This window comes from Ranitomeya imitator, chromosome 2, assembly GCF_032444005.1.
Source record: "Ranitomeya imitator isolate aRanImi1 chromosome 2, aRanImi1.pri, whole genome shotgun sequence".
Taxonomy (NCBI): domain Eukaryota; kingdom Metazoa; phylum Chordata; class Amphibia; order Anura; family Dendrobatidae; genus Ranitomeya; species Ranitomeya imitator.
This window is the reverse complement of record NC_091283.1, coordinates 22,469,753-22,613,931: the sequence shown is the minus strand read 5'-3', so window position 1 is coordinate 22,613,931 and position 144,179 is coordinate 22,469,753. Positions and strand designations below refer to the sequence as shown.

At 52.3% G+C, this 144,179-nt stretch overlaps 3 protein-coding genes across 4 annotated transcripts; 1 reads left to right on the top strand and 2 right to left on the bottom strand.

Moving 5' to 3' along the window:
- Window positions 1-14,724: 14,724 nt before the first annotated feature.
- Window positions 14,725-16,272, bottom strand: LOC138667111 (syntaxin-3-like). The gene has a single exon (XM_069755419.1). It carries the CDS (start codon window positions 16,134-16,136, stop codon window positions 15,246-15,248), a length of 891 nt encoding a protein of 296 aa, XP_069611520.1. The 5' UTR covers window positions 16,137-16,272; the 3' UTR covers window positions 14,725-15,245.
- Window positions 16,273-26,309: 10,037 nt separating this feature from the next.
- Window positions 26,310-81,822, bottom strand: BRWD3 (bromodomain and WD repeat domain containing 3). Of its 2 annotated transcripts, XM_069746130.1 has the most exons (40): window positions 81,683-81,818; window positions 81,549-81,607; window positions 81,275-81,304; window positions 81,121-81,180; window positions 72,850-73,000; window positions 71,981-72,079; window positions 71,474-71,634; window positions 66,302-66,523; window positions 66,030-66,130; window positions 65,569-65,639; window positions 64,892-64,992; window positions 63,985-64,025; window positions 60,732-60,836; window positions 60,496-60,649; window positions 59,924-60,058; window positions 59,290-59,418; window positions 58,973-59,198; window positions 57,003-57,173; window positions 56,609-56,792; window positions 52,786-52,879; window positions 52,555-52,701; window positions 52,247-52,323; window positions 43,686-43,860; window positions 43,343-43,459; window positions 42,614-42,721; window positions 42,005-42,129; window positions 41,449-41,531; window positions 41,246-41,357; window positions 40,351-40,412; window positions 39,881-40,036; window positions 39,680-39,800; window positions 36,931-37,056; window positions 36,045-36,129; window positions 35,913-35,969; window positions 35,700-35,840; window positions 34,573-34,725; window positions 34,038-34,204; window positions 33,839-33,963; window positions 31,180-31,341; window positions 30,146-31,056 (listed from the first exon to the last, which is right to left on the bottom strand). In XM_069746130.1, the coding sequence occupies exons 1-40, from the start codon at window positions 81,690-81,692 to the stop codon at window positions 30,293-30,295; spliced, it is 5,367 nt and encodes a 1,788-aa protein (XP_069602231.1). In that variant the 5' UTR covers window positions 81,693-81,818; the 3' UTR covers window positions 30,146-30,292. The 2 variants fall into 2 exon arrangements, with proteins under 2 accessions (XP_069602230.1, XP_069602231.1); XM_069746129.1 differs by having other exon boundaries at window positions 26,310-31,056; window positions 81,549-81,822.
- Window positions 81,823-103,682: 21,860 nt separating this feature from the next.
- Window positions 103,683-134,786, top strand: SH3BGRL (SH3 domain binding glutamate rich protein like). Its single transcript, XM_069746128.1, has 4 exons — window positions 103,683-104,181; window positions 129,499-129,684; window positions 131,016-131,096; window positions 132,179-134,786. Exons 1-4 carry the CDS (start codon window positions 104,137-104,139, stop codon window positions 132,209-132,211), a joined length of 345 nt encoding a protein of 114 aa, XP_069602229.1. The 5' UTR covers window positions 103,683-104,136; the 3' UTR covers window positions 132,212-134,786.
- The last annotated feature ends 9,393 nt before the right edge of the window (window positions 134,787-144,179 follow it).

Here is a 144,179-nt window from a genome sequence, read left to right as displayed (position 1 = left end):
CAGTTTTCTCCCCTCTCTTCAGGAATGTTACGCTCCCCTCCCCAGTACTGTGTATTAGCCTCCCCTCAGTAGCTTCTCCCATCATCACCCCTCTCCTCAGCACTGTCTCATTCCCCTACATACCTGGCCTTGCCCACCTGTTCCCTTTCTTGCTGGTTGCCATGGACTCTGTGCACCGCTCTGCACACACAGGGAAATCTCTCGTCACTGGAGGCGGTGAGGAGGTGCAGAAGGCGGTGAGGAGGTGCTCACAGCCAATCACAAATAAAGATGACTGCCTGACGCTGCCCCTTGGGCCCGGTGAGGAGAAGCAAAAGAGGACGGCCCCGACCAGGTCACAAACTCTGCCGGCGTGTCTCAGGCAGTCTGGGCCCCTCCTCCTTTGCTTCTGCTCACCAGGCCCCTTATACCAGTAAGGGTAGTAATGCCCTGATGGCAGCCCTGCCCTTTAGCGCCTTTCATGTGGCACTAAAGGATATATAGCCTTATTAAACCGATTAAACAAATACATAAAGAATAAATTCCATGGGTTCCACCACAATTTTTGATAACCTGCTCAGGGTCTGATGCTATCAGACTGAGAAGGGCCAGATAACCATGGAGCTTCCCAGCCTATTAATATCAGTGCACAGCTGGTTATTAAAAAGAGGGACTTCCCCCCAAAAAATGATGTGGGGTCCCCCCTTTTGTAATAATCAGCAAAGGCTAAGCATACAGCTGCTGGCTGATATTAATAGTCTAGGAAGGGACCATGGATATTGGCCCCTTCCCAGACAAATAACACCAGCCCTCAGCCTCCCCAGAAATTGTGTATCCATTAGATGCGCCAATTCTGGCACTTAGCCTTGGATCTTCCGGCGTACCCTGATGTGTTGGCAATCGGGGTAATGGTCGTGGGGTTCTTGTCAGATGTGTAATGTCTGATGCCTTCAAGCCCAGGGGTGAGTAATGGCGAGGCATCTGTTAGACACCCCCATTACTAGCTCCGTAAATTAAAATAAATACACACACAGAAAAGTCCTTTATTTGGAAGCTCTCCCTGGCAATTACCCTCTTTTACCCATTTAATACCATAAAAATAAGTATTCCAAAGCGTCCGGGGTAATCCATAATATGGACGTCCAACGACGATCACCAACTCTGCTACATCCGGATGCAGTGCTGAGCAGTGACATCAGTAACGTTACCGCTCACCACGGATGCCGGAATACACAGAGTAACGTGAGAATCCTGCTGCTGTGACGAACGGTGATGTCGGTAAGGTTATCGCAGGTCACAGCTGATGAACTGCGGTCACAGTGCTGACATCACAGCTCACCACAGCACCCGGATTCTCGCACTACTGTGTGTGTTCTGGCAGTCACGCTGATCGGTCTCGTTACTGATGTCACCATTCATTACAGCCTCCAGATGTAGCAGTCAGGGATCGTCGTGGGGTGCCCATATTATGGATTACCATGGACGTTTGTATGGTATTAAATAGGTAAGAGAAGGTAATTGTTGGGGGGTGCTTTTTACCAATAAAGGACTTTTCTGTGTGTTTTTTCTTTAATTTACGGGGTTAATAATAGGGATGTCTGACAGACTCCTCTTCATTACTAACCCGTGAGCTTGATGTCAGCTGACATAACAAAGCTGTTATCAACCCCAAAGCTATTACCCCGATAGCCTCGGCTCTTCCCGCTTGCTCTGGTGTGTTGGCAAAGCGCCAGAATCGTGAATCATTATCAGCCCACAGCTGTTTGCTTAGCCTTTGCTGGTTATTAAAAATAGGGGGGACCGCATGTGGTTTTTGTTTTGGCCCCCCCATTTTAATAACCAGTAAGGCCATGTTCACACAGTGCGTTTTTAACTGCGGAACCGCCGCGATCTTGCCGCTGCGGGTCCGCAGCTGTTTTCCATGCAGGGTACAGTACAATGTACCCTATGGAAAACAGGACCCACTGTGCACATGATGCGGAAATGCAGTAAAAAAGCCGCACTGAATAGCTGCGGTAAAAAAGAAGTACCATGTCACTTCTTTTTGCGGAACTGCAGCGGTTCTGCACTCATTGACCTCCATTGTGAGGTCAAACCCGCAGTAAAACCCGCAGACGAAAAAAATATCTGCGGGTTTTCTGCGGTTTGTGGTGCAGAACCGCTGCAGCAGGAAGTGCGTGGGCGGAGTGTGGCTGCCCCCCCGTGCCCCAATCCCACCCCCCCATGCTCCGATGCCACCCCCCGTGCTCTGACGCCCCCCCCTACCGTGCCCTCATCTCCCCCCCTTATACTTACCGGGCCTCCCGGTGTCCGTCCGGCCGTCTTCTCCCTGGGCGCCGCCATCTTCCAAAATGGCGGGCGCATGCGCAGTGCGCCCGCCGAATCTGCCGGCCGGCAGATTCGTTCCAGGCACATTTTGATCACTGTGATAACCTCACAGTGATCAAAATAAAAAAAATGTAAATGACCCCCCCTTTATCACCCCCATAGGTAGTAACAATAATAAAATAAAGAATTTATTATTTCCCCCCCCCCCCCACTACAGTTAGAACTAGGGTTAGGGTTAGGGGTAGGGTTAGGGTTAGGGTAAGGGTATTTTCAGCCATTTTAACCCTAAAAAAACTTCCTAGAAAACACACAGACTCTGCAGAGAAAACTGCATAAAAAACCGCATCAAAAAACGCACCAAAAAACGCACCTGCGTTTTCTGCCAAGAGCTGCGGTTTTTAGTGCAGAAAAAACAGCAGGGAAATCAGGAACGTGTGAACATGGCCTAAAGGTTACGAGGACAGCTGTGAGCTGATATTAATAGGCTGGGAAGATCCATAGATATTGGTCCCTTCCCAGAATAATAACACCAGCTCACAGCTGTCCGCTTTCCCTCAGCTGGTTATTAAAAATAAGGGGGAACCTCACAACATTTTTTTTAATGTATTTTTATATTTCTTCGCTAAATACGTTTACAGTACATACACTCGCACTGCACTCACTGACCTGTTTCTATCTATTCTATTCTGATGGTTCGGGCTGTGAATTTACAGTACGCAGCTGATGAAATGTCAGGTTTCCCTTGAGATGGTTGCGTAAAAATCGGATGGCACACGCATGGTCCGTGTGCCATGCAGTTTTTTTCTGGCACCCATTGACTTGCATTGGCGAGTGCGATCCGATTCTCGCAGACAATCACAGGATGCTGGGATTTTTTTTTCTCAATCCAATCTGAGCTGAGAAAAATCTCACAAACGATCTCTGACTCATTTACTAGCATTGGTCATAGTGCAATGTGATGTTTTTCTTCCGATTTACACGCTTGTGCGAGTGAGCTCTTATTTTGGCATTATTAGGAATCATTCCAGACAAGTAGATATAAAGTCCATCTGTTTCCTCATCGCCTCAAGGCTGAAATCCTGGGGCGAAACGGCGCTCGCTCTGGATACACGTTCTCCTCTGACCTTGCTCGGCCGTTCCGTGTGTCAGCGCTTTGTCCTGCATTCTGCAGCTTTCTTGCTGTTACATTGAAAAATAACTTTCATCTTCTCCAGTTCTCCATTTGAGTCTTTCTGTTAGTTCTTTTAACCCTGCTGCTGTCTTCGGTCTGGGGAGACCGATTTTGAACTTTGGTATTTTTGGGGGTGTTTAAGATGCGGTTCTGAAACTTGTTGTTGACTTAAATGAGGATGGGTCGGTCGGCCACGGGTTTCAGAGCCGCATCTTGAATATTTTAAAGAATATTGAAGTTCAAGGTCGGTCGTTTTTGACCGAAGACAACAGCAGGGTTAATTAATATAAAGTAAGTTGCCAGTATAAAGTATAACAACTATAGAATGTAACAACTATAAAGAGTAACATCTGCAGAGCACTTAGATGGAACTGCTGCGGAGTAATTACTTTTTCTAGTTCACCGGGTGAGATGGAATCATAAAGCCACAGGTCGGGGTGGGCGCAAGGACCCGGGGCATTGGCATGGAAGGCTGGAAGGACCCAGATAACAAGCTGTGCTGAACAGCAGACCAACCAGTGAGGTAGGACACCCCAGGAAACCAGGAGGGCAGATGAAGAAAAAAAAATGGCAGGTCTGAAGCAGAATCTAGATGTAGGTCAAAACCAAAAAAACTGAGCTGGTTTATGTGCACGTTCACACTGTGGCCATTTCACAAACAAAACCCAAGAAAACAAAAACAAAGAAATCAGCATAGACCCTACAAGTAAGTGGCTGAATAGTAATGGTTCATGTAAATAACTTTGGGGACTTGCGCTATATTGAGTAAGAAAAAGCATAAAAGCCGTCCCACCACGACAAGGTGAACCCAACGGGATGGCCCTAACCTGTCTAGAATTAAAACCTTAATAACGTTGCTCTATACGACGGGTGATACAAGATTCTAATTGCCGGTAACATGGAGTCAGTTGCTCAAAGCGAATGTCGGGACAATGATAAATATTGTAAGTTCTGCTCAGTTCTTGGACACATTTACATAGTAACATAGTAACATAGTTAGTAAGGCCGAAAAAAGACATTTGTCCATCCAGTTCAGCCTATATTCCATCATAATAAATACCCAGATCTACGTCCTTCTACAGAACCTAATAATTGTATGATATAATATTGTTCTGCTCCAGGAAGACATCCAGGCCTCTCTTGAACCCCTCGACTGAGTTCGCCATCACCACCTCCTCAGGCAAGCAATTCCAGATTCTCACTGCCCTAACAGTAAAGAATCCTCTTCTATGTTGGTGGAAAAACCTTCTCTCCTCCAGACGCAAAGAATGCCCCCTTGTGCCCGTCACCTTCCTTGGTATAAACAGATCCTCAGCGAGATATTTGTATTGTCCCCTTATATACTTATACATGGTTATTAGATCGCCCCTCAGTCGTCTTTTTTCTAGACTAAATAATCCTAATTTCGCTAATCTATCTGGGTATTGTAGTTCTCCCATCCCCTTTATTAATTTTGTTGCCCTCCTTTGTACTCTCTCTAGTTCCATTATATCCTTCCTGAGCACCGGTGCCCAAAACTGGACACAGTACTCCATGTGCGGTCTAACTAGGGATTTGTACAGAGGCAGTATAATGCTCTCATCATGTGTATCCAGACCTCTTTTAATGCACCCCATGATCCTGTTTGCCTTGGCAGCTGCTGCCTGGCACTGGCTGCTCCAGGTAAGTTTATCATTAACTAGGATCCCCAAGTCCTTCTCCCTGTCAGATTTACCCAGTGGTTTCCCGTTCAGTGTGTAATGGTGATATTGATTCCCTCTTCCCATGTGTATAACCTTACATTTATCATTGTTAAACCTCATCTGCCACCTTTCAGCCCAAGTTTCCAACTTATCCAGATCCATCTGTAGCAGAATACTATCTTCTCTTGTGGCCGACATTCCGGCCAGGTAACAATGTATCGCGTCCTCTTGTGTATCTCGTCCATTGTCTCCAGTCATTTGTATGTCTTTTATCAATAATTTAGTTTATTCTTTATAAAAATGGCACAAAAGATCCTTTTAGCGTCGTCTCTTTACCTCCAACGCTGCTAATGATAATTGAAGATAATTGGCGATGCGGGATGATAACACACGTCCTCCTGTACAATGGCCGCGGTTCTGACATACATTACTGTATTATATCTGTCATTAAGGATTCGTCAACAATAAAGGCAAACGAGTTCACGTGCTAAAACCCACAATCCTGTGCGACCTGATTATGGTGTGCGGCTTCTGCTGGACTACAACTCCCAAGGTGGAAACAACTGGAGCAGAAATTATTTCAAGGATTGACAGGATAAGTAGTGGCCTCATTGCCTTAAAAGGTGCCATACTGTACTGCACAATGTGCCCTAGTAAAGCCATACAGTGCCCATACTACCCTGCATACAGTGCCATTCTGTGTCCACATAAACAGCACTTCCCTCCACATCCTGCAGGGGCAGCATTGCCTCTCCTGTACTGTGCAGTCCGGGGGATCTCGCCCCCTGCTGGCAGAATGCAGTACAACTAGTTATATGAGATTACTTTCTAGTTTTGGGATGTTTAGGATTTGGGAAGATTGTGATGTCAAAATCTGAGGCTGCTACACTGTATCCATGTTGTTTGGAGGGTACAACTTTTTGGAGGTAAAGTTACGCTACAAGGCAGAGGACCTAAACTCTCCAAGAGCGTGCCCCTCTATCGCAGTCCTGCATGACGCCGACCATTTACCAGATCATTTTCCATTAGTTTTGGCTACTTCACCAATGAGCTGAAAGCCCCCAGGGCAGTGACCGCTCCATGCTCAATTATAGGCTCCTGCTCCATCATTTCTGGGCAGAACATTTAACTCTTGATAGATAATGGCCCCAAACGTGCTGCCGAGCCCGGAGCCCCAGTGTTAGGCGTATGTCCCAACCATCAAAGATGACAAATGGATTGTGGGGATAAAATGTTAGACCGCATCTCTCATCACACCCATGCACATAGTGTTCAAAATAATAGCAGTGGGATGAAAAACATGAGTGGATGACACAATCTTTCTCCTAGTTTTATCTCCAGCATTGGGAACATGAAGAGAAACGTAGATAACGATTAACTACTTTACAGAAAATAACAGATAATGGACATTGGGCCGTTCTAATAAACAGCAGCGTCTGCTTTTGTCTTTACACACTTTTGTGGATTTATCCTTCCTGTGAATCTCTGACCTAATATTTAGTTGTTCCCCACAGTTTTTTTTTAGAACGGCTTCACATCTATGTTGCACAGAGTCACCATCTTCTGCCCCGCTCACCTGTTATTCCAGCCCAGGATGCTCGGATGACATCCCATAATCTTCTGGCATTTGTTGGCTTTGCCTCAGAAACTGCATTTTTGATGTCCCCCCCCCCATAAGTGTCTATTGGATTAAGGTCCGGAGATTGGGCCGGCAGCTACATAACAGCAATTTTGCTGGACTGGAACCAAAATTTTGCTCGTTTACTGCTGTATTTAGGGTCGTTGTCTTGGTGAAATCCCCATCACAAGGGCATATCCTCTCCAGTGTAAGACAACATGACCTCTTCAGGTATTATAATATCTGCAGACTGGTCCATGATCCCTGGTATGTGGTAAATAGGTCCGGCACCATAGTAAGAGAAACCTGCCCACATCATGATGCTTCACCACCATGCTTCACTGTGTGCAGGGTGTATTGTGGCTGAATGCAGAGTTTCGGGGTCGTCTGATGAACGAACTGTCTGCAACCATTGGACCCAAAAAGAACAATTTTACTTTCATCAGTCACAAAATGTTTCTCCATTTCTCTTTAGGCCATTTGATGTGTTCTGTGGCAGATTGTATCAGTACATGTCTCTTCATTAACAGTGGAACCCTGCTGGGACTTCTTACTAAGATCAGCGTCACACAGACGTCTTCTACCTGTCACAGTCCTCACAGGTAACATGAGGCTGTCTGTGGTCATCCTGGAGCCGAGCACTGGCGGAGCTGCTGCCATTCTGGCCACTCCTCTCTGCCCTTGGGCCATATCAACTGCTGTCCTGTCGGCCCTTGAGCCGCTTCCTCTGCTCTCAGGTCACCCCTTCTGCACTATGGCTCTTACTTACTCTCTGGCCTCAGGCTGTCTTGGCTGTCCCACCCCACTGCATTCTCACCTGCCCTTGGGCCATCTCCTTGGCTTCCTCTCTGCCCCAGGTCGTCTCCTCAGCGCTCCTCCCTACCCTCAGTGCATTGCATGGCACAGCTTTGAATATCACAATGAGCTGTGGAAAAGTTTAGAGAGAAGACTCTTAAAAGGAGCTGTCTGCGTAGTTAACTCTTAAAGGGAATCGGTCACCCCCAAAATGGAAGGTGATCTAAGCCCACCAGCACCAGGGGCTTATCTACAGCATTCTGTAATGTATTCTGTAATGCTGTAGATAAGCCCCCGATGTAACCTGAAAGACGAGGAAAAGAGGTTAGATTATACTCACCCAGGGGCGGTCCGGTGCGGGGCCGCCCATCTTCTTATGATGACGTCCTCTTCTTGTCTTCACGCTCCGGCACAGGCGTACTTTATCTCCCTGTTGAGGGCAGAGCAAAGTACTGCAGTGCGCAGGCGCTGAGCCTCTCTGACATTTCCCAGCGCCTGCGCACTGCAGTACTTTGCTCTGCCCTCAACAGGGAGATAAAGTATGCCTGTGTTGGAGCCGCAGCGTGAAGACAAGAAGAGGACGTCATCGTAAGAAGATGGGAAGCTCCGGACCGGACCGCAACACCCATCGGACCGCAGCGGGACCGCCCCTGGGTGAGTATAATCTAACCTCTTTTTCTCATCTTTCAGGATACATCGGAGGCTTATCTATAGCATTACAGAATTCTGGAGATAAGCCCCTGATGGCGGTGGGCTTAGCTCACCTTCCATTTTGGGGGTGACAGGTTTCCTTTAAAAGCGAGTTCTCCTTTCAACCTTCTGCATGCCACCTACGTACCTACCGTCCTCCGCTCCAGTGCCGGCTCCCTGCTGCTGCTCCAGTCTTTGTCTACAGGCTGCAGTGGTGACATCAAGTCTGTAGTACATGTTACCGCTGCAGCCAATCCCTGAGCTCAACAGCTGTGCTAAAACTCAATGATTGTCTGCAGTGGCCACATGTGCTGTAGACATTATGTCACTAGGGCCACATTTACCTATAACAAGGCACACGAGGAACAGACAATATAAAAACTTTTGTTCACTCCTAACTTACTCTGTTAAAAATAAAGAAAAATAAAATAAAGACATATTTGGTATCGCTGGGTCTGTAAAAGCCCAGTCTATCAGAATATAAACTGAATTAACCCATATGGTAACCGCTGTAAAGATAAAATAAAAATGGCAGAATTGTGGTTTTTCAGTTGTCACAGCGACCTAAAAAGCCCACATAGTATCTAAAAACAGCTCTATCGATGGAAAAATAAAAACGTTACGGGGCTCAGAAAATGGTGACACAAAGCAAAAAAAAAAAAAAAGTTTTTTTTTTTTTTTTTTTTTTAGACACCTGAGGAGTGGACACAGTTGAATTTGGGACATTACCCTGACTGCTGTATATATTAAAAAAATGTTTTTTTTTAAAGCATTTTTACTTTGCAGCATTGTTTCCACACCTGCCTAAAACTTTTGTACAGTTTTGTACTGGTCAAATGCAGCCGTGGCCGCCCAACGCTGTGGTCGTACATCATACGGACCCGTGGGAGAATAAGGGGTGAAAACTGATGGATATGCAGACGTGGATTTCCCATAACGCTGGGGAGACCCCAGAGACCACTGACGAGATCTACAGGGATCTCACGGTTCCGCCATCTTGGTGGCCAGATTGTTACAATATTGCAACATATTATCGGTTCTGCTTTAATCTGTATTAAATGCCAAATCTTGATGCTTTCTGTATCGGTAGAGTTTTCTAGTGTTTTGTTCTTTCTTTTAATTTCCTAATTTTTTCCCTTATTTTCCTTGTTTATTTGTATTTCCCCCATTGAAAATGTTAACATTTTAATAAAAACATTTGAAACATATTGCAACATATATATCAGCTCGTTACACCGGGTATTTCTGCCGGAGACGAGAATAAGTCACATTCTTCCAATATCACATACAGTTATATGAAAAAGTTTGGGCACCCCTATTAATCTTAAGCTTAATGTTTTATAAACATTGTTTTTTTTTGCAACAGCTATTTCAGTTTCATATATCTAATAACTGTTGGACACAGTAATGTTTCTGCCTTGAAATGAGGTTTATTGTACTAACAGAAAATGTGCAATCTGGATTCAAACAAAATTTGACAGGTGCATAAGTATGGGCACCCTTATCATTTTCTTGTTTTAAATACTCCTACCTACTTTTACTGACTTACTAAAGCACTTTTTTCGGTTTTCTAACCTCATTGAGCTTTGAACTTCATAGCCAGGTGTATGCAATCATGAGAAAAGCTACTTAAAGTGGCCACTTGCAAGTTGTTCTCCTGTTTGAATCTCCTCTGAAGAGTGGCATCATGGGCTCCTCAAAACAACTGTCTAATGATCTGAAAACAAAGATTATTCAACATAGTTGTTCAGGGGAAGGATACAAAAAGCTGTCTCAGAGATTTAACCTGTCAATTTCCACTGTGAGGAACATAGTAGGGAAATGGAAGAACACAGGTACAGTTCTTGTTAAGGCCAGAAGTGGCAGGCCAAGAAAAACATCAGAAAGGCAGAGAAGAAGAAAGGTGAGATCAGTCAAGGACAATCCTCAGACCACCTCCGGAGAGCGGCAGCATCAACTTGCTGCAGATGGTGTCCCTGTGCATCGGTCAACTATACAACGCACTTTGCACAAGGAGAAGCTGTATGGGAGAGTGATGCGAAAGAAGCCGTTTCTGCAAGCACGCCACAAACAGTCGGCTGAGGTATGCAAAAGCACATTTGGAGAAGCCAATCTCTTTTTGGAAGAAGGTCCTGTGGACTGATGAAACCAAGATTGAGTTGTTTGGTCATACAAAAAGGCGTTATGCATGGCGGCCAAAAAACACAGCATTCCAAGAAAAACACTTGCTACCCACAGTAAAATTTGGTGGAGGTTCCATCATCCTTTGGGGCTGTGTGGCCAATGCTGGCACTGGGAATCTTGTTAAAGTTGAGGGACGCATGGATTCCTCTCAGTATCAGCAGATTCTTGACAATAATGTTCATGAATCAGTGACAAAGTTGAAGTTACGCAGGGGATGGATCTTTCAGCAAGACAATGATCCAAAACACCGCTCCAAATCCACTCAGGCATTCATGCAGAGGAACAATTACACTGTTCTGGAATGGCCATCCCAGTCCCCAGACCTGAATATCATTGAACATCTGTGGGATCATTTGAAGAGGGCTGTCCATGCTCGGCGACCATCAAACTTAACTGAACTGGAATTGTTTTGTAAAGAGGAATGGTCAAAAATACCTTCATCCAGGATCCATGAACTCATTAAAAGCTACAGGAAGCGACTAGAGGCTGTTATTTTTGCAAAAGGAGGATCTACTAAATATTAATGTCACTTTTCTGGTGGGGTGCCCATACTTATGCACCTGTCAAATTTTGTTTGAATGCAGATTGCACATTTTCTGTTAGTACAATAAACCTCATTTCAAGGCAGAAACATTACTGTGTCCAACAGTTATTAGATATATGAAACTGAAATAGCTGTTAAAAAAAAAACAATTTTTATAAAACATTAAGATTAATAGGGGTGCCCAAACTTTTTCATATAACTGTATGATGTATGGAGCCAGAGCTGCGGATACTCTGGCCCCGGGGCCGGTCTCAGGGCCCCTGTGTGATGCTCAGCAGTGGAGGCTTATCACCTATGTCACATATAATTCTCCTTCATCGCCATTATCCCATAAAGCAACTCCTCAGATAAATATTTGCACTGTTGCTTGGAGACGGCCGGTTCTCCCGGTCGTTATTTGATCACCTGAAATCATTTTATTTGCTAGCGATGAAACAATAGATTTCTACAGAGTAACAATGGCCATCCAATAATCCAGACTACCTGATAATCCGACACCTGACAGGAGCCACAAATCTGATAATCCGGCACCTGACCGGACCCACAATCCTAATAATCCGGCACCTGCCAGGAGCCACAAACCTCATTATCTGGCACCTGCCAGGATAAATAAATTTGATAATCCAACACCTGCCAGGACCCTCAATCCCGATAAGCCAGCACCTTCCAGCACCTATAAATCTGATAATCCGGGACCTGCCAGGATCCATAAACCTGATAATCCGGCATGTGCCAGGACACGCAATCCTGATATTCCAGCACCTGCCAAGAGCCACAAACCTGATAATCTGGCACCTGCCAGGAGAAATAAACTTGATAATCCAGCACGTGCCAGGACCCATAAATCTAATCCAGCACCTACCCTGCCAGACCCATAAATATGATAATCTGGCATCTACCCTGATCCATAAACCTGATAATCCGGCACCTGCCAGGACCCATCTGTTATGTTGATTTATTACCTCTCTAAATATCTACAGCAAAGTCCATAGTGAGATCATCGCAACCAGACCCCTCCGGTGTATAATACCCATCATACGTTGTATATACAGCACCTCATACAGCGTATACCGCACATACGTTCCATAGGGTGTGTAATGTATACAATATAGCACAGTGTGTACAGCAGTGACGGCACGGCTGGTATATCCAGCACCTACACCTGCACAGTATATACAGCACATGTACCGTATACACCTCGTCCGGAATATACCACGCTCTGCTCCTGGCTTCTCTGTCCATGTAAAAACGGTGCAGATATTATCACAACCCAAAATTGGAGACAATCAATAAAATGTAAAGATGCTACTACCACCACTGCCACACCCCGCCACTACTATTACCGTCACTGCTATTGCCACCACTGCCACTACCGCTACCCCACTACCACCCTGTCACTGCCTCTACCACCACTCCTGCTACTACCCACCACTACCACCCCCCGCCACTGCTACCACCATCATCCCCACCACTGCTACTATCAGCACCCCCACCACTGCTACCACCATTGCCACAACTCTCACCACTGCTACCATCACTCCTATCACCAAACCCACCAGTGCTACTACCACCGCTACTATCACGAATGCCACCACCACTGCTACTACCACCACCCCCGCCACTGCAACTACCACCACCATTACTACCATCACACCCACTACTCCTAGTACCACCACTACTACTACCACCATCAATCCCACCACTGCTACGATCAGCACCCCCACCATTGCTATTACCACCACACCTACCACTGCTACCCCTACCAGTGCTCCTACCACCACTGCTACTGCCGCCATTGCCACAACCCTCACCACTGTTACTAGCACCACTACCACTGCTACTATCACCACACCCAACAGTGCTACTACCACCATTGCCACAACCCTCAGCAATGCTACCACCACCACCCTCAACACTGCTACTACTACCACAAAGGGTACTACCACCACCAACACCCTCACCACTGCTACTACCACTAACCGCCACTGCTACTATCACTACTGCCACTACCCGCCACTGCTACTACCACCACTAACACCATTGCTACTACCACCCTGCAACTGCTACTACTACCACTACCACCACCCTCGCCACTGGTACTACTACCACTACCTCGCCACTACTATTACAACCACACCCACCTCTGCTACTACCAACACCCCCACTAATGCTACTACCACCACTGCCATCCCCCGCAACTGCTACTACCACCACTGCCACACCTCGCCACTGCTACTACCACCACTGCCACTACTATTACCGCCACTGCTATTGCCACCACCACGCGACTGCTACTACTACCACTACCACACCCCCACCACTGCTACTATCACCAATGCTGCCACCACCCCACCCCTGCCACTGCTACTACTACCACTACAACCGCCCCCTACCACTGCTACCACCACCCCCGCTACTACCCACCACTATCATTACTACCACCACCCCACCACTGCTATTACCACACCTACCACTGCTACCCCACCAGTGCTACCACCACTGCTTCTGCCACCAATTGCCACAACCCTCACCACTTACTAGCACCACTACTACCATCACCACACTCACCAGTGCTACTACCACCATTGCCACAACCCTCACCACTGCTACTACCACCACTGCTACACCACCCTCAACACTGCTGCTACTACTACCACCACCAACACCCTCACCACTGCTACTACCACCCAGCCACTGCTACTACCTCCCTACACTGCTACTACCACCACTGCTACACCACCACCCCGGCTACTATCTACCACTACTACCAACACCCCCACTACTGCTACTACCACTACACCCACCACTGCTACCACCACCTCCACCACTGCTTCTACCACCACCACCATCCTCACTACTGCTATCAGCACCCCACCACTGTGATCCCCAACTGCTATCACTGCCACACCCCGCCACTGCTATTACCACCACTGCTACCACTGTCACAGCCACAACTACCCCCACTACTGCCACCACCTCTGCAACTACCTCCACTGCCACAGTCCCCCACTGCTGATACTTCCACAATCACTTACACTATCACCCCCACCACTGCTGCTACCACCATCGCCACTACCACCCTCACCACTGCTACCACCACTGCCACAGCCATCCCCTCAATCGTCACTGTCACCAACAGTGACACAGCCACCCCCCAACTACCACCCCCTCTGCCTGAGCTACTACCACCCTCACAGCCACTACTGTCCCAGCACCAAAGCCAATAACACCACCGAGCCATTTCAACTGTTAGTCACTACTACCCCTCCATTGCCACAGATATTACCAACCCACCACTACCTCCATGGCTACTACTACTCCATCACCACCACCAGAGCCACTACCAACACAACAGTGCTGTTATGGCAACAATCCACCACCATCATCAGCCACGATAATCAATGGGAGACACAGGCAGACAGCGATTCTCCTCACTATGACGCGGGCATTCATCATTGCAAAGGGAGAACATAAGGCACGGAGACCCCCAATCTGTGTGTGGATTGTGGGTCACAATCTGTGCAGGGGGGAAAGCAGGGAGCGATTACGGCACAGAGCACTGATGGAAGGTAGGAGCCAGGGGCCACAGCGCAGACCCAGGGGCCACAGCCCAGACCCAGGGGCCACAGCCCAGACCCAGGGGCCACAGCCCAGACCCAGGGGCCACATGCCCTCTGCTTTCCTCCCCAGCAGATCAGCAGTAAGAGGTTTGAGGATGGTTCCATTGCCCACCACGTAACCTGTGTACACTAGTGCTCTGTATGCAGCCCCCACAATGTGCGCCCCTCACCCGCTGCACACATGATGGAGAAATAACGCCACGGATTATCAGAATATATCACAATTTAATATCATAGAATAAAGTCAGGACATAAACATCATCCTAGCAGCAAGAACACAGGACTACTAATCATCCATCCACTCCTGACACCTGGCAGTCTGGGCAGTACAAGTCAATGCAATCTATTGCTCCCTGTCATCAGCCATTACTTTGGGAGGCGACTGTAGGACAGGTAACTACAATCTATTACTCCCTGTTATCAGCCATTACTGTGGAGAGGCGATTGTAATGTTCATGAATAGGATAAGTGACATGAAGTGTGGAGACCTCTCTGCCCCCCGTGATCACAAGTCTCCGGTGCCGAGAGGCTATTCCGTGTGACCGGTATCAGCCGCACTATTATATACTCCATACTGTCCCTTTAAGTAAAACGTATTATCCTCCCAAACGAGAATGGCGCCATCCCCAGGACATTACCGCACGGCTCCGGACATACAGGAGAGGCAGGTGCAGCACGCGCAGAGTCCGAGCACCGCAGATATGACCGCCGAGATCCGGGACTGCCTCTGGTACTTTAGCGCCTTCTTCACTTGCTCGTTGGACTGTGAGATGTAATCCATGGTGTTCAGGACGTTATACTCAATGTTATTAATGACGCCCTCCTGCTCCGACACCAGCAGGTCCAGCTGGATGAAGAGGGAGTGCAGCTCCGTTATCTGGACCTCCAGGTCCAGCAGCTGCTTGTGCCTCTCCTGGGCCATGGCCAAGTGCTGCTTCACCTTAAGAATCTCCAGGTCATTGCCGACGATCTGCGGAGCCATCGGACTCCCAATCAGCTCGTTGATCTCCTCCTCCTGGAGGTCCAGGCCGGCCAGGTCCGCCTGCCGCATGATCTGCTCCTTCAGTTTCACCACGTAGCGGGTCTCGTTGATGTAATGCTGGGACATGACCTCCCGGAATCGGTTGGATAGAACGGTGAATTGACTTTGCCGGATCCGGTGCTCCGCCATCCAGCTCTTATCATGTTGGGCCAGGCTGGTCTTCATGAGGCTGAGCTGGGACTGCAGGGTCTTGGCATCGGAGGTAAGCAGGTTCTTCATGGTGCTTAATTCCTTCTTACCCTCGCAGATCTTGGCTTCGGTCGTGCTGCACAGAACCTCTTCTTGCTTGCTCTCGATGGTCTCCGCCAAGGCTTTGAGCTTCTTCAGGGCTTCACACAAGCTGGAGATCTCCTGGAAGAAGACGTCCATCCCGCTGGTCTCAGCATCTTGGAAGACAGGGTTATCGAAGGCCAGTTGGTCATCGTAGTCCAGCAGGTCGTCCGGGTTGGTTCTGTTCTTGAGCTCCTCCAGCCGGTCCTTCATGGTGCGGACATGTGTCGCAGCAGGAGCCGCTCGCTCAGCTTTTCCATGAGCTCATTCTTCTCTGGGCTTTCACCTCAGTTGCGTCAAACGAAGCTGCGGAGAAGTTTCTGACAAATATTGACTGAGGTGTCTTGGCTCCGGGATGATTTGCACTGCCGGTCACGTGTCTTGCTGGGTGGCGGTGGATGCCAGAAGTGGGTGGTACTCTCATCACTGTGGGCGAGATGTTGTGTTTTTGGAGCAGGCGATTAGGGATAAAAGCAGAAGAAATTAACCTGTGAACGTGGAGCCGAGACGACGTAATCCTGCACATAATGACAGCCATCCTCCCCGTCCAGGATCAAATGTCACCAGCAGCCCGGGGCGCAGAACCGGCAGCAGGTCGCCGTCCTGACCCTCCTCGTGGTGGTCACGAAAAGTGGCCTATAATGGAGAGCTGCTCTGCAGAAATGGCTCCTCGAATGACCGCCATGTAAGGCTGCACTGCCCCTCGGGTACATGAGGTCTACGTACCACGCGTACAGGCCACGGCCCAACATACGCCGGGAATATTCTGGGGGAGCCAAGCCTTGAGGATACAGCCGGATGACCGTGGTGGTCCCCGTGGCGCATTGCACCGACCGAAGCAATGAGCAGAAGAACAGAATATTCACAAGAGAAACTCAAGGCGGCGCCAAGGAAGCAGGCACATCGGGGTCCTGGTGACTGGGGGCCCGAGAGTATCTCAGCCACCACATAAGTGGCACAAGGCTGCAGATTTTACATTGGTGGTCAGGAGGTTTCACCTTTTCCTGATAGAGGACATTACAATAGTAGCTCCCATGCCCTGAGCGTTCGTACGGAGCTGTGCCCGCCCCATACCTGGCAAATGCCACTGACAGCAAGGACAGGCGCGACATCCGAATGCTGCTGTCAGTCACTAGCAGCAGCATCTACAAGGACCATTTGGAGAAGAGCGTGCGCGCCAACGTCCATCCACCGTCCGCACGGCTCCATCCACGGGGAACAAATCATACGGGTTCCCGAAAAAGAATGACAAAACATTATTTAACTATCGCGCCAGAGAAAATGAGACGTGTCAATGAAAACGACAACTCGTCCACAAGAAACAGAACGGCGGCGGGACGGAAAGTGCAAAAAAGATGAGCGGAAGAGGAGGGAAAAAGGCCTGAAAAAGAGGAAAGAGATGAGGAAAAAAGGCCTGAAAACACAAAAATGGAGAATCGCCCATCAGGAAGGGACGCGGCAGGCAGTATCACAAGATTAGATACAGCAGGTCAGGATACAGTATCACACAACATTAGATACAGCAGGTCAGGATACAGTATTACACAAGATTAGATACAGTAGGTCAGGATACAGTATCACACAAGATTAGATACAGCAGGTCAGGATACAGTATCACACAAGATTAGATACAGCAGGTCAGGATACAGTATCACACAAGATTAGATACAGTAGGTCAGACAGTATAGCACGATTAGATACAGCAGGTCAGGATACAGTATCACACAACATTAGATACAGCAGGTCAGGATACAGTATTACACAAGATTAGATACAGCAGGTCAGGATACAGTATTACACAAGATTAGATACAGTAGGTCAGGATACAGTATCACACAAGATTAGATACAGCAGGTCAGGATACAGTATCACACAAGATTAGATACAGTTTGTCAGCAGACCGTATCACACAAGATTAGATACAGTAGGTCAGACAGTATAGCACGATTAGATACAGCAGGTCAGGATACAGTATCACACAAGATTAGATACAGCAGGTCAGGATACAGTATCACACAAGATTAGATACAGCAGGTCAGGATACAGTATCACACAAGATTGGATACAGTAGGTCAGCAGACCGTATCACACAAGATTAGATACAGTAGGTCAGACAGTATAGCACGATTAGATACAGTAGGTCAGGATACAGTATCACACAAGATTAGATACAGTAAGTCAGCAGACTATCACACAAGATTAGATACAGTAGGTCAGCAGACAGTATTACACAAGATTAGATACAGCAGGTCAGGATACAGTATTACACAAGATGAGATACAGCAGGTCAGGATACAGTATCACACAAGATTAGATACAGTAGGTCTGACAGTATAGCACGATTAGATACAGTAGGTCAGCATACAGTATCACACACAAGATTAGATACAGATTTAGATTTAGATACAGTAGGTCAGCAGACAGCATAACATTGATTGGATACAGTAGGTCAGAGTATTGCTCGATTAGATACAGTAGGTCAGCAGACAGTATCACACGAGATTAGATACAGGATAACAGGATTAGATACAGTAGGTCAGCAGACCGTATTACACAAGATTAGATACAGTAGGTCAGCATACAGTATCACACAAGATTAGACACAGTAGGTCAGCAGACAGTATCACACAAGATTAGATACAGGATTAGATTTAGATACAGTAGGTCAGCAGACAGTATCACACGAGATTAGATACAGGATAACAGGATTAGATACAGTAGGTCAGCAGACAGCATAACATTGATTGGATACAGTGGGTCAGCAGACAGTATCACACAAGATTGGATACAGTAGGTCAGAGTATCGCACGATTAGATACAGTAGGTCAGCATACAGTATCACACGAGATTAGATACAGTAGGTCAGCAGACAGTATCACACAAGATTGGATACAGTAGGTCAGAGTATTGCACGATTAGATACAGTAGGTCATCAGACAGTATAACACGAGATTAGATACAGGATAACAGGATTAGATACAGTAGGTCAGCAGACAGCATAACATTGATTGGATACAGTGGGTCAGCAGTCAGTGTCTCTGGTGATATTCCTAATCTCTCCATTATTTGGGATTTTTACGCTCGGCCATCACTAATCATTTTTTCTTCCCTGGAGGAGAAGCTGTGGGATCTGGCGCCTGGGCTGAGCCGGGGTAATTCCGGATGACCCTTCGCCTGTGGTTCTCCAGTCGCCATCACATATGACAGGGACCCGTGGCGGCGACCGGAGGGGCAGAGGTGAAGGCGCGACACCAATCACATGTAGATGATCACTGGGTTATTATAGATGATGGAATCTTATAGGATTACTGCGCCGTTCCACAATTTCTTGCTCTGCGCCATTTGGGAAGAACATGAAGATCTGCTCATCCTGATCCACCTGCTTCATTCACAGAATGCTGGAGCGGCAGTGGACACTGACACATATGGAGAACAGTAAGCTGGATGAAGTGGGGGAGAGATTCTGCAGATTCTGCCGTCTCTTCGCTGCCGCGGTCACATGCAGCAGACAGTGGCTGCAAGACTTGGAAAAGCATATAGTGCAGCCAGGAGGTCCGGGATAAGGAAAGCCTAGAGTAATGGCGCCACATCGGTGGGCACCAGCTCTACCAGGATCACAGCCGGACTGATTGTGAGACTCAGGGGCACTACAGCCATAGGGCTGGGGGCACTACAGAAATAAAGCTGGGGGTAGAGGGGCGCTATAGACATAGGGCTGGGGTAGAGGGGCGCTACAGACATAGGGCTGTGGGGCGCTACAGACATAGGGCTGGGGGCGGAGGGGCACTACAGACATAGGGCTGGGGGCACTAAAGAAATAAAGCTGGGGGTAGAGGGGTGCTACAGACATAGGGCTGGGGCGGAGAGGCGCTACAGACATAGGGCTGGGGCAGAGGGGCGCTACAGACATAGGGCTGGGGCGGAGGGGCGCTACAGACATAGGGCTGGGGCGGAGGGGCGCTACAGACATAGGGCTGGGGCAGAGGGGTGCTACAGACATAGGGCTGGGGCAGAGGGGTGCTACAGACATAGGGCTGGGGCGGAGGGGTGCTACAGACATAGGGCTGGGGCGGAGGGGCGCTACAGACATAGGGCTGGGGCAGAGGGGTGCTACAGACATAGGGCTGGGGCGCTACAGACATAGGGCTGGGGCAGAGGGGTGCTACAGACATAGGGCTGGGGCGCTACAGACATAGGGCTGGGGCGGAGGGGCGCTACAGACATAGGGCTGGGGGCGGAGGGGCGCTACAGACATAGGGCTGGGGGTGGAGGGGCGCTACAGACATAGGGCTGGGGGCACTACAGAAATAAAGCTGGGGGCGGAGGGACGCTACAGCCATAGGGCTGGGGGCGGAGGGACGCTACAGACATAGGGCTGGGGGCACTACAGAAATAAAGCTGGGGGTAGAGGGGGCGCTACAGACAGGGCTGGTGGCAGAAGGGTGCTACAGACATACAGTCATGGCCAAAAGTATTGACACCCCTGCAATTCTGTCAGATAGTACTCAGTTTCTTCCTGAAAATGATTGCAATCACAAATTCTTTGGTATTATTATCTTCATTTAATTTGTCTTAAATGAAAAAACACAAAAGAGAATGAAGCAAAAAGCAAAACATTGATCATTTCACACAAAACTCCAAAAATGGGCCAGACAAAAGTATTGGCACCCTTAGCCTAATTCTTGGTTGCAAAACCTTTAGCCAAAATAACTGCGACCAACCGCTTCCGGTAACCATCAATGAGTTTCTTACAATGCTCTGCTGGAATTTTAGGCCATTCTTCTTTGGCAAACTGCTCCAGGTCCCTGATATTTGAAGGCTGCCTTCTCCAAACTGCCATTTTAGATCTCTACACAGGTGATCTATGGGATTCAGGTCTGGACTCAATGCTGGCCACCTTAGAAGTCTCCAGTGCTTTCTCTCAAATAATTTTCTAGTGCTTTTTGAAGTGTGTTTTGGGTCATTGTCCTGCTGGAAGACCCATGACCTTTGAGGGAGACCCAGCTTTCTCACACTGGGCCCTACATTATGCTGCAAAATTTGTTGGTAGTCTTCAGACTTCATAATGCCATGCACACGGTCAAGCAGTCCAGTGCCAGAGGCAGCAAAGCAACCCCAAAACATCAGGGAACCTCCGCCATGTTTGACTGTAGGGACAGTGTTCTTTTCTTTGAATGCCTCTTTTTTCTCCTGTAAACTCTATGTTGTTGCCTTTGCCCCAAAAGCTCTACTTTTGTCTCATCTGACCAGAGAACATTCTTCCAAAACGTTTTAGGCTTTTTCAGGTAAGTTTTGGCCAACTCCAGCCAGGCTTTTTTATGTCTCGGGGTAAGAAGCGGGGTCTTCCTGGGTCTCCTACCATACAGTCCCTTTTCATTCAGACGCCGACGGATAGTACCGGTTGACACTGTTGTACCCTCGGACTGCAGGGCAGCTTGAACTTGTTTGGATGTTAGTCGAGGTTCTTTATCCAACATCCGCACAATCTTGCGTTGAAATCTCTTGTCAATTTTTCTTTTCCGTCCACATCTAGGGAGGTTAGCCACAGTGCCATGGGCTTTACACTTCTTGATGACACTGCGCACGGTAGACACAGGAACATTCAGGTCTTTGGAGATGGACTTGCAGCCTTGAGATTGCTCATGCTTCCTCACAATTTGGTTTCTCAAGTCCTCAGACAGTTCTTTGGTCTTCTTTCTTTTCTCCATGCTCAATGTGGTCACACAAGGACACAGGACAGAGGTTGAGTCAACTTTAATCCATGTCAACCGGCTGCAAGTGTGATTTAGTTATTGCCAACACCTGTTAGGTGCCACAGGTAAGTTACAGGTGCTGTTAATTACACTAATTAGAGAAGCATCACATGATTTTTCAAACAGTGCCAATACTTTTGTCCACCCCCTTTTTATGTTTGGTGTGGAATGATATCCAATTTGGCTTCAGGACAATTCTTTTTGTGTTTTTTTTCATTTAAGACAAATTAAATGAAGATAATAATAACAAAGAATTTGTGATTGCAATCATTTTCAGGAAGAAACTGAGTATTATCTGACAGAATTGCAGGGGTGTCAATACTTTTGGCCATGACTGTAGGGCTGGGGCACTACAGTAATAAGGCTGGGGGTAGAGGGGCGCTACAGACAGGGCTGGGGGCGGAGGGGCGCTTCAGACATAGGGCTGTGGGCGGGGTGCTACAGACATAGGGCTGGGGTAGAGGGGTGCTAGACAGGGCTGGGGCGGAGGGGTGCTACAGACATAGGGCTGGGGTAGAGGGGCGCTACAGACATAGGGCTGGGGTAGAGGGGCGCTACAGACATAGGGCTGGGGGCACTACAGAAATATAGCTGGGGGCGGAGGGACGCTACAGCCTTAGGGCTGGGGGCGGAGGGGCGCTACAGCCATAGGGCTGGGGGCGGAGGGACGCTACAGCCATAGGGCTGGGGGCGGAGGGACGCTACAGCCATAGGGCTGGGGGCGCTACAGACATAGGGCTGGGGGCACTACAGAAATAAAGCTTGGGGTAGAGGGGCGCTACAGACATAGGGCTGGGGGCACTACAGAAATAAAGCTTGGGGTAGAGGGGCGCTACAGACATAGGGCTGGGGGCACTACAGAAATAAAGCTGGGGGTAGAGGGGCACTACAGACATAGGGCTGGGGGCGGAGGGGCGCTACAGCCATAGGGCTGGGGCACTACAGTAATAAGGCTGGGGGTAGAGGGGCGCTACAGACATAGGGCTGGGGCGGAGGGGCGCTACAGACATAGGGCTGGGGCAATACAGACATAGGGCTGGGGGCGGAGGGGCGCTTCAGACATAGGGCTGGGGGCGGAGGGGCGCTACAGACATAGGGCTGGGGCAATACAGACAGGGCTGGGGGCGGAGGGGCGCTTCAGACATAGGGCTGGGGGCGGAGGGGCGCTACAGACAGGGCTGGGGGCAGAGGGGCGCTACAGACATAGGGCTGGGGGCGGAGGGGCGCTTCAGACATAGGGCTGTGGGCGGGGTAGGGGGGGTGCTACAGACATAGGGCTGGGGGCGGAGGGGCGCTACAGACATAGGGCTGGGGTAGAGGGGTGCTAGACAGGGCTGGGGCGGAGGGGTGCTACAGACATAGGGCTGGGGTAGAGGGGCGCTACAGACATAGGGCTGGGGTAGAGGGGCGCTACAGACATAGGGCTGGGGGCACTACAGAAATAAAGCTGGGGCGGAGGGACGCTACAGCCTTAGGGCTGGGGGCGGAGGGACGCTACAGCCATAGGGCTGGGGGCGGAGGGACGCTACAGCCATAGGGCTGGGGGCGCTACAGACATAGGGCTGGGGGCACTACAGAAATAAAGCTTGGGGTAGAGGGGCGCTACAGACATAGGGCTGGGGGCACTACAGAAATAAAGCTTGGGGTAGAGGGGCGCTACAGACATAGGGCTGGGGGCACTACAGAAATAAAGCTGGGGGTAGAGGGGCACTACAGACATAGGGCTGGGGGCGGAGGGGCGCTACAGCCATAGGGCTGGGGCACTACAGTAATAAGGCTGGGGGTAGAGGGGCGCTACAGACATAGGGCTGGGGCGGAGGGGCGCTACAGACATAGGGCTGGGGCAATACAGACATAGGGCTGGGGGCAGAGGGGCGCTACAGACATAGGGCTGGGGGCGGAGGGGCGCTACATAGGGCTAGGGGCACTACAGAAATAAGGCTGAGGTAGAGGGGGGCTACAGACGTAGGGCTGGGGGCGGAGGGGAGCTACAAACAGGGCTGGGGGCAGAGGGGCGCTACAGACATAGGGCTAGGGGCACTACAGAAATAAGGCTCGGGGTAGAGGGGCGCTACAGACATAGGGCTGGGGGCGGAGGGGCGCTACAGACATAGGGCTGGGGGCGGAGGGGAGCTACAAACAGGGCTGGGGCAGAGGGGCACTACATAGGGCTGGGGGCACTACAGACAGGGCTAGGGGCACTACAGAAATAAGGCTGGGGGGCGGAGGGGCGCTACATAGGGCTAGGGGCACTACAGAAATAAGGCTGGGGGGCGGAGGGGCGCTACAGACATAGGGCTGGGGGGCGCTACAGACATAAGGCTGGGGTGGAGGGGCGCTACAGACATAGGGCTGGGGTGGAGGGGCGCTACAGACAAAGTGCCTACAAGTAGTATTCAACCCCCTGCAGATTTAGCAGGTTTACACATTTGGAATTAACTTAGCATTGTGACATTTGGACTGTAGATCAGCCTGGAAGTGTGAAATGCACTGCAGCAAAAAAGAATGTTATTTCTTTGTTTATTTTTTTTTAAATTGTGAAAAGTCTTTTCAGAGGGTCATTTATTATTCAACCCCTCAACCCACCAGAATTCTGTTTGGTTCCCCTAAAGTATTAAGAAGTAGTTCAGGCACAAAACAATGAGCTTCACATGTTTGGATTAATTATCTCTTTTTCCAGCCTTTTCTGACTATTTAAGACCCTCCCCAAACTTGTGAACAGCACTCCTACATGGTCAACATGGGAAAGACAAAGGAGCATTCCAAGGCCATCAGAGACAAGATCGTGGAGGGTCACAAGGCTGGCAAGGGGTGCAAAACCCTTTCCAATGAGTTGGGCCTACCTGTCTCCACTGTTGGGAGCATCATCCGGAAGTGGAAGGCTTATGGAACTACTGTTAGCCTTCCACGGCCTGGACAGCCTTTGAAAGTTCCTCCCGTGCCGAGGCCAGGCTTGTCCGAAGAGTCAAGGCTAACCCAAGGACAACAAGGAAGGAGCTCCGGGAAGATCTCATGGCAGTGGGGACATTGGTTTCAGTCAATACCATAAGTAACGTACTCCACCGCAATGGTCTCCGTTCCAGATGAGCCCGTAAGGTACCTTTACTTTCAAAGCGTCATGTCAAGGCTCGTCTACAGTTTGCTCATGATCACTTGGAGGACTCTGAGACTGACTGGTTCAAGGTTCTCTGGTCTGATGAGACCAAGATCGAGATCTTTGGTGTCAACCACACACGTGACGTTTGGAGACTGGATGGCACTGCATACGACCCCAAGAATACCATCCCTACAGTCAAGCATGGTGGTGGCAGCATCATGCTGTGGGGCTGTTTCTCAGCCAAGGGGCCTGGCCATCTGGTCCGCATCCATGGGAAGATGGATAGCACGGCCTACCTGGAGATTTTGGCCAAGAACCTCCGCTCCTCCATCAAGGATCTTAAGATGGGTCGTCATTTCATCTTCCAACAAGACAACGACCCAAAGCACACAGCCAAGAAAACCAAGGCCTGGTTCAAGAGGCAAAAAAAATCAAGGTGTTGCAGTGGCCTAGTCAGTCTCCTGACCTTAACCCAATTGAAAACTTGTGGAAGGAGCTCAAGATTAAAGTCCACATGAGACACCCAAAGAACCTAGATAACTTGGAGAAGATCTGCATGGAGGAGTGGGACAAGATCACTCCAGAGACCTGTGCCGGCCTGATCAGGTCTTATAAAAGACGATTATTAGCTGTAATTGCAAACAAAGGTTATTCCACAAAATATTAAACCTAGGGGTTGAATAATAATTGACCCACACTTTTATGTTTAAAATTTATAAAAATTTAACTGAGCAACAAAACTTTTTGGTTTGTAAGATTTATGCATCTGTTAATAAATCCTGATCTTGTTTGAAGCTTGAAGGCTCTAACTTATTTGCATCTTATTAAACCTGCTAAATCTGCAGGGGGTTGAATACTACTTGTAGGCACTGTAGGGCTGGGGGGCGCTACAGACATAGGGCTGGGGCGGAGGGGCACTACAGACATAGGGCTGGAGGCGGAGGGGCGCTACAGACATAGGGCTAGGGGCACTACAGAAATAAGGCTGGGGGTAGAGGGGCGCTACAGACATAGGGCTGGGCGGAGGGGCCCTACATAAGGCTGGGGGCGCTACAGACATAGGGCTGGGGGCACAGAAATCTCAGTTCTGAAATCTGTGCACCTGTCAGGAGCGGATCATACAAGGTCCCTGGCAGGGTGAAGCGTGAGTCATCACCGGTTGTGCGTCACTGCTGAGCCTCAGCCCGGAGGAGGAGGAGGAATATTGTCCACATCAGCCGCTGCAGGAAAGATCCTGATATTTAAAGGGGACATGTGATCGAGCCAGAGGAGCAGATCGATACATAGAATCGTAGGAATAGATCCTTTATAATGTGCCATTCAGGGAACTAAAACACTGCAGATGAGGAGTCATTATCCATACCTAATATAATTAATGGATTCCAAAAATATCATAGAGGAAGAGAAGGAAGGGGACAGGAGGGAGATGAAGCTGCAACACTTGATATAAGGGGTAAAAAAATATGCCCCCCGCCTGCCATCCTCTCCGCGGCCCCCCGTCCGTCAGGCAAATGCCCCTTTATTTATCACACACACTTTTCTTTTTCTGAAAAACTTTAATTTAAAAAAAGATAAATAAATAAATCACGAACAGAAACATAAAAAAAAGTGGAGGAAATCCAGGAAATAAGACGAGTGTTCACCAATTCAGCCGGAAACTGGCAGAATCTTTCCCGGAGCGACTCCCATCTACTGAACCCCGAGGAGTGTACGTAACACGGGAGACCGACCGCCGCGGAGGTGACCGAGACCAAAAACTGAATGTAAAGTTGTATTTGTCTCTGCATTTTCCGGGTTCCTCTCCCCCACAGTCCGGAACCCGCAGCATTGGATCCACGGATCGGACGACCGATGAGCCGGAATATTACAGGTCACAGTTGTGATGTTTTTGTACTTTTGGATGAGTTTTTCCTCCTTTCTAGTAAATTTCTACATTTCTCAAAAAAAAAAAAAACACCCCCAAAAACTAGAAAACGAGACTTTACAAATGTACAATGTTCTTTACAATACAAAACAACTACCGCTTGTTGCATATAAATAGAACATTTGGTGCGGCCGACGCGGCCATAAAAAAAATCCCTGAATTATTGGTAAGAACCTGAGACAGCGAGACGTACAGAGACCCCCAAAAACTGCTCCCCAAGAGAAGAAGCAAAGGTCCGAGGGATGGCGCCGCCTGGACTAGACAGAGGTGAACGCGGAGCGCGGGGGGCAGAGCGAGAGCACAATACTGTGGTCACAACAAGGCGGCCGAGCAGCCGCCCCAAAATCTGACACCCCCATTATAAGGACCCAAAACAAGACCCATGACCTCGCTCTACAGTAAAGTCACCACGAGCCGCCGACCTTGTCAAATCCGACCGGGAACCTCTGTACATCACAGCCACAAAATCATCTAACACTACATCATGCGCTCTCTGGGGCGCAGACACCGCTGGAGGGGGTGCAGCAGAGAATAGGGCGAGCAACGCCCCCACCACCACACTCAGTACAGACCACCATCCTCATCATTCCTGTGACTTATTACATTTGCTTTTTTTCCCATGTCTGTGGTCTGAGACAGTCTCCTGTAGAGAAGAAAACACACATCTGTGTAGCATGGAGAGGCAGTATACTGTACAGCAGAAAATACAGATCATAGCAGCACAGAAAGGCAGTCTCCTGTACAGCAGAGGAAACATCAGTGCAGCACAGAAAGGCAGTCTCCTGTACAGCAGAGGAAACACATCAGTGCAGCACAGAGAGGCAGTTGCCTGTACAGCAGAGGAAACATCAGTGCAGCACAGAGAGGCAGTTGCCTGTACAGCAGAGGCTTTTTAGTGCAAGGTGACAAAACAGTCTACTATACAGCGGACAGAACTTCCTGTGCTGGTTTCTGTACATATAGTCACAGTCTTACGTGGCGCCCCCATTATGTGTTTGTGGGATTTATAGTTTTGATCTTTATTAATTTGTTCGAGGAGCAAAAAAAACAAATCTCCCATCAGAGCTCGGAGGTCCACAGGTCGGGGGCTCTGACCATTATTGCTTTATGAGGAACAGGTAAATGATGGGGGTGGAAAACTGATAACTAGCACCCCGATATCACATTGGGCCGGGGGTCCCCACCAATGTAAGAAGCTAGCACCCTGATATCAGACACTGGGCCGGGGGTCCCCACCAATGTAAGAAGATAGCACCCCGACATCAGCCACTGGCCCAGGGGGTCCCCACCAATGTAAGAAGATAGCACCCCGACAGACACTGGGCTGGGGGTCCCCACCAATGTAAGAAGATAGCACCCCGATATCAGCCACTGGCCCAGGGGGGCCCCACCAATGTAAGAAGATAGCACGCCGATATCAGCCACTGGCCCAGGAGTCCCCACCAATGTAAGAAGCTAGCACCCCGACATCAGCCACTGGCCCAGGGGGTCCCCACCAATGTAAGAAGATAGCACCCCGACATCAGCCACTGGCCCAGGGGGTCCCCACCAATGTAAGAAGATAGCACCCCGACAGACACTGGGCTGGGGGTCCCCACCAATGTAAGAAGATAGCACCCCGATATCAGCCACTGGCCCAGGGGGGCCCCACCAATGTAAGAAGATAGCACGCCGATATCAGCCACTGGCCCAGGGGGTCCCCACCAATGTACCTAGATATGGGGCTTTGGGCATTGAACCCATTGGCACAAATAAAAGTAACATTACACGATGCAGGGAACGACGGGCGCAACCTGTGGCCCCAACAGAAGAGCCGCTCAAAAACCGCCGTCCCCGCCCTGCACCACAGCTCTACGGACCGCCCGACACCCAGGATGAATACGGACCGCCCGACACCCAGGATGAATACGGACCCCCCCCGACACCCAGGATGAATACGGACCGCCCGACACCCAGGATGAATACGGACCGCCCGACACCCAGGATGAATACGGACCGCCCGACACCCAGGATGAATACGGACCGCCCGACACCCAGGATGAATACGGACCGCCCGACATCCTGGATGAATACGGACCGCCCGACATCCTGGATGAATACGGACCCCCCCCCCCCGACACCCAGGATGAATACTCACTAACGAGAAGTCATGCAGTTTCCTTCACCAAAATCATTGGGCGTCATCAACATAAAACCGGAAACCTCGCATTCGTGTCGACCCCAAGGGCCCGAGACCCCGGTACGAGCACCGTGCTGGCACTTGTGGGTCATCAGTGGCTTTAACTAGTTCTCTGCCAGGAAGATTCCATTGTCGCTTTAACAGCGTAAACCTCAATCTACTCCAGTCACATCCAAAGCTGCTGCAATCAGATGAGATTCTGATGGATGACGCCAGACGCACAGACAGACGGGGCAGCAGGTCGCTCTCCAGGGGGAGGAACGATCGGGACCCCGAACACGTCCAGCAAAGAACAAAAACTCTTTATTAAGCACCAGGTCAATGAGAAAATGTTCAAGATGGCGGTGGCCTCGAAGACGTGGACCCAACACAGAAGGGGAACAGAGTAATGTGGGAGCAGAGGACAGGTGCACCCGGTAACTATTGGACCCTAAATGCCCACCAGAGGGGATTGTTGCTATGGTGACATATGGCGAAATGATAATGGCACACCTCCGTCCCCGCAATGTGTTACTGGTGCTGATCCAACCAGAATGGACTCACTGGGAGGAGCGAATCCTGAGGACCCCGGGCAGCACCGAAAGAGGCGACTAGGAGCCACAGAAAGGAGCACCAGGCTCAGCCGCCCCGAAAGCCCCCAAAAAACAATAAATATTCACTTAATGCAACAGTCACCAATCTCCTGGACGAGCCGCTCCGGAGTGCAAAACCCACGGAGACCTCCCTCTATAGCCGCGCGTGGCCCCCTGCGAGACCCCCCACACTGCTGCGCGGCGTCATTCTCCGCCCGCGTCCTCGTGTCTTCACGGCGGCACCCGACGCGTCGGAGGTAGTTTCAAGCTTCCAACGCAAAAGTTACAGAAGCAAAAAAAAATAAACGGCGACGGAGTTTCCTGTATCCACCGGGCGCAACACTGCGATGGCAAAAATCATATGTACAAAGGCACAGAACTGCGAGAGGCGGACAGCACACGGGCGCTAATACATTTGGCATTGGAAGGTTTGTGAATGGGACGCCCCCACCCCCACCGAGGAGGAAAAGAAGGAGGACCTGTAAACATTTAGGAGCTGCCGTCAGGGTTGGAGTCTTGTGCAAAAAATAGAGGAGTTTCTGTACTTTAAGCGAAAAGTCACAAAACCCTATAAAATCTCTATAAAAAGGTGCCGAGCTCTATAATACACAGAAGTGGCCGCTGCGATCGGTGGAAAATGAAGGTGGAGTCGGCGCGGCGCAGGCGCCGCACCCCAACGTCTGTAGTGTTGGATTTCAGTGTCTGTAAATAGTCTTAAGACCTCATGAATAAGGCTGGCCCTTTAAATGAGACGGGGCGTGGATACTTTGACAACAGCGTCAAAAAGAGCACCAAGTAAAAGTTTGCCGATGTGGGATCGGGGTCCGTGACGAGGCGGCCGTCGTCAGCCGTTCCAGCCCATCAGGTGGCTGACCCGGGCCTTCTCCGTCATCTTCCTCACCCTTCCGGACCGGGAGGTGCCGAGGTTAAGCGGGTCATCGATCTGCACCAGGTCGTCGGCCTCGTTGTCAGAGTCGTCGTCGTTGTACAGGACGGTTCTCCGGCCCTGGTTCCGGGTGTTGATCCGCGGCTTTTTCCTCTCTTGCTCCATGTAGTCGCTCTCATCATCATCGTCATCCTCGTCGTCGTCTTCCTCGTCTGACGAGTGGGAGTTTTTTAAAGTCGGGCTGTGGGGAGGGTCCTTTCTTGGCGTTCCCCTTCCTCTGCCCCGACCTTTCCCCTTTTTGTTGTCTACACCTCTCAGGTGATAGCTCTTGGGTCGGCCCCGGCCCCTGCCTCTTCCCCGGCCCCGTCCCTTCCCTTTGGGCTTGTGGTCGCTGACCGTGCTGCCTCGCTTCCTCTTCAGCCTTGTCCGGGATACTTTGGTGTAATCGTGGTCTCCTTCCACATAGTCCTGGTCGGATTGGGCGGAGGAGTCGACGTCTGAGCTGCCCTCCGACTCGGACCCGCTGTTAGTACTTCGGCTCAGTTTGGAGTGGCAGCTGGCGGAGGGCGATGGCGGGGCATTTCCCGCCGCCTCCTCTTTCTTCTCCTCCGCTTTCACGTCTTCTCCTTGGCTTTCATCTTCGGAGGAGCTCAGCAGCTTCTGCTGCGGTTTTGGCGTGTCGTTCCCATCGCCGTTCGTCAGAGGTCCATTGGTCTGGTCGACTGGAAGGGAACACGAACACAGTGAATGCCCAAAACATCAGACAGGCCCTGACTGCTGGGACTCTGTAACAAGACGAGGTTCTCAAGTGACCCCCACATAGTGGCGGCTCCTCCCGGACTCACCTGGTAGCGGAGCGGATTTGGCCTGGGAGCTGCTGGCAGTTTCCTCTTCGGCGTCGCTCTTGTTCGGGGCGTCTGGTCGCAAGGACGATGGTTGTTCTTCCATCTCCTCCTCCTGCTCCTCTGCAGCAGAGACGTGTCCGGGATCCAGCGGAGAATCGGACACTAGAACAGAACAGAGTGAATGAGGCCGTATACGGTCTGTGGGTGACATGCGTGGATGTGCGAGATGTATCGTACGTGCCGCTATTAAGTGCCATGTTCATTTCTTAATACATGCAGTTTACCCCTTAAGGACTAGGCGGTTTTTTTTTTGTTTCAGCACTTTTATTTTTTCCTCTCGTCTTCCAAAAATGATTACTTTTTTATTTTTGAGTCACGACAGACACATAAGGGCTTGTTTTTTTGCGGGATTAGTTGTACTTCTGAATGACGCCTTTGATTTTTATTCTATAATGTATTGGGGAAAAAAATCCAAATGAGGTGAAATTGCAAAAAATAAAGCCCTGTAATTCTGCAGTCGTTTATTGGGGTTTTGATTAATTGATCTCCTGGAATCCGAATTCTCCAAGGTGGTGCAGGCTCCATGCACCCGGCTACCGAGCCCGCTCACCCCGCACCCGGCTACCGAGCCCGCCCGCCCCGCACCCGGCTACCGAGCCCGCTCGCCCCGCACCCGGCTACCGAGCCCGCCCGCCCCGCACCCGGCTACCGAGCCCGCCCGCCCCGCACCCGGCTACCGAGCCCGCTCGCCCCGCACCCGGCTACCGAGCACACACCTGGGGCTTAAAAAAAGTAAACCTAATTCTCATTCGGACAATCAATAACATTTTTCATCTCTTTTTTTTGTAATATGTGGGGTCTAATTTTTATGTTATTTTTTTTCCTCTTCTTTTATGAAATGCGGTGGGGATAGTAACAGCAATTTTGCATATATATATTATTATATATTATTTATTATATATTATTTATGTATATATTATTTATTATTATTAATTTATATATTTATTATTATTATATATAATTTTGCGTATATATATATATATATATATATATATATATATATATATATATATATATATATATAAAAAAAACCAAAAACAAATCAGCACTCCCAATGTGAACACGTGCAAGCTGCAAACTGCAACACACAGATAAAAAAGACCACAGCAGCACATGTACATGAATCAGCCATGTGAAAACACAGACAAATATACATTTCACAAAAATATTTTTTCATAAAAATGTTCTCAAAAATTTTTTTTTCATAAAACTTACAGTTAAAATGGAGATTCTTAGCGCATAAATTGGCCAATTCATGTGTGCCCATCAACCATGGCAAGGTGATCTCCCCCTGATGGGTCCTACTCTACTGTACATGCCACTCTTGGGCCACCAGCCATGTGCTGCTGTGGTCTTTTTTATCTGTGTGTTGCAGTTTGCACGTGTTCACATTGGGAGTGCTGATTTGTTTTTTTCCTCTATTTGTATGGATGTGGCAACATCCAGACTTATCTTGCACTCCCCCCATTGACCTTGCAGGTGGCGGTAATCAACTCTACCTGCCCATAAATTGTAGGTTTAGCCCAGAGTGACATGTTTGTCCGAAGTTGTAGGCTGGTGGCCCAAGAGTGGCATGCACAGTAGAGTAGGACCCATCAACAGGAGATCACCTTGCCATGGTTGATGGGCACATATGAATTGGCCAATTTATGCGCTAAAAATCTCCATTTTAACTGTAAGTTTTATGAAAAAAATTTTTTTGAGAAAATTTTTATGAAAAAATATTTTTGTGAAATGTATATTTGTCTGTGTTTTCACATATATATATATTTTACATTCCCCCTCCCCCCCCCCCCCCCCGATTTTTATTTATTTTTCATTTATTTCACAGATTATGCCCCCTTGTTCATACAAGACATTTGGGGACATTTCAGTATTTAAAATACTTTTTTTTTTATCTGATTTTCCCTGTAACTAGGTTTGCTTTTTTTTTAAGCCCCAGTAAAGGACGTATATATCTCCCGGAATCGGCCAGAATATGCTGCAAAAGTGAATATAATGCACCACAATGTTTGCTTTGTTGCTGCTTTTAACCACTTCAGGGTTTGGAAACTATAAGGAGGTTACAAGAAGCAGCGAGTTCTTTCTCCAGGCGGCTTCGTGTGGAAACCATCTGCTCTTTCTGGTGAAAGCATAATGACAGCAGCCTCTCAGAGTCCAGAGGAGGTAGCGCCATTACTGCTTTCCATACGGTATACACAGTGCTCGTTTACGCGGTGTATATAGCGATGGTAATAAACAGTCTCTGCCTTCTTTATGGGGAGTCTGGCTGTGTCTGACATCCCGCTCCGCACGATGTTGTGCAGCTGCTTTTCTTAACAGTAGAACGCAGACAGTCCGGACGACTATGGATGGTCCAAATGTAGGTAAAGTAGGAGTATGTGTATAGTCCTGTGTATTTTTTAATCTGAACGCCAGCTGTATTATTACAGATGTATTTATATGCAGTGTATGTCTGTGTGCCTACAGCGGCCGATCCGTGACGGGCACACAGACCAGACAGCACCCCAGGGGCTATGGCAGCCACGTGTCCATGTACAACGTACAGAATTCAGTAATATGTGCACATGAAGCATCGTTCTCAGTGACTGAGCCTTACTTTCCGAGGAGGATGAAGAAGAGGAAGAAGATGAGGAAGAAGATGATGACGAGCTGCTCTGCAGAAATCTGAGTGGCGCGCTCTGCAGGACCCTCTGCGGCATCCTCCGGGGCTTCACTTTTGGACTAGGAAAGGAAAGCTCATTGTAGACAATTCAGCGTCTGACTTTTCTGATACCGTGTGATGGCAGGGCTGGTACCTGGCCACGCTGCTGGAGGCGGACGAGCTGCTGCTGCTGCTGCGGATCCTCTTTCTGTAGCGCTGCCTCTTCCGCTGCTGTAGCTGCATGGCGAGCTTGTAGTCGGAGATTATGTCCTTGATGTTGGATTCACACAGAGCAGATAACCGAAGTGTCATGCTGTAAATCTACAGGGAAGAGAATCACCCGTAGTGAGGAAAAGTCACCCCCAAGGAAAGTCACAAGGGTGCAAAGTCAGAGGACACCAAAAGTGAAATCCACGTCACCCTGTGCCACGGACACGGCAGGTAATAATCACCTTCCTCCAGGGAAAGGGTTAATCCCAAGATAGTAAGTTACTCAGGATCCATAGCGGATAACTTGCTGATCGCTGAGTATTTTACTGCTGGGACCCCAGAGATGTCGAGAAAGTGGCCCCGGAGGCCAGGACCAGGCTCTGTGCGCACGCTCAAGCTCCACGCCAAACATCCCCCCATCCACCACTGCCCGTGCCCACCCCACACGCCGCGTCACATCGCCATATTATGCATCTCACCCGGGATTTCTTGTTTGGGGTGTAAGCTTTGGAGTTACTAAACACGAGTCGGACGTCCTGTCCAAATTCCATGGGATCGCTGTAATCTGCCGCCTCCAGTTTAGCTTTGATGGTGCTGAAATCCATAGGATTATCAATGATGTCCTGGTAATCCTGAAATTAGGAGGAATCGTAAGATACAGAACCACGAAGAAAAGAAACGACCAGAACAAGAGCGTCCGCTGGCTCCGGCACAGGCCGGTCTATGGCCGTCCGCTGGCTCCGGCACAGGCCGGTCTATGGCCGTCCGCTGTCTCCGGCACAGGCCGGTCTAGGGCCGTCCGCTGGCTCCGGCACAGGCCGGTCTAGGGCCATCCGCTGGCTCCGGCACAGGCCGGTCTAGGGCCATCCGCTGGCTCCGGCACAGGCCGGTCTAGGGTCGTCCGCTGGCTCCGGCACAGGCCGGTCTAGGGTCGTCCGCTGGCTCCGGCACAGGCCGGTCTATGGCTGTCCGCTGGCTCCGGCACAGGCCGGTCTAGGGTCGTCCGCTGGCTCCGGCACAGGCCGGTCTAGGGTCGTCCGCTGGCTCCGGCACAGGCCGGTCTATGGCTGTCCGCTGGCTCCGGCACAGGCCGGTCTATGGCTGTCCGCTGGCTCCGGCACAGGCCGGTCTAGGGCCGTCCGCTGGCTCCGGCACAGGCCGGTCTATGGTTGTCCGCTGGCTCTGATACCGCTCGATCTATGGTCCTACAATGGGTCCGGTACCGCCCGACCTAGGCCTTATCCTGGTGCCGGTACCCCACCGATCTATGGCCGTATACTGGGTCTGGTATCCCTCGATCAATGACCGTATACTGGGCGTGGTACCCACCTATCTTAGGTTTATATTGCGTCAGGTATCCCCTAGTCCATGACCATATACTGGTCCGGGTAGCCCCCGATCTAAGGCCATATACTGAGTCCGGTACCAACCGATCTATGGCTGTATACTGGGTCTGGTACCCACCTGTCTTAGGTTTACATTGAGTCAGGTATCCCTTAGTTTATGGCCCTATATCGGGTCCAGTACATGATTTATGGCTCTTTTGTTGGTCCAGGAAACCGAGACCCCCTAACACATCCCCCACCATCATGCCATCAGCACGTACAGGATAGGAAACACTATTGACCGGCTGCCTGAAGGGCTCAGAGTCCTCCCGCTCGTAGATCAGGTGCAGCAGCTCCTTGCACTTATCCTTCCATGAATCTGGATTAGATGTCAGCAGATCCCTCTTAGTTCGGCGGGTGATCTAGTGGAGTACACCGGGGTTAGTATAATGGCGGATCTGATATGATGTGAGATCTGAGTGTGGTTTACTCACTGCTCGCCCTGTGGAGGTCCCGGGGCCGTCTGACTCCATATCGGCGGCTGCACTTTGCTGGACAAGAAATAAAGTGTGAGCTCATGTGTACGAGTAGCAGACACACAGGAAGATGAGCAAACCTTGCCTCACCTCGGCCTCCTCCTCCTCCACGTCACTGACAACCTCACACTTCACCTCCTTGTAAATCTCCAAGATGTCTGTACAGTCGTCATCTCTATGAACAGAAAGGAAGCGATGAAGGGGCAACGCAGCACCAAGCGGAGGATCAACGCACCCACCTGACGTACCGCAGCCCGCGCACCTGACGTACCGCAGCCCACGCACCTGATGGATCGAAGACCACGCACCTGACGTACCGCAGCCTGCGCACCTGACGTACCGCAGCCCACGCACCTGACGAATCACAATACACCTGATGTACCACAGCCCACGCACCTGATGGATCGAAGACCACGCACCTGACATACCGCAGCCCGCGCACCTGACGTACCGCAGCCCGCGCACCTGACGTACCGCAGCCCGCGCACCTGGATCAAAGACCACGCACCTGACGTACCGCAGCCCGCGCACCTGACGTACCGCAGCCCGCGCACCTGGATCAAAGACCACGCACCTGACGTACTGCAGCCCACGCGCCTGACGAATCACAATACACCTGATGTACCACAGCCCACGCACCTGATGGATCGAAGACCACGCACCTGACATACCGCAGCCCGTGCACCTGACGTACCGCAGCCCACGCACCTGACATACCGCAGCCCGCGTACCTGACGTACCGCAGCCCGCGCACCTGACGTACCGCAGCCCGCGCACCTGACGTACCGCAGCCCGCGCACCTGACGTACCGCAGCCCGCGCACCTGACGTACCGCAGCCCGCGCACCTGACGTACCGCAATACACCTGATGTACCGCCATCCATGCACCTGATGTGTCGCAGCCCACACACCTGACGTGTCACAGCTCACGCACCTGACGTATCGCAATACACCTGACGTACCGCAGCGCACGCACCTGATGTATCGCAGCAGGACGTCTGTCACTATCTTGGCGGCTTTGACGATGGGGGAGTTCGGCTCGTTGAAGGTCCGGGCGTTGTGCTCAATGTATCGCACTTCCCACATCAGCGCAGAGATTCTCCTGTGGATGCAAAGAAACAGAACGTGAGAAAATCCATGACATTCCCTGAGGGGCAGAACAGGACCGTCAGTGATCCCAAAATCTGTGCATAGAAGAGACAGTGCCGCCATCCTCCTCCCAACATGTCAGGAATTCCCCAGAGATTACCATTCATCATTTTGGAGACCTCTGCTAGCAGTCAGTGACGAGTTATATCCATGTGCATAAGCAAAAAACTACTCACAGCTGAAGGTTTGCCACAAAACATCAGTGCAGGTAAGAGAACAAAGCCCAAAGACAAAGATACAGAGGACTGTCACAAATGACTCACTGTGACAAATCATCAGCAGTGAGAAGAATTAAGAGATTTACAAGATTAAATATAAAAATTACATAGAAAGAAACAGGACATGACATCAAGTTTATCACCAACAGCGATTGGAGACGGTAAGAAAATATCACTGATTGCGAGCAGAGACTGAGAGATAATATCACTGATGGTGAGCGGAGACTGTGAGATAATATCACTGACGGTGAGCGGAGACGGTGAGATAATATTGTCAAGGTGAAAATATATTTATCTTTATACTTTTTGTACTTTAATATATACTTATGCTGTGAAACAATAAGTTTTTCTTTTTCATGCTTGCTGATGCAAATTTAACTGTATTTAAGATGGCTCCCAGTATTCACCTTTGCCCCACTTTCACTCGGCTGAAGGAACAAGCTACACATTCCAGAAGGACAAGTATCATTTCTCTGGAAATGATACTTAAAGCGATGTGGACAAGATGTGGACAAAGGAAGATTCATCAGATGACGTCAGGACCAACCAGAAGGACTGAATACTAGATACATTGCTTAACCCCCGCCTAACCCCGCCCTCTGCACACCTTCCCCCAATAGATCATGTAATATTGTGTTTTAGGAAATAAAGTCAGTTGTTGCTGTGACGTTCCCACTACGTGTGGACACACGAGCATGCTATGAGTTTGAACCAGCATTGTGTCTGACTCATTCTTATCCGGTACCAACATGCTCCTAATCTGATTTGGAATGACTGGTGGATGAAGGGTATTGTCGTGACGACCCCGACAATTTGGCGCCCCACGTTGGGCGCCAAATTGTCGGGGTCGTCACGACAATACCCTTCATCCACCAGTCATTCCAAATCAGATTTAAAGCAGTGGTACCGAAGTGAAGAATGAGTCAGACATAATGCTGGTTCAAACTCAGAGTCTGCTTATGCTTCCACACGTAGTGGTAACCTCACAGCAACTACTGAACTTTATTTCCTAAAACACAATATTACATGATCTATTGGGGTAAGGTGTGCAGAGGGCGGGGATAGGCGGGGGTTAAGCAATGTATCTAGTATTCAGTCCTTCTGGTTGGCCTGACGTCATCTGATGAATCTTCCTTTGTCCACATCTTGTCCAGTTTCGAATTCCAGAGAAATGTTACTTGTCCTTCTGGAATGTGCAACTGGTTCCTTCAGCCTGAAAGTGGGGCAAAGGTGAATACTGGCAGCCATCTTAAATACAGTTAAATTTGCATGTGGCAAGCAAAGGGAAAAACTTATTGTTTCACAGCATAAGAATATATATAAAAGTACAAAGAGTATAAAGACGTATATTTTTACCTTGACAATATCACTGACGGTGAGCGGAGACGGTGAGATAATATCACTGACGGTGAGCGGAGACGGTGAGATAATATCACTGACGGTGAGCGGAGACGGTGAGATAATATCACTGATGGAGAGCGGAGACGGTGAGATAATATCACTGACGGTGAGCGGAGACGGTGAGATAATATCACTGACGGTGAGCGGAGACGGTGAGATAATATCACTGACGGTGAGCGGAGACGGTGAGATAATATCACTGACGGTGAGCGGAGACGGTGAGATAATATCACTGATGGAGAGCGGAGACGGAGAGATAATATCACTGACGGTGAGCGGAGACGGTGAGATAATATCACTGACGGTGAGCGGAGACGGTGAGATAATATCACTGATGGCGAGCGGAGACGGTGAGATAATATCACTGACGGTGAGCGGAGACGGAGAGATAATATCACTGATGGCGAGCGGAGACGGGGAGATAATATCACTGACGGTGAGCGGAGACGGAGGCACGTGGCCCCCCCCCCTCCCAGAGAGTGCAGGCACGCGGCCCCCCCTCCCAGAGAGTGCAGTCACGCGGCCCCCCTCCCAGAGAGTGCAGGCACGCGGCCCCCCTCCCAGAGAGTGCAGGCACGCGGCCCCCTCCCAGAGAGTGCAGGCACGCGGCCCCCTCCCAGAGAGTGCAGGCACGCGGCCCCCCTCCCAGAGAGTGCAGGCACGCGGCCCCCCTCCCAGAGAGTGCAGGCACGCGGCCCCCCTCCCAGAGAGTGCAGGCACGCGGCCCCCCTCCCAGAGAGTGCAGGCACGCGGCCCCCTCCCAGAGAGTGCAGGCACGCGGCCCCCTCCCAGAGAGTGCAGGCACGCGGCCCCCCTCCCAGAGAGTGCAGGCACGCGGCCCCCCTCCCAGAGAGTGCAGGCACGCGGCCCCCCTCCCAGAGAGTGCAGGCACGCGGCCCCCTCCCAGAGAGTGCAGGCACGTGGCCCCTAGCCCCAGAGTGCGCTGTATGCTGTCACCTGTAGAAGCGACTCTCCAGCCTCTTCCTCACGGAGCTCAGGTCGGTCGGACAGGCGACCACCGTGCAGTACAGTGGATAGGCGTGGAGGTCCACGGGCGCGCTGAACGGGCTGCTGAATTCTGCGGTAGAGTAAATGATCGTTAGTGTCCTTGCGGTGCGCTCCGCCGTCTACATACAGGACAGTTTAGGGGGCACGCACCGAGAGCGAGCAGCTGGTCAATGCCCCGGATCACCCGCTCACACACTTCGTCTCGGGACTTCGCTCCCCACTCTCCTTCCTGCGGTTTATACTGCAGATCGTTCAGCTCCTCCGCGGTGACCGGGACGCCGGCGCCAACCTCATTCGGAAGAGATACTGTGGAGCGGAGATCACCAAATGGCTACATAGCAAGTGTCCTATAGACCCCCGGCCTCCACCGTGCACACACACTCACCAAGTCACCGGCACTCGCACACACTCGGGAGCGCACACACACTGAGGGGCACGCACACACACACACACACACACACTGGGGGGCTCTCACACACACACTCGGGGGCACGCACACACTTAGGGCGATCACACACACACTCGGGGGCACGCACACACTTGGGGGCGATCACACACACACTGGGGGGCATGTACACACTCATGTACAGCCATTCACTTATCGTATACAGCAAGCGTACTGTCTTCAGGGATCGGCTCCATGTCCCAAGGGCTCATGTTTTCCTTTTCGTTGTTGTCCCAACTGAAAAAAGAAAAAATGTAACATTGAAATTCATGAAAATAAGCGATACTTCCCCGGCAGTGCCTCCCTCCTTGGCGACACCTCCATCCTCGGCGGCACATCCCCGACAGTGCCTCCCTCCTCTGCGACACTCCCCTGGCAGTGCCTCCCTCCTCGCCAACGCCTCCCTCCTCGCCAGCACCTCCCTCCTTGGCGACGCCTCCATCCTCGGCCACACATCCCCGACAGCTCCTCCCTCCTCGGCAGCACCTCCCTCCTTGGCAACACCTCCATCCTCGGCAGCACACCCCCAGCAGCGCGCCTCCCTCCTCGGCGACGCCTCCATCTTTGCCGTCACACCCCTGGCAGTGCCTCCATCCTCGCCGTCAGACCCCTGGCAGCGCCTCCATCCTCGGCGGCACTCTCCCGGCAGCACCTCCCTCATCGGCGGCACCTCCGCCCTCGGCGGCACTCTCTTGGGGCACCTCCCTCCTCGGCGGCACTCTCCCAGGGGCACCTCCCTCCTCGGCGGTACCTCCACCCTCTGCGGCACTCTCGGGGGCACCTCCCTCCTCGGCAGCACTCTCCCAGGGGCACCTCCCTCCTCGGCGGCACTCTCCCGGGGGCACCTCCCTACTCGGCAGCACTCTCCCGGGGGCACCTCCCTCCTCGACGGCACTCTCCCGGGGGCACCTCCCTCCTCGGCGGCACTCTCCCGGGGGCACCTCCCTCCTCGGCGGCACTCTCCCAGGGGCACCTCCCTCCTCGGCGGCACCTCCGCGGCACTCTCTCGGGGGCACCTCCCTCCTCGGCAGCACCTCCCTCCTCGGCGGCAATCTCACGGATGGACTTACTGCACGCTGTAGCACTGGAACAGACTGTCGGGGTATTCCAACTGGAAGGGCTGCTGACTCTCCACCGTTCCGAACCACCAGGCGTCGTCGATGATGCTGCGGAAGCGATCGCCTGCAGACCAAGGGACGTTAGCGGATGAATCCCAACAGCAGTGGGAACTACAGACACCAGAAAACCCCACAATACAGAAAGCATCACCCACCGATCTGCCAGTTCCTCTCCTTCGCTTCCTTGTAGAACTGATGGAGGATGAGAAAGTCAATGACATCGGGCATATCGTGATATCTAGGAGGAGACAGATCGATCACAGTCATACATCCTCATCATACTCCTCCCCCCATTATACCCCCATGCAATGCAATTTTCGGGTGTGCATTTAGTTTTTTTTTTACTTTTACACATGACGGACGCTACAGTGAAAAAGCAAAAAGTAAACCCCCAAGACTGACGCTGCTCCCACCCTCCCTCCTATCTCAGGCCCGTGGGTCAGTGTGCTGCACGGAGAATGGACGAAGGAGCCGCAGTGTAAAGCATGGCGGAAAGGCGGCAGCACCGTGAGCCTCCAATGAGACATGAGGCCGATTCCAGACGACCTCTCCCTACAGTATATAATGTAGATTAACTGCAGTCACCCATCAGCATTGTCCTAAGGGAGCAGAGCTGCAGTGCAAAGCATCAGCTTCACCAGTCTATCACCACCACAATGACCCCGACAGTCCTACGCCGGGGTCTCAGTGTTGGGGGCTCATGTCACTTACTTGAGTGAGAACGCCTCTCCACTCATCTGGCCGGATGTGGGGTCCAGGAAGGCGAGCTTTAGGCAGCACAGTGTGGGGGGTCCGACCTCATACTTGATCCCCACAACTTTCAAGACTTCTTGTTCCTGTGGAAGGAAGTGAATATATCAGGGAGATGGCGACTGACTGGGGGACGTTTAGCTGATATGTCATCCACAAGGAGGAAATCCACCAGGGAAGTCGTGTGGGGATCCACCCAGGGAGCGTGCATCCTCCCCACCCTGGAGAGGGGGGGGGGGGATCGTGGAATTCACCAGGGGAATGCAGGGGCGCCACAAGGGAAAGCCGGGTGGGGGGAGAGATTCGGGGGGGATTGGAATCCACCAAGTGATAACAGGAGGATCCACCAGGGAAGCCATGTGGGGATCCACCCAGGGAGCGTGGATCCTCCCCCCTTGGAGGGGGGGGTGGGGTGGGGGGATCGTGGAATTCAACAGGGGAATGCATGGGCGCCACAAGGGAAATTGGGGGGGATCCACCAAGTGATAACAGGAGGAACCACCAGGGGAACGCAGGGAATCTTGTCCAGATCTGAGGCAGCAGCGCCTACAGTTCCCCGCGGACCATTACCCTGAGCTCGGTCTTGTTCCACGGCTGCTTCTGCATGTTGACGCTGTAGATTTTCGCCTTCTTCACGGCGCGCACGTACGCTTCATGTCCTTGCCTGAAATAGATGACCTGCACGGGAGAAGCATAAGAGAAATGACAACGATGAGAGAAGAAAACTTGCAACAAAGTGGAGAAACCCCCAAATCACACAAGTGAATAAGACCCCCATAGAGCCTGTTTTTTCAACTCCAGCCCTCAAGAGCCACCAACAGGTCCAGTTTTCAGGATTTCCTTAGTAGTGCACGGGTCATAATTTCATCACCTGCTCAAACATTAATTCCATCACCTGTGCAATACTAAGGAAATCCTGAAAATATGACCTGTTGTGGGGTCTTGAGGACCGGAGTTGAGAAACACTGCCATAGAGGCAGGAAGATGCCCCCAATGTAACATCCAGAGAAGCTGCCACTAGACGGGCGGCCATGATACTCCCAGAAATCACAGCAAATAATCGGCAGCATCCACTCAGCCGGGGTTTAAAGGAATATTTCCTTATGAACAAGACAGACCTGCAGGGTAAAGCATGGGGGGAAGACAGTGGCAGTGTGAAGCTCTGTGAACGAATCTCTGCTGACGTCGGTGGACAATCGCTGCACACTGTAGGGGAATGCTGGGACTTCTAGTTCCACCATTCCACCACAGCTAAAACTCTGCAGAATCATAATCAGAAGTGACAGAAGTCCCAAATACCTCGTCTCCCATCTGAGGGACAAAAGGAGAGCGACGGGGGATGGTATCCAGGATCCACTGGGGCGGGATCCACTCCTCACTGGGCTCCCCATCCATAGCCATCAACTCGCTCTGCTTCTGAGGAGATTCAGAGAAGAGAAGTCATTGGAGGAAAAGCCCCCAAAGTCACTGGGGAGACCCCTAACATTAGTCATTCAGCATTAAGACCCCCATATAATCACTGATCTACCACTCAGGAGCCTGGGAAAGATGGGCGACCGTTACAGGCGTCTCAGTGATGCCCGTGCGGTCAGCCAGCTTTCCCAGGATCAGCAGAACAAACTTCAGCTAATGAAAACCCAACTGTGAGCACTTTTCTCCGGGTTTGCTTGCGCTTCCTCTGCCGCTCTTCCTCTTTGGTGTTCTCGTCCTCAGAACTGCTGCACATCTTCCGCGTTGTCTGTCGCGTTTGTCTTTTTGGAGGCTGAAGATTAATACCGGCATCTGCCGTCCAGTCCGAGTAATCGCTGGAGGTGTCGCTACAAGATAGGAATGGGAGGAACAGAACTAAGTAACAGCACGTGTGAAAAAGACTTGGGTATACTAACAGATCACAGACTGCACAGGAGTCAACAGTGTGATGCAGCAGCAAAAAGGCAAACACAGTTCTAGGCTGTATTAAAAGAAGCATAGAGTCTAGATGACGTGCAGTAATTATCCCCCTCTACTCCTCCTTGGTCAGGCCTCATCTGGAATATTGTGTCCAGTTCTGGGCCCCACATTTTAAAAAAGACGAAGAGCGACCAGGATGGTGAGCGGACTGCAAACTATGTCCTACAAGGAACTGTTAAGGCTATGTGCGCATGTTGAGTATTTGCTTGCAAGATTTCTGCATCTCTAGGCAGGAAAAACGCTGCGGAAAAAAAACACGCATTTTTTTTGTATGCGTTTTTGAACAGCAATGAAAGCTTTTTTGAGCTAAAAAGATTTAAAAAAAAAAAAAAAAAAGCTTTGTGATGTAATTTTTTTGTTCAACACCGCCTTTTTCATGCTGATGCAGTAGCATCAGGGTAATGGGATTAGGCCTTGGTGTCAGCAGCTGTCATTGACACCAAGCCCTAGGCTTAGCAATGAAAAGGTGTCAGCCCAACAACTTAATCGCTAAGGCCGGTTTCACATTAGTGTTTCTGTGCACAGCGTAGGTCTGCGCATAGATCCACATGCGTCTTGCGTACCTATATTTAATATTGTGTACGCAGGGACATGTTGCGTTCGGCGGGCACATCAAAGCAACGCACGGGGATGCACAATGTTAAATATAGGTACACAAGACGAATGCGGATCTATGCAGATCTTAAGGAAAGAAGAACACAGGCCTACGCTGCGCATAGAAACGCTAATGTGAAACCGGCCTATGGCAGTAAGTCAGTCACACACACACCAGCCTATGTAGGAGCTTTAACAGAACAAATGTACATAGGCTGTAACCAGACAGCAACTGCTAATTTTAAAGAAAAAAAAAAACAACAAAATTTGCGTGGGCTCTCGCATAATTTTAAATAACCAGCAGAGGGAAAGCCAATGGCTGGGTGCTGATGTTAATATTCTGGGAAGGAGCCAATAGTCATAAAGGTTCCCAGGCTATTAATAGCAGCTCACAGCTGTTTGCTTAGCCTTTACTGGTTTTACAGGGGGACCCAGAAAAAAATTGACATAGGGTCCCCATATAAAAACAGGATTTTTGGTTGCTTACCGTAAAATCTGTTTCTCGGAGCCTTCATTGGGGGACACAGGAACCATGGGTGTATGCTGCTGCCACTATGCAAATAAAAGAGTTAGCTCCTCCTCTGCAGTGTACACCCCACCGACAGGAAGTAGGATATTCAGTTAGTGAGAAAGCAGTAGGAGAAGCAACGTGTAAAAGAGAAAGAATAATAATAATATAATAATAATACTCTATATTCATCTAGCGCCAGCAAATTCTGCAGCGCTGTACAGATTAACAGTTTCAAACACTCAAAGAGTGTTCAAAGAACTCAAACGTTAACAGTATAACACAATAAACAGAGCTGTTCAACTTGGGAGGGTGCTGTGTCCCCCAATGAAGGCTCCGAGAAACAGATTTTACGGTAAGCAACCAAAAATCCTGTTTTCTCTATCGCCTCATTGGGGGACACAGGAAACCATGGGACGTCCCAAAGCAGTCCCTGGGGCGGGAACAGCAGTCAACTCCAATCTAGGTCAGAGGAACTCACCACCGTCGCCTGCAAGGTCTTCCTACCTAAGCCGGCATACGCCTAAGCTAGGCATGGAAGATTCGCGAACATGTGGAGGACCGATCATCGGTCTGTAGATGTGCAAGGCAGAGGCCCTATATGTGCACGGCCGGGAGGCGCCCGCTGCCCGGGTAGAGTGCGCCTTAAAAACTGGAAAGAGGAGCACTGCTCTGACCTGGTAAATCTAAACATTGCTGACCGGATTTTGCGGGCATACGTCGATTTGGAGGCCGGAGGGCCTCTCTACGCCGAGCCCTATACTGAAAACGGGGCCTTAGCTGAGTAGACGTACCTCGCCCTGACCGGTAGTGTGATGAGAGAACGCTACAAAGGATGAGTCCGAGCAGGACGAAGGGAAGGGAATCAAGAATGATGAACAGAACCATGGAGAACCTCGGCAAGGTAAGGGCAGAGTACTGAACCTGTGATCCACAGAATGTACAAAACTGCTGCCACAGACTCTGGAAGTGGTTGAGAGCCTAAAAAGAAGGTATAAAACGAAAAAGGACTCGCCCCTCGCAAAAATGCAGGAGTGTCCGATGTCTTGAAGAAAAAAGGAAGACCTGGATAAAGGCTTCCATAAAATAAAGGAAAGCACACGCGGTCCAAGGAGGACCCTGTCCCTCCGATGACCCCCTTAATTATTGGTTCAAGTTGGAGACAAACTGACGGAAACCCTCGGAAGGCAAGCTGTGAGGGACTTCCTAGAGGATAAGTCCTGTCACGCCTTAAGCAAAAAGATCCTTCGGAAGGGCACCCTATAGCTAGAGGTCCAAGCAGCACCTGCATCCGCGGGGACGGATACCATGTACTTCCTGCAGGAATAAATTAGTCCACAAGGACAGCGATTTTCTCCGATCGGACTCCATGAAGGATGCCCTGATGGAGCAGCTTAGCCCATGCATCTATAAACCTTGCTGTCTAGGTGGAGACAAAGGTAGGGTACAATGTAGCGGCGGACACTTCAATGGTCGACCTTGCCATGGACTATTAGTCCGTCGTTGGTATCCTTGAGGGATGTTCTCTGTTGGAGAGGAGGACTGTATCGGTGGAAAAGCTGGAAACTGAAAGGTCCAGAGACGGAGAAGAGGTCCAGTTCGCAGTAAGCTCAGGAGAGAGGGAATATAGGAAAACCGAGACGCTTCCCTCTTTGGAACTGTTGAACTAAGGATTCCAAGAGAAAACCCAGAAAAGACCATTACATTGAAATGACAAGAAAAGACTTGAGAGTAGGGTGCTGGGAACCTGCTAGAAAGCATGACAAGATGGGCATTGATAGGCACAATCGGACATGAGCAGTCAAGGGAGGAGAGTCCATGGAAAACCTGGAGTATGTCAATTCCATGGCAGGTTGGCCCTAGAAGGAGTACATAGGCCCCAGAAAAAAAACAAAACAAAACTTGACTGCCAAAAGGAAGATCCTTACCTATGACGACATGAGTGACCCTATCCGTCCCGGACCCTCTGGAACGGGGAGAGGATGGAAGTGTGTGGATCTACTTACGTAAGTATAAGATACACACAAACGAGGATAACAGTGAAAGGGATACGAATCCTGCTGAAGGAAGGCACGTATTATCACAAAAACCCATCATTGGATCCAGGCGTATAGCAGACTTGTACACTGGACGATGCTTGCATGGAGTAAGATCCAATTCCTATCCGAGGTGGAAGAACCTGTTCCTGCCACAGTCGGAAATAAAATCCTGGAGCTGCTCGGGGTTGAATCCAGTGTCTGTAAGAAAAAAGAGTTAAGTACAGACACATAAATAGGAAGCTCTGTATTGAGGTAGTTCAAAGGCCCCTAGGATAGTGCTGTTAACAATCCTGGGTCAAGGTATTATATGGGCTCTGACTCCATAAAAGACATCCAGAACGTATAATACTGTAAATCCTATATGATAGGAGTAACGCACTGGATAGTGCAGATAGATCTAGGACAGCACTGTAAACTGACCTACTGGATAGTTGGTGGTAGGCCCGAATAACCGAATGGAGAGAAAAGGTCCCTGGGGAGCAACACGCAATTAAGGCCCAGTGCGTGGCTGAAGAAAAACTGCAACCAGTCGGTACCTGACACCGGCGAGTCCGACCTACCTGAAAGTGGACTGGCCACTTATGCTGCCACTGAGGTCCATCCTGTGGCACCGAGATCCGCCTTGAAGTACGTGGTAGATGTTCTGTTTAGCTGCTAATAGACCACAGACGTTATTGAACGTGAAGCACACGATAAAAGTTGCGCCTCTGACTCACCTGAATGCGGATTGTAACTGCGGCGGCACCCAACCAGAAGTGATAAATACCGGGCACCTCTCTCTGAGTGGTGACTAAAGGGGAGCCTAGGCAGATGCTGCAAAAGACCCTTAAGAGAGTGATAGAGGGCGTTTCTGACATACCTGACTCTAGATCAAAAGAGCAGGACCAATGCAGCAATCGATCTCGGGCACGTCTAATCCACTGGGCCGACGGCAGGTATTGACAATGTGTCTGGAAGATGACATCTAAAACCTGGATAGCGGATAGCACTGCTGCAATCGACGGGAGGAGTAGGGGAGTGCACCTGACTTACCTGAATACAGTACAGAACGCCGGAACCACTGCGGTGGTTAATCCAAGACACGACTGATCCGTTTCAAATAACATACTCTACCTGGAAGGTGGTGCGTGTGAAACCTGGATGGCGGATAAAGTACTGCTGCGATCGGCTCCCGGTATCCTGCGACTATGGCAGATAGCGTACGGCTGCGATCGGCTCTCGGTATTCTGCGACTATGGCAGATAGAGTACTGCTGCGATTGGCTCAGTATCCTGCGACTATGGCAGAGGAAGTACTGCTGCGATCGGCTCCTGGTATCCTGCGACTATGGCAGATAGAGTACTGCTGCGATCGGCTCTCGGTATTCTGCGACTATGGCAGATAGAGTACTGCTGCGATCGGCTCCTGGTATCCTGCGACTATGGCAGATAGAGTACTGCTGCGATCGGCTCTCGGTATTCTGCGACTATGGCAGATAGCGTACGGCTGCGATCGGCTCTCGGTATTCTGCGACTATGGCAGATAGCGTACGGCTGCGATCGGCTCTCGGTATTCTGCGACTATGGCAGATAGAGTACTGCTGCGATTGGCTCAGTATCCTGCGACTATGGCAGAGGAAGTACTGCTGCGATCGGCTCCTGGTATCCTGCGACTATGGCAGATAGAGTACTGCTGCGATCGGCTCTCGGTATTCTGCGACTATGGCAGATAGCGTACTGCTGCGATCGGCTCCTGGTATCCTGCGACTATGGCAGATAGAGTACTGCTGCGATCGGCTCTCGGTATTCTGCGACTATGGCAGATAGAGTACTGTTGCGATCGGCTCCTGGTATCCTGCGACTATGGCAGAGGAAGTACTGCTGCGATCGGCTCTCGGTATTCTGCGACTATGGCAGAGGAAGTACTGCTGCGATCGGCTCTCGGTATTCTGCGACTATGGCAGAGGAAGTACTGCTGCGATCGGCTCTCGGTATTCTGCGACTATGGCAGAGGAAGTACTGCTGCGATCGGCTCTCGGTATTCTGCGACTATGGCAGATAGAGTACTGCTGCGATCGGCTCTCGGTATTCTGCGACTATGGCAGATAGAGTACTGTTGCGATCGGCTCCTGGTATCCTGCGACTATGGCAGATAGAGTACGGGAGAACCCTGGAGAAGGGTATAGGCGAGAGTTGATTCTGTGTTGCGGTCTAGGTCATGATACCTGACGGCCTTATGCAGAATAACAGCTTCCGTGTAGTAAGCCGCAGCACGGAGTCTGTCTTGAAGTATGTCCTGCCATGCTCATTCTCCTGAAGGTAGAATAGTAGGCTTGTCAACAGAGAGCCAAAACACTACTCTCTGTTGTGCACCTGAGTTCAAACCTTTGCGCCTGCGATCTGTGGTCAGATTCTTTATCCACTGAGCCACAGCAGACGTTGCTGGGAAATACGGACTCTTAACCAGCTGGAAGTCAGGTCTGAACACTGCAGTCGTGCAGTGGGTAGGAGCAGCTCCTCTCTCTGCTTAGAGCAGTGTAATGGTTGCATCCGGAGGGGGCTGCAGGAAGATGGAGGGCGGGTGCCTGTGAGCAGGAGAAATGGAAGCGTTTGAAATGCCAGGGCTCTAGCATCGCTGTGTGTAGAGAAATAGCTGAGGCTCCCACCGTTGAAAATCAAGGCACAGGTCTGCAATAGCAGAAATCACAACAGCAGAGACTCCAAGGAGAAATGTGCAACTGAAACCTCTATGAAGAGAACGCCATATGGCAGGCTTTATAATGGTCCATCTCCCTGTGGAGGGTGAGGGGCGGACCGTGGCACAGATGACGGCAGCGTGGGGCATACTACCAAACCCCGCTGGTAACTGCACGGCTCTAGGGCACTTATTACACCAGAGACTGCACGGCTTTAGTACTACTATGCCAGTGACGGCTCTAGAGAGCTACTACGCCAATGATTGCGCGGCTCCAGAGGACTATTACACATTACGCCGGTGACTGCATGGGTCTAGAGTACTGATATACCATTGACTGCTTTAGAGTACTATTACGTATTACACCAGTGACTGCATTACGCCAGTGGCTGCACGGGTCTGCACGGTTATAGAATATAATTACACCAGTGACCGGCTTGCATGAAAGGAGGACGAGAACACCCTCCTATAGGATTAGGCATGGTAAGCATACCTACTAAGGAATGCCAGAAGGTTAGGGGAACAGGAGAGATGCAGAGAGGAGGGCCAAACAGCTAAGCAGCGCTACTCACAGCAGGTGTAGTGTCCTGTAGTCTGCTCCAAGGTTGTTAACTGTGACAAGTATTAGGACACAGGTCCAGGGCACCAGCATGAAGATGGAGGCGGGGAACCCGGCCGGTGCAGAACACACTGGTTGGAAAGGACCAGCACGTAGATCAAAAGGGGGAGGGGGGGAGGGGAGGGCCCCCGAACAGCCACCGGGTCCGGAGGAGAACGCTCCCCAGCACAATAGCTGTGATCCCTGGCCGAATGTGGCGGCTGGGAGTAGTGGGCGGAGCTAGCCGCTCTGTATAGAAATGGGGACAGAGCAAACCGCCTGTAGTGGGAGCACCAAGATGGCGCCGGTGGGCGGAGAATGCGGGGAGAAGGTTGTCGGGCGGGAGAAAAGCCCGCCCGAACAAACCGGAAGTGGCAGAGTCGCGGCACCGGATGTAGGCCCCGGCCGAAGCCGGGACCTAAATTAGGGGCCAGCGCCGCCGGAAAAGAGAACCGCAGCGCCGGAGCAGTGAGCCGCAGGGACTAAGCAGCGCGGAAGCCTGCCAAGGCCGCCGCGCAGACACAGGACGCACTGCAGCCGCCGAGTGGTGTGGGCGCAGGGGAAGTGGCGCGGCAGCCTGTCAGGCTGTCGCGCCGTATGAGAAGACCTCGCGGCTGCAGGGAGAGCACTGCGGCCGCCGAAGGAGGAGACAGATCCACCATCCCTAGCCTTCTGCAGCTAGGAGGGAGCGTGGCCTGAAAGGCCGCCGTGCGAAGAGATTCTGCCCGTGTGGCTGGCACTGGGACCCCTCATAAAAATAAAGGTAAAAATCGTGCATTTCCAAAGGGACATCTTCTCCCCCACACTGCGAGTGATCTGGGAATGGGAGGGGAAAATACTCACCTAAACATCCCACGCAGTTACTAACCTGAGGGGAATGAGACGTCCATGGAGCCAATGGTGGACGTCCTCGTCACCTCCAACCGACAGGCTCTGGTGGGCGAGTGGGTGGGGGACGGAGCCAGGACCGGACTTCTGAGCACGCTTGTGTGCTAGGCTCTTGGTCCTGGAGAGGTATCTATGAGGATACGGGGTGGCAGTACACGCCGTACTCATAGTCCGCTTTGTGGGACTACAGGTGTGACTGTTCACCCTGTATCCCTTCCGGAAAACCTGAAAGAAAACGACGCACATTGAGGTAGATAAGGGTCTAATGAACGACCCGTGTCCACCTCCTACTGACACTAAGCTAAACTGAATATCCTACTTCCTGTCGGTAGGGTGTACACTGCAGAGGAGGAGCTGACTTTTTTATTTGCATAGTGTCAGCCTCCTAGTGGCAGCAGCATACACTCATGGTTTCCTGTGTCCCCCAATGAGGCGATAGAGAAATCTAACCAGCAAAGACTAGGCAGACAGCTGCGAGCTGATATTAATAGCCTAGGAAGGGGCCATGGATATTGGCCCCTACCAGACTGAAAACATCAGCTCTCTGCCGCCCCAGAAAAGGTGTGTCTATAAGAGGTGCCAAATCTGGCGCTTAGCCTCGCTCTTCCCACTCGCCCTGTAGCGGTGGCAAGTGGGGGTTCATACTTGTGGGGTTGATGACACCTTTGTATTGTGAGGTGACATCAAGCCCACAGCTTAGTAATGGGGAGACCTATCCATTAGGTGATGAGACGACTATCACAGCGGGTGACAGCCTTCCCCCAATGTGCGAGGTACATCACAGCGGGCGATGGAGGAGACGCATCACGTACAGGTGACGTCCTCCTCTTATCCACAAATGACGGCAGGCGACGTCCTCCCCCTCCCAATTACATTTCTGATGCCCACTGGTTGAGACGGTGACCCACTACCACCACCATCATCCCACTATAGGCAGTGACTGATGGGAGTACCTGGAGGAGCTCTCAGTTTGCCATGGTGCGGCCACTTCCCCATCTGATCCATCACTGGACGGACGCGATTCTTCATCCTGCAAGTGGAAAGAAAGCAAAAATGTCTGCGAGTCCATAAGGAAGGGAGCAGCTGCTGACACACTGTAACTAACCTCAGCAGTGCAAGCAGAAAACAACAAGGAATTTCATCAAAGTCTAATGATCTGCAGAGCTTTTCATTCCACAATGATGAAGCCTTGCTAACTGCTGCGCGGACACCACCCTGCCCCGGTCCCACTCTCCCCTCCATGTCCTTGTAGAGCAGATACCTCCGCAGAGCTCTGGGAATCCTCCCCGTTGGTTGTAGCAGTGCTGGCCTGGGAATCGTGCTCCATGTTCGATCGGGTCTGGTAGGCATGTGGCCGCTTCTTCTGGACCCTCCGCAGGGAGCGGCCGCTGCACACCTGATACTCACTCTGGAAGAAAGTGCACAGGAGACACGATGAGCAGCTCTGCAGGTACCAGGCCGACCCCACACCCCGGCCAAACCGCCCGCGTACCCTCTGCACCGGGTGAGGCGGCTTCCTCCTCTTCTCTGTAGTGTACAGATGAACCTCTGTGTCACCCTTAGCAGATCGACAGTCCTCCTGCACCCTGCAATACAGGACACAACATGTGCACAGTGACCCAGCAGAATAGTGAGCGCAGCGCTGGGGTATAATACAGGATGTAACTCAGGATCAGTAATGTAATGTATGTACACAGTGACTGCACCAGCAGAATAGTGAGTGCAGCTCTGGAGTATAATACAGTATGTACCTCAGGATCAGTAATGTATGTACACAGTGACTGCACCAGCAGAATAGTGAGTGCAGCTCTGGAGTATAATACAGTATGTACCTCAGGATCAGTAATGTAATGTATGTACACAGTGACTGCACCAGCAGAATAGTGAGTGCAGCTCTGGAGTATAATACAGGATGTACCTCAGGATCAGTAATGTAATGTATGTACACAGTGACTGCACCAGCAGAATAGTGAGTGCAGCTCTGGAGTATAATACAGGATGTACCTCAGGATCAGTAATGTAATGTATGTACACAGTGACTGCACCAGCAGAATAGTGAGTGCAGCTCCGGGGTATAATACAGGATGTAACTCAGGATCAGTAATGTAATGTATGTACACAGTGACTGCACCAGCAGAATAGTGAGTGCAGCTCTGAAGTATAATACAGGATGTAACTCAGGATCAGTAATGTAATGTATGTACACAGTGACTGCACCAGCAGAATAGTGAGTGCAGCTCTGGAGTATAATACAGGATGTAACTCAGGATCAGTAATGTAATGTATGTACACAGTGACTGCACCAGCATAATAGTGAGTGCAGCTCTGGAGTATAATACAGGATGTACCTCAGGATCAGTAATGTAATGTTTGTACACAGTGACTGCACCAGCAGAATAGTGAGCGCAGCTCTGGAGTATAATACAGGAGGTAACTCAGGATCAGTAATGTAATGTGTGTACACAGTGACTACCAGCAGAATAGTGAGTGCAGCTCTGGAGTATAATACAGGAGGTAACTCAGGATCAGTAATGTAATGTGTGTACACAGTGACTGCACCAGCAGAATAGTGAGTGCAGCTCTGGAGTATAATACAGGATGTAACTCAGGATCAGTAATGTAATGTATGTACACAGTGACTGCACCAGCAGAATAGTGAGTGCAGCTTTGGGGTATAATACAGGCTGTAACTCAGGATCAGTAATGTAATGTATGTACACAGTGACTGCACCAGCAGAATAGTGAGTGCAGCTCTGGAGTATAATACAGGATGTAACTCAGGATCAGTAATGTAATGTTTGTACACAGTGACTGCACCAGCAGAATAGTGAGTGCAGCTCTGGAGTATAATACAGGATGTAACTCAGGATCAGTAATGTAATGTATGTACACAGTGACTGCAGCAGCAGAATAGTGAGTGCAGCTCTGGGGTATAATACAGTATGTACCTCAGGATCAGTAATGTATGTACACAGTGACTGCACCAGCAGAATAGTGAGTGCAGCTCTGGAGTATAATACAGTATGTACCTCAGGATCAGTAATGTAATGTATGTACACAGTGACTGCACCAGCAGAATAGTGAGTGCAGCTTTGGGGTATAATACAGGCTGTAACTCAGGATCAGTAATGTAATGTATGTACACAGTGACTGCACCAGCAGAATAGTGAGTGCAGCTCTGGAGTATAATACAGTATGTACCTCAGGATCAGTAATGTATGTACACAGTGACTGCACCAGCAGAATAGTGAGTGCAGCTCTGGAGTATAATACAGTATGTACCTCAGGATCAGTAATGTAATGTATGTACACAGTGACTGCACCAGCAGAATAGTGAGTGCAGCTCTGGAGTATAATACAGGATGTACCTCAGGATCAGTAATGTAATGTATGTACACAGTGACTGCACCAGCAGAATAGTGAGTGCAGCTCTGGAGTATAATACAGGATGTAACTCAGGATCAGTAATGTAATGTATGTACACAGTGACTGCACCAGCAGAATAGTGAGTGCAGCTCTGGAGTATAATACAGTATGTACCTCAGGATCAGTAATGTAATGTATGTACACAGTGACTGCACCAGCAGAATAGTGAGTGCAGCTCTGGAGTATAATACAGGATGTAACTCAGGATCAGTAATGTAATGTATGTACACAGTGACTGCACCAGCATAATAGTGAGTGCAGCTCTGGAGTATAATACAGGATGTACCTCAGGATCAGTAATGTAATGTTTGTACACAGTGACTGCACCAGCAGAATAGTGAGCGCAGCTCTGGAGTATAATACAGGATGTAACTCAGGATCAGTAATGTGTGTACACAGTGACTCTACCAGCAGAATAGTGAGTGCAGCTCTGGAGTATAATACAGGAGGTAACTCAGGATCAGTAATGTAATGTGTGTACACAGTGACTGCACCAGCAGAATAGTGAGTGCAGCTCTGGAGTATAATACAGGATGTAACTCAGGATCAGTAATGTAATGTATGTACACAGTGACTGCACCAGCAGAATAGTGAGTGCAGCTTTGGGGTATAATACAGGCTGTAACTCAGGATCAGTAATGTAATGTATGTACACAGTGACTGCACCAGCAGAATAGTGAGTGCAGCTCTGGAGTATAATACAGGATGTAACTCAGGATCAGTAATGTAATGTTTGTACACAGTGACTGCACCAGCAGAATAGTGAGTGCAGCTCTGGAGTATAATACAGGATGTAACTCAGGATCAGTAATGTAATGTATGTACACAGTGACTGCAGCAGCAGAATAGTGAGTGCAGCTCTGGGGTATAATACAGGCGGTAACTCAGGATCAGTAATGTAATGTATGTACACAGTGACTGCACCAGCAGAATAGTGAGTGCAGCTCTGGGGTATAATACAGGATGTAACTCAGGATCAGTAATGTATGTACACAGTGACTGCACCAGCAGAATAGTGAGTGCAGCTCTGGGGTATAATACAGGAGGTAACTCAGGATCAGTAATGTAATGCATGTACACAGTGACTGCACCAGCAGAATAGTGAGTGCAGCTCTGGGGTATAATACAGGATGTAACTCAGGATCAGTAATGTATGTACACAGTGACTGCACCAGCAGAATAGTGAGTGCAGCTCTGGGGTATAATACAGGAGGTAACTCAGGATCAGTAATGTAATGCATGTACACAGTGACTGCACCAGCAGAATAGTGAGTGCAGCTCTGGGGTATAATACAGGATGTAACTCAGGATCAGTAATGTATGTACACAGTGACTGCACCAGCAGAATAGTGAGTGCAGCTCTGGGGTATAATACAGGATGTAACTCAGGATCAGTAATGTAATGTATGTACACAGTGACTGCACCAGCAGAATAGTGAGTGCAGCTCTGGGGTATAATACAGGAGGTAACTCAGGATCAGTAATGTAATGCATGTACACAGTGACTGCACCAGCAGAATAGTGAGTGCAGCTCTGGGGTATAATACAGGATGTAACTCAGGATCAGTAATGTATGTACACAGTGACTGCACCAGCAGAATAGTGAGTGCAGCTCTGGGGTATAATACAGGATGTAACTCAGGATCAGTAATGTAATGTATGTACACAGTGACTGCACCAGCAGAATAGTGAGTGCAGCTCTGGAGTATAATACAGGATGTAACTCTGGATCAGTAATGTAATGCATGTACACAGTGACTGCACCAGCAGAATAGTGAGTGCAGCTCTGGGGTATAATACAGGATGTAACTCAGGATCAGTAATGTACACAGTGTATAATGAAGGTCTCTTACTGGTGAGCCCACATTTGTACCACCCCTTTCTATCACCTGCTGACGCCCGGATGCAGCTCATTCACCACCACCCTCCTCCTCCATGCGATCAGATCTCGCTCGGTCGCCATCTGGCTTCTCGGGGCGTTGTCGTGCATTTGTCGGACGCCTTCGATCTGTCCACTGCGACGTAGGCCGACATTAGGTGGTGATGACAGATCCAGACTTTGACTCCTCACAACTGGAATAAAAGAAGAAGTAACGATGGCGACACGAGTGACCAGTACATTAATGGTAGTGGACTTCACTGAAGGATGAGAGCAGGGGTGTAAAGTCTGTCCACGGGCTGACAACTGGTTATCCTGGACATGGGTGGTGAATATCACATTGGAGGGGGACAGACATTATATGTGACCGCGACACAGAAGTAGCAGGAATGATCAGAACTCACATCCGCTGCTGGAGTCGGCTCTGACAAATGGGGGCTCGTCCCCGGGCGGCTCGTCCTCCGTCAGCCTCCGGTCTTGGTTTCTCTGCAGCTCTCGGATGAGACCGTCCAGGATGCTTTCCTCGTGGCTGGCCGTCTGCTGCCCGATGACCTGCTCCACCACGTCTCCATTACCTGATTGGGGGACAGATTAGGAAATTACAGGATTTTCTGAAGATTCTTCTTCAGGAGCGCGCGGCTCCAACGTGTCCTGATTATTGGGGGAACCGGGCGGATGCTCCTCTTTGCTGGAGGAGACACCCCCTGTACCTCTGCAGCATTGGGGGGCTCGGATTGTGACAACCTGCCATGTTTTCTGTGGTGTCACGAAATCCCCTCTAACAAGTGCGCTTGGGCTGTGAGAGCCCCGATATGGCCCCCAGGGATGGTGGGGACTCTGTAGAAACTGACTAGGGCTCATCTGAGGAGACACTGGGGGTGAGAAGCCCAGAGGGGGGCGAGCAGCACGGCAGGAGGGGGCGAGGAGCCCGGGGGGTGGGAGGAGCACGGCAGGAGGGGGCGAGGAGCCCGGGGGGTGGGAGGAGCCCGGCAGGAGGGGGCGAGGAGCCCGGCAGGAGGGGGCGAGGAGCCCGGCAGGAGGGGGCGAGGAGCCCGGCAGGAGGGGGCGAGCAGAACGGCAGGAGGGGGCGAGGAGCCCGGGGGGTGGTGAGGAGCCCGGCAGGAGGGGGCGAGGAGCCCGGCAGGAGGGGGCGAGGAGCCCGGCAGGAGGGGGCGAGGAGCCCGGCAGGAGGGGGCGAGGAGCCCGGCAGGAGGGGGCGAGGAGCCCGGCAGGAGGGGGCGAGGAGCCCGGCAGGAGGGGGCGAGGAGCCCGGCAGGAGGGGGCGAGGAGCCCGGCAGGAGGGGGCGAGGAGCCCGGCAGGAGGGGGCGAGGAGCCCGGCAGGAGGGGGCGAGGAGCCCGGCAGGAGGGGGCGAGGAGCCCGGCAGGAGGGGGCGAGGAGCCCGGCAGGAGGGGGCGAGGAGCCCGGCAGGAGGGGGCGAGGAGCCCGGCAGGAGGGGGCGAGGAGCCCGGCAGGAGGGGGCGAGGAGCCCGGCAGGAGGGGGCGAGGAGCCCGGCAGGAGGGGGCGAGGAGCCCGGCAGGAGGGGGGCGAGGAGCCCGGCAGGAGGGGGGCGAGGAGCCCGGCAGGAGGGGGGCGAGGAGCCCGGCAGGAGGGGGGCGAGGAGCCCGGCAGGAGGGGGTGAGGAGCCCGGCAGGAGGGGGTGAGGAGCCCGGCAGGAGGGGGCGAGGAGCCCGGCGGGGCAAAAAGGTGAAAACAAGAAATCACTGAGCAGGTGGGAGAAGACTTCAGAAGGTTTGTTTGTTTCTACTGAGCTGAAGTTTTGGGGATTTTCATTGGAGTTCAAAAATATTTATAGACTAAACCTTTATTGATGCCATGAAACCAAAAATATGTGTTTCAGTATTTTTAATTTAACATTTGGAGAAAGGGAGAAATGTAAGAACTTTTTAATATTCTTTTAAAACTTTTTTCATCCTTGTTTTTTAGCCCCCTTAGGATTTGATTCCTTGCACCATGTAATGGCGTACCGGAGCATTGCAGATTTTGGTATAAACCGTGGTCTCAGCCTATAGCGAAGTTTCACAGGATCAATACGATGGGGGCTTCCAGCACGGTGTTGGGGGGCACCAGTGAGCTCCAGCACAGGCGGCAGTGCTATTAAAATGCAGCTGTCAGAGACAGACAACGGCATTTAAGTAGTTCGATAGCAGCGATGGCGGCCGGCAATGCATTCCACCCGGCATCTGCAGCCCCAGAGTCCGCTCCGTACATGCGCACGCTGACCGCGACGTACATGTACAGCAGGGTGCTAAGACAGGAGCAGATGAAGCGTAGAGACTGCTGCACCTGTGACATTAATAAGTATGTGAACCCCAGTAAACGCCTCCCCGGGGCCGAGCACAAGGGGCCTTACCATTTGATACGTATCCGAGCTGCGGGATCAGCTGCTCATCTTTGCAGTTCTCCCGTCCTGGTACAAGGCGCTGGTAGCGGGTAGGATGCGGATTTCCATCTACGTCCACCAGAAACGGCGGGGGCATGAGGTGCGGCGCCTGCTGGGTCTGCTCATCCAGGACGTAGTTATTGGTGTCTCGAATCAGCGGGCGGAAGTCGGTGTGGAAGAACATCTGTTCAGGGATCTGCAGGGAAAGCCGGGCGTCAGCAGACACGGGAGAGGGGGTGATACAGCAGACAATGGCGGGTTTCTGCTCTCTCCCATGGATGACTCACCTTCTCATACGTTTTACTGCACCCAAACCCGAACAACAAGAGGTGACCGTGGGAGTCGGTGCAGGCAAAGTGCTGCCCGTCAGGAGAGAACTTGCAGTCAAACACGGCGCCGTGTCCCTGACCCTCGATCTGAAACACAGGAGAGCATTACAACACCCAGCAGCGACCCCAGAGCCGGGCGAGGACCGCACGGTGTATTCACTGACAGCAAGCAGTGCTCTGACACCGGGCGACTAATACAGACAGTCTGTGGGATAGCGGAAGAACATTTCATTTAATTTTCCTAGATTGTTAAAATTGTAAAATCTTCATAAATAAGCAAAAACTTTGCAATTTACTTTTATTATAAAACTTTAGAGATATTTGTCTGATTGCCGGCCACTTCTGGAGCCTATCAGAGGTGGCTGGGATCCTAGGTAAGCCTTGAGAGCGCTGCTCTGAAGCTGTCCAGAGCCACGTACCTCCAGTCCCTCTGTGCTCCTCTGATGCTGCCGAGGCAAAGCAGTCTCTGCCCCCCGCATCGTCCCAAACTATCAATTATTAGTGCAAGTGAGCGGTGTACCCCTGAAAACGTGTGAGTGGTGCGCCCCTTTATCCACGATCTCGCTCCCCCACAGCCGCCAGCGCTTCTCACCATGTTAAAATAATTCCGGATCTTCGTTCCTTTCTCCAGATCCCAGACAAAAATATTCCCATCGTGACCGGCGGAGATGAGGATCCTGGGGTCGAAGGGGTGAGCTTCCAGGACGAAGACCTCATCGTCGTGACCCTGCAGAGACACGGCAGTGATCAGGACACAGCACGCCAATTCTGAAACATTTTCAAGACCTCTGCTTGCCGTCAGCAAAAGAGAAAAACCGACCTGATCCTCCTCACAGAGCTGAGCGGGTGTTACAGTGTGCCAGCGAAAATCAGAGCCTGGGAGTCCCGGACAACTCACAGGATAGTCTACGGGGTGCACTGTAATCAGCTGTGCGGGACACGGAACGGGAGACGGAAAGGTCCAATTCACCGACAGCAAGCAGAGGTCTTAAATTTGGTGAAAAACTGAGAAATAGAAAATTCCAGACATTTTCATCATAGGATTAAGATCTATTGCCAAGTCATGGCTGGGGTAAGGAAGCACTCTGACCTATGGTGGTCTGACCTCTGGGACCCTCCATGATCCGTGCCCCTAACTTAAGTAATACTGTAGCATCTACTCACAGATAAGACGTGGAGGAGCTGTCCGCTGTGCGAATTCCACACTTTTAATAGTAAGTTGTTGACGGCGGTGATGACCGTGGTGTCGGAGCGGTCCCAGGCCACCATGGTGACTTTCAGCTTGGCCCCTTTATCCTCCGGGTTGGACACGTTGCTCCTGTGAAGGCAATGAGCAGACTGATGAGCTGCGGCCCCGGCATCGTCTGCGGTAACTGCTGGTGAGCAGCGGCGCCTCTTACCCGGCCATCCTGGTGTTCATGTCCAGCACAATCATCCTCCATTCCTGCTGCTGATATTGCCAGATCCGTGCGGTGCCATCTCTGCTGCCGCTGACGAAGCTCAAACTACGAGAGAAGGGAAAAGGCTAAAAACCTGGAAACTGGGAGGGACGTTCTCCCCCTCATCACAGAGGAGCGCCGCAGAGACAAGGCGCTGCAGAGACAAGGCGCTGCAGAGACAAGGCACTGCAAAGGGCGCTGCAGAGAGGAGAGGCTGCACAGGGCGCCACAGAGATGATGCGCTGCACAGGGCGCTGCAGAGAGGAGGTGCTGCACAGGGCGCCGCAGAGACGAGGTGCTGCACAGGGCGCTGCAGAGACAAGGCACTGCAAAGGGCGCTGCAGAGAGGTGGTGCTCCACAGGACACCGCAGAGAGGAGGCGCTGCACTGGGCGCCGCAGAGACGAGGTGCTGCACAGGGCGCTGCAGAGACAAGGCACTGCAAAGGGCGCCGCAGAGAGGAGGTGCTGCACAGGACGCTGCAGAGAGGAGGCGCTGCAGAAAGGAGGTGCTGCACAGGGCACCGCAGAGAGGAGGCGCTGCACAGGGCACCGCAGAGAGGAGGTGCTGCACAGGGCGCTGCAGAGAGAAGGCGCTGCATAGGGCGCCGCAGAGACGATGCGCTGCACAGGGCGCTGCAGAGAGGAGGCGCTGCACAGGACGCTGCAGAGAGGAAGTGCTGCACAGGGCACCGCAGAGACAAGGCGCTGCACAGGGCGCTGCAGAGAGGAGGCGCTGCACAGGGCGCTGCAGAGAGGAGGCGCTGCACAGGGCGCCGCAGAGAGGAGGTGCTGCACAGGGCGCTGCAGAGAGGAGGTGCTGCACAGGGCGCTGCAGAGAGGAGGCGCTGCAGAAAGGAGGTGCTGCACAGGGCACCGCAGAGAGGAGGCGCTGCACAGCGCACCGCAGAGAGGAGGTGCTGCACAGGGCGCTGCAGAGAGAAGGCGCTGCATAGGGCGCCGCAGAGACGATGCGCTGCACAGGGTGCTGCAGAGAGGAGGCGCTGCACAGGACGCTGCAGAGAGGAGGCCCTGCACAGGGAACCGCAGAGAGAAGGCGCTGCATAGGGCGCCGCAGAGAGGAGGCGCTGCACAGAATTTTTTATCTAACCATATTATATTCAGTATATAAAATAGGCAGGTCTGTGAGGGGTCAGTGACCTGTCAAACGATACAGATAACTAAGATAACTATGTAAGCAGAGCACCACATAAAGCCCCATCCACAGCCCTGCCCCGGGGCACGAGCATATCATTAACTGAAAATACAGATTACACAACAACCACAAGACAGATTTCATCACCAGGTATCAGTGTAATCAGTATAACGGCGCCGACCTGACGCTGTCTGTAGTTACGGAGCACAATCCTGATCACGCGGCACTTTAAAGAGACGGGCAGAGACTTTATATTATTTGTTATATATTTGGGATCTCAGATCTCGCAGACACTTTATATACAGTGAGGAAAATAAGTATTTGATACACGGCCAATTTTGCAAGTTTTCCCTCCTACAAAGAATGGAGAGGTCAGTAATTTTTATCGTAGCTACACTTCACCTGTGAGAGACAGAATCTAACAATAAAATCCAGAAAATCCCATTGTATGATTGTTACATAATTAAATTGCATGAAATAAGTATCTGATCACCAACCAGCAAGAATTCTGCTCTCTCAGACCTGTTAGTCTTTCTTTGGCCGGAGTCACGCTAGTGTACGGCATCTGATGCTAGAGAAAATTTCGGGAGAGGAGATCTCCATCTGTGCATGCCCCCCAGGCAGCCATTTTCCTGGAGTCCACCTCAATGTAAGCCATGGAAGTGTGGGGGCCCGCACCACCGAACACCCGCAGCGTTGCATCTCCGAACACCTCTTCCTCCCAGCCTGGGGTCCGCAGCATCGCCCCACTCCTGCCTCTACCAGCAACGACCCCGAGACCCCACTCTACCGCAGTCACCACCCCCAGTGGGCAATAAGACGCACAGATTATAAGAATTGCCACCATTTTATTAAACCTTTTTTTTCCCTATTTTTGTCCTCAAAATTTCGGGTGTGTCTTATAAACTGCAAAATACGGTAATTACGGTATGTAACAATCCTACAATGTGATTTTCTGGATTTTACCCTTAGATTCTGTCTCTCACAGGTGAAGTGCACCTACGATAGAAATGACAGAACTCTCCACTCTTTGTAGGTGGGAAATCTTGTAAAATCAGCAGTGAATCAAATACATATTTCCCCCACTGTATTTGGGACCTCCGATGTCGCAGACACTTTAGGCTATGTTCACACGTTCCTGATTTCCCTCTTATTTTTTCAGGACTAAAAACCGCAGCTCTTGGCAGAAAACGCAGGTCCTTTTTTTGGTGCTTTTTTGGTGCGTTTTTTGATGCAGTTTTCTATGCAGAGTCTGTGTGTTTTCTAGGAAGTTTTTTAGGGTTAAAATGGCTGAAAATACCCTAACCCTACCCCTAACCCTAACCCTATTCTAACCTTAGTGGAAAAAAAAAAAAAAAATTCTTAATTTTTTTTTATTGTCCCTACCTATGGGGGTGACAAAGGGGGGGGGGGGGGTCATTTACTATTTTTTTTTATTTTGATCACTGAGATATAACCTATCTCAGTGATCAAAATGCACTTTGGAACGAATCTGCCGGCCAGATTCAGCGGGCGCACTGCGCATGCGCCCGCCATATTGCAAGATGGCGGCACCCAGGGAGAAGACGGCCGGACGGACAACGGGAGGCCGGGTACGTATAAGGGGGGGGGGGAGATGAGGGCACGGGGGGGGAGGGGCGTCGGAGCACGGGGGGGGGGGGGGGGGGGGGTGGATCGGAGCATGGGGGGGGTGGGATTGGGGCACGGGGGGCAGCCACACTGCAGCGGTTCTGCACCACAAACCGCAGTAAAACCCGCAGATATATTTTTCATCTGCGGGTTTGACCTCACAATGGAGGTCAATGGGTGCAGAACCGCTGCAGTTCCGCAAAAAGAAGTGACATGGTACTTCTTTTTTACCGCGGCTATTCAGCGCGGCTTTTTTCGCGATTTTCCGCAATGTGGGCACAGCAGTTCCTGTTTTCCATAGGGTACATTGTAATGTACCCTGCATGGAAAACAGCTGCGGACCCGCAGCGGGAAAATCGCAGCGATTCCGCATGAAAAAAAGGATGGTGTGAACATGGCCTTACATATTCGGGATCTTCGTTGTCACTTACCGGTCTCCATTATTGCAGAACTGAACAGCGACCACCTTATCCTGAAACGCAAAGCAGAGCAGAGTCACGGCGAGGACACCGGGGTCAGGTAAACACCAAACTGGAAAATTATGTTATAAAGTAAGAGAGACATAAACTAAGAAATGCGACCATACTTATTGTAGCGCTGCGTCCCTCCATGCCTCCTTCCTCCCCGGCAGGGACACCGACTCACTCACCGCCGCGACCCCAGTCACACACTTCCTCCTTCTGCCTGTGCTCAGCTCACACATCTCCAGCACTGTGCTCAAGGCACGCATACTCCCTTCTTCTTAAAGGACACTTATTATTTAAGGCACCTCCACCTGATGGGAAGTGCCTGAGCAACATGTTCACTTTGTTAGTAACATACTTGCTAGTTCATCTTCCAGTACCTGCCTACACCTGCCATTCTATGTATCAGCCGTACACGCCTGCAGCTGCTGCTCCTGGGTTTCTGCTGTGCCTGCCTGTAACAGTTGAACATTCCCTTCTAGGCCGTTCCAGCTACCTGTCCCATTGGGGGGTCAGCTGCCATGCGTCCGAGGTCTGCCCTGGGGTAGCACCTGGTGTCCATCTGAAGCCAAGTTTAACCCCACCATCAGCAGCTCTAGCGAAGAGTCAAGTTAAGCCGCTCCAGGCTCTCGTTGGACCATGGCACAGCGGTTCCACCACCACACACGCTACAGTTATTACTCTTAAAAAATGGATAAGACAGCTCCGCCATGCTTTACACTGCACCTCTGCCTCATCACAAAGTACATGAAGAGATGATTACAGGAAGGACTTAAGATAAACTACAAGTATCCAAACCTCAAGGAACAGTAAGCAACAGGAACTTCCCAAACACGAAGGAGGGGAAGGAGCCGAGCAAACGCTCTGATCTTACCAGATGGGCCTCCAGCTCCGCAATCTTTTCCGGCTCATCAGACCCCAAGTAATAGACTCTGATAACGTGATCCGAGCTGCCAGTGACAATGAACATCCCACCTAGAGGGGGAGAAGATACGCTGAGCGAGCGACACACACAGGAGAGGACTACGAGAGAGCGACACAGACGAGAGAGGAAGACGAGAGATCGACACAGCAGAGGGTGATGAACGACACACACAGGAGAGGACAACGAGAGAGCGACACAGACGGGAGAGGAAGACGAGAGAGCGACACAGCAGAGGATGATGAACGACACACACAAGAGAGGACAACGAGAGAGAGACAGATGGGAGAGGATGATGAACGAGCGGCACAAATCAGAGGACGATGAGAGACACACAGGAGAGGACAACGAGAGAGCAACACAGACAGGAGAGGACGACCAGAGATCGACACAGCAGAGGATGATGAACGACACACACAAGAGAGGACAACGAGAGAGAGACAGATGGGAGAGGATGATGAACGACACACACAGGAGAGGACGATGAGAGAGCAATATACACAGCAGAGGACGATGAATGACACACACAGGAGAGGAAGACGAGAGCGATATACACAGCAGAGGACGACAAGCAAGCGGCACACGCGCACAGCAGAGGATGACGAGCAAGCGTATTACACGGCGAGTACCTGAGCTGAAGGAGGAGCAGGAGATCTGGACTCCCGGTCTGGAGCGCTCTGCAAATTTCAGGGGCCGATCGCTGTGGAGACAGAACAATACATTATATTCCGATCACGTTTACTCACAATGGATGGACGAGAGCGCAGATGGACTTAGTGTTTTCATTCCTTGAATGTCATCAATGAACAAGAATATTTTTGCTTCGCCTGAAGATTTAAAAAAACAAAACAAAAAAAAAAACCCTTCCTGACCCAATGCTTTCACAGCTGAGGGTAGGGGAGCAGGGCGCTCCTGAAGAAAATACACGAGACAACCCACCTAGTGTGCCCCCAACATGTTGCACAATGGTGAAGCTTTAGTCTCAGAAGCAGGACACCGGCCCTTTAAATCTGTGCATTGCACCGTGCAGGCGGCTGCTGCAGAGCATCGCTCATGTACAGCAGACGGTACGAATGAGGCTCCTTCTTACCTGAACGTCATGGAGTCCACGTTCCACTGCCAGAAGCAGATGGCGCCGTCCGCACCAGTGGATGTCAGGTATCGGGTTTTACCTTTTGTTGATGGACAAAACTGAATAATAATAAAAAAAAAAGTTAGATAATTTGTGTCGACGATATGAAGCTGTGTCAGAGGGGGCGCTGCAGCCGCCAGTAATCAGTGCGCCCCTACATGTGCTCAGTCCGGGGGTGCGGAGGCTGGATGGTTGTCGGGTTGGGGTCGATTCTGTGATCCATCTATTACCTGTATGGAGGTGATGAACGCCGTGTGACCCTGCAGCACAGCCACCGGGGCGCAGGTGCGCAGACACCAGACTCGCACCACCTTGTCACAGCTGCCGGCCGCGATCAGAGTGTTCTCATAGTTAACGGCCATGTCGGATATCTCGGCAGAGTGCCCGCGCAGCGTGGCCAGGAGCCTCCCGTCATCTGTGGCCCAGATCTTCACTAAACAGTCGTCGGAGCCCTGAAAAAAAGAAAACAGAGAAACCATCCAGGGGCCGCGGCAGAAACCATGCAGAGGCCGCGGCGCAGAGAAACCATCCAGAGGCCGTGGCGCAGAGAAACCATACAGAGGCCGCGGCGCAGAGAAACCATACAGAGGCCGCGGCGCAGAGAAACCATGCAGAGGCCGCGGCGCAGAGAAACCATGCAGAGGCCGCGGCGCAGAGAAACCATGCAGAGGCCGCGGCGCAGAGAAACCATGCAGAGGCCGCGGCGCAGAGAAACCATACAGAGGCCGCGGCGCAGAGAAACCATACAGAGGCCGCGGCGCAGAGAAACCATACAGAGGCCGCGGCGCAGAGAAACCATGCAGAGGCCGCGGCGTAGAGAAACCATGCAGAGGCCGCGGCGTAGAGAAACCATGCAGAGGCCGCGGCGCAGAGAAACCATACAGAGGCCGCGGCGCAGAGAATCCATGCAGAGGCCGCGGCGCAGAGAAACCATGCAGAGGCCGCGGCGCAGAGAAACCATACACTGTGTTCCAAATTATTATGCAAATTGGATTCAAGTGTCATAAAGATTTAATGGTTTTGTTTTTCAAATAAACTTGTGGATGTTATTGTGTCTCAGGGCTCAATGGATCACTGAAATCAATCTTAAACACATGTGATAATTAGTTTTCCAGGTGATTCTAATTAAAGGAAAACTACTTAAATATGATGTTCCACATTATTAAGCAGGCCACAGGTTTCAAGCAATATGAGAAATAAAAAGGATCTCTCTGCTGCTGAAAAGCGTTAAATAGTGCAATGCCTTGGACAAGGTCTGAAAACATTAGATATTTCAGTAAAACTTAAAGAGTGATTATCGTACTGTGAAGAGTTTTGTGACTGAAACAGAGCACAGACAGAGTTCATGCAGATAAAGGCATAATGAGGAAGGTTTCTGCCAGACAAATTCATGGGATTAAGAGAGCAGCTGCCTAAATACCATTACAAAGCAGCAAACAGTTATTTGAAGCTGCTGGTGCCTCTGGAGTCCCTCGAACCTCAAGGTGTAGGATCCTTCAAAGGCTTGCTGTGGTGCATAAACCTACTATTCGGCCACCACTAAACAGTGTTCACAAGCAGAAACGGTTGCATTGGGCCCAGACATACATGAAGACTAATTATCAAACAGTCTTGGTTACTGATGAGTGTCGAGCAACCCTGGATGGTCCAGATGGATGGAGTAGTGGATGGTTGGTGGATGGCCACCATGTCCCAACAAGGCTGCGACGTCAGCAAGGAGGTGGAGGAGTCATGATTTGGGCCAGAATCATGGGGAAACAGCTGGTAGGGCCCTTTAAGGTTCCTGAAGGTGTGAAAATGACCTCTGCAAAGTATATAGAGTTTCTGACCGACAACTTTCTTCCACATTATATAAAACAGAAACGTGCCTTCAGGAGCAAAATCATCTTCATGCTGACAATGCCCCATCTCATGCTGCAAAGAAGCCTCTGAGTCATTGGCTGCTATGGGCATAAAAGGAGATAAACTCATGGTGCGGCCGCCATCTTCCCCTGACCTTAACCCTATAGAGAACCTTTGGAGTATCATCCAGCACAAGATCTATGAGTGTGGGAGGCCGTTTACATCAAAACAGCGGCTCTGGGAGGCAAAGAAATACAAGCAGAAACTCTCCAAAAACTCACAAGTTCAATGGAGGCAAGAATTGTGAAGGTGACATCAAAGAAGGCTCCTATGTTACATGTAACTTGGCCTGTTAGGAGGTTTTGGAGTTAAATAGCTTTTTTGTTCAGTGAATGTGACCTCCTAATGCCGCAAATTCCACAAATGACCATTTTCAGTTCTTTAAAACAGATCAAGTGTATAGAAATTCTACTGTGCCTAATAATTTGGAGCAGTGCATTGTGGGGTTTTATTCATTTTGGAGATTATACCTCATTGGGAGGTTTCTTCAATAAAATGCGATGTATAATCTAACGGGTGATGACGTTTATTGGACTGACTCATTTGCACCGACCATTTAGGAAACTCCAAGAAAAATATCATTTGCATAATAATTTGGAACATTGTGTACAGAGGCCACGGCACAGAGAGGCGGCACAGAGAAACCATCCAGAGGCCGCGGCACATAGAAACCATCCAGAGGCCGCGGCGCAGAGAGGCGGCACATAGAAACCATCCAGAGGCCGCGGCGCAGAGAGGCGGCACATAGAAACCATCCAGAGGCCGCGGCGCAGAGAGGCAGCACATAGAAACCATCCAGAGGCCGCGGCACATAGAAACCATCCAGAGGCCGCGGCGCAGAGAGGCGGCACATAGAAACCATCCAGAGGCCGCGACACAGAGAGGCGGCACAGAGAAACCGTCCAGAGGCCGCGGCGCAGAGAGGCAGCACATAGAAACCATCCAGAGGCCACAACACAGAGAGGCGGCACAGAGAAACCGTCCAGAGGCCGCGGCGCAGAGAGGCGGCACATAGAAACCATCCAGAGGCCACAACACAGAGAGGCGGCACATAGAAACCGTCCAGAGGCCACAACACAGAGAGGCGGCACATAGAAACCGTCCAGAGGCCGCGGCGCAGAGAGGCGGCACATAGAAACCATCCAGAGGCCACGGCACAGAGAGGCGGGACAGAAAAACCATCCAGAGGCCACAACACAGAGAGGCAGCACATAGAAACCATCCAGAGGCCACAACACAGAGAGGCGGCACATAGAAACCGTCCAGAGGCCACGGCACAGAGAGGCGGGACAGAGAAACCATCCAGAGGCAGCGGCGCAGAGAGGCGGCACATAGAAACCATCCAGAGGCCACAACACAGAGAAGCGGCACATAGAAACCATCCAGAGGCCACAACACAGAGAGGCGGCACATAGAAACCGTCCAGAAGCCACAACACAGAGAGGCGGCACATAGAAACCGTCCAGAAGCCACAACACAGAGAGGCGGCACATAGAAACCGTCCAGAAGCCACAACACAGAGAGGCGGCACATAGAAACCGTCCAGAAGCCACAACACAGAGAGGCGGCACATAGAAACCGTCCAGAGGCCACAACACAGAGAGGCGGCACATAGAAACCGTCCAGAGGCCGCGGCGCAGAGAGGCGGCACATAGAAACCATCCAGAGGCCACAACACAGAGAGGCGGCACATAGAAACCGTCCAGAGGCCACAACACAGAGAGGCGGCACATAGAAACCGTCCAGAGGCCGCGGCGCAGAGAGGCGGCACATAGAAACCATCCAGAGGCCACGGCACAGAGAGGCGGGACAGAAAAACCATCCAGAGGCCACAACACAGAGAGGCAGCACATAGAAACCATCCAGAGGCCACAACACAGAGAGGCGGCACATAGAAACCGTCCAGAGGCCACGGCACAGAGAGGCGGGACAGAGAAACCATCCAGAGGCAGCGGCGCAGAGAGGCGGCACATAGAAACCATCCAGAGGCCACAACACAGAGAAGCGGCACATAGAAACCATCCAGAGGCCACAACACAGAGAGGCGGCACATAGAAACCGTCCAGAGGCCACAACACAGAGAGGCGGCACATAGAAACCGTCCAGAGGCCACAACACAGAGAGGCGGCACATAGAAACCGTCCAGAGGCCGCGGCGCAGAGAGGCGGCACATAGAAACCATCCAGAGGCCACGGCACAGAGAGGCGGGACAGAAAAACCATCCAGAGGCCACAACACAGAGAGGCAGCACATAGAAACCATCCAGAGGCCACAACACAGAGAGGCGGCACATAGAAACCGTCCAGAGGCCACGGCACAGAGAGGCGGGACAGAGAAACCATCCAGAGGCAGCGGCGCAGAGAGGCGGCACATAGAAACCATCCAGAGGCCACAACACAGAGAAGCGGCACATAGAAACCGTCCAGAGGCCACAACACAGAGAGGCGGCACATAGAAACCGTCCAGAGGCCACAACACAGAGAGGCGGCACATAGAAACCGTCCAGAGGCCACGGCACAGAGAGGCAGCACATAGAAACCATCCAGAGGCCACAACACAGAGAGGCGGCACATAGAAACCGTCCAGAGGCCACGGCACAGAGAAACCATCCAGAGGCCGCGGCGCCGAGGCGGCACAGAGAAACAATGCAGAGGCCACAGCGCAGAGAAACCATCCAGAGGCTGCGGCGCAGAGAAACCATCCAGAGACCGCAGCGCAGAGAGGCGGCACTGAGAGACCATCCAAAGGCCACGGCGCAGAGAGGCGGCACTGAGAGACCATCCAGAGGCCGCGGTGCAGAGAGGCGGCACATAGAAACCATCCAGAGGCCACGGCACAGAGAAACCATCCAGAGGCCGCGGCGCAGAGAGGCGGCACAAAGAAACCATCCATAGGCCACGACACAGAGAAACCATCCAGAGGCCACGGCACAGAGAAACCATCCACAGGCCGTGGCGCAGACAGGCGGCACAGAGAAACCATCCATAGGCCGTAGCGCAGAGAGGCGGCACAGAGAAACCATCCAGAGGCCGTGACACAGAGAGGCGGCACAGAGAAACCATCCAAAGGCCGTGACACAGAGAGGCGGCACAGAGAAACCATCCAGAGGCCACGGCGCAGAGAAGCGGCACATAGAAACCATCCAGAGGCCGCGGCACAGAGAGGCGGCACATAGAAACCATCCAGAGGCCACGGCGCAGAGAAGCGGCACATAGAAACCATCCAGAGGCTGCGGCACAGAGAGGCGGCACATAGAAACCATCCAGAGGCCACAACACAGAGAGGCGGCACATAGAAACCGTCCAGAGGCCACAACACAGAGAGGCGGCACATAGAAACCATCCAGAGGCCGCGGCACAGAGGCCGCACAGAGAAACAATGCAGAGGCCACAGCGCAGAGAAACCATCCAGAGGCCGCGGCGCAAAGAGGCGGCACAGAGAAACCATGCAGAGGCCGCGGGGCAGAGAAAAGGCACAGATAGGCGGCGCAGAAAACTCACAGTAAATATTCGCCTCCCGCTGCGATCGAACGCCACGCAGTACACGGACGACAGGTGCCCCAGGATCCTCTTGTGCATCTTCATGTGCTGATAAGAGGCGCACGGGAAGATGTACTGGAAGCGGCTGCAGCCAGTCAGCGCCCGCGAAGAGGCCACTCTTACTGTACATTAAAGAGGAAAAAAAACAGGAAAAATTTCACACATCCATCAACCAATCAGATCACTGGATGCCATGTGACGTTTGCTGTCAGTGAATAGCAAGCACAGGACAGATTTACTATTAAAAATGAGCCAGGAATCTGCAGAACAGCGTAAAGTCAGTGTGTCCATAGTAAACAGGACAGGATCATCAGGCCCACTGCTGCATATGATTCTCCTGCTCTTATACTTGTCACAGATGAGCATTCGTTACTATTGAATCTCCTTGTGCCTCCATTCACGGACAGCAAGCAGAAGACCTGCATTCCTCATCACACGTTCACATCCATTACTGGACCCGGGACTTACCGACACTGAGCGGCCGACCGTAGATTACGGGGAGTTCTGGCGGCCGCCCCCGATGCAGAGCCGCGTATCCTGATGGTTTCCATGAGGAATTTCTAAATTCTGCAGGAAAGTAACAGATTGACCTCAGTAATCATCTGACCTTGAAATCTGTCACTGCCCCGTCCCAGGTCTCCATCACTGCAACCCCATCCCAGGCCCCAGCCTCCATCACTGCCACCCCCCGTCCCAGGCCCCCCATCACTGCCACCCCACGTCCCCCGTCACTGCCACCCCATCCCAGGCTCCGGCCTCCATCACTGCCACCCCCCGTCCCAACCTTTGTCACTGCCTATTTCCCACATCCGTGAGTCCGGCTAGTACTTATGCGCTACCTGGGGTTGGTTTCTGACCCGATATAGGCTTGGTAACAGACTGGGATTATATCTAATGAGGAACTGGTGGCAGCAAAATGTTCTATATATATTCCCAGCCTGGAACTGGTAATGTGTGTACCGTCCTCACTGCTAAGTGCCCCGATAACCAGTATGTGACAGGGCAGCCTCTCCAGCGAATACTTATCCTAGGTGCAGTTTCCTGACTGACCCGAGGGTAAGGGGGGGTGCCAGAGAGCTATGAGTGTGTAAGCTCCGTCACAGAATAGTGTATCCCCCGGCTCCCCTCTCGTGTTTTCCTTACACTGATGCCAGCCTCCATTAATGCCACCTGTCCCCGACCTCCGTTATTGCCCCCTGTCCTTTACCCTGGCCTCTGTCACTGCCCCCCCTCCGTCCCTGACCCCAGCTTCCGTCACTGCCTCCTCTCCCTGACCCCAGCTTCTGTCATTACCTCCTCTCCCTGACCCCAGCTTCCATCCCGGCCTCCCACTTTACCTTTGGCCCTTCGTAGGAGCGACTGCTTCCCCACCCCCAGGAGGCTGCACACCCCGGGGACGCTCTGGGGGATCTCCTGGTCGAGGATCGGTCCTATGCGCTCACAGATCTGCAGCAGGTAGTTCGGAGTAATATGAGAGTTGGAGGCCACCTGGAAGGAAAGAGAGCGAAGTCAGAGACACGGAGCCGATGCGAATCTACGCCGAGCCGAAGACCATTGCAGCAGTGACGTAAAGCGAGACCCCAAGGTGCACATGAGAACAGATCATGGAGGAAACTAATCACTATAGCTCGCCTGTGAGGCTACGGTCAGAAATAATGCAAACGGAGGACGGGTCATGTGACTGCAGAACATCAAAGGGAAAGACTGTGGCCCTAACCTGCCAGGGCCACACGACATCACAAGATGGAGGCTGCAGAGCTCCGCTGTCCTCGGCCCCCGTTATCACAGGATGGAGGCTGCAAAGCTCCAATGTACTCGGCCCCCGTTATCACAAGATGGAGGCAGCAGAGCTCCACTGTCCTCGGCCCGTTATCACAGGATGGAGGCTGCAGAGCTCCACTGACCTCGGCCCCCGTTATCACAGGATGGAGGCAGCAGAGCTCCACCGACCTCGGCCTCCATTATCACAGGATGGAGGCAGCAGAGCTCCACTGTCCTCGGCCCCCTGTTATCACAAGATGAAGGCTGCAGAGCTCCAATGTACTCGGCCCCCGTTATCACAGGATGGAGGCTGCAGAGCTCCAATGTACTCGGCCCCCGTTATCACAGGATGGAGGCTGCAGAGCTCCACTGTCCTCGGCCCCCTGTTATCACAAGATGGAGGCTGCAGATCTCCACTGTCCTCAACTCCGTTATCACAGGATGGAGGCTGCAGAGCTCCAATGTACTCGGCCCCCTGTTATCACAGGATGGAGGCTGCAGAGCTCCAATGTCCTCGGCCCCCTGTTATCACAGGATGGAGGCTGCAGAGCTCCGCTGTCCTCGGCCTCCATTATCACAGGATGAAGGCTGCAGAGCTCCGCTGTCCTCGGCCCCCTGTTATCACAGGATAGAGGCGGCAGAGCTCCACTGTCCTCGGCCCCCGTTATCACAGGATGGAGGCTGCAGAGCTCCACTGTCCTCGGCCCCTGTAATCTCAGGATAGAGGCGGCAGATCTCCACTGTCCTCGGCCCCGTTATCACAGGATGGAGGCTACAGAGCTCCGCTGTCCTCGGCCCCCGTTATCACAGGATGGAGCCTGCATAGCTCCGCTGTCCTCGGTCCCTGTTATCACAGGATGAAGGCTGCAGAGCTCCACTGTCCTCGGCCCCCGTTATCACAGGATGAAGGCTGCAGAGCTCCGCTGTCTTCGGCCCCCGTTATCACAGGATGGAGGCTGCAGAGCTCCACTGTCCTCGGCCCCCGTTATCACAGGATAGAGGCTGCAGAGCTCCACTGCCCTCGGCCCCATTATCACAGGATGAAGGCTGCAGAGCTCCGCTGTCCTCGGCCCCGTTATCACAGGATGAAGGCTGCAGAGCTCCACTGTCCTCGGCCCCCGTTATCACAGGATGGAGGCTACATAGCTCCACTGTCCTCGGCCCCATTATCACAGGATGAAGGCTGCAGAGCTCCGCTGTCCTCGGCCCCCGTTATCACAGGATGGAGGCTACATAGCTCCACTGTCCTCGGCCCGTTATCACAGGATGGAGGCTGCAGAGCTCTGCTGACCTCGGCCCCCGTTATCACAGGATGGAGGCTGCAGAGCTCCGCTGACCTCGGCCCCTGTTATCACAGGATGGAGGCTACATAGCTCCACTGTCCTCGGCCCGTTATCACAGGATGGAGGCTGCAGAGCTCTGCTGTCCTCGGCCCCCGTTATCACAGGATGGAGGCTGCAGAGCTCCGCTGACCTCGGCCCCTGTTATCACAGGATGGAGGCTACATAGCTCCACTGTCCTCGGCCCGTTATCACAGGATGGAGGCTGCAGAGCTCTGCTGACCTCGGCCCCCGTTATCACAGGATGGAGGCTTCAGAGCTCCGCTGACCTCGGCCCCTGTTATCACAGGATGGAGGCTGCAGAGCTCCGCTGTCCTCGGCCCCTGCTGTTATAAGGATCAGACGTCACCATCAATAGTAATCCATGAATGGTGAGGCCCCTGCACATCCTTTCTGCAGCACGGTGGCTCAGGGGTTAGTACTGCATTGTATAAAGGGCAGCATGGAGGCTCAGTGATCAGCACTGTGATATTTATAGAGCTGCTTGGTGGCTCAGTGGTCAGCATTGTACTATTTATAGAGCCGCTTGGTGGCTCAGTGATCAGCATTGTGCTATTTATAGAGCCGCTTGGTGGCTCAGTGATCAGCATTGTACTATTTATAGAGCTGCTTGGTGGCTCAGTGGTCAGCATTGTACTATTTATAGAGCCGCTTGGTGGCTCAGTGATCAGCATTGTACTATTTATAGAGCTGCTTGGTGGCTCAGTGATCAGCATTGTACTATGTATAGAGCCGCTTGGTGGCTCAGTGATCAGCATTGTGCTATTTATAGAGCTGCTTGGTTGCTCAGTGATCAGCATTGTACTATTTATAGAGCCGCTTGGTGGCTCAGTGGTCAGCACTGTACTATTTATAGAGCCGCTTGGTGGCTCAGTGATCAGCATTGTACTATTTATAGAGCCGCTTGGTGGCTCAGTGATCAGCATTGTACTATTTATAGAGCCTCTTGGTGACTCAGTGATCAGCATTGTACTATTTATAGAGCCGCTTGGTGGCTCAGTGGTCAGCATTGTACTATTTATAGAGCCGCTTGGTGACTCAGTGATCAGCATTGTACTATTTACAGGGCCGCTTGGTGGCTCAGTGGTCAGCATTGTACTATTTATAGAGCCGCTTGGTGGCTCAGTGATCAGCATTGTACTATTTATAGAGCCGCTTGGTGACTCAGTGATCAGCATTGTACTATTTACAGGGCCGCTTGGTGGCTCAGTGGTCAGCATTGTACTATTTATAGAGCCTCTTGGTGACTCAGTGATCAGCATTGTACTATTTACAGGGCCGCTTGGTGGCTCAGTGGTCAGCATTGTACTATTTATAGAGCCGCTTGGTGACTCAGTGATCAGCATTGTACTATGTATAGAGCCGCTTGGTGGCTCAGTCATCAGCATTGTACTATTTATAGAGCCTCTTGGTGACTCAGTGATCAGCATTGTACTATTTATAGAGCCGCTTGGTGGCTCAGTGGTCAGCATTGTACTATTTATAGAGCCGCTTGGTGACTCAGTGATCAGAATTGTACTATTTACAGGGCCGCTTGGTGGCTCAGTGGTCAGCATTGTACTATTTATAGAGCCTCTTGGTGACTCAGTGATCAGCATTGTACTATTTACAGGGCCGCTTGGTGGCTCAGTGATCAGCATTGTACTATTTATAGAGCCGCTTGGTGACTCAGTGATCAGCATTGTACTATTTACAGGGCCGCTTGGTGGCTCAGTGGTCAGCATTGTACTATTTATAGAGCCGCTTGGTGACTCAGTGATCAGCATTGTACTATGTATAGAGCCGCTTGGTGGCTCAGTCATCAGCATTGTACTATTTATAGAGCCGCTTGGTGGCTCAGTGATCAGCATTGTACTATTTATAGAGCCTCTTGGTGGCTCAGTGATCAGCATTGTACTGTTTATAGAGCCGCTTGGTGGCTCAGTGGTCAGCATTGTACTATTTATAGAGCCGCTTGGTGGCTCAGTGATCAGCATTGTACTATTTATAGAGCCTCTTGGTGACTCAGTGATCAGCATTGTACTATTTATAGAGCCGCTTGGTGGCTCAGTGGTCAGCATTGTACTATTTATAGAGCCGCTTGGTGGCTCAGTGATCAGCATTGTACTATTTATAGAGCCGCTTGGTGGCTCAGTGATCAGCATTGTACTATTTATAGAGCCTCTTGGTGACTCAGTGATCAGCATTGTACTATTTATAGAGCCGCTTGGTGGCTCAGTGGTCAGCATTGTACTATTTACAGGGCCGCTTGGTGGCTCAGTGGTCAGCATTGTACTATTTATAGAGCCGCTTGGTGGCTCAGTGGTCAGCATTGTACTATTTACAGGGCCGCTTGGTGGCTCAGTGGTCAGCATTGTACTATTTACAGGGCCGCTTGGTGGCTCAGTGGTCAGCATTGTACTATTTACAGGGCCGCTTGGTGGCTCAGTGGTCAGCATTGTACTATTTATAGAGCTGCTTGGTGGCTCAGTGGTCAGCATTGTACTATGTATAGAGCCTCTTGGTGGCTCAGTGATCAGCATTGTACTGTTTATAGAGCCGCTTGGTGGCTCAGTGGTCAGCATTGTACTATTTATAGAGCCGCTTGGTGGCTCAGTGATCAGCATTGTACTATTTATAGAGCCTCTTGGTGACTCAGTGATCAGCATTGTACTATTTATAGAGCCGCTTGGTGGCTCAGTGGTCAGCATTGTACTATTTATAGAGCCGCTTGCTGGCTCAGTGATCAGCATTGTACTATTTATAGAGCCGCTTGGTGGCTCAGTGATCAGCATTGTACTATTTATAGAGCCTCTTGGTGACTCAGTGATCAGCATTGTACTATTTATAGAGCCGCTTGGTGGCTCAGTGGTCAGCATTGTACTATGTATAGAGCCGCTTGGTGGCTCAGTGATCAGCATTGTACTATTTACAGGGCCGCTTGGTGGCTCAGTGGTCAGCATTGTACTATTTATAGAGCCGCTTGGTGGCTCAGTGGTCAGCATTGTACTATTTACAGGGCCGCTTGGTGGCTCAGTGGTCAGCATTGTACTATTTACAGGGCCGCTTGGTGGTTCAGTAATCAGCACTGTACTATGTATAGAGCCGCTTGGTGGCTCAGTGATCAGCACTGTACTATGTATAGAGCCACTTGGTGGCTCAGTGGTCAGCATTGTACTATTTATAGAGCCGCTTGGTGGCTCAGTGATCAGCACTGTACTATGTATAGAGCCGCTTGGTGGCTCAGTGGTCAGCATTGTACTATTTATAGAGCCGCTTGGTGGCTCAGTGGTCAGCATTGTACTATGTATAGAGCCGCTTGGTGGCTCAGTGGTCAGCATTGTACTATTTATAGAGCCGCTTGGTGGCTCAGTGGTCAGCATTGTACTATTTACAGGGCCGCTTGGTGGCTCAGTGGTCAGCATTGTACTATTTACAGGGCCGCTTGGTGGCTCAGTGGTCAGCATTGTACTATTTACAGGGCCGCTTGGTGGCTCAGTGGTCAGCATTGTACTATTTACAGGGCCGCTTGGTGGCTCAGTGATCAGCACTGTACTATGTATAGAGCCGCTTGGTGGCTCAGTGATCAGCACTGTACTATGTATAGAGCCACTTGGTGGCTCAGTGGTCAGCACTGTACTATTTACAGGGCCGCTTGGTGGCTCAGTGATCAGCACTGTACTATGTATAGAGCCGCTTGGTGGCTCAGTGGTCAGCATTGTACTATTTACAGGGCCACTTGGTGGCTCAGTGGTCAGCATTGTACTATTTATAGAGCCGCTTGGTGGCTCAGTGGTCAGCATTGTACTATGTATAGAGCCGCTTGGTGGCTCAGTGGTCAGCATTGTACTATTTATAGAGCCGCTTGGTGGCTCAGTGGTCAGCATTGTACTATTTATAGAGCCGCTTGGTGGCTCAGTGATCAGCACTGTACTATGTATAGAGCCACTTGGTGGCTCAGTGGTCAGCATTGTACTATTTATAGAGCCTCTTGGTGGCTCAGTGATCAGCATTGTACTATTTATAGAGCCGCTTGGTGGCTCAGTGATCAGCATTGTACTATTTATAGAGCCGCTTGGTGGCTCAGTGATCAGCACTACTATGTATAGAGCCACTTGGTGGCTCAGTGGTCAGCACTGTACTATGTATAGAGCCGCTTGGTGGCTCAGTGGTCAGCATTGTACTATTTATAGAGCTGCTTGGTGGCTCAGTGATCAGCATTGTACTATGTATAGAGCCGCTTGGTGGCTCAGTGGTCAGCATTGTACTATTTATAGAGCCGCTTGGTGGCTCAGTGGTCAGCACTGTACTATTTATAGAGCCGCTTGGTGGCTCAGTGGTCAGCACTGTACTATTTATAGAGCCGCTTGGTGGCTCAGTGGTCAGCACTGTACTATTTATAGAGCCGCTTGGTGGCTCAGTGGTCAGCACTGTACTATTTATAGAGCCGCTTGGTGGCTCAGTGATCAGCACTGTACTATTTATAGAGCTGCTTGGTGGCTCAGTGGTCAGCACTGTACTATGTATAGAGCCGCTTGGTGGCTCAGTGGTCAGCATTGTACTATTTATAGAGCCGCTTGGTGGCTCAGTGATCAGCATTGTACTATGTATAGAGCCGCTTGGTGGCTCAGTGGTCAGCATTGTACTATTTATAGAGCCGCTTGGTGGCTCAGTGGTCAGCACTGTACTATTTATAGAGCCGCTTGGTGGCTCAGTGGTCAGCATTGTACTATGTATAGAGCCGCTTGGTGGCTCAGTGGTCAGCACTGTACTATGTATAGAGCCTCTTGGTGGCTCAGTGGTCAGCACTGTACTATGTATAGAGCCGCTTGGTGGCTCAGTGGTCAGCACTGTACTATTTATAGAGCCGCTTGGTGGCTCAGTGGTCAGCATTGTACTATTTACAGGGCTTCTTGGTGGCTCAGTGGTCAGCACTGTACTATGTATAGAGCCACTTGGTGGCTCAGTGGTCAGCATTGTACTATGTATAGAGCCGCTTGGTGGCTCAGTGGTCAGCACTGTACTATGTATAGAGCCTCTTGGTGGCTCAGTGGTCAGCATTGTACTATTTACAGGGCCTCTTGGTGGCTCAGTGGTCAGCATTGTACTATTTACAGGGCCTCTTGGTGGCTCAGTGGTCAGCATTGTACTATTTACAGGGCCTCTTGGTGGCTCAGTGGTCAGCATTGTACTATTTATAGAGCCGCTTGGTGACTCAGTGATCAGCATTGTACTATTTACAGGGCCGCTTGGTGGCTCAGTGGTCAGCACTGTACTATGTATAGAGCCTCTTGGTGGCTCAGTGGTCAGCATTGTACTATGTATAGAGCCTCTTGGTGGCTCAGTGATCAGCACTGTACTATGTATAGAGCCGCTTGGTGGCTCAGTGGTTAGCATTGTACTATTTATAGAGCCGCTTGGTGGCTCAGTGGTCAGCACTGTACTATGTATAGAGCCGCTTGGTGGCTCAGTGGTTAGCATTGTACTATTTATAGAGCCGCTTGGTGGCTCAGTGGTCAGCATTGTACTATTTATAGAGCCGCTTGGTGGCTCAGTGGTCAGCATTGTACTATGTATAGAGCCGCTTGGTGGCTCAGTGGTCAGCATTGTACTATTTATAGAGCCGCTTGGTGGCTCAGTGGTCAGCATTGTACTATTTATAGGGCCGCTTGGTGGCTCAGTGGTCAGCACTGTACTATGTATAGAGCCTCTTGGTGGCTCAGTGGTCAGCATTGTACTATTTATAGGGCCGCTTGGTGGTTCAGTGATCAGCACTGTACTATGTATAGAGCCGCTTGGTGGCTCAGTGGTCAGCATTGTACTATTTATAGAGCCGCTTGGTGGCTCAGTGGTCAGCATTGTACTATGTATAGAGCCGCTTGGTGGCTCAGTGGTCAGCATTGTACTATTTATAGGGCCGCTTGGTGGCTCAGTGATCAGCACTGTACTATGTATAGAGCCGCTTGGTGGCTCAGTGGTCAGCATTGTTATTCTGCAGTGCTGTGGACGCCATCGGTCAGTCTGTACGTCCTCCTGTGTTTGTAGGTTATGAGCCCCCATCCATAACGCCTCCTGCTCGGCCGCGTACACGCTACCACTCTCTGTTATCAGCCAGGTGACTGCCGCCTTATCTGCTCCCCGCAGGGTCAGTCACAGTCCGCCGTTACACCGGGGTGGCGGCTCTGGCTCCCTCTCCCCGGAGCCTCCAGTGTAAGAGCTCCGAGCTCTCCCTGCTGCTCCCTGCGCTCGGGTCCCGCACACACTGCGCAGGCGCCGGCAGCTGTTATCTCCGCGGTGCGCGCTATACCCGGGGCCGCCTGTTATTCTCGGGCTGCGACCGTCACTGCTCGGTCCGGGGCGCGAGGAGGCGCGGACCAATCAGGAGCCTCCTCTTATAAAAGCCGACATGTAAGCGGCTCCGCTATTGGCCCAGGCGGCGGTGACGTCACGGCGGCGCTGCCCTCACATGACCCCCGGTTTCCACAATGGACACTATGACCCCAATAACCCGCGACCCCCGGAGCTCACCAGGTCCGGGTACGTCCTGCGGTGCCGCCGCCCCTGCCAGTCCAGGCGCTCCGGGATCAGCTGCGGAAAGAAAACGGGAGACGGTGAGAGCACCGGGGACCCGCCCCCAACACCCGCGGACCCGCCCCCAACACCCGCGGACACCGGGCGTTACCTGGTGCTCCTCCAGCTCCTCCGCCAGCGCCTGCAACACAAAACATGGCGTTACCGGAAGTGCGGTGACCCGGAACCGGGCGGGTGACTGCTCCGGGCCTCATACGTGACCGCAGTGTGTGCCATAAATCCGGGCGTTACAGGAGGTGACCCGGAGCGGCGCTCACTAGTCAGGGAGGGTGAGGTGACCCGGCAGGAGGGCGGGGGTGACCCGTGTCGGGTGACTGTGGTGCATTGGTACCGGGTGACCCGGTTCGGGCGTCCTCCGGTCTCACCTGTGCGGATCTCCGGCACGGTCCTGACTGCAGGAAGCGGGCGATCAGGAAGTAGAGCTCTGCGGGGAGACACCGGGGGTTACTGACACCGGAGACCGGATCTCCGCCCCCTCCAGGCGGCTCCCGGGACTCACCGGCCTCCATGGCGCCTGCTGCTCCGGGCTATGCGGGGATTACGGTGCCGGGGAGCCCGTCCAGGCCTCAGGGACTCGGCGCATCTCTCCCCGGGAACACGGAGCCCCCTCCGGCCTGACACTGCGCTCACAACACGGAGCGGCGTCCTCCGGAGACAGGGGGCGCTGCGGAGCCCGCGGGAGACGCTCTACATCCGCCCAGCTCTATGGTCACAGCGCGGCCTCTCCAGATGTGGAGACCATAGAGCGGGCGCTGCGCTCCTCCACGGATAGGGGTCGCTGTGCAGGCGGAGGCGCTCTGTGATCGGCGCTCTGTGATCGGCGCTCTGGCCGCTGCAGACGGACTGCAAGTCCCAGGAGGGTCTGACAATGAGCCATCAACGACGCCTCTCCCGGCATGCAGTGCGCTGCTCGGTGTCTCATTCCGTCGCCGGTGTCAGAACAGTGTGAGATACAGCAGAGCCGACATTGTGACTGGAGACTGCGCAGGAAGATGCGCAAATAATCAGCTGCGGCTCTGCTCCCTCACTGTGTGCTTTACACTGCAGCTCTGCTCCCCCCCCCCCTGCCCCATGCTTTACACTGCAGCTCTGCTCCCCCTGCCCCATGCTTTACACTGCAGCTCTGCTCCCCCCTACCCCATGCTTTACACTGCAGCTCTGCTCCCTCACTGTGTGCTTTACACTGCAGCTCTGCTCCCTCACTGTGTGCTTTACACTGCAGCTCTACTCCCCCCCCCCCCCCACCCCATGCTTTACACTGCAGCTCTACTCCCCCCCCCCCCCACCCCATGCTTTACACTGCAGCTCTGCTCCCCCTGCCCCATGCTTTACACTGCAGCTCTGCTCCCCCTGCCCCATGCTTTACACTGCAGCTCTGCTCCCTCACTGTGTGCTTTACACTGCAGCTCTACTCCCCCCCCCACCCCATGCTTTACACTGCAGCTCTGCTCCCTCACTGTGTGCTTTACACTGCAGCTCTACTCCCCCCCCCCCACCCCATGCTTTACACTGCAGCTCTACTCCCCCCCCCCCACCCCATGCTTTACACTGCAGCTCTGCTCCCCCCCTGCCCCATGCTTTACACTGCAGCTCTGCTCCCCCCACCCCATGCTTTACACTGCAGCTCTGCTCCCCCTGCCCCATGCTTTACACTGCAGCTCTGCTCCCTCACTGTGTGCTTTACACTGCAGCTCTGCTCCCCCTGCCCCATGCTTTACACTGCAGCTCTACTCCCCCCCACCCCATGCTTTACACTGCAGCTCTGCTCTCCCCCAGCCCCATGCTTTACACTGCAGCTCTGCTCTCCCCCAGCCCCATGCTTTACACTGCAGCTCTGCTCTCCCCCAGCCCCATGCTTTACACTGCAGCTCTACTCCCCCCTGCCCCATGCTTTACACTGCAGCTCTACTCCCCCCTGCCCCATGCTTTACACTGCAGCTCTGCTCCCCCTGCCCCATGCTTTACACTGCAGCTCTGCTCTCCCCCTGCCCCATGCTTTACACTGCAGCTCTACTCTCCCCTGCCCCATGCTTTACACTGCAGCTCTGCTCCCCCTGCCCCATGGTTTACACTGCAGCTCTGCTCTCCCCATGCTTTACACTGCAGCTCTGCTCCCCCCACCTCATGCTTTACACTGCAGCTCTGCTCCCCCCACCCCATGCTTTACACTGCAGCTCTGCTCCCCCCACCCCATGCTTTACACTGCAGCTCTGCTCCCCCCTGCCCCATGCTTTACACTGCAGCACTGCTCTCCCCCAGCCCCATGCTTTACACTGCAGCTCTACTCCCCCCTGCCCCATGCTTTACACTGCAGCTCTACTCCCCCCCCCCCCCACCCCATGCTTTACACCGCAGCTCTGCTCCCCCCACCCCATGCTTTACACTGCAGCTCTGCTCTCCCCCTGCCCCATGCTTTACACTGCAGCTCTGCTCTCCCCCTGCCCCATGCTTTACACTGCAGCTCTGCTTCCCCCCCCTGCCCCATGCTTTACACTGCAGCTCTGCTCCCCCCACCCCATGCTTTACGCTGCAGCTCTGCTCCCCCCACCCCATGCTTTACACTGCAGCTCTGCTCCCCACACCCCATGCTTTACACTGCAGCTCTGCTCTCCCCCTGCCCCATGCTTTACACTGCAGCTCTGCTCCCCCCCGCCCCATGCTTTACACTGCAGCTCTGCTCCCCCCACCCCATGCTTTACACTGCAGCTCTGCTCCCCCCACCCCATGCTTTACGCTGCAGCTCTGCTCCCCCCACCCCATGCTTTACACTGCAGCTCTGCTCCCTCACTGTGCGCTTTACACTGCAGCTCTGCTCCCCCCACCCCATGCTTTACACAGCAGCTCTGCTCCCCCCCTGCCCCATGCTTTACACTGCAGCTCCCTACCCCATGCTTTACACTGCAGCTCTGCTCCCTCACTGTGCGCTTTACACTGCAGCTCTGCTCTCCCCCTGCCCCATGCTTTACACTGCAGCTCTGCTCCCTCACTGTGCGCTTTACACTGCAGCTCTGCTCTCCCCACCCCATGCTTTACACTGCAGCTCTGCTCTCCCCCTGCCCCATGCTTTACACAGCAGCTCTGCTCCCCATGCTTTACACAGCAGCTCTGCTCCCCCTGCCCCATGCTTTACACTGCAGCTCTGCTCCCCCCTGCCCCATGCTTTACACTGCAGCTCTGCTCCCCCCTGCCCCATGCTTTACACTGCAGCTCTGCTCCCCCCTGCCCCATGCTTTACACTGCAGCTCTGCTCCCCCCTGCCCCATGCTTTACACTGCAGCTCTGCTCCCCCCTGCCCCATGCTTTACACTGCAGCTCTGCTCCCCCCTGCCCCATGCTTTACACTGCAGCTCTGCTGCCCCATGATTTATACTGCAGCTCTGCTCCCCCTGCCTCATGCTTTATACTGCAGCTCTGCTCCCCCCGCTTCATGCTTTACACTGCAGCTCTGCTCCCCCCTGCCCCATGCTTTACACTGCAGCTCTGCTCCCCCCTGCCCCATGCTTTACACTGCAGCTCTGCTCCACCCTTCCTCATGCTTTACACAGCAGCTCTGCTCCCCCCTGCCCCATGCTTTACACTGCAGCTCTGCTCCCCCTGCCCCATGCTTTACACAGCAGCTCTGCTCCCCCCTGCCCCATGCTTTACACAGCAGCTCTGCTCCCCCCCTGCCCCATGCTTTACACTGCAGCTCCCTACCCCATGCTTTACACTGCAGCTCTGCTCCCTCACTGTGCGCTTTACACTGCAGCTCTGCTCTCCCCCTGCCCCATGCTTTACACTGCAGCTCTGCTCCCTCACTGTGCGCTTTACACTGCAGCTCTGCTCTCCCCACCCCATGCTTTACACTGCAGCTCTGCTCTCCCCCTGCCCCATGCTTTACACAGCAGCTCTGCTCCCCATGCTTTACACAGCAGCTCTGCTCCCCCTGCCCCATGCTTTACACTGCAGCTCTGCTCCCCCCTGCCCCATGCTTTACACAGCAGCTCTGCTCCCCCCCTGCCCCATGCTTTACACTGCAGCTCTGCTCCCCCCCTGCCTCATGCTTTACACAGCATCTCTGCTCCCCCTACCCCATGCTTTACACTGCAGCTCTGCTCCCCCCTGCCCCATGCTTTACACTGCAGCTCTGCTCCCCCCCCCCTGCCCCATGCTTTACACTGCAGCTCTGCTCCCCCCTGCCCCATGCTTTTCACTGCAGCTCTTCTCCCCCTACCCCATGCTTTACACTGCAGCTCTGCTCCCCCCTGCCCCATGCTTTACACTGCAGCTCTGCTCCCCCCCCTGCCCCATGCTTTACACTGCAGCTCTGCTCCCCCCCTGCCCCATGCTTTACACTGCAACTCTGCTCCCCCCCGCCCCATGCTTTACACTGCAGCTCTGCTCCCCCTGCCCCATGCTTTACACTGCAGCTCTGCTCCCTCACTGTGCGCTTTACACTGCAGCTCTGCTCCCCCCTGCCCCATGCTTTACACTGCAACTCTGCTCCCCCCGCCCCATGCTTTACACTGCAGCTCTGCTCCCCCCGCCCCATGCTTTACACTGCAGCTCTGCTCCCCCTGCCCCATGCTTTACACTGCAGCTCTGCTCCCCCCTGCCCCATGCTTTACACTGCAGCTCTGCTCCCCCCCCCGCCCCATGCTTTACACTGCAGCTCTGCTCCCCCCTACCCCATGCTTTACACTGCAGCTCTGCTCCCCCCGCCCCATGCTTTACACTGCAGCTCTGCTCCCTCACTGTGCGCTTTACACTGCAGCTCTGCTCCCCCCTGCCCCATGCTTTACACTGCAGCTCTGCTCCCTCACTGTGCGCTTTACACTGCAGCTCTGCTCCCCCCTGCCCCATGCTTTACACTGCAGCTCTGCTCCCCCCCCCCCCTGCCCCATGCTTTACACTGCAACTCTGCTCCCCCCGCCCCATGCTTTACACTGCAGCTCTGCTCCCCCCTGCCCCATGCTTTACACTGCAGCTCTGCTCCCCCCTGCCCCATGCTTTACACTGCAGCTCTGCTCCCCCCCCCTGCCCCATGCTTTACACTGCAGCTCTGCTCCCCCCCCGCCCCATGCTTTACACTGCAGCTCTGCTCCCCCCTGCCCCATGCTTTACACTGCAGCTCTGCTCCCCCCTGCCCCATGCTTTACACTGCAGCTCTGCTCCCTCACTGTGCGCTTTACACTGCAGCTCTGCTCCCCCCTGCCCCATGCTTTACACTGAAGCTCTGCTCCCTCACTGTGCGCTTTACACTGCAGCTCTGCTCCCCCCTGCCCCATGCTTTACACCGCAGCTCTGCTCCCCCCCCCTGCCCCATGTTTTACACTGCAGCTCTCCTCCCCCTCCCCATGCTTTACACTGCAGCTCTGCTCCCCCCTGCCCCATGCTTTACACTGCAGCTCTGCTCCCCCCCCCCCTGCCCCATGCTTTACACTGCAGCTCTGCTCCCCCCCGCCCCATGCTTTACACTGCAGCTCTGCTCCCCCCTACCCCATGCTTTACACTGCAGCTCTGCTCCCCCCTGCCCCATGCTTTACACTGCAGCTCTGCTCCCTCACTGTGCGCTTTACACTGCAGCTCTGCTCCCCCCGCCCCATGCTTTACACTGCAGCTCTGCTCCCCCCTGCCCCATGCTTTACACTGCAGCTCTGCTCCCCCTGCCCCATGCTTTACATGGCTACATGTATTTCTATCAGCCGCACGCTCCGCTGCCGGGTATTGAGGCGAGAGACTTGTGCGAGTTTCTCCCATCTCACTCACAAGTGTGACCCCGGCCTAATGGCTGCAGAATCTGCGGAAGGAGGCTGTCCTGGTGGAGGAGGGTTGAGAGGTGCTGGATGGGCTTGCACTGGAGCAGAGGAGGGTTTTGGGGGTTTAGAGGATGTGTCGCTGGGGCGAAGGAGGTGCTGGATGGGCTTGCACTAGGGTGGAGGAGGGTATTTAGGGCAGAGGAGGGCTATGCTGGGGGGGAGGGGAGGTGTCCTGGGGCAGAGTGGGTTACGCTGGGGGGGGGGTCCTGGGGCAGAGTGGGTTACGCTGGGAGGGTGGGTCCTGGGGCAGGGTGGGTTATGCTGGGGGGGGGGGTCCTGGGGCAGAGTGGGTTACGCTGTGGGGGGGGGGGGGTCCTGGGGCAGAGTGGGTTACGCTGGGGGGGGTCCTGGGGCAGAGTGGGTTACGCTGGGGGGGGTCATGGATCAGAGTGGGTTACGCTGGGGGGGGGGGTCATGGGGCAGAGTGGTAACGCCGGGGGGGGGGTCCTGGGGCAGGGTGGGTTACGCTGGGGGGATCCTGGGGCAGAGTGGGTTACGCGGGGGGGGGGGGGTCCTGGGGCAGAGTGGGTTACGCTGGGGGGGGGTCCTGGGGCAGAGTGGGTTACGCTGGGGGGGGGTCATGGGGCAGAGTGGGTTATGCTGGGGGGGGGTCATGGGGCAGAGTGGGTAACGCCGCGGGGGGTCCTGGGGCAGAGTGGGTTACGCTGGGGGGGGTCGGTCCTGGGGCAGAGTGGGTTACGCTGGGGGGGTCCTGGGGCAGAGTGGGTTACGCTGGAGAGGGTTCCCTGGGCAGAGTGGGTTATGCTGGGGGGGGTCCTGGGGCAGAGTGGGTTACGCTGGGGGGGGGGTCCTGGGGCAGAGTGGGTTACGCTGGGGGGGGTCCTGGGGCAGAGTGGGTTACGCTGGGGGGGGGGTCATGGGGCAGAGTGGGTTATGCTGGGGGGGGTCATGGGGCAGAGTGGGTAACGCCGGGGGGGGGGTCCTGGGGCAGAGTGGGTTACGCTGGGGGGGGGGGGGGTCCTGGGGCAGAGTGGGTTACGCTGGGGGGGTCCTGGGGCAGAGTGGGTTACGCTGGGGGGGGGTCCTGGGGCAGAGTGGGTTACGCTGGGGGGGGGGGGGGGTTCTGGGGCAGGGTGGGTTACGCTGGGGGGGGTCCTGGGGCAGGGTGGGTTACACTGGGGGGGTCCTGGAGCAGAGTGGGTTACGCTGGGGGGGGTGGTCCTGGGGCAGAGTGGGTTACGCTGGGGTGGAGGGGAGGTGGTCCTGGGGCAGGGTGGGTTACGCTGGGAGGGGTTCTGGGGCAGGGTGGGTTACGCTGGAGGGGTTCTGGGGCAGGGTGGGTTACGCTGGAGGGGTTCTGGGGCAGGGTGGGTTACGCTGGGGGGGTCCTGGAGCAGGGTGGTTTACGCTGGGGGGGTCCTGGAGCAGGGTGGTTTATGCTGGGGGGGAGGTGGTCCTGGGGCAGAGTGGGTTACGCTGGGGTGGAGGGGAGGTGGTCCTGGGGCAGAGTGGGTTACGCTGGGGGGGGTCCTGGGGCAGGGTGGGTTACGCTCGGGTGGAGGGGAGGTGGTCCTGTGGCAGGGTGGGTTATGCTGGGAGGGGTCCTGGGGCAGGGTGGGTTACGCTGGGGGGATCCTGGGGCAGAGTGGGTTACGCTGGGGGGGGGGTCCTGGGGCAGAGTGGGTTACGCTGGGGGGGGTCCTGGGGCAGAGTGGGTTACGCTGGGGGGGGGTTCCCTGGGCAGAGTGGGTTATGCTGGGGGGGGTCCTGGGGCAGAGTGGGTTACGCTGTGGGGGGGGTCCTGGGGCAGAGTGGGTTACGCTGGGGGGGGTCATGGGGCAGAGTGGGTTATGCTGGGGGGGGGTCATGGGGCAGAGTGGGTAACGCCGGGGGGTGGGTCCTGGGGCAGAGTGGGTTACGCTGGGGGGGGGGGGGTCCTGGGGCAGAGTGGGTTGCGCTGGGGGGGGGTCCTGGGGCAGAGTGGGTTACGCTGGGGGGGGGGGGGGGTCCTGGGGCAGGGTGGGTTACGCTGGGGGGATCCTGGGGCAGAGTGGGTTACGCGGGGGGGGGATCCTGGGGCAGGGTGGGTTATGCTGGGGGGGGGGGTCCTGGGGCAGGGTGGGTTACGCTGGGGGGGGGGGGTCCTGGGGCAGGGTGGGTTACGCTGGGGTGGAGGGGAGGTGGTCCTTGGGCAGGATGGGTTGTGCTGGGGTGGAGGGGAGGTGGTCCTGGGGCAGAGTGGGTTACGCTGGGGGGGTCCTGGGGCAGAGTGGGTTACGCTGGGGTGGAGGGGAGGTGGTCCTGGGGCAGAGTGGGTTACGCTGGGGAGGGGTCCTGGGGCAGAGTGGGTTACGCTGGGGTGGAGGGGAAGTGGTCCTGGGGCAGAGTGGGTTACGCTTGGGGGGGGGGTCGTTGCACTATTTCACATTACAGATCATGTGAGGAATCTTATTTTATCACATTGTCTTGAATACAAGAACATTTTACATTTTACAAGTCAGAACATGAACCGTTTCGTCTTGTTCCTATGATCACGGCGTCGGTGACACAATTCATGTGTCTGTACTCCGCACCGGCAGCTGATAATCGCCGTCTTCCCTCCGAATCTTGTGTTCTGGTGACTGGAGGACCCCGGGAGGCTGCAGAGGTCAGGGAGAACCCGCTGCCCCGACCTCACAGAGGGCCGAGCTCGCACCTCTCCGTCCTCTGCATTCAGCTGTGGGGTCGGCGGCCTCCACGTCACCTGTGCTGCTCCCGCTGTGGACATGAAGCCGTTGGAGCCTTGAGTTCCCCCATTAGTGTGAGATCGGACTGATCTACAGAAAGGCGACCTGGTGATCGATGACCTTCATGTATCTGTAACAATGACTTCATGTTTCCCAAACAAGTGTCACCATCGGTGTGAACCTGAGGAGCTTCTCAAAAGTGTCCACCCGTGTTCTAGGTGGTCCCTCAGGATGGTCTCATGGAGGGATATCTGGGGAAAGCCAACAGCATCGGCCCAGGTCCTTAGCTGCCACCACACGGCGTCCTCAGTCTGTGAAGTAGGAAAATATATATTACATTAAATAAGTTGCACTCTGTAGTGCTAAAGCTCGTAGATGTGAATAGCAATACTGCTCTGGATAATAAAGTGAGACGCTTAGCACATAATTTGGCCAATTCATGCCTGCCCAGCAACCAACGACAAGGTGGTCTCACGCTGCTGGCACCCTACGTGTGTAGTGTGAATACCTCTCAATAGCCTGTATTGATGGGTAGGTAGCATCATACTTTAAAGAGAGGTATCAACAATCTCCAAGGAATTTATACTTCAGTCTAAGTGAGGTATTCACACTAGACACCTACGGTCCCAGCAGTTTGAGACCACCTTGTCATTGGTTCCTGGGCATGCATGAATTGGCCAAATTATGTGTTAAGTGTCTCAGTTTTTTCTTATTATACAGAGCAGTATTGCTATTCACATTTCATATTGACATATTTTAGTACGACAGAGTGCACCTTATTTAGTATATTGTATATGGCTGCTCCTCGTATGCCCCTGTTCACACTAGCTTGGAAGTGCCAGTCAGATTTTTGTTGTTCATAATTAAGTGAAGTAGGAAAAGTCTATTGGAACGGTTAAGGGCAATCAAGAATGGACCAAAAGTTGCAGCAAGTCTGAATGTGACAATTCAGAAATAACGTAGGAATCTAACAAGAGACAAGACGAATATTAAAAAATTTAAATTGCTGTGCCCCCCTCCTCCCCCCCCCAAGGAATCTGGTAACACGTTTCACATCATGCATCTTAGGACATTCTGCAGTACATTCACGTGGCCACTTGGTGGCAGTGACACTTCATATACACAATGAACATTCTGCAGTACACTCATGTGGCCACATGGTGGCAACGACGCTTCATATACACAATAATAATATAATAACAATAATTTTATTTATATGGTGCCAAAATATTCTGCAACAGTCAGAGGGCGAGCTGCGGGGGGCTGTGGGGGAAAACACCAAGGTGATTTCAATGTCAGGTAGACTGAGGTTAGTGGAGGGAGGAGGAAACATGAGACATTCAGTTTTGTAGAGACTCCGTTTTAGATAGAGGGAGGCCATGATGCTGGAGACAGCGGACTGACAATCACTGGTATCTGTAATAATGGGGGGGTGATGTCAGGAGACGAGGTGTATAACGGGGGTCCTCAGCATAGAGATGGGACTGGAAACCAAATCTGCTGATGGTTTGTCCAATAGGGGCAGTATACAAAGAGAAGAGGAGGGGGCCTAGGACTGATCCTCTCTGTACAGAATCTACAAACTTTTTGTACTTTATTCTCAGGATTTCTAGGATAGAAATTTTCTATCTGCTTTCCAAGATTCATAAGTGGCAACCAAGTGGGGACAATTATCTTCGGGGTGAGGACACCCACAGGACAAATCTCAGGGTGGGTAGAGAATATAGGAGTTGTCCTAGTAGTAATAATCTTTATTTTTATATAGCGCTAACATATTCCGCAGCGCTTTACACTTTTGCACACATTATCATCGCTGTCCCCGTTGGGGCTCACAATCTAAATTCCCTATCAGTATGTCTTTGGAATGTGGGAGGAAACCGGAGAACCCAGAGGAAACCCACGCAAACATGGGGAGAACATACAAACTCCTTGCAGATGGTGTCCAAGGTGGGATTAGAACCTTCTGTAAAAGCGATTTACAATAGGTCCCTCCCCGAGGTGCCATCATAGCCACCAAGGATGGGGAATCGCTGTAATCTAACTTCCTGCAGGAGCAGGGACAAGCCGCCTGCTGGATGTTTGATGGGATCCTTCTGAGTCTTTATCAGGACCCCCACATTTATCCTCACACAAAACTTCTCTTTCGGTGAGCGAGATCTACAATGCAGCGGAACCGCTATGGGCACCACGATGGCCCCCGGTATGCCAACTGTTCACGGCCAAACTGGAGAATGACCTTATAGCTTCATCAAATCCTCGGCCTATTTCCGTTACATTGATGACATCTTAATAATCTGAACTGAGACTGAGAAAGAACTTATAAAATTCAATGAAAGATTCAATACATTTCATCCCATCATAAACCTGGCATTGGAACAGATACAGAAATCAACTTTCTGTACAGATCCCACTGCATCGATAAGACACATCCCACCGCACAGACGGGACACAGATCCCACCGCACAGAGGGACACAGATCCCACCGCACAGACTGGACACAGATCCCACCGCACAGACGGGACACATCCCACCGCACAGACGGGACACAGATCCCACCGCACAGACGGGACACAGATCCCACCGCACAGACGGGACACAGATCCCACCGCACAGACGGGACACAGATCCCACCGCACAGACGGGACACAGATCCCACCGCACAGACGGGACACAGATCCCACCACAAAACCGGGACACAGATCCCACCGCACAGACGGGACACAGATCCCACCACAAAACCGGGACACAGATCCCACCGCACAGACGGGACACAGATCCCACCGCACAGACGGGACACAGATCCCACCGCACAGACGGGACACAGATCCCACCGCACAGACGGGACACAGATCCCACCACAAAACCGGGACACAGATCCCACCGCACAGACGGGACACAGATCCCACCGCACAGACGGGACACAGATCCCACCGCACAGACGGGACACAGATCCCACCGCACAGACGGGACACAGATCCCACCGCACAGACGGGACACAGATCCCACCGCACAGACGGGACACAGATCCCACCGCACAGACGGGACACAGATCCCACCACAAAACCGGGACACATATCCCACCGCACAGACGGGACACAGATCCCACCGCACAGACGGGACACAGATCCCACCGCACAGACGGGACACATCCCACCGCACAGACAGGACACAGATCCCACCACAAAACCGGGACACAGATCCCACCGCACAGACAGGACACAAATCCCACCGCACAGACAGGACACAGATCCCACCGCACAGACGGGACACAGATCCCACCGCACAGACGGGACACAGATCCCACCGCACAGTCGGGACACAGATCCCACCGCACAGACGGGACACAGATCCCACCGCACAGACAGGACACAGATCCCACCGCACAGACAGGACACAGATCCCACCACAAAACCGGGACACAGATCCCACCGCACAGACAGGACACAGATCCCACCACAAAACCGGGACACAGATCCCACCGCACAGACGGGACACAGATCCCACCACAAAACCGGGACACAGATCCCACCGCACTGAAGGACTATAAGATTCCCAGGACATTCACATGTTCTTCCAATGGGGTGTACTTAGTTCTGTGCACTATATGTCCTATTGGGGCCTCTGTGTGGGAGAAGCAGGACACTGAGAACAAGGATGAGGTCTCATCGCCACCCGGCTGCAGACAATGTGACTCCTCTACCTGCAGCCAAACATTTCTTTCATTAAAAGGCAACTTCCGATCTTACAAATGTCCGGCTGTCATTTCTCTTCCATGTTCAGCTCTTGTCGTAGTAATTAATTTGTAAACTGTCTGAAGAAGGAGCCGCTGTGCTCTGAAAGCTGCAAATACATTGTTTCCTGGTTAGCCAAGAAAGGGATCACTCCGAGAATTATTTTTATCATTTTTGGGTATAAAAGTATTTACATTGATGTGTATATATTTGTGTTTCTTCAGATACTTTGTTATACCTGACACCTAATGAAGAGACCTCAGTAGTCTGGAAAGCTGCCAAGTAATATCACCATTAAGAGATCTCATAACTACAAGATTATTATTTTGCTTCTCCCACTGAGGGCAACCTATAGACACACAATACACATCCTGCAATCCAGCTATGTGGCCACACGGTGGCAGTAGCATTCCATATACACAATACCCATCCTGCAGTACAGCCATGTGGCCACACGGTGGCAGTAGCATTCCATATACACAATACCCATCCTGCAGTACAGCCATGTGGCCACACGGTGGCAGTGACATTTACACATATTTGAAGTTACATGTCATGTGGAAATGGACCAAACTTCATGGACCATAGTTTCCCGCTGGAATTTATTATTTTTCCTATTATATGAAGCACCCGGAGGGATATTATTGCCTTTATTTACGACAGCCTTACACGCTGTGTGTCATGTATGCGTCTGACTGTATTTCTTTTTACTCACCGTGTGTCGGTTTCTGGCGTCTCTTTGTCAACTTTTTACTTTAATGAGGAAACTGTGACCTCCGCTGAGTGTGGAGTTTACATTCTTCAGTAGGAAGCAGTTGTGAGAATATCCTCAGAGTCCAGGCCTTTCTACCAATGATCTGTGGAGCAGTGCTGCAGGGTAAAGCAGCGGAGTGGTGGAGCTCGCACATGAGCCGCCCCTGCGTTTTCCCATACAGAAGCCATGATGCAGTTGGGGCACCAGGCCCCTCGTCCCTCCGCGGTCTCATCACCTGCCATACACGTGGCCCCTCGTCCCTCCGCGGTCTCATCACCTGCCATACACGTGGCCCCTCGTCCCTCCGCGGTCTCATCACCTGCCATACATGTGGCCCCTCGTCCCTCCGCGGTCTCATCACCTGCCATACACGTGGCACCCCGTACCTCCGCGGTCTCATCACCTGCCATACACGTGGCACCCCGTACCTCCGCGGTCTCATCACCTGCCATACATGTGGCCCCTCGTCCCTCCGTGGTCTCATCACCTGCCATACATGTGGCACCCCGTACCTCCGCGGTCTCATCACCTGCCATACACGTGGCACCCCGTACCTCCGCGGTCTCATCACCTGCCATACACGTGGCACCCCGTACCTCCGCGGTCTCATCACCTGCCATACACGTGGCACCCGTACCTCCGCGGTCTCATCACCTGCCATACATGTGGCCCCTCGTCCCTCCGTGGTCTCATCACCTGCCATACATGTGGCACCCCGTACCTCCGCGGTCTCATCACCTGCCATACACGTGGCACCCCGTACCTCCGCGGTCTCATCACCTGCCATACACGTGGCCCCTCGTCCCTCCGCGGTCTCATCACCTGCCATACACGTGGCACCTCGTCCCTCCGCGGTCTCAGCACCTGCCATACACGTGGCCCCTCGTCCCTCCGCGGTCTCATCACCTGCCATACACGTGGCCCCTCGTCCCTCCGCGGTATCATCACCTGTCATACACGTGGCCCCTCGTCCCTCCGCGGTCTCATCACCTGCCATACATGTGGCCCCTCGTCCCTCCGCGGTCTCATCACCTGCCATACACGTGGCACCTCGTCCCTCCGTGGTCTCATCACCTGCCATACACGTGGCCCCTCGTACCTCCGCGGTCTCATCACCTGCCATACACATGGCACCTCGTCCCTCTGTGGTCTCATCACCTGCCATACACGTGGCCCCTCGTACCTCCGCGGTCTCATCACCTGCCATACACGTGGCACCTCGTCCCTCCGTGGTCTCATCACCTGCCATACACGTGGCCCCTCGTACCTCCGCTGTCTCATCACCTGCCATACACGTGGCACCTCGTCCCTCTGTGGTCTCATCACCTGCCATACACGTGGCCCCTCGTACCTCCGCGGTCTCATCACCTGCCATACACGTGGCCCCTTGTCCCTCCGCGGTATCATCACCTGTCATACACGTGGCCCCTCGTCCCTCCGCGGTCTCATCACCTGCCATACATGTGGCCCCTCGTCCCTCCGCGGTCTCATCACCTGCCATACACGTGGCCCCTCGTCCCTCCGCGGTCTCATCACCTGCCATACACGTGGCCCCTCGTCCCTCCGCGGTCTCATCACCTGCCATACACGTGGCCCCTCGTCCCTCCGCGGTCTCACCACCTGCCATACACGTGGCCCCTCGTCCCTCCGCGGTCTCATCACCTGCCATACACGTGGCCCCTCGTCCCTCCGCGGTCTCATCACCTGCCATACATGTGGCCCCTCGTCCCTCCGCGGTCTCATCACCTGCCATACACGTGGCACCCCGTACCTCCGCGGTCTCATCACCTGCCATACACGTGGCACCCCGTACCTCCGCGGTCTCATCACCTGCCATACATGTGGCCCCTCGTCCCTCCGTGGTCTCATCACCTGCCATACATGTGGCACCCCGTACCTCCGCGGTCTCATCACCTGCCATACACGTGGCACCCCGTACCTCCGCGGTCTCATCACCTGCCATACACGTGGCACCCCGTACCTCCGCGGTCTCATCACCTGCCATACACGTGGCACCCGTACCTCCGCGGTCTCATCACCTGCCATACATGTGGCCCCTCGTCCCTCCGTGGTCTCATCACCTGCCATACATGTGGCACCCCGTACCTCCGCGGTCTCATCACCTGCCATACACGTGGCACCCCGTACCTCCGCGGTCTCATCACCTGCCATACACGTGGCCCCTCGTCCCTCCGCGGTCTCATCACCTGCCATACACGTGGCACCTCGTCCCTCCGCGGTCTCAGCACCTGCCATACACGTGGCCCCTCGTCCCTCCGCGGTCTCATCACCTGCCATACACGTGGCCCCTCGTCCCTCCGCGGTATCATCACCTGTCATACACGTGGCCCCTCGTCCCTCCGCGGTCTCATCACCTGCCATACATGTGGCCCCTCGTCCCTCCGCGGTCTCATCACCTGCCATACACGTGGCACCTCGTCCCTCCGTGGTCTCATCACCTGCCATACACGTGGCCCCTCGTACCTCCGCGGTCTCATCACCTGCCATACACATGGCACCTCGTCCCTCTGTGGTCTCATCACCTGCCATACACGTGGCCCCTCGTACCTCCGCGGTCTCATCACCTGCCATACACGTGGCACCTCGTCCCTCCGTGGTCTCATCACCTGCCATACACGTGGCCCCTCGTACCTCCGCGGTCTCATCACCTGCCATACACATGGCACCTCGTCCCTCTGTGGTCTCATCACCTGCCATACACGTGGCCCCTCGTACCTCCGCGGTCTCATCACCTGCCATACACGTGGCCCCTCGTCCCTCCGCGGTATCATCACCTGTCATACACGTGGCCCCTCGTCCCTCCGCGGTCTCATCACCTGCCATACATGTGGCCCCTCGTCCCTCCGCGGTCTCATCACCTGCCATACACGTGGCCCCTCGTCCCTCCGCGGTCTCATCACCTGCCATACATGTGGCCCCTCGTCCCTCCGCGGTCTCATCACCTGCCATACATGTGGCCCCTCGTCCCTCCGCGGTCTCACCACCTGCCATACACGTGGCCCCTCGTCCCTCCGCGGTATCATCACCTGTCATACACGTGGCCCCTCGTCCCTCCGCGGTCTCATCACCTGCCATACATGTGGCCCCTCGTCCCTCCGCGGTCTCATCACCTGCCATACACGTGGCACCCCGTACCTCCGCGGTCTCATCACCTGCCATACACGTGGCACCCCGTACCTCCGCGGTCTCATCACCTGCCATACACGTGGCCCCTCGTCCCTCCGTGGTCTCATCACCTGCCATACACGTGGCCCCTCGTCCCTCCGCGGTCTCATCACCTGCCATACACGTGGCCCCTCGTCCCTCCCCGGTCTCATCACCTGCCATACACGTGGCCCCTCGTCCCTCCGCGGTCTCATCACCTGCCATACACGTGGCCCCTCGTCCCTCCGCGGTCTCATCACCTGCCATACACGTGGCCCCTCGTCCCTCCGCGGTCTCATCACCTGCTATACACGTGGCACCCCGTACCTCCGCGGTCTCATCACCTGCCATACACGTGGCACCCCGTACCTCCGCGGTCTCATCACCTGCCATACACGTGGCCCCTCGTACCTCCGCGGTCTCATCACCTGCCATACACGTGGCCCCTCGTCCCTCCGCGGTCTCATCACCTGCCATACACGTGGCCCCTCGTCCCTCCGCGGTCTCATCACCTGCTATACACGTGGCACCCCGTACCTCCGCGGTCTCATCACCTGCCATACACGTGGCACCCTGTACCTCCGCGGTCTCATCACCTGCCATACACGTGGCCCCTCGTACCTCCGCGGTCTCATCACCTGCCATACACGTGGCCCCTCGTCCCTCCGCGGTATCATCACCTGTCATACATGTGGCCCCTCGTCCCTCCGCGGTCTCATCACCTGTCATACACGTGGCCCCTCGTCCCTCCACGGTCTCATCACCCTCCATACACGTGGCCCCTCGTCCCTCCACGGTCTCATCACCTGCCATACACGTGGGTCACAATGTCCGCCTTGTTACGTTGGCGGCGCCCGTCTCTGCCCCGCTCTTATCAGCGAGCGCTTACACAGCACAAGCCGCTCTCCGATAAGTCCGGGTGGAGTCCGCAGGGTGACACCATCCAATTCTGAGGCCAGAAGCTGAAGGTGATCTCCTGAGACACTGATCCATTGTAACAAACCCTCTGCTGTGTGAGGATGCTGCTGCAGTGTGGAGATCAGATGTAAAACACACGATTGTTTCTGTTCACTGACAGCAATCAGAGTAAAATAGTAACAAAGTTGCAGAATAGTTTGATGAATCAGGAAGAGGCTTTAGTTTATTTGCTGGACCGGCCCTTTAAGTAGACAGCGGCGCCCTACGTTTTTATCTGGAGATGTTTGCCGTCTGCTCGCGGCTGCCAAGATGCAGAATAAATAAGACGAGCGGCTGCGAAGCTCGTTCCTCCAGCGAAATCCCTCTAATGCATAACCAGGTCGCTTTCCCCCAAGGACAGACCCCCAACTTTCCCAACTGCCCAGTATTCAGTACTTGGCCCCGGATCCTGCGCATGATTACCTCTTTACATCTGTCTAGTGATATAATGCTGCCTACCCGTGGCCACCACTAGGGGGAGCTCTACTAAGTTATATAATGCTTCCTCCCACGGCCACCACTAGGGAGAGCTCTACTGATGACTGATATAATGCTGCCTACCTGCGGCCACCACTAGGGGGAGCTCTACTGATGAGTTATATAATGCTTCCTCCCACGGTCACCACTAGGGGGAGCTCTACTGATGAGTTATATAATGCTTCCTCCCACGGCCACCACTAGGGGGAGCTCTACTGATGAGTTATATAATGCTTTCTCCCACGGTCACCACTAGGAGGAGCTCTACTGATGAGTTATATAATGCTTCCTCTCACGGTCACCACTAGGAGGAGCTCTACTGATGAGTTATATAATGCTGCCTACCCGCGGCCACCACTAGGGGGAGCTCTACTGATGAGTTATATAATGCTTCCTCCCACGGTCACCACTAGGGGGAGCTCTACTGATGAGTTATATAATGCTTCCTCCCACGGTCACCACTAGGAGGAGCTTTACTGATGACTGATATAATGCTGCCTACCCGCGGCCACCACTAGGGGGAGCTCTACTGATGAGTTATATAATGCTTCCTCCCACGGTCACCACTAGGGGGAGCTCTACTGATGAGTTATATAATGCTTCCTCCCACGGTCATCACTAGGGGGAGCTCTACTGATGAGTTATATAATGCTTCCTCCCACGGCCACCACTAGGGAGAGCTCTACTGATGAGTTATATAATGCTGCCTACCCGCGACCACCACTAGGGGGAGCTCTACTGATGAGTTATATAATGCTTCCTCCCACGGCCACCACTAGGGGGAGCTCTACTGATGAGTTATATAATGCTTCCTCCCACGGTCACCACTAGGAGGAGCGCTACTGATGAGTTATATAATGCTTCCTCCCACTGCCACCACTAGGGGGAGTTCTACGGATGAGTTATATAATGCTGCCTACCCGCGACCACCACTAGGGGGAGCTCTACTGATGAGTTATATAATGCTTCCTCCCACGGTCACCACTAGGGGAAGCTCTACTGATGAGTTATATAATGCTTCCTCCCACGGCCACCACTAGGGGGAGCTCTACTGATGAGTTATATAATGCTTCCTTCCACGGCCACCACTAGGGGGAGCTCTACGGATGAGTTATATAATGCTGCCTACCCGCGACCACCACTAGGGGGAGCTCTACTGATGAGTTATATAATGCTTCCTCCCATGGTCACCACTAGGGGGAGCTCTACTGATGAGTTATATAATGCTTCCTCCCACGGCCACCACTAGGGGGAGCTCTACTGATGAGTTATATAATGCTTCCTCCCATGGTCACCACTAGGGGGAGCTCTACTGATGAGTTATATAATGCTTCCTCCCACTGCCACCACTAGGGGGAGCTCTACTGATGAGTTATATAATGCTGCCTCCCACGGTCACCACTAGGGGGAGCTCTACTGATGAGTTATATAATGCTGCCTCCCACGGTCACCACTAGGGGGAGCTCTACTGATGAGTTATATAATGCTTCCTCCCACGGCCACAACTAGGGGGAGCTCTACTGATGAGTTATATAATGCTGCCTACCCGCGGCCACCACTAGGGGGAGCTCTACTGATGACTGCTGGTATTGTGCTGCCTCCCCACTAGTGATGACTACAGGCAACTCATGAAAGTGTCACTACAGGGGAAGAGGTTCAGTGTTGGGCCCCCGCTTAGTAGGGGCCCCGTGGCAGGTTTACAGACATTTTTTTTTTTTAAATCTCTGAGTTGATAATGTGAACAGCGCCAGGTTTTAGTGTTGGAATCATCAGGAAGCAGCTCAATATTTACAAAGCACAAAACCGATCACTGAGAGTCTCATCAGGTCATGTGATCAGCACTTAAAGGGACAGGGCACAGTCTATGTATCACAGGTGCTCATCGCTCCCATCATCTTTCCCAATCCCCAACACTACTGTCCTCATCATCCCAATAAGGGATAGAAATGAACATTCTTATTCTAAAGGAGGACCCTGGACTTATGTAAACGCTTCTCACAGCTGAGGATTTGTTACAATTGTATCCAGTCTACACTGTCTTGTTTGGTCTCCAGCACTGATACATTGTAACGAATCCTGCAGTACAGGAGACAGACTGGTGCTGGTGTTTAGCTCACAGAGGATTGTCTAGACTGGCCGGACTGGCCCACCGGAGAACCGGAGGATTCTCTGGTGGGCCCAGGCACTGACACCTGCTGACACACAGGGCTGGCCGCTGCCTAGGGTCCCCTCTGCTCCAGGGGCCCCCAGCCAGTGACGTATCGCTAATAGTGGCACACCATGCTGCTGCTATGGGGCCCATGAGTCAGGGGCCCGTTTGGTGCCAGCAGAGCAGCAGCGGGTGACAGGAGGCAGAAGCCAGCAGCTGCGGGTAAAGCCTGTCCCCGCCGCTAAAGAGAAATTAATATTTATTCCTCCCCACGCCCCATGGGCGTGGAGAGGAGTGACTATTCATTTCACTTTAGTAGCACGCAGTGTTAACAGCAGGCTACCTGGGCCCCCAGCCATGGGGCCCGTAAGTCAGGGGGGCCCGATACCAGCGCTGCCCCCGTCATCACATATGCCGATACAGTTGAAAGCAATGAAGGAGGACAGAGCGTCAGCTGATGCTCCCTCTCCCATCATTCCCTCTGCCTCTGACACAGCGGGTGCACTGTGACGTCACTTCATCACGTACCGCTGTGTGCCGGCAGTGCAGCTGCTGAGATCGGAGCAGAGCCGGAATTACTGCGGGAACGAGGAGGAGAGGTGAGGATTGTTCTTGGTTTTTAATATATATATCAGTGAGTGAGTGCTGGGGGCCATAAGACTGTCGGACTGGATTATATTCTATGGGAGGTGGCTACATTATACTCTATGAGATTCTACATGATATTCTGTGGCGGGCTGCATTATGCCGTATGAGGGGGGCAGCATTATACTCTATGAGTGGGGCAGCATTATACCCTATGAGGGGGGCTGCATTATATTCTGTGGGGGGCTGCATTATACCCTATAAGGTGGGCTGCATTATACCCTATGAGGTGCGCAGCATTATACAATATGGGGGGGGGGGGGGGCTGCATTATACCGTATGAGGGGGGCTGCATTATACCCTATGAGGGGGGCTGCATTAAATTCTGTGGGGGGCTGCATTATACCCTATAAGGTGGGCTGCATTATACCCTATGAGGTGCGCAGCATTATATAATATGGGGGGGCTGCATTATACCCTATGAGGGGGGCTGCATTAGATTCTGTTGGGAGGGCTGCGTTATACCCTATGATGTGGGCTGCATTATATCCTATGAGGAGGCTGCATTATCCCATATGTGGGGGGCTGGCCGCATTAAACCCTATGAGGGGGACTGCATTATATTCTGTTGGGGGGCTGCATTATGCCCTATGAGGGAGGGTGCAGTATACCCTATCAGGTGGGGCTGCATTATACCCTATGTATGAGGGGTGCTGCATTATATTCTGTGGGGGGCTGCATTATACCCTATAAGGGGGGGTTGCTTTTTACCCTATGAGGGGGCTGCATTATACACTATGAGGTGGGCAGCATTTTGCTATATGTCAGGGGGCTGCATTATATCCTATGAGGGGGGCTGCATTATATTCTGTGGGGGGGGGGGCGGCATTATACCCTATAGGGGGGGCTGCTTTATACCCTATGAGGGGGGCCGCATTATACTATATGGGAGGGCTGCGTCATACCCAATGAGGTGGGCTGCATTATACCTTATGAGGGGGCTGCATTATATTCTGAGGAGGGCTGCATTATAACATATGAGGGGGCTGCATTATAGTCTATGGGGGGCTGCATTATACCTTATGAGGGGGTTGCATTATACTCTGAGGGGGCTATATTATCTTCTATGAGGGGGCTACATTATATTCTGTGAGGGGGCTACCCCAACCCCTGTTTCATAATTAAGCCATGTACTACCTTATATTATACCCTGATATTAGCGCTTTTTACCGCACAATCGGCGGTCTTGTATCTATTTCTATGTAGCTACATAGTGGGGGCCACAAGAATGATTTTCTCTGGAGGCCCAAGGTGCTCCAGTCCGACGCTGGTAACAAACCCTCAGCTGTGGGAAGTGTAGGACAGGGGGGACGTCTGCACCTCCGGGGGATTGAGGTACCGGTCAGCAGGGTTAGATCTCCTGTGATCAGAAGTGATCCTGTACCCTGACAGCAAGCAGAGGTCTGTGGCAGAGGTCTGTGGCAGAGGTCTGTGGCTGAGGTCTGTGGCTGAGGTCTGTGGCAGAGGTCTGTGGCAGAGCTGTGGCAGAGGTCTGTGGCAGAGGTCTGTGGCTGAGGTCTGTGGCAGAGGTCTGTGGCTGAGGTCTGTGGCTGAGGTCTGTGGCAGAGGTCTGTGGCTGAGGTCTGTGGCAGAGGTCTGTGGCAGAGGTCTGTGGCTGAGGTCTGTGGCAGAGGTCTGTGGCTGAGGTCTGTGGCTGAGGTCTGTGGCAGAGGTCTGTGGCAGAGGTCTGTGGCAGAGCTGTGGCAGAGGTCTGTGGCTGAGGTCTGTGGCAGAGGTCTGTGGCTGAGGTCTGTGGCTGAGGTCTGTGGCAGAGGTCTGTGGCTGAGGTCTGTGGCAGAGGTCTGTGGCTGAGGTCTGTGGCAGAGGTCTGTGGCTGAGGTCTGTGGCAGAGCTGTGGCAGAGGTCTGTGGCAGAGGTCTGTGGCAGAGGTCTGTGGCAGAGGTCTGTGGCAGAGCTGTGGCTGAGGTCTGTGGCAGAGGTCTGTGGCAGAGGTCTGTGGCAGAGCTGTGGCAGAGGTCTGTGGCAGAGGTCTGTGGCAGAGGTCTGTGGCAGAGGTCTGTGGCAGAGGTCTGTGGCTGAGGTCTGTGGCAGAGGTCTGTGGCTGAGGTCTGTGGCTGAGGTCTGTGGCAGAGGTCTGTGGCAGAGCTGTGGCAGAGGTCTGTGGCAGAGGTCTGTGGCAGAGCTGTGGCTGAGGTCTGTGGCAGAGGTCTGTGGCTGACGTCCCCGTGTGTGTCATCTGCGGATTTTTATCAACTGTATTTCATCAAGGAAAACCCCACAATACAGAACAAAGGAGGCGAGTTACATCCGTATTGTCAAACACGAAGGGGGGAGAGTCCGGGGAGGGGCCAGCACAGAGGAGGTGTGCCCTGAAGGGGTTAACGCCATCACACCCGACCTCCCGGGCACTCAGGGGTTAACGGCGAGTAAAGAAAATCTAATCGGAAATTTCCCAGAGTGGAGCGGAGTCAGTGTGCAGAGGAGGAGAGCAATAAAGCTGAGTGAAGAAAAAAGTGCAGAACCTCCCAGTGTGCAGAGCAGAGCCGCAGAGCCACAGAGCAGAGCATCACACCGCAAGCAGCTGCAGAGCACAGAGCATCACACCGCAAGCAGCTGCAAGGCATCCAAGATGGTCATCAAGGTTTACATCGCAAGTTCTTCTGGATCTGTGTCGGTAAGAAGATGAGGGTCTGCACATTATTGGGGGCCGCTTTGTGGATATGTACAGTCTGATATAAGGGGGTCGGGTAGCACAGATTATTGGTGCAACCTGTGCAGGGGCCCAAGATACAAGGGGCCACATCCCCCCGAGTCACCTCCTGTCACAGACACATAACGGGGCGGAGGGTCCTAATACTGCAAGGGGGGCTCCGCTCTGTAGATATGTACAGTCTGGTGTAAGGGGGGCTCCGCTCTGTAGATATGTACAGTCTGGTGTAAGGGGGGCTCCGCTCTGTAGATATGTACAGTCTGGTGTAAGGGGGGCTCCGCTCTGTAGATATGTACAGTCTGGTGTAAGGGGGGCTCTGCTCTGTAGATATGTACAGTCTGGTGTAAGGGGGGCTCCGCTCTGTAGATATGTACAGTCTGGTGTAAGGGGGGCTCCGCTCTGTAGATATGTACAGTCTGGTATAAGGGGGGCTCCGCTCTGTAGATATGTACAGTCTGGTGTAAGGGGGGCTCCGCTCTGTAGATATGTACAGTCTGGTGTAAGGGGGGCTCCGCTCTGTAGATATGTACAGTCTGGTGTAAGGGGGGCTCCGCTCTGTAGATATGTACAGTCTGGTATAAGGGGGGCTCCGCTCTGTACAGTCTGGTATAAGGGGGGCTCCGCTCTGTAGATATGTACAGTCTGGTATAAGGGGGGCTCCGCTCTGTAGATATGTACAGTCTGGTATAAGGGGGGCTCCGCTCTGTAGATATGTACAGTCTGGTGTAAGGGGGGCTCTGCTCTGTAGATATGTACAGTCTGGTGTAAGGGGGGCTCTGCTCTGTAGATATGTACAGTCTGGTGTAAGGGGGGCTCCGCTCTGTAGATATGTACAGTCTGGTATAAGGGGGGCTCCGCTCTGTAGATATGTACAGTCTGGTGTAAGGGGGGCTCTGCTCTGTAGATATGTACAGTCTGGTATAAGGGGGGCTCCGCTCTGTAGATATGTACAGTCTGGTGTAAGGGGGGCTCTGCTCTGTAGATATGTACAGTCTGGTATAAGGGGGGCTCTGCTCTGTAGATATGTACAGTCTGGTATAAGGGGGGCTCCGCTCTGTAGATATGTACAGTCTGGTATAAGGGGGGCTCCGCTCTGTAGATATGTACAGTCTGGTATAAGGGGGGCTCCGCTCTGTAGATATGTACAGTCTGGTGTAAGGGGGGCTCTGCTCTGTAGATATGTACAGTCTGGTGTAAGGGGGGCTCTGCTCTGTAGATATGTACAGTCTGGTGTAAGGGGGGCTCCGCTCTGTAGATATGTACAGTCTGGTATAAGGGGGGCTCCGCTCTGTAGATATGTACAGTCTGGTGTAAGGGGGGCTCTGCTCTGTAGATATGTACAGTCTGGTATAAGGGGGGCTCCGCTCTGTAGATATGTACAGTCTGGTGTAAGGGGGGCTCTGCTCTGTAGATATGTACAGTCTGGTATAAGGGGGGCTCTGCTCTGTAGATATGTACAGTCTGGTGTAAGGGGGGCTCTGCTCTGTAGATATGTACAGTCTGGTGTAAGGGGGGCTCCGCTCTGTAGATATGTACAGTCTGGTATAAGGGGGGCTCCGCTCTGTAGATATGTACAGTCTGGTGTAAGGGGGGCTCTGCTCTGTAGATATGTACAGTCTGGTATAAGGGGGGCTCTGCTCTGTAGATATGTACAGTCTGGTGTAAGGGGGGCTCCGCTCTGTAGATATGTACAGTCTGGTGTAAGGGGGGCTCTGCTCTGTAGATATGTACAGTCTGGTGTAAGGGGGGCTCTGCTCTGTAGATATGTACAGTCTGGTGTAAGGGGGGCTCCGCTCTGTAGATATGTACAGTCTGGTGTAAGGGGGGCTCCGCTCTGTAGATATGTACAGTCTGGTGTAAGGGGGGCTCTGCTCTGTAGATATGTACAGTCTGGTATAAGGGGGGCTCTGCTCTGTAGATATGTACAGTCTGGTATAAGGGGGGCTCCGCTCTGTAGATATGTACAGTCTGGTGTAAGGGGGGCTCCGCTCTGTAGATATGTACAGTCTGGTGTAAGGGGGGCTCTGCTCTGTAGATATGTACAGTCTGGTGTAAGGGGGGCTCCGCTCTGTAGATATGTACAGTCTGGTGTAAGGGGGGCTCTGCTCTGTAGATATGTACAGTCTGGTGTAAGGGGGGCTCCGCTCTGTAGATATGTACAGTCTGGTGTAAGGGGGGCTCCGCTCTGTAGATATGTACAGTCTGGTGTAAGGGGGGCTCCGCTCTGTAGATATGTACAGTCTGGTGTAAGGGGGGCTCCGCTCTGTAGATATGTACAGTCTGGTGTAAGGGGGGCTCCGCTCTGTAGATATGTACAGTCTGGTGTAAGGGGGGCTCCGCTCTGTAGATATGTACAGTCTGGTATAAGGGGGGCTCTGCTCTGTAGATATGTACAGTCTGGTGTAAGGGGGGCTCTGCTCTGTAGATATGTACAGTCTGGTGTAAGGGGGGCTCCGCTCTGTAGATATGTACAGTCTGGTATAAGGGGGGCTCCGCTCTGTAGATATGTACAGTCTGGTGTAAGGGGGGCTCTGCTCTGTAGATATGTACAGTCTGGTATAAGGGGGGCTCTGCTCTGTAGATATGTACAGTCTGGTATAAGGGGGGCTCCGCTCTGTAGATATGTACAGTCTGGTGTAAGGGGGGCTCCGCTCTGTAGATATGTACAGTCTGGTGTAAGGGGGGCTCTGCTCTGTAGATATGTACAGTCTGGTGTAAGGGGGGCTCTGCTCTGTAGATATGTACAGTCTGGTGTAAGGGGGGCTCCGCTCTGTAGATATGTACAGTCTGGTGTAAGGGGGGCTCCGCTCTGTAGATATGTACAGTCTGGTGTAAGGGGGGCTCCGCTCTGTAGATATGTACAGTCTGGTATAAGGGGGGCTCTGCTCTGTACAGTCTGGTATAAGGGGGGCTCTGCTCTGTACAGTCTGGTATAACGGGGGCTCCGCTCTGTACAGTCTGGTGTAAGGGGGGCTCTGCTCTGTAGATATGTACAGTCTGGTATAAGGGGGGCTCTGCTCTGTAGATATGTACAGTCTGGTATAAGGGGGGCTCTGCTCTGTACAGTCTGGTATAAGGGGGGCTCTGCTCTGTACAGTCTGGTATAACGGGGGCTCCGCTCTGTACAGTCTGGTGTAAGGGGGGCTCTGCTCTGTAGATATGTACAGTCTGGTATAAGGGGGGCTCTGCTCTGTAGATATGTACAGTCTGGTATAAGGGGGGCTCTGCTCTGTAGATATGTACAGTCTGGTATAAGGGGGGCTCCGCTCTGTAGATATGTACAGTCTGGTGTAAGGGGGGCTCTGCTCTGTAGATATGTACAGTCTGGTGTAAGGGGGGCTCTGCTCTGTAGATATGTACAGTCTGGTGTAAGGGGGGCTCCGCTCTGTAGATATGTACAGTCTGGTGTAAGGGGGGCTCTGCTCTGTAGATATGTACAGTCTGGTATAAGGGGGGCTCTGCTCTGTACAGTCTGGTATAAGGGGGGCTCTGCTCTGTACAGTCTGGTATAACGGGGGCTCCGCTCTGTACAGTCTGGTGTAAGGGGGGCTCCGCTCTGTACAGTCTGGTATAAGGGGGGCTCTGCTCTGTAGATATGTACAGTCTGGTATAAGGGGGGCTCTGCTCTGTAGATATGTACAGTCTGGTATAAGGGGGGCTCCGCTCTGTAGATATGTACAGTCTGGTGTAAGGGGGGCTCTGCTCTGTAGATATGTACAGTCTGGTGTAAGGGGGGCTCTGCTCTGTAGATATGTACAGTCTGGTGTAAGGGGGGCTCCGCTCTGTAGATATGTACAGTCTGGTGTAAGGGGGGCTCTGCTCTGTAGATATGTACAGTCTGGTGTAAGGGGGGCTCCGCTCTGTAGATATGTACAGTCTGGTGTAAGGGGGGCTCCGCTCTGTAGATATGTACAGTCTGGTATAAGGGGGGCTCCGCTCTGTAGATATGTACAGTCTGGTATAAGGGGGGCTCCGCTCTGTAGATATGTACAGTCTGGTATAAGGGGGGCTCTGCTCTGTACAGTCTGGTATAAGGGGGATCTGCTCTGTAGATATATACAGTCTGGTATAAGGGGGGCTCCGCTCTGTAGATATGTACAGTCTGGTGTAAGGGGGGCTCCGCTCTGTAGATATGTACAGTCTGGTATAAGGGGGGCTCCGCTCTGTAGATATGTACAGTCTGGTGTAAGGGGGGCTCTGCTCTGTAGATATGTACAGTCTGGTGTAAGGGGGGCTCCGCTCTGTAGATATGTACAGTCTGGTATAAGGGGGGCTCCGCTCTGTAGATATGTACAGTCTGGTGTAAGGGGGGCTCCGCTCTGTAGATATGTACAGTCTGGTATAAGGGGGGCTCCGCTCTGTAGATATGTACAGTCTGGTGTAAGGGGGGCTCCGCTCTGTAGATATGTACAGTCTGGTATAAGGGGGGCTCCGCTCTGTAGATATGTACAGTCTGGTGTAAGGGGGGCTCTGCTCTGTAGATATGTACAGTCTGGTGTAAGGGGGGCTCCGCTCTGTAGATATGTACAGTCTGGTATAAGGGGGGCTCCGCTCTGTACAGTCTGGTATAAGGGGGGCTCTGCTCTGTAGATATGTACAGTCTGGTGTAAGGGGGGCTCCGCTCTGTAGATATGTACAGTCTGGTGTAAGGGGGGCTCTGCTCTGTAGATATGTACAGTCTGGTATAAGGGGGGCTCCGCTCTGTACAGTCTGGTATAAGGGGGGCTCTGCTCTGTAGATATGTACAGTCTGGTGTAAGGGGGGCTCCGCTCTGTAGATATGTACAGTCTGGTGTAAGGGGGGCTCCGCTCTGTAGATATGTACAGTCTGGTGTAAGGGGGGCTCCGCTCTGTACAGTCTGGTATAAGGGGGGCTCTGCTCTGTAGATATGTACAGTCTGGTGTAAGGGGGGCTCCGCTCTGTAGATATGTACAGTCTGGTATAAGGGGGGCTCCGCTCTGTAGATATGTACAGTCTGGTGTAAGGGGGGCTCCGCTCTGTAGATATGTACAGTCTGGTGTAAGGGGGGCTCCGCTCTGTACAGTCTGGTGTAAGGGGGGCTCCGCTCTGTACAGTCTGGTGTAAGGGGGGCTCTGCTCTGTAGATATGTACAGTCTGGTGTAAGGGGGGCTCCGCTCTGTAGATATGTACAGTCTGGTGTAAGGGGGGCTCCGCTCTGTAGATATGTACAGTCTGGTGTAAGGGGGGCTCCGCTCTGTAGATATGTACAGTCTGGTGTAAGGGGGGCTCTGCTCTGTAGATATGTACAGTCTGGTATAAGGGGGGCTCCGCTCTGTACAGTCTGGTATAAGGGGGGCTCTGCTCTGTAGATATGTACAGTCTGGTGTAAGGGGGGCTCTGCTCTGTAGATATGTACAGTCTGGTATAAGGGGGGCTCCGCTCTGTACAGTCTGGTGTAAGGGGGGCTCTGCTCTGTAGATATGTACAGTCTGGTATAAGGGGGGCTCCGCTCTGTAGATATGTACAGTCTGGTATAAGGGGGGCTCCGCTCTGTACAGTCTGGTATAAGGGGGGCTCTGCTCTGTAGATATGTACAGTCTGGTATAAGGGGGGCTCTGCTCTGTAGATATGTACAGTCTGGTGTAAGGGGGGCTCCGCTCTGTAGATATGTACAGTCTGGTATAACGGGGGCTCTGCTCTGTAGATATGTACAGTCTGGTGTAAGGGGGGCTCCGCTCTGTAGATATGTACAGTCTGGTATAAGGGGGGCTCCGCTCTGTAGATATGTACAGTCTGGTATAAGGGGGGCTCCGCTCTGTAGATATGTACAGTCTGGTATAAGGGGGGCTCCGCTCTGTAGATATGTACAGTCTGGTGTAAGGGGGGCTCTGCTCTGTAGATATGTACAGTCTGGTATAAGGGGGGCTCCGCTCTGTAGATATGTACAGTCTGGTGTAAGGGGGGCTCCGCTCTGTAGATATGTACAGTCTGGTGTAAGGGGGGCTCCGCTCTGTAGATATGTACAGTCTGGTGTAAGGGGGGCTCCGCTCTGTAGATATGTACAGTCTAGTGTAAGGGGGGCTCTGCTCTGTAGATATGTACAGTCTGGTATAAGGGGGGCTCCGCTCTGTAGATATGTACAGTCTGGTGTAAGGGGGGCTCTGCTCTGTAGATATGTACAGTCTGGTATAAGGGGGGCTCCGCTCTGTACAGTCTGGTGTAAGGGGGGCTCTGCTCTGTAGATATGTACAGTCTGGTGTAAGGGGGGCTCCGCTCTGTACAGTCTGGTGTAAGGGGGGCTCCGCTCTGTAGATATGTACAGTCTGGTATAAGGGGGGCTCTGCTCTGTACAGTCTGGTGTAAGGGGGGCTCTGCTCTGTAGATATGTACAGTCTGGTGTAAGGGGGGCTCCGCTCTGTAGATATGTACAGTCTGGTGTAAGGGGGGCTCTGCTCTGTAGATATGTACAGTCTGGTATAAGGGGGGCTCCGCTCTGTACAGTCTGGTGTAAGGGGGGCTCCGCTCTGTAGATATGTACAGTCTGGTATAAGGGGGGCTCCGCTCTGTACAGTCTGGTATAAGGGGGGCTCCGCTCTGTAGATATGTACAGTCTGGTATAAGGGGGGCTCTGCTCTGTAGATATGTACGGTCTGGTGTAAGGGGGGCTCCGCTCTGTAGATATGTACAGTCTGATATAAGGGGGGCTCCGCTCTGTACAGTCTGGTGTAAGGGGGGCTCTGCTCTGTAGATATGTACAGTCTGGTGTAAGGGGGGCTCCGCTCTGTAGATATGTACAGTCTGGTATAAGGGGGGCTCTGCTCTGTAGATATGTACAGTCTGGTATAAGGGGGGCTCTGCTCTGTAGATATGTACAGTCTGGTATAAGGGGGGCTCTGCTCTGTAGATATGTACAGTCTGGTATAACGGGGGCTCCGCTCTGTAGATATGTACAGTCTGGTATAAGGGGGGCTCCGCTCTGTACAGTCTGGTGTAAGGGGGGCTCTGCTCTGTAGATATGTACAGTCTGGTATAAGGGGGGCTCTGCTCTGTAGATATGTACAGTCTGGTATAAGGGGGGCTCTGCTCTGTAGATATGTACAGTCTGGTGTAAGGGGGGCTCCGCTCTGTAGATATGTACAGTCTGGTATAAGGGGGGCTCCGCTCTGTAGATATGTACAGTCTGGTGTAAGGGGGGCTCCGCTCTGTAGATATGTACAGTCTGGTATAAGGGGGGCTCCGCTCTGTAGATATGTACAGTCTGGTGTAAGGGGGGCTCTGCTCTGTAGATATGTACAGTCTGGTATAAGGGGGGCTCTGCTCTGTAGATATGTACAGTCTGGTGTAAGGGGGGCTCCGCTCTGTAGATATGTACAGTCTGGTATAAGGGGGGCTCTGCTCTGTAGATATGTACAGTCTGGTATAAGGGGGGCTCCGCTCTGTAGATATGTACAGTCTGGTATAAGGGGGGCTCTGCTCTGTAGATATGTACAGTCTGGTATAAGGGGGGCTCCGCTCTGTACAGTCTGGTGTAAGGGGGGCTCTGCTCTGTAGATATGTACAGTCTGGTATAAGGTGGGCTCCGCTCTGTAGATATGTACAGTCTGGTATAAGGGGGGCTCCGCTCTGTAGATATGTACAGTCTGGTATAAGGGGGGCTCCGCTCTGTAGATATGTACAGTCTGGTATAAGGGGGGCTCCGCTCTGTAGATATGTACAGTCTGGTATAAGGGGGGCTCTGCTCTGTAGATATGTACAGTCTGGTATAAGGGGGGCTCCGCTCTGTAGATATGTACAGTCTGGTGTAAGGGGGGCTCCGCTCTGTAGATATGTACAGTCTGGTATAAGGGGGGCTCCGCTCTGTAGATATGTACAGTCTGGTATAAGGGGGGCTCCGCTCTGTACAGTCTGGTGTAAGGGGGGCTCTGCTCTGTAGATATGTACAGTCTGGTATACGGGGGGCTCCGCTCTGTAGATATGTACAGTCTGGTATAAGGGGGGCTCCGCTCTGTACAGTCTGGTGTAAGGGGGGCTCTGCTCTGTAGATATGTACAGTCTGGTATAACGGGGGCTCCGCTCTGTACAGTCTGGTGTAAGGGGGGCTCCGCTCTGTAGATATGTACAGTCTGGTATAACGGGGGCTCCGCTCTGTACAGTCTGGTGTAAGGGGGGCTCCGCTCTGTAGATATGTACAGTCTGGTATAACGGGGGCTCGGCTCTGTACAGTCTGGTATAAGGGGGGCTCCGCTCTGTACAGTCTGGTGTAAGGGGGGCTCTGCTCTGTACAGTCTGGTATAAGGGGGGCTCTGCTCTGTACAGTCTGGTATAAGGGGGGCTCTGCTCTGTAGATATGTACAGTCTGGTATAAGGGGGGCTCCGCTCTGTACAGTCTGGTGTAAGGGGGGCTCTGCTCTGTACAGTCTGGTATAAGGGGGGCTCCGCTCTGTACAGTCTGGTATAAGGGGGGCTCTGCTATGTACAGTCTGGTATAAGGGGGGCTCCGCTCTGTACAGTCTGGTGTAAGGGGGGCTCCGCTCTGTAGATATGTACAGTCTGGTATAAGGGGGGCTCCGCTCTGTAGATATGTACAGTCTGGTATAAGGGGGGCTCTGCTCTGTAGATATGTACAGTCTGGTATAAGGGGGGCTCTGCTCTGTAGATATGTACAGTCTGGTATAAGGGGGGCTCCGCTCTGTAGATATGTACAGTCTGGTATAAGGGGGGCTCCGCTCTGTAGATATGTACAGTCTGGTATAAGGGGGGCTCCGCTCTGTAGATATGTACAGTCTGGTGTAAGGGGGGCTCCGCTCTGTAGATATGTACAGTCTGGTATAAGGGGGGCTCCGCTCTGTAGATATGTACAGTCTGGTGTAAGGGGGGCTCTGCTCTGTAGATATGTACAGTCTGGTGTAAGGGGGGCTCTGCTCTGTAGATATGTACAGTCTGGTATAAGGGGGGCTCCGCTCTGTACAGTCTGGTGTAAGGGGGGCTCTGCTCTGTAGATATGTACAGTCTGGTATAAGGTGGGCTCCGCTCTGTAGATATGTACAGTCTGGTATAAGGGGGGCTCTGCTCTGTAGATATGTACAGTCTGGTATAAGGGGGGCTCCGCTCTGTAGATATGTACAGTCTGGTGTAAGGGGGGCTCCGCTCTGTAGATATGTACAGTCTGGTATAAGGGGGGCTCCGCTCTGTAGATATGTACAGTCTGGTATAAGGGGGGCTCCGCTCTGTACAGTCTGGTGTAAGGGGGGCTCCGCTCTGTACAGTCTGGTATAACGGGGGCTCCGCTCTGTACAGTCTGGTGTAAGGGGGGCTCCGCTCTGTAGATATGTACAGTCTGGTATAAGGGGGGCTCCGCTCTGTAGATATGTACAGTCTGGTATAAGGGGGCTCCGCTCTGTACAGTCTGGTGTAAGGGGGGCTCTGCTCTGTAGATATGTACAGTCTGGTATAAGGGGGCTCCGCTCTGTACAGTCTGGTGTAAGGGGGGCTCTGCTCTGTAGATATGTACAGTCTGGTATAAGGGGGGCTCTGCTCTGTAGATATGTACAGTCTGGTATAACGGGGGCTCCGCTCTGTACAGTCTGGTGTAAGGGGGGCTCCGCTCTGTAGATATGTACAGTCTGGTATAAGGGGGGCTCTGCTCTGTACAGTCTGGTGTAAGGGGGGCTCTGCTCTGTAGATATGTACAGTCTGGTATAAGGGGGGCTCTGCTCTGTACAGTCTGGTGTAAGGGGGGCTCTGCTCTGTAGATATGTACAGTCTGGTATAAGGGGGGCTCCGCTCTGTAGATATGTACAGTCTGGTGTAAGGGGGGCTCCGCTCTGTAGATATGTACAGTCTGTTATAAGGGGGGCTCCGCTCTGTAGATATGTACAGTCTGGTGTAAGGGGGGCTCTGCTCTGTACAGTCTGTTATAAGGGGGGCTCCGCTCTGTAGATATGTACAGTCTGGTGTAAGGGGGGCTCCGCTCTGTAGATATGTACAGTCTGGTGTAAGGGGGACTCTGCTCTGTACAGTCTGGTGTAAGGGGGGCTCTGCTCTGTACAGTCTGTTATAAGGGGGGCTCCGCTCTGTAGATATGTACAGTCTGGTGTAAGGGGGGCTCCGCTCTGTAGATATGTACAGTCTGGTGTAAGGGGGACTCTGCTCTGTACAGTCTGGTGTAAGGGGGGCTCCGCTCTGTAGATATGTACAGTCTGGTGTAAGGGGGGCTCCGCTCTGTAGATATGTACAGTCTGGTATAAGGGGGGCTCCGCTCTGTAGATATGTACAGTCTGGTATAAGGGGGGCTCCGCTCTGTAGATATGTACAGTCTGGTATAAGGGGGGCTCCGCTCTGTAGATATGTACAGTCTGGTATAAGGGGGGCTCCGCTCTGTAGATATGTACAGTCTGGTATAAGGGGGGCTCCGCTCTGTAGATATGTACAGTCTGGTGTAAGGGGGGCTCCGCTCTGTAGATCTGTACAGTCTGGTGTAAGGGGGGCTCCGCTCTGTAGATATGTACAGTCTGGTGTAAGGGGGGCTCTGCTCTGTAGATATGTACAGTCTGGTGTAAGGGGGGCTCCGCTCTGTAGATATGTACAGTCTGGTATAAGGGGGGCTCCGCTCTGTAGATATGTACAGTCTGGTATAAGGGGGGCTCCGCTCTGTAGATCTGTACAGTCTGGTGTAAGGGGGGCTCCGCTCTGTAGATATGTACAGTCTGGTATAACGGGGGCTCCGCTCTGTACAGTCTGGTGTAAGGGGGGCTCTGCTCTGTAGATATGTACGGTCTGGTATAAGGGGGGCTCCGCTCTGTAGATATGTACAGTCTGGTGTAAGGGGGGCTCCGCTCTGTAGATATGTACAGTCTGGTGTAAGGGGGGCTCCGCTCTGTAGATATGTACAGTCTGGTATAAGGTCGGCTCTGCTCTGTAGATATGTACAGTCTGGTATAAGGGGGGCTCTGCTCTGTACAGTCTGGTGTAAGGGGGGCTCTGCTCTGTAGATATGTACGGTCTGGTGTAAGGGGGGCTCCGCTCTGTACAGTCTGGTATAAGGGGGGCTCTGCTCTGTAGATATGTACAGTCTGGTGTAAGGGGGGCTCCGCTCTGTAGATATGTACAGTCTGGTATAAGGGGGGCTCCGCTCTGTACAGTCTGGTATAAGGGGGGCTCTGCTCTGTAGATATGTACAGTCTGGTGTAAGGGGGGCTCCGCTCTGTAGATATGTACGGTCTGGTGTAAGGGGGGCCCCGCTCTGTAGATATGTACAGTCTGGTATAAGGGGGGCTCTGCTCTGTACAGTCTGGTGTAAGGGGGGCTCTGCTCTGTACATATGTACGGTCTGGTGTAAGGGGGGCTCCGCTCTGTACAGTCTGGTATAAGGGGGGCTCTGCTCTGTAGATATGTACAGTCTGGTGTAAGGGGGGCTCCGCTCTGTAGATATGTACAGTCTGGTATAAGGGGGGCTCCGCTCTGTACAGTCTGGTATAAGGGGGGCTCTGCTCTGTAGATATGTACAGTCTGGTGTAAGGGGGGCTCCGCTCTGTAGATATGTACGGTCTGGTGTAAGGGGGGCTCCGCTCTGTAGATGTGTACAGTCTGGTGTAAGAGGGGCTCCGCTCTGTAGATATGTACGGTCTGGTGTAAGAGGGGCTCCGCTCTGTAGATGTGTACGGTCTGGTGTAAGGGGGGCTCCGCTCTGTAGATGTGTACAGTCTGGTATAACAGGGGGTCTCTGTGGCTGCGGCCGGGGGAGGGGATTTTTGCTGCTGTGGGTGGGTTGCAGAATGTCAGCCCGGCTTTGTGTAGAATAGAGCAGACCTCTCAGGCTTCCAGTTTCGGATGGTGGGAGTCATTAACTCTTTCTTTTACATTTTATAGTTTTTGGAGAAGTTTTGTAACTTTCTGACGTTTGCGCTTCTGGTTGTTTCCGGTGAATTCATTCAAAGGTTGAGAACCCGTCCTGTCCTGGTCTTCCTCGCTGAGCTGAGGGTTTGTCACAGTGTATCGGTCTAGTAAGCAGGATAATTCTTTCTTGGCCTGGTAGTTTGTGACCTTTTTCCTGCACTGATACATTGTAACAGTCTGGAGGATGTTTACATTTCGAGGATCTAGACTGGATGCCGCTCTGTCAATCCCTCAGCTGTGCGAGGTTTTAGGTCCGGACAGGTTGCATACCTCCCAACTTTTGAAGATGGGAAAGAGGGACAAAGTTTTCGGCGCGCTGCGGCAAATTTTAGGCCACAGCTCCGCTCCGTACACCTCGTACACACACGGCTCCACTCCATACACCTCGTACACACTCAGCTCCGCTCCATACACCTCATACACACTCAGCTCCGCTCCATACACCTCGTACACACACGGCTCCGCTCCATACACCTCGTACACACTCAGCTCCGCTCCGTACACCTCGTACACACTCAGCTCTGCTCCGTACACCTCGTACACACTCAGCTCCGCTCCGTACACCTCGTACACACACGGCTCCACTCCATACACCTCGTACACACTCAGCTCCGCTCCATACACCTCGTACACACTCAGCTCCGCTCCGTACACCTCGTACACACACGGCTCCGCTCCATACACCTCGTACACACTCAGCTCTGCTCCGTACACCTCGTACACACTCAGCTCCGCTCCGTACACCTCGTACACACACGGCTCCACTCCATACACCTCGTACACACTCAGCTCCGCTCCATACACCTCGTACACACTCAGCTCCGCTCCGTACACCTCGTACACACACGGCTCCGCTCAGTACACCTCGTACACACTCAGCTCTGCTCCGTACACCTCGTACACACTCAGCTCCGCTCCGTACACCTCGTACACACACGGCTCCGCTCCATACACCTCGTACACACTCAGCTCCGCTCCATACACCTCGTACACACTCAGCTCCGCTCCGTACACCTCGTACACACACGGCTCCGCTCCATACACCTCGTACACACTCAGCTCCGCTCCGTACACCTCGTACACACTCGGCTCCGCTCCATACACCTCATACACACTCAGCTCCGCTCCATACACCTCGTACACACTCAGCTCCGCTCCATACACCTCGTACACACTCAGCTCCGCTCCATACACCTCGTACACACGGCTTCGCTCCATACACCTCGTACACACTCAGCTCCGCTCCGTAGACCTCGTACACACTCAGCTCCGCTCCATACATCTCGTACACACATGGCTCTGCTACATCCACACTGTAAACACCTCCTGACCCCACACAAGGCATTACTTACCTCATCCAGCAGCACCATGGCAAGATGGCAACCAGCACAGCCAAGTCCTGCAATCCATGGAGGTCCCGATCATGTGACCCCTGACTCCTCTCCTCCTGTGACCTCATCACAGGTCCTGTGTGCACGGAGCAGCCAATATGTGGTGTGCTGTGCTCAGGCTGCTCTGCGGGGATGAGGCTGACCGCCTGATATTGCAGCACACCTCCCAACCACTGCGGGACAACTAATGTCCCACGCCGGATCGCGGGGCTGACTGTCAAAATCGGGATAGTCCCGCTGGATCCGGGACGGTTGTGAGGCATGAGGTTGTCAGGCTCTCGATACAAGCATGGATTCACTGATGGCAAGCAGAGATCTTGAAATGGTGGGAAATTGGACCACCAGGCATATTGACGGGGGTGGGATGTGCTGGCTATGGACCACAGGAGCCTGCGCCCTCCTGACCTCCCACTTGTAAGAATCCTGAGGGGCCACAGACTCGTCTTGTGTGGGGCCCCTGTACGGTCCACAGTGTCGGGTTTGTGACCTTCTTTAGTGAATAATCTGGGAAGTCATAAAACCTCCTGATTCTGTGTTAATGAGTTTTATTATGGAGCAGTAAAGCGCCGCTGAGCCCTATAAAGTTCGGGCGACGTCATCTACGCCCGCCTCGCCCTGTAAATCATCCATGACTCCAGAGACCTGACCGCCATTGTCCTATCGCCCCAGCGCGCAGACTATATGGGGCGCCACGCCATTAGTGGCAGCCGGGGTGGGCAATAACGAGCAGCGCCCTCAATTATCAGTATTCTCTTCCGAGCGTGGTATCTGCTTCTGGGAAAGCTGGGTCATTGCTCTGTACCAGAAATGATGGCAGCCGTATTGGTTGTCACCCAGCTTTCCCAGAAACAGAATTTATTGAGTCGGACCCCTAACATCTGCCAAGAATTACAGACCCCTGACAGTCGCCATCTGTGCGCCGCCGGGTATCAGTTTTCACATCTGCCAAGAAGCTGCATCCGGAGCTCTGGACCTGGGAGCTCACAGTCTACACGTAGGAAGGGGGCGCAGTGGGGGGCGCCGGGGGCACAATAGGGTGAATGGAGTCTGGGGGGCGCAAAACCCAAGTGTGAAAGGAGATGGAGGGGCAGAGAGGAGCGCAGAGGCCTGGAAGGGGAAGCTCCTGTTATACCACAGACGGTAGACCGCGGCGGGTGTCCTTAAAGGGACCACTCACCGTCCAACCCCCAGATTATAACATTGCAGGGGCTGCAGCCGGCAACAAATGATGTAAATGTCTCCACAAATGTGAGTTTAAATGGAGACATCAGGGAGGTTTTCACACTACATTACTGAACTCTACAGTCAGTCTGCCAAAATGGCTGATAACAGGGAGCACTATTATTATTATTATTATTATTTATTATTATTTATTATTTATTTATATAGCACCATTAATTCCATGGTGCTGTACATGAGATGGGGTTACATACAAGTTACATATATCACTTACAGTAAACAAACTAACAATGACGGACTGATACAGAGGGGCGAGGACCCTTGCGGGCTTACATTCTACAGGGTTATGGGGAAGGAGACAGTAGGTCGGGGGTTGCAGTAGCTCCGATGGTGTTGAGGTGGCCGTGTGGTCATTACAGGCTGTAGCTTTCTTTGAAGAGATGGGTTTTCAGGTTCCGTTTGAAGCATCCAAAAGTAGTGGATAACCGGATGTGTTGGGGCAGAGAATTCCAGAGGATGGGGGATATTCGGGAGAAGTGTTGGAGGCGATTGGATGAGGAGCGAATAAGTGTGGAGGAAAGGAGGAGGTCTTGGGAGGACCGGAGATCACGTGAGGGAAGATATTGGGAGATTGGTTTGGAAATATACGGAGGAGACAGGTTATGGATGGCTTTGTAGGTCTATGTTAGTAGTTTAAACTGGATATGCTGGGAAATTGGGAGCCAGTGAAGGGATTTGCAAAAAGGTGAAGCAGGGGAGTAGCGAGGAGAGAGATTAATTAGTTGGGCAGCAGAGTTAAGGACGGACTGGAGGGGTGCGAGAGTGTTAGCAGGGAGGCCACAGAGGAGGATGTTGCAGTAGTCGAGACGGGAGATGATTAGGGCATGCACAAGCATTTTGGTTGACTGAGGCTATGTGCACACTTTGTGGAATTGCCGTGGCGATTCCATAACTCCCTGCTGCAGCTAAAACACATGCGGAATTGGCATGCGTATTCCCGCTAAACACTAGCGTTTTGCAAGCGATCTGTAGCATCGCTTGGAAAACTGATTGACAGGTTGGTCACGCTTGACAAACATGGTGTTTCACAAGTGTGACCAACTTTTTACCTATTTACCTATGCAGCATCAATACTAAAAGGATATATCTAGTGATGAGCGAGTATACTCACTGCTCGGGTTTTCTCTAGCACGCTCGTGTGATCTCTGAGATTTCATTTTCATCGCCTCAGCAGCATGATTTCCGACTGCTGGACAGGCTGAATACATGTGAGGATTCCCTCCCTCTAGTAGCCGTAAACTAAATCTCCGAGCACTAACAAATACTCGGAGATCACCGGAGCGTGCACTGGAAAATCCGAGCAGTGAGTACACTCGCTCATCACTAGATATAATGTTAAAAATAATTAAAAAAAATTAAAAATTGTGATATTCTCACCTTCCGGCGGCCCCTGCAGCCTTCCCGATGCTCCCGTTCCTAGTAATGCCTCGCAGCAATGACCCCAGATGACGGAGCATCTCGCGAGACCGCTACATCATCACAGGTCATTGCCGCAAAGCATCACTGGGAACGGGAGCATCGGGAGGAGTGGGAAGGCTGTGGGAGCCGCCGGAAGGTGAGAATAGCACAATTTTTTATTTTAATTCTTTTTTTTTTTTTTTATATATATAGGTATATGGTTCCTACGACCTGGAGGAGAGTCTCCTCTCCTCCACCCCGGGTACCATCCGCACATGATCCGCTTACTTTGTGCATGGTGGGCATAGCCCCATGCGATGCGGAAAGTAAGCGGATCAATGCATTCCTATGTGTGCAGAATCGCCACCACACCGCACAAAGAATTGACAAGCTGCGGAAAATACAACGCAGCGTTTCCGCGCTGTATTTTCCGCAGCATGTGCACTGTGCATTTTATTTTCCATAGGTTTACATGGTGCTGTACACCGCATGGAAAACTGCTGCGAATCCGCGGGTAAATCCGCAACGTGTGCACAAAGCCTGAGTGTTGAGGAAAGGACGGATTCTGGAGATATTTTTGAGCTGGAGGTGACAGGAGGTGGCGAGAGCTTGGATGTGCGGTTTCAAGGACAGGGCAGAGTCCAGGGTTACTCCGAGGCAGGTCTAGAAGGAGGAGTATAGAGAATTGTCTGTTGGCTTTGGCTGTAAGTCGTTAGTAATTTTGGTCAGGGCTGTCTCAGGAATGGTGGGGACAGAAGCCAGATTGTAGGTTGTTGAAGAGAGTTAGATGCAAAAGTGAGAGGAAAGTTCAGAATGGACGTGCTGCTCAAGGAGTTTGGAAGCAAATGGGAGCAAAGATATGGGGCGATAGCTGGACATAGCGCTCGGGTCAAGGGATGGCTTTTTGAGGATAGGTGTGATTGTGGCATGTTTGAAAGCAGAGGGGAAGGTACCAGAAGTTAGTGATAGGTTGAAGAGATGGGTTAGGGATGGGATTAGTGTGGTGGTGAGGTTGGGGGGGAGGTGGGATGGGGTCAAGCGCACAAATGGTGAGGTGCGATTTGGAGAGAAGATGAGCAAGCACCCCTTCAGTGATTTTAGAGATGGAAGTTATGGGGTTAGGGCATTGGTCTGGTAAACACGGCGGTTGTGGTGGACTTGCCTTGTTTAATAGACTGTATTCATTTATCATTCCGTTAGCAGCAACGTAAGCCCCAGAAATGGCTGATAACTGGGAGTAATAGATTATACTCACGTGTCCTACATTCGCCTCCCCCAGTAATGGCTGATAACAGGGAGTAATAGATTATACTCACCTGCCCTACATTCGCCTCCCCCAGAAATGGCTCATAACAGGGAGTAATAGATTATACTCACCTGTCCTACAGTCGCCTCCCCCAGAAATGGCTGATAATAGGGAGTAATAGATTATACTCACCTGTCCTACAGTCGCCTCCCCCAGAAATGGCTGATAATAGGGAGTAATAGATTATACTCACCTGCCCTACAGTCGCCTCCCCCAGTAATGGCTGATAATGGGGAGTAATAGATTATACTCACCTGCCCTACAGTCGCCTCCCCCAGTAATGGCTGATAATGGGGAGTAATAGATTATACTCACCTGCCCTACAGTCGCCTCCCCCAGTAATGGCTGATAATGGGGAGTAATAGATTATACTCACCTGCCCTACAGTCGCCTCCCCCAGTAATGGCTGATAATAGGGAGTAATAGATTATACTCACCTGCCCTACAGTCGCCTCCCCCAGTAATGGCTGATAATGGGGAGTAATAGATTATACTCACCTGTCCTACAGTCGCCTCCCCCAGTAATGGCTGATAATAGGGAGTAATAGATTATACTCACCTGCCCTATAGTCGCCTCCCCCAGTAATGGCTGATGATAGGGAGGGTGCGCAGTCTATTACATGTGAGTGTCCTCCTGTAGGTGCACACTCCCTTAAAAAGTGCGTGGTAGAGCACACGTTCGCTCTGTCATCACCATCTGTGGCCCGGTCGGAGCATACGTACGGACCCCATTTTGTGGGGATGTCGGACGTATGCCCCAATGGTGACACACCGCAGTGTGAAAGCACTCTAACAGCTGAGGGTTTGTTACAATGGAAGCTCTAATCTTTCAGCTTGAACTTCCAGCACACAGGAAAGATCTGTAGTGCAGCTTTTCTGCGCTTTCAATGTACATTGTAACAAACACTCAGCTGCGAGAAATATTAGATTTTATCAGCCTCTGGATGTAAACAAGTATGATCCCATTCACTGAAAACAAACAGAAAACTGATCCCAGTGGGTTTTCTTGGTGTCACCTGCAGGGACCGGACACCGCTCTGTACGGCAGAGGCGCTGACATCTTATTGTCCTCTGTCCTATTCACCTGTATTTACTGAGCAAACAGAAAAGCGCAGCCTGCGCCGAGCAGAAGACGCGAACATCTGCCCATCGAGCCGCACGCACCTGCCATTGTCTAGTCTGGTGACTGACGGGGATCCGAGACCCATGATGCCCCTTAGTTTGGCCTAGACCCCCATAGGGCCCCAGCAGAGGGTCAGGATACAGTGTGTGGCCCTTCTCATCCTGTGCAATCACCTGGTTCATTTCTGTGTAAATTAGGTAGATGGCGTTCAATAAAATAGGCATAATCCCCGAGAAGGACAACTCCCATCATGTACGTTTTATAAGGAGGTGTGTGATGTTTGCTCTGCTGATAATGAAGGTTGTAGACCTGTCTCAGACACAGTATGACTTTTAGCTGACAACCACACCGCAGAGTTGTCAGAAGAGCTGTAGACTCACATGTCCCAGGGACCAAAGCACCAGAGATGCTGAAGTTCGGAAACTTTGTAACAAACTCGATGTTCTGATTTCTTACCATTTTCAACATCTGTTTTCTGAGAGTGAAAAGAAACTCTCTTGACATCTAGAGGCTGAAAATATGTACAGTTGTAATAGTTCTCACAGCTGAGGGTTTGTTACAATTGTATCCAGTCTGAGGAATCCTCTGAGAGGTGCAGTGCCTTGCAAAAGTATTCGGCCCCCTGGAACGTTTCAACCTTTTCCCACATATCATGCTTCAAACATAAAGATACCAAATGCAAATTTTTGGTGAAGAATCAACAACAAGTGGAACACAATTGTGAAGTTGTTGGTTATTTTAAATTTTTGCGGAAATTCAAAAACCAAATACTTTGGCAAGGCACTTGTAAATACCCAGAACTACAGACTGTAGCTTTACTTAAAATGATACATCGTAAGATTCTATGATTGCAGAAGGAACCATGTGCTTCTTGTTTAGGTTGGATACATTTGTTACAAACCCTCAGCTCTGAGACTTATTAGGTCAGAACAGGTTCTCGGCCTCTGGATGTAAACAAATGTTTTCATTCTGTGATGGAAAGCAGAGGTCTTGAAAATGGTTGGACTTGGAAACTCAGTCGGTTTAAAAGTTGTGCAACCTATCAATCTGCTCAAACTTTGTCGCCTGAGTCCGAGGAGCTGGTTACTGGGAGGATGTGACAGAGGACGCGCTGCTGTCACAAGGCGCAGTTAAAGGGAAACTCTACTAAAAATAAAACGAATCTGCCTCCCATCAGCGACCTCCCCTCCTGGTGACCCTCAGTTGTCTGGATCAGGAGGAAATCTTGATTTACAATTTACTTTTCAGGAACTAATATTCTATTTACTAATAAAAGGCGATAATGTAAATAAAATGTATCCACTAATAACCATCTAATAGCCATGGACCTCACTACCTGGGAAGCCGCTTTCTCCTTTTTACTCCTCTGCATTGAGTGTTCAGGTGTATGGGGAAGTCAGGAGAGATCTATCAAATGTATATAGTCGGCTTAAAGGGGTTGTCCAATTTTTTTTTTTTTTTTTAATTCTTTTTTTTTTATATATATACTTAAATCCTTGCAATTATCACATTTGCAATTGGGTTTTATTACAACTTTTGCACAGTTTGGCTATTACCGGAGCTTAGAAATAGACTAATAAGAGTTACAAACTCTCTCATCAATATTACAGACCTGGGAAATCTTTTTAGGTCGTTTTTATCTGTGACCGCTCCTGTACATTGGATCGTTACAATACACTTATTGGGGCCGATTCATTAAAACTTTTATGCCAAATTCTTGAGGAGTGATGGCATTTGCTATGACACAAATCTTACTCCCGTAGGGACTGGAGTAGGATTTGTGAGGAGGCGCACATGACTTGTCCGGTGCTCCGGATTCATCATGTGGCGTAGCACATCTCATCTTGATGAATGGGACCATTGTGTGTCACCCCTTTAAGTGCAGTCGTCTGAGCCCTGATTTTGCTGAGAACAGAACTTTGCTTCTTTCTTCCTAGAACTCGTCTCTGGAGATACATTCCTGCAGCTTCAGTCTGAGGAGCAGAACATATATGGAAGGAATGAGACTGAGGAGTGTGACAAACTGTGCCCAGGAGCGGGGGAAATAACAGGGAGGTAGTGGGTGAGCGATGAGGGAATATTCATTCTTTACATCCTACTTGTGAAAATCTGTCCTGCCCTAAAACTTCTAACAGCTGAGGATTTGTTACAGTGTAGCAGGATAGACTGAAAAAAAAAATCCAAAATATTACATTCATGTCTGAGGGTAACAAAATAATGATGGAAGGAAGGGGCCGGAGAGTAAGGCTGTCCTGTAGGAGGGGATGGGGCAGTGCTGTCCTGTTGGAGGGGATGGGGCAGTGCTGTCCTGTAGGAGGGGATGGGGCAGTGCTGTCCTGTTGGAGGGGATGGGGCAGTGCTGTCCTGTAGGAGGGGATGGGGCAGTGCAGTCCTGTTGGAGGGGATGGGGCAGTGCTGTCCTGTTGGAGGGGATGGGGCAGTGCTGTCCTGTAGGAGGGGATGGGGCAGTGCTGTCCTGTAGGAGGGGATGGGGCAGTGCTGTCCTGTAGGAGGGGATGGGGCAGTGCTGTCCTGTTGGAGGGGATGGGGCAGTGCTGTCCTGTTGGAGGGGATGGGGCAGTGCTGTCCTGTAGGAGGGGATGGGGCAGTGCTGTCCTGTTGGAGGGGATGGGGCAGTGCTGTCCTGTTGGAGGGGATGGGGCAGTGCTGTCCTGTTGGAGGGGATGGGGCAGTGCTGTCCTGTTGGAGGGGATGGGGCAGTGCTGTCCTGTAGGAGGGGATGGGGCAGTGCTGTCCTGTAGGAGGGGATGGGGCAGTGCTGTCCTGTAGGAGGGGATGGGGCAGTGCTGTCCTGTAGGAGGGGATGGGGCAGTGCTGTCCTGTTGGAGGGGATGGGGCAGTGCTGTCCTGTTGGAGGGGATGGGGCAGTGCTGTCCTGTTGGAGGGGATGGGGCAGTGCTGTCCTGTAGGAGGGGATGGGGCAGTGCTGTCCTGTTGGAGGGGATGGGGCAGTGCTGTCCTGTAGGAGGGGATGGGGCAGTGCTGTCCTGTAGGAGGGGATGGGGCAGTGCTGTCCTGTAGGAGGGGATGGGGCAGTGCTGTCCTGTAGGAGGGGATGGGGCAGTGCTGTCCTGTTGGAGGGGATGGGGCAGTGCTGTCCTGTTGGAGGGGATGGGGCAGTGCTGTCCTGTAGGAGGGGATGGGGCAGTGCTGTCCTGTAGGAGGGGATGGGGCAGTGCTGTCCTGTTGGAGGGGATGGGGCAGTGCTGTCCTGTTGGAGGGGATGGGGCAGTGCTGTCCTGTTGGAGGGGATGGGGCAGTGCTGTCCTGTTGGAGGGGATGGGGCAGTGCTGTCCTGTAGGAGGGGATGGGGCAGTGCTGTCCTGTAGGAGGGGATGGGGCAGTGCTGTCCTGTAGGAGGGGATGGGGCAGTGCTGTCCTGTAGGAGGGGATGGGGCAGTGCTGTACTGCTCCCTGTGGAGCCACAGGTTGTCAGTTGTCAGCCTGCATCGTCAGTCTTCTGTCAGGGTGTTATTTACTGGATTCCGCCATGTCTTATGTCTATCTGCTCCTGGGAGGAAAATATTACGGCTGCAATTTCCATTCTCACATCAGTGGTCACCCAGCTTTTCCAGGTGTCTGAATCACAGGCGCCCTCCTTATGTGGGATTCTCACATTATTGTAGATAAGCCTGGTCATGTGATCATTATGAAGAATGACGTCACCTGCTGTGACCTGTGATGTCATCTGAGGTTTATGTTTCAGCAGGGGGGTCCGAACTTCCGGTCAATTTCTTATACATTTCAGAAAATTACTATTTCACTAATAAGTAATATCTGTATATTTACAGCTATTGTTCCCTGTTATCTGCCATTTTACCACTATGGTTTTTAACATTCACAAATGTTGCAGCTAAACTTTCACCGAGGAAAAAGACTCATTTCACCGCCCTTATCGTACAGAGGCTCCTGGGTGACACCTTGGTGCTGTGCGCCCAGGACGAGTCTGTACGTGGCCCACGTGACGCTGTCTACACGTACGTGGCAGTGTCTGCACAGCGTTAGTGGCGGCTGAGTCACCAACCTGCATATTCACGACGCGCCTGACACTGTCTGTCAGCAAAAACTCATCTCGTTAATAATGCAAATTAACGAGCGCAGATCTCCATACAGAGAAGGAAACCATTACGGCATCGTGGACACAGCGCAGTACAACGTCCCTGTAAAGGTGCACGGCACAGTATCTGTGTGTGTGTGTGTATATATATATATATACTGTATGGTATCTACATTATTCTGTGTACTGTATGTATACACGGCACCGTATCTGTATTATTCACTGTACTGTATGTATACTGTACAGTACCGTTCCTCCTGTCTATATACACTGCACAGTACCACTCCTCCTGTGTGTATATATATATATATATATATATATATATATATATATATATATATATATATATATATATATATACACTGTACAGTACCGCTCCTCCTGTCCTGTATATACACACTGCACAGTACCACTCCTCCTGTATATAAACACTGCACAGTACCACTCCTCCTGTCCTGTCTATATACACTGCACAGTACCACTCCTCCTGTCCTGTCTATATACACTGCACAGTACCACTCCTCCTGTATATATACACTGCACAGTACCACTCCTCCTGTATATATACACTGCACAGTACCGCTCCTCCTGTATATATACACTGCACAGTACCACTCCTCCTGTCCTGTGTATATACAATGCACAGTACCACTCCTCCTGTCCTGTATATATACACTGCACAGTACCGCTCCTCCTGTCCTGTGTATATACAATGCACAGTACCACTCCTCCTGTCCTGTATATATACACTGCACAGTACCACTCCTCCTGTATATATACACTGCACAGTACCACTCCTCCTGTCCTGTGTATATACAATGCACAGTACCACTCCTCCTGTATATATACACTGCACAGTACCACTCCTCCTGTCCTGTGTATATACAATGCACAGTACCACTCCTCCTGTCCTGTATATATACACTGCACAGTACCACTCCTCCTGTCCTGTATATATACACTGCACAGTACCACTCCTCCTGTCCTGTATATATACACTGCACAGTACCTCTCCTCCTCCTCTCTGTTGTCTCCTTATTAGGAGGTTGTGCGCCTTGTGCCTCAGTCATTATGAGGAAGGAGGAGGAGGGGAAACCTGTCCGTATAAGGGACGTGCGCCGGTACAAGGAGTCGCGTCTCAGGGAGGTTTTTTTTCAGCATAACCGCACAAAATACAGCTGTGGCAGAAATGAAGAGACCTCTGCACAGTTGTATAGAAATCCACTTCTCTGTATGTCGGAGCCATTCCATTCCAGTGTCAGTGAAATTCCATCCAGAGTTCACCTCATTCTACTTAATGAGCTTCTGATTAGGAGATCGCCTGAACCTGATCTTATTTAGAGAAGGAAAGTATAAAACCCGGCTGTGGTGATCACAATCCTCCTGCAATAGGACGAGCTGGATAGAAAAAAAGTGCTAGGAATATCCCAAAAGTAATGAAAAAATAACTTGTAACTATGCCAGAGGAGATGAAAAGAAAAGTCTTTGGTGAGGAAAAGAAGGCTCAATTCTGGCGTTGCTAGCAAAGGGGCACAGTGAGCGTCATGTTACTAGCAGAGGGGCACAGTGAGCGTCATGTTGCCTCCATCCTTAACATTTCTAAGACGACAGTCCATTACAACAAGGTCAAGCAGCAGAAATTGGGGACAACAAAGCTACAGACCGGCAGATGCCGAAAATGACTCTCCACTGACCAGGATGACCGTCATCTTATTCGAATGTCACTCAGCAACCGCAGGATGACATCAAGTGACAAAAGGACTGACAGCTGGGGTGAAGAGCACGGCAAGAACAGTTCGTAACAGGCAATGTTTCCCAACTCTGAGGACTGGATTTTTCCAGCAGGACAATGCGCCTTGCCACACAGCTAGGCCAATCGGGGTGTGGATGAAGGACCACCACATCAAATCCCTGTCATGGGCAGCCCAATCTCCAGACCTGAACCCCATTGAAAACCTCTGGAATGTAATCAAGAGGATGATGGATCGTCACAAGCCATCAAACAAAGAAGAACTGCTGACATTATTGTACCAGGAGTGGCATAAGGTCACCCAGGAGCCGTGTGACAGACTGGTGGAAAGCTGCCAAGACGCAGGAAAGCTGTGAAACCTCATGGTTATTCCACACAATATTGATATGTGAACTCTTCCTGAGATAAAACATTTGCATTGTTGTTTCTAAATGATTATGAACTTGTTTTTTTTTTTTTTTGCATTATTTGAGGTCTGCAAGCAATGTATTTTTTTATTTGGACCATTTCTCATTTTCAGAAAATAAATACAAAATGTATTGCTTGGAACGTCGGAGACATGTTGTCAGCAGTTTATAGAGTAAAAGAACAATTTTGATTTTACTCCAGGATATACCTATAAAGAGGAAAATCAGACAAACTGAACATTTTTCAGTGGTCTGTTAATTTTTGCCAGCGCTGTATATGATGGTTTGTGGCTCCAGGGTCGGGCCCTTCCTGTGACCACCCCCTCTCCATGACATATAATGTATGCTGGGACATTCTTGGGGGGCTTTGGGTTAATAATGTGTGTAATGGGGCCGACACAACATAAGGGCCCGGCATCCAGCCGACACAACAATGGAGGGGTCTGGCCGACACAACAATGGAGGGGTCTGGCCGACACAACAATGGAGGGGTCTGGCCGACACAACAATGGAGGGGTCTGGCCGACACAACAATGGAGGGGTCTGGCCGACACAACAATGGAGGGGTCTGGCCGACACAACAATGGAGGGGTCTGGCCGACACAACAATGGAGGGGCCGGTGCTCGCCCAGTACTAGTAGTGCTTCAGTATTCCGGACCCCCTCACGCCTCCGTTCCACCTCGTCCCCTTCTTTGCGGCTCATTCCTCTTTATCTTTGGTTTTTGCTCTCAGATTAAGAAGCAGCAGCAGACGGTGCTCGGCCTCCTCGACGCCATGAAGATCGAGTACGAGGAGAAGGACATCGCAGCCAACGAGGAAAACCGGAAATGGATGAGGGCGAACGTCCCGGAGAACTGCAAACCCGAGAGCGGCATCCCCCTGCCCCCCCAGATCTTCAATGAGGACCGGTACCTGGGGGTAAGACCTCTGCGCACGTGTAGTGATCCCCCTCCCTGGAGCCAGCACCCTCCGAGCACAGAACATGGTGCCCCAACCCCCAGATCTTCATCAGCAGCGCAGGCAGGTGGAATACAGCTGAGGGGTTGTTACAATGTATCAGTTTAGACTGGATACATTGTAGCAAACCCTCAGCTGCAAGACTAATTAGATCAGGAAACGATTGTTTTCATTCACAGACAGCAAGCAGAAATCTTTCAAATGGTGAAATAAGACCAGATCCTGTGTGCCGGACTATCGGATCCCCAGTATAGAGGTTTCCACTCTGGGTCTGATGGTTCTCGCGTTCCTGCTGGTTCGGTGGGATCTCCGGATTAACCCCCGACCGCCCTGCTCTGTTTAATGTTGTTATTCCCCCTGGGATCAGATAATAATCTTACATTCTTATACCAGTCACCAGAGCGCAGCGCCCGGGACAATGTGGCCGCTGCCAGGACCGTGCCAACGCCCCGAGTCCACACCGTGACCGTCAGACCTCGTGCCCACAGCGATGGGGGAGATCGCAGACCCCGACTTCCCATAGTCCGGCACGCTCTAGACGTCACTGCCGGGGGCTTTTAACTTTAACCAAAGCTTCATCTTTATATAATGAAAAGTTTTGTAACTTTTAAGACTTTCGGTTTCAATACCTGAATGTTTTCTAAATCTCTGCTTGTTGTCAAAGAATGAAACTTTTCACAGCTGAGTGTTTGTAACAGTTGTATCTAGTTGTCATCATCTTCTGTGCGGCAAACTGACCGCCAACGTTACCTGATACATTGTAACAAAGTACCAGAACAGAAGAGATTTGTGCCGCTGGAGTTTTCAGGCCGCAGGTGATTGTTTACACTGATACATTGTAACAAACCACCAGCTCTGAAGTTTTCACATAGGAAAAAGGAGACATTTGTGCTGACGCCGTTATTGCTGGATTTTCACCCGGGCAAAGATTCCTCTCCGTTGTCGGCCTGGACCAAACTCTGTCCGGGAGGCGTCGCGGTGCCGTCCCCGGAGCCTCGTCCCCACTTCCACCATCTGCAGCCCTGCGCTCCTGGATACACTGACGCACTGATTCAAACCCTCAGCTGTAAATGTATTCGGTCTGCACAGACTGTGGGCGAAACCGAGAAGACTCCATTATCTGACAGCAAACAGAGATCTTAGAAATCATAAGAAAGTAGAACATAAAGTCAGTTAGAAAGGTCGGAGCGTTTTGATGCAGAATTTAGAAAGGTCGGAGCTTTTTGATGCAGATTTACTGAACGTCTCTGGATCCGTCGGCGCCGTTCACTTGTTGCGTTTCTCTCCCGCAGGATTACGAAGCTTTTTTCAATGCCAGAGAGGATAATGAGCTGTACACGTTCCTGGGCCTGACGCCCCCACCGGGATCAAAGGTAACGGCGACGATCACGTGGAGCAACCCACGGGCGGGGGAGGGCAGGTGATTGATCCACGGTCAAGGCCAAGTATTTCTGTAGTCTCTTCCTTATGGGAAATGTAACTCCATAACGACCAGAGCCGCCCCAGTCACTCACTCATAGGGGAGGGGGGTATGAGGCACCCACAGCGGTCACGTGTGAGACCCCCGGACCCACAGCGGTCACGTGTGAGACCCCCGGACCCACAGCGGTCAGGTGTGAGACCCCCGGACCCACAGCGGTCAGGTGTGAGACCCCCGGACCCACAGCGGTCAGGTGTGAGACCCCCGGACCCACAGCGGTCAGGTGTGAGACCCCCGGACCCACAGCGGTCAGGTGTGAGACCCCCGGACCCACAGCGGTCAGGTGTGAGACCCCCGGACCCACAGCGGTCAGGTGTGAGACCCCCGGACCCACAGCGGTCAGGTGTGAGACCCCCGGACCCACAGCGGTCAGGTGTGAGACCCCCGGACCCACAGCGGTCAGGTGTGAGACCCCCGGACCCACAGCGGTCAGGTGTGAGACCCCCGGACCCACAGCGGTCAGGTGTGAGACCCCCGGACCCACAGCGGTCAGGTGTGAGACCCCCCGCACCCACAGCGGTCAGGTGTGAGACCCCCCGCACCCACAGCGGTCAGGTGTGAGACCCCCCGCACCCACAGCGGTCAGGTGTGAGACCCCCCGCACCCACAGCGGTCACCTGTGAGCCCCCCCCCTACACCCACAGCGGTCACGTGTGAGCCCCCCCCTGCACCCACAGCGGTCACGTGTGAGACCCCCCTGCACCCACAGCGGTCACGTGTGAGACCCCCCTGCACCCACAGCGGTCACGTGTGAGACCCCCCTGCACCCACAGCGGTCACGTGTGAGACCCCCCTGCACCCACAGCGGTCACGTGTGAGACCCCCCTGCACCCACAGCGGTCACGTGTGAGACCCCCCTGCACCCACAGCGGTCACGTACGAGATCCCCCGCACCCACAGCGATCAGCTCCTGGGTCCAATACGCTGGGTGCCCCCCGACATCTTGATCTCATGCCGTTTTCTCTCCGTCTGCAGGAAGCCGAGGCTTTGGCCCAGCAGAACGCGTGAAGCCGCTTCTTCTTCGCACCGGACCAGAACTTTCTGAGCTTTTCAGGGGTCTCAGATGCTTCATTCCTAAACTCTTACCTCCCCTCCATGCAGCACTGATCCGCTGACCGCCCCACCCCCCACCCGTGTCCCACCGCCGCCACCGCCAGTGCCAACACGAACCCTCAGATGCCAACAACGACCGATGAAAACCTGGAAGAAGGAAGGAATTACTGTGGGACGTTCATCTCACAGTTCCCTCAGCGCCATCCGTCGGTCGTGGCGACGGTGCTGCAGGCGCCATAATGGTCCGATATTATTTGGTACAAGCCCCTCTCCTCCATGGGACCACCCCCTATTTACCCTTTAAGATAGGTGCCTTTAATTCGTCAGAAGACGCACAGAATGAGCTCCAGTGTCTTAGCACAAGGTTTCATTAAAGACACAGTACCCCACAATGAGGTTAGAGACGCTTCCACTGGGGAGATGGGACCGGAGCAGGGACCCCGTGAGCTCTCGGGGGTCTCCTATTTCAATATTTGAAATGCACAAGAACGCCGCTTCCCTGGGAAGAAAACAAAAAAGTTTGTGCGCTCCTATTTCCTCCAGGCTGCATTGTCTGCTTTGACTTCTTTATGGGTGACTGTCCCTTTAAATCTGCAGACCATCGGGTCACGTACAAGGAGCTGCGACAATCGGCCATCCCTTCTCATCATAAAGCCGCCATTGCATCACATCCTCCAATTACAGTTGTTTTCCAGCAGAAACATCCCAGGCGTCCGCTGCCCAAAGTTACATCTATGTGACCGCGACATTGGTGGCCGCTCACCGTGATCGGGGAATTGATGTTACAGATTTATATGGTGCCAAGAACCCCAAACACAATGATTAGTGACAAAATGTGTCCAGTGCCCTGATGCCAAGAGCTGACACTCCACCGAGTGCCGGGGGAGGGGAACAGGCAGCGCTGCAGATCCAATGGCCTTTATACTGGGGCTGCACACGACATTGGCCGCGACACGGCTGCAGAGATCGTTCTATGTGGAAGTGAACCCACCAGAACGTTACAAAACATCCAAACGGTTCCATCTCTAGGGGGTCCTCGTGGTTGCAGAACATTGCCACCATTCACGCTCATGAGGACATAATGCGGCAGCTGCACAGATCAATGTCTGCACAACCTGTGTCGCGGAAAAGTTGCCGTGCAGCCTCAGCCTTATTTTATTACAGGTGGTAGATTAGTCATAAAAGGAAAACATTTCATAAAATAGATGGGAGTATGGAAAATAATGTATAATAATAGCGCCATCTGGTGTCAGTATGGAAAATTATCCTGTGTAATAACAGCGCCATCTGGTGGTAGTATGGAAAATATTCCTATAGCGCCATCTGGTGGCAGTACGGGATATTATGTATAATCACAGCGCCATCTGGTGGCAGTACAGGAGGATATTATGTATAATAGTGCCATCTGGTGGTAGTATGGAGAATATTCCTATAGCGCCATCTGGTGGCAGTATGAGATATTATGAATAATAATAGCGCCATCTGGTGGCAGTACGGGATATTATGTATAATCACAGCGCCATCTGGTGGCAGTACGAGATATTATGTATAATAGCGTAATTATGCACAATAGCGACATATTATGGTCATGTGAAGAATCATCATTCTTTATAATAGCGCCATCTAGTGGTTGTATGATTAATCATGTCTGATATCGGATGTCAGTTGGTAGTATTAAGAATCATTATTTTTTTATAGAAGTGTCATCTGGTGGTAATATCGGGACCCACAATTATCTATAATAACAGCACCATCTAGTGAATGTATGCGGAACCATCATTATGTGTAGTAAAACCATGGTAATATGAGGAACAATTAATATGTATAGCATTGCCATCTGGTGGTAGTATGGGGAAATCATATACAGTATCGCCATCTAGTGGTAGTATGAAGGAAGGGTCATTCTGTAGAATAGCGCCATCTAGTGACATTATAGGAAATCATCACTGTGTAACAACATCGCCCTCTGGTGGTAACGCAGGGAGTCATCATTCTGGATACTGCACCCTCTGGTGGTAATACGCAGTACTGCCAGCAGCAATCAGTTTACATTGTAAAGCCTCAGTCGCCCTCATGCCTCTTCCCCAATAGCCAGTACAATTGTCACATACAGATGATCCTTATCTTCATGGCTCGGGGGAACTTCCGCAGGACGCCCGGAACGGTTCGGCTTGAAGGCAGACACCGATAAACTGCTGCACCTCTTACTTACGTAGCGTCGGTTTAGTTGGCGCAGAATAATATTCTAAATGTCTAATAATCCGTAATGATCGTGATCCCTGAGATTCTGCAGCCTTCGGCTCTCCTGCTGACCTGTACTACAACACCCAGCATGCCCTGACATCCGCCGCAGGCAGAATGATTGACATTCCTGATCCACAGACGCTCTGCAGCTGGCCGCCAACTTCCTGCGGTTCACACTTTTCTCTGTAATCGAGGTTTCCATTTTTCTTTTAATAAAAGTCTTAAAGTGTTTTTGATTTTTGCAAAATTTTCAGTAAAAGAGAAACGAATAAACTTTTTTTCTGCATCTCGAGTCTTCTGTAACTTTTTCTGCAATTCAAGATGATGAAATAACTGACAAGTAGAAGATGATTTCATAAGATGAGCGATTGGATCTCACAATCTAGATTCCCTATTATACAGTACAGTGCTAACCACTGAGCCACTGTGCTGCCCTATGTACAGTGCTGACCACTGAGCCACTGTGCTGCCCTATGTACAGTGCTGACCACTGAGCCACCGTGCTGCCCTATGTACAGTGCTGACCAATGAGCCACTGTGCTGCCCTATGTACAGTGCTGACCACTGAGCCACCGTGCTGCCCTATGTACAGTGCTGCCCTATATACAGTACAGTTCTGACCACTGAGCCACCGTGCTGCCCTGTATACAGCAGTACTAACCACTGAGCCACCGTGCTGCCCAATATACAGTACAGTACTGACCACTGAGCCACCGTGCTGCCCTATGTACAGTGCTGACCACTGAGCCACCGTGCTGCCCTATGTACAGTGCTGACCAATGAGCCACTGTGCTGCCCTATGTACAGTGCTGACCACTGAGCCACCGTGCTGCCCTATGTACAGTGCTGCCCTATATACAGTACAGTTCTGACCACTGAGCCACCGTGCTGCCCTGTATACAGCAGTACTAACCACTGAGCCACCGTGCTGCCCAATATACAGTACAGTGCTGACCACTGAGCCACCGTGCTGCCCTATGTACAGTGCTGACCACTGAGCTACCGTGCTGCCCTATGTACAGTGCTGACCACTGAGCCACTGTGCTGCCCTATGTAGTGCTGACCACTGAGCCACCGTGCTGCCCTATGTACAGTGCTGACCACTGAGCCACTGTGCTGCCCTATGTACAGTGCTGACCACTGAGCCACCGTGCTGCCCTATGTACAGTGCTGACCACTGAGCCACCGTGCTGCCCTATGTACAGTGCTGACCACTGAGCCACCGTGCTGCCCTATGTACAGCAGTACTAACCACTGAGCCACCGTGCTGCCCAATATACAGTACAGTGCTGACCACTGAGCCACCGTGCTGCCCTATATACAGCAGTACTAACCACTGAGCCACCGTGCTGCCCAATATACAGTACAGTGCTGACCACTGAGCCACCGTGCTGCCCTATATACAGCAGTACTAACCACTGAGCCACCGTGCTGCCCAATATACAGTACAGTGCTGACCACTGAGCCACCGTGCTGCCCTATGTACAGTGCTGACCACTGAGCCACCGTGCAGCCCTATATACAGCAGTGCTAACCACTGAGCCACCATGCTGTCCTATAGGATAAGGATAAAGACAAAGCAAAGGTTACACTACAGAGCAATTATGGGTGGGACGTAAAAGAATCATTAGGGGATGATTGTGCCTAAGAAACCCCCCGGTTGGTTTAGGGGTTTCCAAATAATGGAACACAGGAGTGCCCATAATGAGTAATGTATATACACAGTGACAGAGGTGTATCTTGGCACCCCTCCCCAACCACATCGGCGATTTGCACACTTTATTTATTATACTTTGCTTATGCAGCGCTATCTTAGGCCGGGTTCACATTGCGTTATGGCAGTCCGCTAATGCTGCCATTCACCCCTATTATTGGGCGCATTGCCAACGCATGCCATAATCGGCATGCGCTAGCGATGTGTCGTCATTCTGTGACGGACCCTCAGACGCGGTTGTAGCGTTTCTGGGTCCGCATAACGCGATCTTTTTCGGCACTTGCGTTAACGCAGTCCATTTAACGCATGTGTTGAACAGACTGCAATAACGCAATGTGAACCCAGCCTTATTCCGCAGCGCTTTACAGACTTCACTGTCCCTGATGGGGCTCACAATCTAGATTCCCTATCAGTATGTCTTTTGGAACGTGGGAGGAAACCGGAGAACCCAGAGGAAACCCACGCAAACATACAAACTCTTTGCAGATGTTATCCTTGGTGGGATTTGAACCCAGGACTCCAGCGCTGCAAGGCTGCTGTGCTAACCACTGAGTCACCATGCTACCCTATATACAGTACAGTGCAGAGGCGTATCTAGGGTTTCTGGCACCCGGGGCAAGAATACATTTTGGCGCTGTCACGATATTGTATGAAATGTAATATAAGTTTTAGTTTCTCTTGCTAGCCTATGCTGTGGGCTAAAACCCCCCTTCTCTGTGTTCCTGTTCTGAGATGTGTATGTGCAGCTCCCAAACCCCTCATGCCCCTCCCAAAAGAATTTTTACGATCGCTTATGTCGGCTCAAACCTTCCTCCAGCAGAAACTGGTCTGATCTCCTTCTTTAAAGGCAAGAAGTCCTTTGTTCCATTATAGTGAGATATTGGGCCAACGGTTTAGGCTAGGAAAATAATACGTCCAGTTTGTAAATCTCCATCGACGGATCTATCAGCCAGGGTAAGCGCGGGCTTCTAGTTCCAACAGGGACAGAGTATGGATTTCTCTGGAACTATGCATCCCATCAAGCCCAAATTTGGTCTCATTAGAACACCAATGTTAATACAAGATGAATGCTGGGTGTGTTATGAGTCTGACATGTTCTGTAGCGGAGATACAGGCATTAGACAAACTTGTGTGAAATTTAGTAAGACTGAAGAGATAGGAGGGTCTGAGGAAACCAGCCCTGTTAGTGATGTCACGAGGCTGTGGTTATTTAAGTGACTCCACTTTACCCAGCCTTCAGAGTCTTAGTCTGAGTCTTACCAGAGGAGCCCTTACTGCCAGTCCTGATGCATTGGGACATTTGGGAGCTCCGCCCACCAGCATGGTTCTGCCTGCCATGATCTGAACACATGTAAGTGTTGATTTCTTATTTAATCCCTGTTATTTTTATAATTACCTTTGCACGTATTTCAATTGTCTCATATTGTAACATCTTTATATGCCTTTTTATAAACACTGCCTTCTTTCAGAGTAAAATATATAAATTATTAGTTTTCATTCTTCCTGCTCTAAAACGTACCCTAAGTCTTCTGAAGGGAATTACGCTGTTTTGGGTTAGCTTCGGACCCGTTTAATCGAAGCTGGTGGCAGTATACAGTGTGCTGTGCCTTTGGGAGTCGTTGTAGCGGCTGCGGCGTTGATAATTATTGTTCCTGCCTGAGCGGGAGTAGTTATTGCCTCGCTACAGCGTGCCCAATAGCCAGTACATAGCAGGCAGCCTTTCTGGTGACTAATTACCCTAGGTGCAGTACCTAATCTGACCTTAGGGTAAGGGGGGCGCCAGAGGGCTGCAACTTCAAGCGGAACTGTAAAGCGGGATATACATAAATCCCTGCAGTTCGTGGTATATTGAAGAGCAGTGTGATACCTAAAATAAGCCCCTGCTGTAAATTAAGAGGTCAATAGCCTTGTGTGTGTTTTTTCATCACATTGTAGCAGTGGAGGGATAACTAAGATAAGCCCCCCTGCACATGTGATAGCCGTCTGTTGGCCTAAAATCACCCCGATCCGTGATGTGGGGGTGACGGTCACGGTGTGAATCGTGACATATTGGTGGCAAAGTGGTGGGATATCTTAGAGCATTAGTGATTCGGTTTGAGCAATCATTCCTCTCACTAAAAACTTGTAAAGTTCTTGCGAGAACTCTGTGCAAATAAGTTTGGAGAACGAACTCAGTGTTTATTAGTACTGAGACAATTGTGTGTACTGGTAATTATCCCTTCCCTTTCTCTTCGTTTTTCTGTCCTATCTTTTATTTGGCAACCATGGTTGGGCTGGGAGAAACCTTTTATGAGCAGCAGACCAGAGACACCCTTATTGCCTCATGCAGGTCACAGCACATTGACTTTGCAGGCAAAAACAAAGCCCAACTAGTCTCAGATCTGGTGCAATGGGAAGCCGACCAAGCCAGGCCACAGAGCCCAGAGGCCGCAGAAGCCAGCACAAGCGAACATGGTGATGCAGCAGAGGTCCAACCATTGGATGCCGGCCCTACTAGCAATCAGGGTGAATTGGACCCAAACCTGCTGGCGGCCTTGGAAGAATTCCCCACTGACGACCGTGAGGGACGTCGGCAGCTGATTCAGCAATACCGGCAGGAGGCCCAAGCCGAGCGGGAGGCCCAGGCCCAGCGAGCCGAGCGCCAAGCCCAGCGAGAACATGAACGGGAGATGTTCCGGCAAGGGGGGATGCCCTCCACCGCCCGGAGCCGTGAGCCCAGCAGCGCTCAGATACCGAAGCCCCGGCCCGATCACTTTCCTGTTATGGAAAAGGACGGGGACTTGGACACGTTTCTGCGGGCCTTTGAGAAAGCCTGCAGACAGTACCGGCTGCCTACAGATGAATGGGCCCGATACCTGACACTAGGGCTGAGAGGTAAAGCTCTGGAGGCATTTGCTGCCCTCCCTCAAGAACAAGATGGTGACTATGAGGCCATCAAGCAGGCCCTGATAGCAAAGTACCAGCTTACACCTGAGGTTTACCGTAGAAAGTTCCGGAACCTCCAACGTGGCCCGAACGACAGTTACAGTGATGTGGTGCATGGACTGGGGACCCACTTTGACCAGTGGACCCAAGGACTGTCAGTGACCACCTTTGCACAGCTGGGAGACCTGATGATCAAAGACCAGTTCTTACATCTTTGCCCAGCTGAGGTGCGACAGTTCGTGATGGACAGAGAACCCAAAGACGTGACGAAAGCAGCGTAGATTGCCGATGCCTATGAGGCCAACCGTAGATCGGAAGTGCGGAAGCCAGTTACCACCAGCTGGAGAGGGGGTAAGCCTACAACCAACGCCAGTACCCCTGCCAGCCAGCACACCAGAGGTCCTGTCCCCGTGGCCAACAGCACCAGACCTACCACCGAACCTCGCCAGTGTTTCTTCTGCAAGCGGACTGGTCATATCAATCCCTCCTGCCCAGCCAAGCAGAAGAACACCCCAGCCAAGGCCCCGGGGCCTAATGCAGCAGTTCTTTTGGTGGGTGGTGTGGTTGGGAGGGTGTGTGACAACGTACAGCACGTCACCGTGGGAGGCCATGTCGCTACAGGCCTCAAGGACACCGGGGGCTGAACGAACCCTCATCCGACCAGAACTGGCGGCCCCTGAAGAAATCATTCCGGGGAAAACCCTAACTGTCACTGGGATTGGGGGCATCAGCTGTCCCTTACCGATGGCCCGGGTTTATATTGATTGGGGTGCCGGGAGCGGGGTGAAGGAAGTGGGGCTGTCTGATAATTTACCCACTGATGTTTTGTTGGGGACTGATTTGGGGAGGATGTATGCATACTACGTCACTGATACCCCTCCCCAATCTACTAATAAGGGTAAAGTTAACCCTGATGATGATGATGGGAAATCGCATGTGTTACCTGACCATGCTTTATCTTGTAATGATGCATCTGATAACAATTATTTTCCTAGGATTGATGGTGAAAATGTTGTACCTGTGCCAACTGAACCTGATAATGATTTTTCTGTGAAGGTTAATGTGTCCATAGGTACAGGCGTGCCCAGCCACGTCGCTCTGCGGAGTGAGACGGCTGAGGACCCCTAACAGGGGCAAGTGTCGGTGCTACAGGAAATGGGGAGATGCATGGGAACCGTGAGGAAGGTGATGCCATGAAAGTGACCAGTGCCACCGAGGAAGGTAACTGGCCCATAAGTAGCACTGCCCCTGGAGTGTTGGGGGTGGATGGGGAGGTAGAGCCCATAGCAGCGCCGGCTGATGGGCCTGTAGAAATCCCCGGGGAGACAGCCTACTTAGCTGCTGTCACCCGCAGTCAGAGTGCCCGGAACGCAGATAACTGTCGGTCTTCCGGACCCTCCTCAGTCATCATTGTGACTGAACCAGAGGTGGACCCAGAGCAGGTCCAAGAGGGTTCCCGTGGGGAAGGGACCCTGACGTCGCTTCTGGCTTCCCCTAGCCAGGAGTTTCAGGCCGCTCTGCACACAGATGCGAGCCTAGAGAGTTTGAGACAACTCGCCAGGACGCGCTTCTCCGAGACTGATAAGGAGAAGGTGTTCTGGGAACAAGGAAGGTTATACCAGGAGACAGTACCCGGGGAATCACAAAAGGAGTGGTTGAGGGAAAGACAGCTGGTCGTCCCGCAGCAATTTCAGGGTGAGTTGTTGCGGATTGCCCATGGGATCCCGCTAGCTGGACACTTGGGGATCAGCAAAACTAAGGCCCGGCTGTCTCAACACTTCTATTGGCCTAAGATGGGGACAGATGTGTCAAACTACTGCCGCTCCTGTATCACTTGTCAAAGAGTGGGGAAGGCCGGGCCTGCTCTTAAGGCTCCCCTGATCCCTTTACCAGTGATAGAGGAGCCTTTCCAGAGGATCGCGGTGGACATTGTGGGCCCGCTGGCCGTCCCCAGCAGCTCTGGAAAGCAATATATCCTTACTACGCTACCCGGTACCCAGAGGCAGTAGCTCTGTCGTCAACTAGGGCAGATAAGGTGGCGGATGCCCTGTTGGCCATCTTTTCATGTGTAGGATTTCCCAGGGAGATGCTTACTGATCAAGGGACCCAATTCATGTCTCACCTAATGGAGGCTCTCTGTAAGAGAATGCAGGTGAAGCACCTGGTATCGAGTGCGTATCACCCACAGACCAATGGCTTGTGTGAACGCTTCAATGGTACCCTCAAACAGATGCTACGCATGCTGGTTGAGACCCAAGGGAGCAACTGGGAGCGGTACCTCCCACACCTGCTGTTCGCTTACCGAGAGGTTCCGCAGGCCTCGACGGGGTTCTCTGTTGTGAATTCCGTTCTTGGGCTCCCTCTTGTGGTTTCAAGTGGTATGGCTGCTCCTTGGATTTAGCTGTCTTCAACTGCTTCCACTTATTGTCTTCTGCTCGGCTATTTATGCCTGGCTCTTTCTTCAGCCAGTGCCACTTGTAAATGGTTCCTGGTTGGATTCACATCTCTTTGGATTTCCCTGTTATCCTGACCAGTTCAGCAAAGCTAAGTCCTTGCTTGCTCTTTTCTGTCCACAGGTTGTGGACTTATCCATTCTGTGCTTGCCATGTTTGTCCAGCTTGTCAGTATGATTTAATTCTGTTGCTGGAAGCTCTGGGAAGCAGATTTACCCTCCTAGTACGTTTAGGGCAATCAGAAATAACATGAGCAGAATCACCACAGTAAAAACACAGCCTATTCTGACGTCTGAATTCCTGCCGTCCTGTTTTAGTCAAAATCCTATCACATTGCATAGGTTCAGGACTCTGCTCAGAGGACACTGCCATATGGTGCACAGCTTTGCGCTTGCGCAAACGCCGATCAATCTGAATGGCTAGAGACATAGATTCCCTCAAACCAGTAGGCGTAGGGAAGCCCACCATAACATCTTTAAGGGCTTCAGAAAGACCCTTTCTGAAAATAGCAGCCAGAGCATCCTCATTCCATTTAGTGAGCACAGACCATTTCCTAAATTTCTGGCAGTATAATTCTGCCGCTTTCTGACCCTGACACAAGGCCAACAGGGTTTTTTCTGCATGATCCACAGAGTTAGGTTCATCATACAATAATCCGAGCGCTTGAAAAAATGCGTCTACATTCAACAATGCCGGATCCCCTGATTCAAGGGAGAATGCCTAGTCCTGAGGGTCACCACGCAGCAAGGATATGATGATTTTAACTTGCTGAATGGGATCACCAGAAGAACGGGGTTTCAAAGCAAAAAACAATTTGCAGTTATTTTTAAAGTTCAAAAACTTGGATCTGTCTCCAAAAAACAAATCAAGAGTAGGAATTTTAGGCTCCAAAGCCGGAGTCTGGACAACATAATCTTGGATACTCTGTACTCTTGCAGCAAGTTGATCCACACGAGAAAACAAACCCTGAACATCCATGCCAGAGCATAAATCCTGAACCACCCAGAGATCACGAGGAAAAAAAAGACAAAAGAGTGCACAGAAAAAAAAATGGCTCAGAATTTTTTCCTTCTTTTGAGATGCATTTAATTCATTTCTGGCCACTTGTACTGTTATGATCTGGTGGTTTAGGAGCAACATGGAACGAGCTCTAAAGGAAGTGGTACCTGTACTGACCGCAGTCCCTAAGCTCAACACAACACTAGAAGTAGCCGTGGGATGCTCCTAACTCTCCCTAGGCACCTCGTCACAGCCTAAGAGCTAACTACCCCTAAAGATAGAAACAGGAAAGCTATCTTGCCTCAGAGAAAATCCCCAAAGGATAGATTAGCCCCCCACAAATAATGACTGTGAGTGGAGAGGGAAAAAGACATACACAGAATGAAACCAGGATGAGCACAGGAGGCGAGTCTAGCTAGATAGAGAGGACAGGATGGAATACTGTGCAGTCAGTATAAAACACTACAAAAATCCACGCAGAGATTACAAAAATCTCCACACCTGACTAAAGGTGTGGAGGGTAAATCTGCTTCCCAGAGCTTCCAGCAACAGAATTAAATCATACTGACAAGCTGGACAAACATAGCAAGCACAGAACGGATAAGTCCACAACCTGTGGACAGAAAAGAGCAAGCAAGGACTTAGCTTTGCTGAACTGGTCAGGATAACAGGGAAATCCAAAGAGATGTGAATCCAACCAGGAACCATTTACAAGTGGCACTGGCTGAAGAAAGAGCCAGGCATAAATAGCCGAGCAGAAAAGACAATAAGTGGAAGCAGCTGAAGACAGCTAAATCCAAGGAGCAGCCATACCACTTGAAACCACAAGAGGGAGCCCAAGAACGGAATTCACAACAGTTCTCCCCCTTCGAGCTCCTGTACGGCAGGTGAGTCAGGGGACCCCTTGGGTTGGTAAGGGAATCCTGGGAAGAGGAGCCGAACCCTTCTGAAGTGTCCATAGTGGAGTATGTCATGCGCTTCCGTGACAAGATACAGACCTTGACGCAGTTTGTGCATGACAACATGACGCAGGCTCAGGCTGACCAGAAGCACTGGTATGACCAGAACGCCCGGGAGCGGACCTACCACGTGGGTCAACAGGTGTGGGTGCTGGTCCCCGTACCAAAGGATAAGCTTCAGGCAGCCTGGGAAGGCCTGTACGTAATCCACCAACAGCTCAACCCGGTCACCTACGTGGTCACGCTTGACCACGCTCGGGGTAGGCGAAAGTCCTTTCACGTCAACATGATGAAGGCTCATCACGAACGTGAACCTTTCGTCCTATCGGTCTGCAGCTTGCCCGAAGACGGGGAAGAAGACACCCTCCTGGACATGCTGGCCCAAGCCAAGGCTGGTGGGTCCATCGAGGATGTGGAGGTAAGCGCCTCACTAACCGAACCCCAGCGGTCGCAGTTGCGGACCAAGCTGGAACCCTTCCGGGCCGTGTTCTCCAACCGACCTGGAAGGACTGAGTTAGCGGTCCACGACATGGACACCAGGAGTCATGCCCCAGTACGGCAAACACCCCATCGGATCTCCGACAAGGTGCAGCAGGTTATGCGCCAGGAGATCGATGAGATTAGAATAG

Excerpts from the sequence above, each read along its gene's own strand:
- LOC138667111 (XM_069755419.1), bottom strand. The coding sequence starts at position 16,136 with ATGAAGGACCGGCTGGAGGAGCTCAAGAACAGAACCAACCCGGACGAC.
- BRWD3 (XM_069746129.1), bottom strand. The coding sequence starts at position 81,692 with ATGGAGGCCGGTGAGTCCCGGGAGCCGCCTGGAGGGGGCGGAGATCCG. Across the intron at positions 66,131-66,301 it reads CGTTCATCACCTCCATACAG|TTTTGTCCATCAACAAAAGG; the intron begins GTAATAGATGGA and ends ATTATTATTCAG. Across the intron at positions 37,057-39,679 it reads CTGGAGAGTCGCTTCTACAG|GAGAATCTCTGCGCTGATGT; the intron begins GTGACAGCATAC and ends TTGCATCCACAG.
- SH3BGRL (XM_069746128.1), top strand. The coding sequence starts at position 104,137 with ATGGTCATCAAGGTTTACATCGCAAGTTCTTCTGGATCTGTGTCG. Across the intron at positions 129,685-131,015 it reads ATGAGGACCGGTACCTGGGG|GATTACGAAGCTTTTTTCAA; the intron begins GTAAGACCTCTG and ends TCTCTCCCGCAG. Across the intron at positions 131,097-132,178 it reads CGCCCCCACCGGGATCAAAG|GAAGCCGAGGCTTTGGCCCA; the intron begins GTAACGGCGACG and ends CTCCGTCTGCAG.